The sequence below is a fragment of the Bacillus rossius genome, chromosome 1 (genome assembly GCF_032445375.1).
Source record: "Bacillus rossius redtenbacheri isolate Brsri chromosome 1, Brsri_v3, whole genome shotgun sequence".
NCBI lineage: Eukaryota > Metazoa > Arthropoda > Insecta > Phasmatodea > Bacillidae > Bacillus > Bacillus rossius.
In genome coordinates, this window is record NC_086330.1 from 94963128 (window position 1) to 95107306 (window position 144179).

At 39.6% G+C, this 144179-nt stretch overlaps 2 protein-coding genes and 1 long non-coding RNA gene across 3 annotated transcripts; all 3 read left to right on the forward strand.

The window, feature by feature from the left end:
* The first annotated feature begins 1358 nt into the window (after positions 1-1358).
* Positions 1359-95244, forward strand: LOC134540170 (reticulon-4-interacting protein 1 homolog, mitochondrial). The gene is made up of 6 exons (XM_063382724.1): positions 1359-1797; positions 4089-4315; positions 67449-67646; positions 75428-75540; positions 81390-81678; positions 90056-95244. The coding sequence occupies exons 1-6, from the start codon at positions 1557-1559 to the stop codon at positions 90206-90208; spliced, it is 1221 nt and encodes a 406-aa protein (XP_063238794.1). The 5' UTR covers positions 1359-1556; the 3' UTR covers positions 90209-95244.
* An 11246-nt stretch (positions 95245-106490) lies between these two features.
* LOC134529325 (uncharacterized) lies at positions 106491-109297 on the forward strand. The gene is made up of 2 exons (XR_010074533.1): positions 106491-108500; positions 108996-109297. It is a non-coding gene; the product is annotated as an uncharacterized LOC134529325 (long non-coding RNA).
* Positions 109298-140654: 31357 nt separating this feature from the next.
* LOC134540176 (heat shock 70 kDa protein 14-like) lies at positions 140655-142588 on the forward strand. The gene has a single exon (XM_063382739.1). The coding sequence runs from the start codon at positions 140946-140948 to the stop codon at positions 142467-142469; it is 1524 nt and encodes a 507-aa protein (XP_063238809.1). The 5' UTR covers positions 140655-140945; the 3' UTR covers positions 142470-142588.
* Positions 142589-144179: the final 1591 nt, after the last annotated feature.

A 144179-nucleotide genomic window follows, 5' to 3' on the forward strand; every position in this document is an offset into this window, starting at 1 on the left:
TAACCTACAAAAAAACCCAGACACATGGGTAAAAAACCCAGATGCGTCTAAAATGCTATCGTTGAAAATGTTTGCGTACTAATTCAAAAATATAAACATAACTGGTTTTAATATAAAACAATTAATTACCTTACAAGACTGAAAACGGTTAAATACAACCAATACAAGAAAATTACACTGCAGCAAAATGGCTGTATAAGTAATTCTTGGACCAGTACATATCATAAAAAAACCTACAAATATATACATGACAAAACAAACACCATCACTGCATCCTTTAAACCGGTAATTGTTTTTATAAAACTGCATCATGTACGTTAGTCTTTATTCACAGTCTGATTCTACAAGATTGGTTTGAAGGTTAATTGTTGCATTGGTTTTGTGTTCTGCAAGCCTCTTTGAAGAATGTGTCTAATTTAATATTCGACTTAGCTTCTTGAAAACTAGTTTTGTGTTTATATGTATTTTTGTGTGTGAAACACATAGACTTGTTTGCATTTATCAAACAGATATTGCAACAGATACAGTAGCTACTACCTTTATTATTGTTTTAGGTATAAAAATAATTGAAATTATAAAAAACCTAGAATTGTTGGAATTCATTATTTAAAAACCCAGAAACCCAAACACCATTGGAAAAACCCAGATCTGGGTGGAAAAACCCATGAGTGGCAGCCCTGCTTGTAACAATATCGCTTTGCGCCTCTCCTTCAAGGCTTCAACGCCTTCCCCTGCGCTTCCTCCCCTACATTCTTTCCCTTCTTTATCCCTTATTCGTCGTTCCTGCTCCCTCCCCTTTCACAAGCTCCGCCCAAGTGACCGTCATCTGCGATCGGGTACGGCGCTCATTGGCCGTGGTGTTGTTCCAGGTGAATTCTGAACTGATACTAAAGTCTCTGATACTTTTCAAGTGTACTCGTTTGTCGTTCCTGATACAGGCGCGTATCAGTGACAAAGTATCAGGTTGATACGTTTCGACCCACCTCTACACCAAAGGCCACTCAACCAAAAAAAAAAAAAAAAAAGTGTAACCAAGGTGTAACCGTACACTTTAGCGTTTGTAAACGTGTTTACTTAAACATGTTCACCTGAAGTAGTTCAGGGTTTCGTGTAACCGCGCCCTAATTCCCATTAAATATGCTCATCACGAAGTTGCCACATAGACTCATTGAATATAGGTAAATGACGCATCTGACTTGTGATGACATTGTCAACACTACATTGTCTGAAAAATTATTGCAGCGTCCTTTTCTGCGTAGATACCTCTGTATCACTTACAAGAATAAATCTTTGTTTCTTAATAATAAGGATTACAGAATATCAGATTTGCTTATGGCATCAATGACAACGTAGGCCTAAATTCGGAAACGACGTGAGGTATAAAAAATCGTATGAATCGAACCTTGAATCGAGTTTATTATATAAAGCGAATATTCGTTTTCGTTGAAATTTCCTTTACCTAATCAGCATAGAAAAGAGAGCCTAATCAGTAAGATCCGCAACTAACTAGTGCATTATTACTTGTTCAGATCTTACTTTTTTATATTTTTTTTATTATGTTGCCCTCAAGGAGTATCGTGTCCTACTTTATTAGTACACGTGCTTTTTATTCAGCAGTAAATGTAAACAAAAAATGTAAAGAATCACAAATGCAAGCATGGCAAATACATGCGTACGGTGGGGTAGAGGAATTACAGTTATCCAGGTCTGCCAGAGCCCCGCAGATTACCAAACCAGATGATGTTTTGGTGGAAGTCGCAGCATCATCTGTAAATCCCATTGATGTAGCCATGTTAGGTATGGAAATATTGGTATTTTGCCATTGGCTGTTAGCGGAAAGTAATGGCGTGTGCGAACTTGTATTTTGTATTTCACTTGCCTTTATAACTTAACAAATCAGTGAGTTTTTTTTTTTTTAAATTTTAAGACTTGCAATTGGGCTCAAGCCTGATGGCAATCATCTCCAAGTTGTCTACACTTGGAAAGTCAGGGGAAATACATGAAATCCTGGAAGTGTTATGGAAATGCCTATATTTTAATTACTGTCAATTCTCGTCCATTTTTCCTTCACCCACCTAGCTGCTCTCCACTCTAGTTCCTTCAAGCATTACTGTTTTGAGTCCCATACTGCCGCAGCATACTTTAGTGTGGGGTGTACCATGGTGCTAAAAGCCTTTTCATTTACAATGCTGCTTCCTCTAAGCACCAATCCCAGCATGCCCATTGCCTGTCTGCTCTTCTTAACTACCATTTACACTGGTTCCTCTTATGCTAGGTTCCTTGCAGTATGACCCCTATGTATTTATAGCTTTTGGACTCGCCTATTACTTATCCCCCATAGTAAATCTAACCACCTTTGTCTTGCCCACATATATTTTCGACCCACTCTTACAGTCTGTTCAAATTATCCTATAACCCTGCCTTCCTCTGCATCTCTGTGTACGACACAGTCATCCGCAAGGGGTATCTTTTTATGCCCTCTCCTGTATCATTCACCATGATGGTGAAGGACTGTGGGCTGAGCACACTGCCCTGCGGCACTCCTGACATGACACATCCCTCCTTGGACAACTCATCCTCTACATGTACCCTCTGTGCCAGTGCAATCCACCCTCCTATCCCATGAGACCCACTCCACCATCTAAATCAGTTTATCGTGAGGTACCTTGTCAAATGATTTTTCGATTAAACAGGCATCTATCTGCTGTCCTATATCAACCCCCTTCACTAAATCCTCCAGCAAGCCCGCCAGCTGCGTTTTGCATGAGAAGCTCCTTCCAAACACGCACTGCCACTCATCTATCCAGTGCCTGCTATTTTCCTACCACACACCTGTGCACTTCTCATTCCATTATCTTTTCTACTTCTTTTGTGAAACTAACTGGCCTATAGCTTGCTGGGTCCTCTTTATTCCCCCTTTCTTACATACTGGTACAACCGCCTCCTTCCATTCTTACTTGATTTTACTATCCTCCAACGAATTGCTGAATAACACTTACAGGGTTCAAGATTTTGCCTCTTCTAATGAAATAAGCCTGTTGAAATGTTTACATTAGGTATGTTTTTTTAACTAATAAATTTTATTGGAAAAACAAAGTTTAACATATATTAGTAATATTTTACACTTCATCAGTGTCTCACAAATGCACAGCAATTTACTTCGTGATTTTACTTTTGCATAGCTGTTGCAGTCAATATGTATGTGTTGAAACTTCCTTTTAAATACGTATGTTTAAATATGTTTAATATTTATTTGTATTATGCTATAGGCATATTAATACCAGTCATGTATAAAGTGAAAATGATTTTACAAAGTCTTTAAATTACTTAGGCCTAAATGTTACATCTGATAACACCTGCAAAACATTTTTTTTCTAAATTGTAACATTTCTTTAACTCAAAGTATGTGAGAAGCACACAAGAGACATTTACTTGCATTCTTGGATTCTTCTCTTTCAGTTCGGATAGCTCTTGTGAGGTCACTTTTGAGGACAAGTACATTTTAAGTATATATAATTAAGTTGTATTCAAAAGCGTCCGTTATTGATCCAATCTTAAATAAAGGATTCTTTAGATTACATTTGCTGCATTTAGTGAGAAACTAGTGAAAGTATTCCCCGAATTCTATTGGCACTACCTGGTACCTATGCCAAAAAGTAAATATATTTTTGGCGGACATTATTTTGTGTTTACAAATTCTTTGCAATCTTTTTCCAAGCAATAATAATTTATGCATGCAAAGATGATTAATTTATGATATTAAATGCACAGAAAAAATGTAGACAACAGTTGACCATTTTAACTACAGACTTTTGTCACAAACCCATGGAAGGTTACGGGGGTGCATGTAAGGAGACAAGCGACTCGTCCTTCCACGAAAAGCTGCATCACGATTCTGAAAGGTTTCTCGCAACTATTAGGAAGGTCAACAACAATTGCTGTCAACTTTTAAGATATGCTTCTCATGGATTAAGGCTAAAGGGTCCTTTAAGGAAGCATTCGGAAATAGCCATAGCATGCCCCGTCATATGAGGTCGTCTTGCATGACCGAGGTGACTTAACTCTACGTTAGTTCATGTTGTTGCCAGGAGGCTATGGTTCCGGGCTGCTGGGAGTGTTGCGCCAGGTGTCATCATGCAGCCTGCAGAGGACGCTGGAGTTCCCACTGACGCTAGGCCGTGACTTTGCGGGACGAGTGGTGGGGAAAGGCCACGGCGTCAACTCCGAACTGGAGCTGGGGGACGAGGTGTGGGGCGCTGCACCACCTCACAGCCAGGGCTCTCACGCCGAACGCGTCGTCGTCAGCAAGTCGCTTGTGAGTACATGTTCCTGCGCCCAGGGTTATTGTAAAGGGGTGGACTGAGTTACGGGAAGGTTGTCAGTCTATCTTAGCATATGAGTATGATGTTAAACAGTACTTTCAACTTTACTTAAGCCCACCGCACACGGTACAATATTTTCTACTAGTTTGATTACTAGAATGCTTACTGGTTTCTGTACTGTGTAGGCTACAAGCTGAAACACTAGGTGCACTACAAGTTTCTGCTGCACACGATTCTAGCTGCCATACTAGTTTTGTTAAGAGAATATTCTCCACAACAATGAGTGTCAAAGTGACGAAAAATTACCTCAGTGACACTTCTTATTGCTTTAGATGTAGAAAGGAATAAGGAGACAAAAAGACCCTTGTGGGCAAAGAAATGGTTGTTGCGACGCAATGAAAATCGAGGCACCCAAGCAGTGATGGATGAGCTTCTCACTCTTATCACACCCTTGATAGTGAAAAAGGATACAGTTATGAGAGAAGCTATTTCTCCACGATTTAGGTTTGCACCAACGCTTAGATTTCTTGCATCTGGTACCACATTACAGGATCTAACATACTCAACTCGCATTGCTCCAAATACACTGCATGCGATTGTGACAGTTTTAGAAGAAAAGAAAGTGATAGCCTGCCCAAGCACACCATTGGAATGGGATACAGTAGCATCAGAATTCCATGTACTGTGGCAGTTTCCTCACTGCATCGGTGCTTTAGATGGAAAGCACATAAACTTTAGGCCACCAAGATGTGAGGGATCAGTGTTTCGGAATTACAAAGGGCATGACAGCATAAATTTACTTGCCTTTGTAGATGCAAAATATCAATTTCTCTTCATTGATGTTTAAAAAATGGGCGCTTGCACGATGCTTCAGTGTTCCGGGAGAGTCTTCTGGCACAAAATTTGCTTTCTGGCAACTTGAATTTGCCAGAACCTCATCCTTTGCCTGGAGGAGATACCTCCTTGACTTATGTCCTCACAGCAGATGATGCATTTCCTTTAAAGGAGAATATAATGAAGCCCTACCCAGGACACGCACTGAAGACTGAACAGCAAGAAAATAATATTTAATTATAGAGCTCGAAGGGTGGTAGAAAATACATTCGGTATACTGGCCAACAGATTCAGGGTACTATTGCAAACTATTTCTTTGTCTGTTGAAAAGGTAGAACTAATTGTGTATGCATATTGTCTGCTTTACAACTACCCTATGAAACGGAAAACACCATGGTATGTGGAAAGAGACAACCATGCTCCAACATGTGAGTTAAACTTGCAATCTATTGCAACCTATAAATAAAATAGATGTTCAAATCGAGCATTAAATGTAAGAGATCAGTTTGCTGAATACTTCTCATCTATTGGTGCAGTTCCTTGGCAAAGTCGGTGTGTGGAACAAGGAGACTACTGAAAGATGTATTAAATCAGTCAACTATTTATGATTATATTAGGCAGGTGCACTACATTAGACATAACCTTTCAAGGAGTCTTTTTAGTTTTTGCACCCTACCATACGTATATATTTATTATACACTCAGTTTAAATTTTTTCATACCTGAATATTGGTCTAATTTTTCAAGGCAACAAGAATATCATGTTATTAAGTTTGTCCTTAGATAAAAAGTTATAAGGGGCATAGTTTTCTGAGACCAGAGTGAACTATAGGATTCTTGTATAAATGAGTATATGCGAATTCAAACTGTTATGTTGTGCGGATTAAGGGTAAAATCATCATTTCACTGCCTAAAACCTGCATAATCATGTTATTTTTATTGTGTCATTACTTGTTTTATGTACCTAAATGAGTCTTATAATTTGTTTCTTAATTTGTAAACAGGTATTGCTATTTTGTAAATCTTTTGTCAAATTATGTAACAAAAGTGTTAGTAACAAAACCAATAAATACAATATATACATATTATTTTAATGAATGCACCATGACTACATCAAATTATGTTTAATACAACAAATTGCACAAATGATTTAAAGCAGGCCCTAATCACTTAAGCAGATTTTTTTGCACTTGATTGCAAATTTTTTGTCTTAGCAGCTATTACTGTTTGTACAAGTGTGTTCATCACTTCCAATTTTAATTCTTCGCTTAAAAATTCTTTCAAAAGACCTCCAAGAAACATCATACATGAATCAATTGGGCAGGATGTTTTGCTCTCAACTTTAGGGGATTCTGGGGTAGAAAGAACCCTGGCTATTGATGCAACAGCCTCAATGTACTGTTCGTCACTCTCAGACTTTTTTCTTTTTATGTTCTCATTTGACCTACTTGATGGCCCTATGTCAGCAGACACACATGATCGTTTACCTAACAAAGGAGATGCGGCAAATGAAGTACTAGCACAAGGATTAGGGTCAACAATCACTTTTGGTAAGGGCATGGGAGATGATGCTTCTATCACCACTTCATGGTCAAAATCTGTTGAAAAGAACATATCCTCTGTACTTTCCATGGCGACACTTAACTGTTCTTCAGCGAATGTTTCTTGTGTTGTAGAAATATTTGAAACACTTGATGTGGCCAATTGTGTTGATTTACTTTTCCTGGGTAGTGCATGTGTAAATCAACTATGAGTAGTACCACAGACTTGGTGTATACACCTGCAAAAAATTAAAAAATTAGTAAATAACCAACACATTTCCTGCTTTTTTTAAAATATAAATATTCATGTTTACATGCCTTGTCTAAATAAAATTGTCCATATAGGTACTCACATTATCTGTTCCTGTGCCACTTTTCAGTGAAGCTCGTCTTTTGGCATTTTCGATATATTAAATTGTGTCCGCATGTTGTACCATTTCCCTAGGCACTCTTTGACGTTAGTACCTGGCTGAACTTTGTTAACAGCGTTGCATAAAGTTGTTAATTTATGAACATTCAAAATTTTTAAAATATAATCTGTTGTTTCATAAAAAAAATTATTATATAACAACTTGCTTGAATATTATAATATATACATGAAGTTCATTCCAAACACTTGGATAAAAATATAACATTTCGAACAGTTCTTTACAAATGTATCTCTCTTTACATTCCCTAAAAAATAATGTTTGCACTGTCACACAATCATAATAAAATAATTACTAAAATATTATGTAAAATTACTATAATAAAAAACATAATTTCAATATAATTTTCATAAACACTAACTAAAGAAAAAATTCAAAAATATGAACTATCCTGAAATAAATGACACAAATATATTTACATATATAGGAAAATTTACAACAGGAAGGTTTATGTAAAAGTCTGTTTCAGGCATAGTGTACCTTGGTATGAAATTCCTGGAAACATTTTGGTACACAGAGACCCACTCCACACTCTGCACCACCATCGACTCTCCCTCCGCACTCTTTTCCCACTGGTTTTTTAACCCCTATCTGAGCACACTTTACAATATTGTGTGGCATATTTGCAGTTGAAGGCACTTTCTCAGGAAAATGACGACACAAAAACCTTGCAACTGATGTGGATGGTGACGGATTATCAGCAGCTACAGAAGCACCAAACATAGCAAATCTGTATCCTAGACACCTGATAAAATTTGCTAGTGTGATGTTCTTGCCAGATTTTTCTTTGTAAAGAATAAAGGCATTTACAACAGACGTAAAAATGTGGAAGAATCATTTCTTCCACCATTTCATTGACTTATGCTGGAAGGGGTAATAGCTGTGCAGCTGGTCTGCATGATCAACTCCAGTCTTATACATGTTATCATGTTATAGTCAAGTATTATATCTGGCTTAGGTTTATCAACATTGCCACCCTTGGACCTTACAGTAACAGTGGAACTTGTAGCCTTGTGCTTAGTGGAGAGGCAATAAACATCTCTAGTGTCTCGCCATTTTACTGTGAGAAGTGGACCATTTCTGAAAAAAATAGCTTCATTCTTCTTGAGTTTACAAGTTTGCAATTCCTTAGGCAAGCCTTTGCGGTTTTTCATAACTGTTCCTACCCCTAATGTGTTATTGTCCCACAGCATTTTGAGAAGTGCCGGACTTGTGTAGTACCGATTCATATATATACAATGTCCCTTTCCAAAATACTGTGAGCAAAGCCTTTCAACTAAAGAAACAATGGAGTTATCAACATTTCCAGAAGACCCTGTGTATACTTCACAGTTCAACACGAAGCCAGTCGCTCAGTCACATAAAACTGTTGGTTTTCGCTCTTCTCTCAGTGAAATTAAACAAGGTTATATTTATTTCTGCCACTTTATTTGCCTCCTACACTTTTCATTGTTCACAACACACTCATGTCTACTTTGCTTGTTCCTTTCTGTTGTTATCCATCCCCCCTACCACCACAACATACCAAAACTTCCCATGGTGAAACAAAACAGATGTTAAATTTAACTATTTAACATTCTCCCCATAAATTTAACTTGCAAAAATGTAAGCAAAGATTAGACATCAAATTTAACCATGAATTTTTCTACCAGACTTCTATAACAACCTACTGTCACAGCTTTGGTAAATACATCGGCCAATTGACGTTCAGTAGGACAGTACACCAAGTTAATGCCCTCCTCAATTACACGTTCACAAATGAACTTAAATCTGACATCAATATGTTTAGATCTTTTGAAAACACTGTCATTCTTAATCATCCTTATTGTACTTTGATTATCAACATTCAAATTCACGGGTATTACCTCATCAATTAGCTCCTTATACAGAGACTTCACTTAACTTACTTCCTTAACACAGTCAATTGCTGCAATAAACTCACTCTCTGCGGTACTCAGTGATATAACAGGTTGGCGTTTTGTGGACCATGAAATTGGGCCTCCTGCATACGTGATGATGTGTCCTGACGTGCTTCTTCTGGATATATCACTGGCATAATCTGCGTCACTGTAAGCTTCCATACATGTGTTGTTGTCCCGCGAGGAATACTGCAGCCCTAGATTTTGAGTACCTTGTAAATATCTAAAAATTCTTTTGACACTTTGAACATCTTCCATTGTTGGGTTATTGCTTTTCCTTGAGGCCATATTTACAGCATAGGTTATGTCTGTCCTTGTTCTGTTAGACAAGTAGAGTAGACTTCCAACTGCTTCCCTATATGGGAACTTCACACTCCCATTTAGATTATCTTCGAGGAATTCACTCATTGGAACAGCAGGTGTTTTCATAGGTTTTGAGCTGTCCATATTAAATTTTTTCAGTACCTTGGCAATGTAAGATCTTTGATGAAGACTAATGGATTCACTTGTATTTACAATTTCTATGCCAATGAAGGTTTCAGGGCTGTCAGTTATTTTAACCTCAAATTCAGTCTGGAGCTTTGTTAGAATTTCATTTATTTGAGTTATATTTTTTGAGATCACTAGTCCATCATCAACCCAAATTGCTACAAACAAATTGGCTTCACTATTTTTAAAGACAGATTTGTCAGTAGTAAGTTGTTGCATTCCTTGTTCCTTAAGGAAATCAACAAACCTTTTGTTCCTGGCACGAGGTGCTTGTTTGAGTCCATATAGGGCTTTTTTTCAGTTTAACGACACTTCCAGTTTTACTTCCAAATCCTTCAGGCAATGACATGAATATTTCCTCTTCCAGGTCTCCATAAAGGAAAGCAGTTTTTATATCAAACTGTTTAAAGGACATTTCTTTACTTTTCCCATAAGCAATGAGTAGCCTTAATGTATTTACTGATACCACAGAGCTGAAAGTTTCATCTTAATCATATCCTGCCTTTTGTTCACATCCTCTTACAACAAGCCTGGCTTTGTATCTATTGTCATTCTTGACACAAAACACCCATCTACTAGAGAGCAAGTTTTGCAGTTTCCCAACACAGCCTTCTGCCACAAATTCAAATGCTTTGTTTTTCTCCAGTGAAGATTTTTCTTCCTGAATTGCAGCCATCCACTCTTCCTTATCCTCACCAGAAACCGCTTCTTGATAAGTGAGCATGACATATTCTTGCAAATATTGTGGCCTAGTCTTCTTCCACCTTCCAAGTCCATTTTCATCGTATCTGAGAGTTCCAGTAATTTCCTGACTGGGACCACAAGATGCCTTGTCAATTTGATTTGGGGAAAATCCATGAAAAGGTTCTTCGTTTTCTTCACAATTAGGACTCTGGGTATCCACCACACTCTCACCAAGGGTAAGGGTTTCAAGTTCTCCTTCATAATCCTCAGAAAAATTCTCATTCAATTTGATTTTGTCATAAGAATTTTCCACAACAGTTACTGTAGGGTATACATCAAAAACTACATCTCTCGAAATTTCAATTTGTCTCTTCCCCTCGTTCCACAGTCTATATCCAGTTGTTGAATATCCAATCATAACTAATTTGTTGCATCTCTCATCCAATTTATTTACCTGTTTCACCTTCTTTGCATAGGCCTGTGCACCAAACAATCTTAGATTTGAAAGGTCGGGTTTTTTTCCAAACCAAAATTCTGCAGGTGTTGACACAACTGTGACCGATGGGCTTCTGTTTAATACGTAGGTTGCGGTACGCAGAGCTTCTACCCATAATTCTATCTTCATCCCAGAGTCAAACAGAAAAGCTCTAGTGTTCTCCATTAGCGCTCTATTTAGTCTCTCAGCTTTTCCGTTAAGAGTGGTATATAGGGAAGCGGCTACTCAGAATCCGGCGCGAGCAGCACAAAATACCTCTAGCCTGGGCGGAGTTTAGCCTTGGAGGAGTGGCCTACTAGGAGCGCGTCCTGGCGAAATGATGTCGGTGGAGGGGATGGACTCGGTTTACCCTCCCTCACTCCATGGTCATTCCCTCCTCATGACGGCGCGGTACGGGTCGGGATGTCTCGACAGCATTGCTACCTGCCTGCCTGCCTTCCCCGTACGAGCGGAGCGCCGCGCGAGCTAGTGGCTACACACAACGTTTCATTCAACTCAAATGTCAAATAACGCGAAAAGTATGTTTATCGTAATGGTAGCATCTTTTTTACGCGTGTGTAGTAGTTCATAAGTAAAAAAAAAAGATAAAATGCATTACTATGTTTTTGCTAAAAACACAAACTTATACATTAAATGGGAAAAGTGACATTACATCGTAATTTTCGAAGTCATGTGGATATTAAACGTTACATTTCCTCCAAGGAACATGAAATTACCTTATTCTGAAAACAAATCTTGCCGTAGATAAATATATTTTCCGAATCGATGTTATGTATTTTATATAACTCGCATCTGTCAATGATAGTTGTAAAAGCGTTTCGAAATACATACATATCATGTATTATGTTTAAAAAAAAGTGTTCGTGTTTTTATAAGATGGAATAATTTCCTTTGTAATTGTTTCACTTGTGGCATGGCAATGAGTTATGCAAGTAGCATATATTTTATTTGGACGTGGTAGAAAAATGCACTGTACAAAAAATCGTTACGGTATATAATTCCACATTTAAAAACATGTATTTATTTCACATGTAATTCATACATTTTGTTTCACACCAATAGACAATGTTCATTATGTTATAAAAGACAAAGAAATTTAAAAAGAGCACTATAAATTAAACTAACGTGCGCACGAGTTACTTCCAAGAAAGACAAATTAAAAAAAAAAAAACTGTACGGTATAATAGACATTTCAAACACAAAAATTTTATATCAATAAAACCTTTTTCAAAACAGTATATAGATGGCCTTTAGAAAGGTATTTAAGAGAAACAAGTGCTTAAATAGAAATAATTTTACAAATCCGATACAGGAAAAGACAACAGATTATTTAAACAAGTTTAGTATAATTACACACAAATTGGTTTTACCTGTGACGCACAAAAAATGTACATAAGCTTAACATTTTTAACTAGACAGGCATTTATACTATTTGATTTAATGCACACACTTTTAAAACAACAAAACACTGAATTTAATTCAGCTTACCACTGAAGAAAAATATTTTTATGGTCGCTATTATACGTTATTTAACGAAATTTATTTCGTTCCTTTTTGTAGGGACTTACAAGACAAGAAGTTTATGCATAGCCTACCGAACACTCTTTTTAGGAAATTCTCTTGTTTCTCATTTACAAATTTTACAAAATTTCTCAATTGGCTGCCAAATGAATTAATTTCTTTCAAACTAAGTAACAGTTAAGACCACCTCAGTATTTATTCACCTAAACAAGCAATGTCTTATATAATTTTAAAGCACCATTGCTCACTTTTTAGCATTTAAGCATTCTGGAAAGCTTAACCCAGCTTTAAAATTTACATTATAGATAAGACATATTATTTTTTTTACATATCCAAAATAATTACGGTAATGATTCTCTAGGTAGGCAATGAACGTGACCACACGGGCTATACTTTCTTATGCACATGTAGGTGCTGGCATACTAAAAATGAAGGTTCATGAAAATTCTTGTCATGGTTAAACGTTCTGGAAACAATGAGCAAGAATAATTTCCAGTATGAAAGGTGATAGTCTATGAAGCTAAGTGGGCAGGCTACGTAGACTGATAAATCACAGGTCACTATAAAAATTATTTTGAATGATTATCCAAGACCAACATTTTCTTGAAAGTTCTGCAAAAGCTTGAAAAATGTTCACGTTTAATGTAATCAGATGTAATATTCGGTTTTGTTTTGGACGATCTTCGTTTTCCCATGCATTTTATCTTATGGCTTCTGATAGCCTCTGTTATGTGCGGTGGATCCCGAATTTCCATATTTCTTGTGTGTCTATGATCAACTAATTCCGGAAGAACGCATTGTGTGTAAAATAAAACGAGTTTTGGCTCCATTTTTTCTTTCCAGAATGTGTCGTCTCTGAAAATTTCCAATACTTTTACTTTCTTATGGCTCGAAGTCCAGATGCCAAACAAGCAAATATACCTTCTGGTTATGTGAAGCTGACCCTGGACTTGGTAGAAATATTCATGATCTTTTTTTAACGAAATGACAGTAGTACTTTCTTCAGAAAATTTCTTTATTTTGCCTTCTCGCATGACTTCATTTATGTCCATTCCATATGCCGAAGCAGGACACTTTATTTCTACGAAACAGTATTCGCCAACAAGGCCATCGGGTGTTGCGGCAAGAAATGGGTGTTCTTGGTCAATAAAAAGACCAGCTTTACTTATATTAATTTTTTCCTGGTCTTCTAGCCGTTTGATGGCTATTTCTTCGGACTGCCTGCCATGTTGTACTGCTGGAACATTAAGTATGCCATGAGAGTATATTATGGCTCTTACTAGGTTCTTGCAGCTTGTTGTTGGCTTCATACGTATCACCCTCCCGAATTTTAAATCTGTCAATAGTTTCCGTCTCATTTCCAGCCATTCTCCACTTCCTGCTTGTAGTATCGTTTCTCTTTCTATTTGACGGCGTTCTTCATCAGTTTTCTGAATGGACTGTAATAATCTGGTTTCTTCTTGTTGGTATACATCCACTGGCATGTCTGGTTGCTGGCACTGCGGCCCATAATCTTTGTCACTGATTGCTTGGGCTAGAGATTTCCTAAAATCAATTCTTCTGCACTTTTTATTATTTCGTATTTTTTTAATTCTAGCTTCGTGCTTAAGTTCCAATTTTTTTGCAACTTTTTTAGGGCTGATACCATCCTGCATTGTCTTGTGAAGAATGTAATGTGGCATTCTCGTATTGTGTGCTACCACAGCAGCAGCACATCTTCCCTGGTATGACCTTCTGGTGGTATAGTTTATACGCTTACCACAAGAAAACTTAGCAATGACATTCTGGTGATATAGTTTATACGCTTACCACCAGAAAACTTAGCAATGACCGAATTGAAGTGTTCTGCAGCATTATTATTAACATCAAATAATAGCTACGTGCCTGTGTAGACAAATAAACAGCAGCATTCCCGTCCATAGGCCGTATTATTTTCATAAATATCCGAAATTTTCGAAAGCAAATGATTGTAACTAGAGAAAAGTAGATAATAACCAACAGTACATACTATATTTCAACCGATTGTATTTATATTTTGTTAATTTCTGCATGTTATGTAGTAAAAAAATTAATTTCCCATTATGTTTGGGTGAGGAGCATGGGTGAAATGTGTACTATGTGATTCCCCGAATATCCATTAACATATTTGCAGTAACAAGAGGGCAGTTTAATTTCACAGGTGTTGCTGTTAGTGCGAATAAAATACAGCTACAGTGAACTTGGCACAAGTAGGTTCTTGCGAAAAGCCGATTTCCTGTACCAGTTCTGTAAGGAGAATATGCAATTAACACAAGTGATTCACGTCCTTGGCACTGGCTACAGCTTGAAGTATCTGCTGTATAAAATATCGACTTCTCTTGCAGCCGAGTACTGCAGGATAGCAGGTAAAGAAAGTGGGACTGGCAGTTGTTCAAATAGGTTCAAACGTTTTATTACAAAAATTCTAAATCAGCGATAAATGTTTGTTCTAAATACCTTTCTTTCCTGTTGAACACTGCTCATTTCATACGCCATTTTATTAGCTGATTCAGAGTTTTCAACGATGTTGATGTTTTCTATGATGATGGTGTCAGACACTTCCGTGGACCAATGAAAAACACCGGCTTCCGTTTCCAGCAGTTGGATTGGTAGGTGAAGTATGGCGTACGATTTGGTGACTGTCCTGCAAAGATTAAAACAAAATATATTTGTGACATGTCGAGTATCAAAATTCCAAAAGTAATGAAATTTCCTATTTTGGCTCTGATATTTGAGTACAATTTTATAGTTGTGTGTTCCGCTCAAAATGTTGATGAATTACTCTTTAAAGGTAGTGATATATTCAGTTAATTCTATAATCCTGCCTATGAACACTACCACTGTTCGCAAACTAATCAGTAAATGTGGGATATGATGTAAGAGAGTTTTATTGTACACTAATATGACAAGTCTAATTCCAGAATGTAGGCACAGCACGAGATACGGGCATACACATGCATGCACGTACAAACTTGCATACAAACAAGTAACATTCAAAAACAATAAATGCCTACGTGGAACAGTAATAATTTATGTCATAATATATTTACTGAATGTTTTGTTTGCAGGAGAGCCATATTGTATATCGTCCTTTACTATAAAGCCTACTAGGCGAAAATTTTTCGCACTCAATATTTTTTTAAAAGGAAACATGGACAGTCACCCAATGACGCACTTGAATATTACAACATAACAGCAGTAAGGATTCCTGGCGTTTTTCCAGCCATGCGGCTACCACAAGTAACACAATAATTTGTTGATAGTCGAACGCATTTGTAAACTGAGACACGCTCAAACAAGGGAAATGAGGTGGGGGATGAAGAAACTGTCTTTTGGAACCGAACACAGTGAGTCATCACTAGCTTGCCTTCCATTCTCGCAATTATTCCCCCACCCTCATAACTTCGCCCATACTGATTTATTTAATTATCTTTCGGCTTGTTTTATAATAGCACTAGTATTTTCCACATCACATGGACTCTTAAAGGACTAAATTAATGTCCTATTAGTTCACTTTCTAAAATTACTAATTGAAATTGATAATCGATGACGTATGTATGGTCTTCAAGCCATAATAACTTCCGATGACTTACATACAACAGTAATAACGAGTATCTAACTTTTTTTTAATCTGTCCATAACACTATATATGTTTTTCCAAGAACAAATCCATAGAAGTTCAATTACTGGACTGATAATTATTTATATGAAAAATTTAGGCCTTTCATTAGACTCCGAATGTAATAAAATGCTAATTCTAAATGTTATCGTTAGATACAGTTCGCAGTTTGTGTAATATAAAGCACTGGCTACCTACTCCTCATAAGGATTCAGAACCATATTTTCATTCCCTGCGTTGCTTGATCCTGGTAAAGAAAAATGAGCCGTCAATTTAGCTGTTTGGGGATCAGTTACTGTGTGCTGTTGACTTCCTCTTGAACTGCACCATATTCTTCAACTCTTCGGATTTTTCTAAAAAATTAAATGTATTGTGCAAACTAAGTTGTAAAATATGTTTCTTAAAATAGTTTTTAGCCGGGGTTGGAATTCTCCGGTGTTCTTTTACATTAATAAAAGAAAAATTAATATCAGTATCGCTATATCTTACCTTTGTTTCTGGTACTCAATCAGAGCCGTTGCAATTCTTTTCTTCCGTTTCGCACTTAAATAAAGTCGCCCTAACTTACCGATTTGCTGGTCTTGCTTTTTTTTCCATGCGTACCGACTGACAGAAAATTGCGTCTTTTTTATATTATGCGAAAGCTCACAAACAGCATTAACAAACCATTGAACGAATCAACAGACTTTAATATCTTGTACAATGTAGGTTGCTACCGAGTGAAGATTCTTTTCATAGTCCAGGAAAGATATGAAAAAAAACATGGGCAAATTGCAAGAAAAGGTTTTTTTACATCAAAATTTGCAGAAAAATTCGTACAATAACATATCCAAAATCCACCGAAATCCACTTTCTTTTGGTAACTTTTTTCCGGGTTTTGTCCCGAAAAAACGCGGGAAAAAAAAAAACAACTCAAAAACTGTGCATCTGACGACAAAACCTGTAGAGGCAAAAATTAAAGAACATTTACTTTTTCATTACATATTCAAAGTTCAAGAAAATCCGCTTATAACTTCTGCTTCGTTTTCTGGGATTAGTCCAGGAAAAATATTAAAAATGAAATAAATGGAAAATTGTGCACTTTACAGCATAATGGTTTAGGAAAAATATAAAGGAAACAATGTTTTTCATACTATATTAGAATTTCACACAGATCAACTTATAATTGTTTTATTTTGTTTTCCAGGAAATGTCCTGGAAAAAAGTTATAATAAAACGGAAACTGTGCACCGTACTTCAAAATAAATCGTAAATTAAATTAAGGGCAAAAAAATTGCATTATATAATTGACCTTTATCAAAATTTGCTTAAAATTTATGTACTATTGTCCTGGTATAGTTACTATTTATACGATTGAATTCCCATTCCCTTGTACTGAGTGATTTTATGTATCCATGTGTTATAACTCTGCAAGCTCGGTGATGAAATTTGTAGTAATATTCTTTTCTTCCATGCATTCATGGGATGTGACACAACATCACACATCTATGATATAGGAAAGGGGGAAATATTTGATCTGCTCCAGAATGACAGTGCCTTCAGGCAACTTGCGAAAGTACTTTCGATAGTATTCCCAGTGTGTCATTGAAGACATTGTAAAATCGGGAGAACAGCTGCTAGAACGCCTGTACAATGGGTCGAGAAGTGACACACTCGACACTTTGCGTTTTAAAGTGTTTAGTGAGAAAGCAGCTACTAAGTTTCAAATGTGTACAACCAGAACAGTTACCTCCAACTAGTGCTTCAGCTCGTTTCCATTTTCTATCAGATACAAGAATGGAAGGGAATAAAGATGAATCCAGAATGGTGATGGAGAAAATGTGGCCACCTTCTCTTGCCAATTTCGACAGTCAAGTCAACAGCTCCGGAATGCCTTTTGAAGGTAATCAGGTGCACTTGCAAGGAAGATGGTTGCGGTGCATCCAAATGCAGTTGTAGGAAACACGGCATCTCATGTTCTTCGGCTTGTGGAAACTGTCATGGATCAACCTGTAAAACCGGCGTGAATTACCTCCCGAGGACTGCAATTACTGTGATGGCTTTTAAGGCAGGGTGTTCCTACATATCCATGCATGTTTATTCAGTATTGTTTGTTGCAGAGTGCATCCCAATGTGTGTATATTTTTCTAATTCTTCTCGAAACAGGTCACTGGAAATCTTGTGTAAATTTAATTGTATGTATGGTATGTTTTGTGAGAATGGACGTGTCGAATATTTCTTTCAAACGATAAGCAGTTGAAATGAGTCTGATTTTTTTTTCTGGAAAATAATTTTGGTAGATTTCAAAAACGTTTTAACACATCACTAACTGAAAAAGGAATATAATTTAAGTGACTTTAAAATATATTATGGAAAATGAATATAGTTCGGATCTGACATAATTTGACATGGGATAAAATGCTTTCTGTTATTTAGCCTACATATTCAATACTTTTTCCGTGGCCGATCACAAAATAAAATCTATTTACCAGATTTCAGTGAATTTAGGATCTAGTATAATAAATCTTGTGTGCTTCTGTTTGTCCCACCGAAACTTTTTTAATACGATGTTCCGTTTTCGTTTTATTGAAATTTTAAAGATTTTCCAGGACGAGTCACAAAAAAACTATATACATATGACAATATACCTATATATTTATATATATATATATATATATATATATATATATGAGCATATTTTGGTGAATTGAAATTATATTTAATACAAAAAAAAAGTCTTTCATTTAAGTGACGACTTTCTTTGACGTATGTACAACGTTTTCGTTTTGTCTTTTTTTTTCCAGGAAATTTTCTGGAAAACCAAAAACCTATTTTGTGTTGATTTTTGTGAATTTTTAATATATTATAAAAATCGTTGTGTACTTTAACTTTGTCCTGAAACATTTTGCTGTAAAATGTGCCATTTTCAATTTATTTCAATATTTTAGGTTTTTCCGGGACGAATTCCAGAAAACAAAATAGTAGTTATCAGTGGATTTTTGTACATTTTTGATATGTTTTGGAAAATTTGGCTCTCTTTAATTTTAGTATTTATACCTTTCTTCGTAGAACACACCGTTTTTCAGTTATTAATTTATTCCGCATTTTTTCGGGACAAATCCTGTAAAAAACGTTACCAAAATTAAGTGGATTTCGGTGGATTTTGGATATGTTATTCTACGGATTATTCTGCAAATTTTGATATAATAAAACCTTTTCTTGCAATTTGTCCATAAATCGACCCCTTTTTCTTATAAAATGCCTGGACTATCAAGCTACTCGCCAAGGAAATCGTCTGTCCCACGAATCCTTCAGAGAAACGGTGTTGCTGTGTAGCAGGAGAAGGGAGGAGGGATGAGGGAGGTTTATCACCGTTACAGATCAGCACTTCCCCTACAGCGGGCGACGTTGAGGCGTGTCAGTGTCATCCCCACCCTGCTCGTCTTCCCGGAGCTTGGCGTCAACTTTCACGTCGAACAGCACAAGGCAGACACTAAAAATGCCAAATTAGCCAGTTTTCCTAACCAAATACACTGATATTTAATGCTGTGACCTTATACTTTTAATATACCATTTTGTTCAGAAAAATATAATCTTTTCCAATATAGATTCAAATTTTCATTTTTCTCATCGAATAACTAGAAATTCGTCAACGAATTCCTTGTTTTTACCATTTTTTAAAATATATTTTGCGTCACGATTTCCAAAATATAAAACTATATTGGAAAAACTGCATTACTTTTCTCGTCAGATTAATAATCTGGATGCTGTAGCTATCATAATTCTCGAGAAAATAGGCTAGCAGTGGACGCATGTATAACTGGTTTTAAAAAGGGGTATATACCACTCTTAAGCTGTGGAGTTGCCACAGGAGCATAGTCCATTATAATCCCCTTCTCCTGACACCAGTCGTTGAAATCTCCAGAATTATACTCACCAACCCTATCACATCTGATTTTGTGAACCTTGAGGTTCCATTTAGACTCAGCTTGGGCAACATAGGCACGGGTGGCTTCAAAAACATCAGATTTATTTTTTATCAAAGTCACCATAGCAAAATGTGTATAGTCATCCAAATAAGTAATAAAATATTTGAATCCATCCCATGTGGTGTCTAGAGGTCCACACACATCTGTATGTATTACCTTCAGTGGTCTTGTTGCCCGGTCTCTTTCTTTTCCAAAGGGTTTTCTTGTTTGTTTTGACCTCAAACATGTCACACACAGAGTTTTCCTCGCAGAAAAGTTCAGATGTTATAATCCAGTTGACATCTCAGTCAGTTTTTTCATGTTTTCAAAATTCAGGTGTCCAAGATTTTTATGCCATTCATTTATGTCTTCAGTTTGTTAACATTCTGATAAAAGAGTGTTTTCACAGCCAGTCATTTTTACACTTTACAGCCCAGCACTATCCTTATAACCTATAATCTTAGTTACACTCTTGGAAATTTCTACTCTATCCTCAGTAAACTTTACAACACCTCCATTTTCAGTAATTTTGTTCACTGACATCAAGTTCTTTGTCAACTCAGGCACATACAACACATCCTTCAACAGACACTCCTGATACTGTATGTCACCTTTAATCTCTGCATTTAGATTTTAATTTATTTTGGATGTCACAATTTCAGAGTTAATATCACTGGTATTAAACAACGAACAGCTGGTATTAATCATGTGTGAAGTACACCCCAAGTCCAATATCCATGCTCCCTCATGGTTTTTATTACTTACTTCAGTTAAGAATGCAACTTTGTATCCATCTTGTTTCACCGGTTTATTTCTGTTCTTAAAGTAACAGTTCTGTTCAGTGTGATTTTCTTTTCTATAAATTTTACACCCTTTTGGTTTTTGAACACAGTTCCTAGCAAAATGACCTCTATTATTACACCTATAACACACAATGTCCTTATTTACAGTCTTGAATGCAACATTGTCACATGCACTGGAGGGACACAGCTCATCTTCTGCTAACAACCTCGCAGTCAGATTTGTGAGAGTCTTAGCACTCTTTGGAGTAGATTCCCAAGCAGTTAAAAAGTAATTAAATCGACCAGGTAATGACGATAGAATTTTCCCTATCATTGTCTCGTCATCAACTGTATGTCCTACACTTTTCAGTTTAACTGTGACGTCGTCCGGGCCTGCGGCCCCTTTGAGCCCGATATGACACCGCCCAACCACCGTTTCAGTTCAAACCTCCCGCTCGTGCGTGCGTGTGTGCGTGTGTTTCCAGCCCGGCAAGAGGGCGCCTAGCTGCAGTGCGCCGCACCCCTAAGTATGCTAATTAATATTGTAAACCTTTTTCTTTTATTCTCTTGCCCCAGTGTCTTGTTGCAGTGTAATCATGTGTTTCTCCAGTTTAAATATTACAATTAATTATAAAACTATAGACGTTGCCCGGGCGGACCCGAATAGGCACGGACTTGGACGAGGGTAGAAATGTTTTAGAATAATTCTTAATAACTACGTAAACATTAATGTATTTTAAATTGCCAGTAATTTTTATATAATTATTAATGTAATCTATTATTTACTTAACTTTCGCTGGGGCACGGAATCGCAGAGTGTTGTAACGGTAATTGTGTTCGGCGCGAAGGGCGCCATGTTGCCACCTGCAAACCATGATCTCACCCCAGTCGTTCTCTCCCGCCAGCCGAGGGCGGTCGTGTCGCTGCCTTGCGGCGACCACGTGCGTGGTCAGCCTCCTCTAAGCCGATTCGTGCCTCGGGCGTTTTCTTAGTTGTATCAGTGAAGGAACGTGTACGGAAATAAATTGTGAGTACAATAAACCATTTAACTGTGTTACGTGTCTTTGTGTTCGGGGGACCACGTGGGACCCCAACCTGGTCGGCGGCGTGTGGGACGCCCTGAGAGCCCACTGCGTGGTAGAAGCGTGCCCGATGCTGAGAGCGGGCTTAGGTAGGGTCGAGAGCGGCGCATTTAATATCTAGAGGGCCAAATATCTCGCCGCACACGGGCCACGTAACGCCCTGAGTTAGAGTCTCTCGCCGGGTCCACGTGCCCACTCACGTGGTGGCGCCCACTATTTAGTACCGATAATTTCTCCATAACACCGTACGCCCTCAACTGATATATTTTGAAGTTCTGAGAGGCCTGCCGCAACATTTTCAATTTTGTAATTGAAAAAACTTTGAAGCAAAAACTTTTATTTTGGCTACTGTCTCTTTCATAGATCGAGCACAGTTTCTCAAAAATCTCTTTGGCGGTATCACAAGACATAATGAATTGGATATTCCCTTTGTCAACCATTGTGATAATATATTTTTGAGCCTTTGCATCCTTCTTAACCCACTCTTTATTTTTTTCATCTGCATCCTGACCGGTATTAGTTATCACTTCATACAATTCAGCCGCTTTAAGCAGCACACTTATTTGGAATTTCCACATACTAAAGTTTGAGAGACCTGTAAGCTTCTCTACATGGCCAAAATCATCAGATGCTGTAGCCATTTTCCTTCACGTGTTGCAGTTTCACACTTGACCTAAATCACTGAGAGCAACTTCCTGGGCCCATAACCTGTTGGTTTTCGCTCTTCTCTCAGTGAAATTAAACAAGGTTATATTTATTTCTGCCACTTTATTTGCCTCCTACACTTTTCATTGTTCACAACACACTCATGTCTACTTTGCTTGTTCCTTTCTGTTGTTATCCATCCCCCCTACCACCACAACATACCAAAACTTCCCATGGAGAAACAAAACAGATGTTAAATTTAACTATTTAACTATTTAACAAATACATACAGTTTCAAACCATACTTGTTTGGTTTGTTCTTGATGTAAACTCTAAAACTTACCTTGCCGTGAAATGGACACATCGCTTCGTCTATTGTTAGATTTGCATGGGGTGCCAAGAAAGTTTTGCATTTCTGAACAAAATTGTCAAAAAAGGGTCTTATTTTGTGTAGTGGATCATGGTTTGTTTGGCCTCTGGCTATGTAACTGGCATTTTCGTTCACATGCAACATGAATAGAATTGATGAAAATTTATCTGGACTCAACATTTTGCTAGAAAATGACGTCTGGAGGAATGGTTCGGTAGACCAATAATCACTAAGCTTAGGGAGTTTTACAATGCACATATGCAGGATGATAGAAAAAAAACTATCGAGTTCATGCAATTTTACAGTGCACCTTTTATGCCAGATCGAACTTTTTTTAGTTTGTTTTGTTGCTTCATTCTATTAATTGATGTGGCAGCATACCAATTTGTTTCTGTTTTTATTTTTTTTATGCTTTCATTATCCAAAAAAATACTGAAACATTCCCGCTCATCACACTCCTGACTGAGAGGAGCGGAGACACCGCACTGCTCTTCAAATACAGGCAGCTGAGGCTGATCATCATTTCTAGACCACTCAGAAGCACGCGTAACAACATTTCCAGCAGGAGCATTTCCTCCCACAGCTCGTAAATTACCGTCTGGTGTGGGACTTTCAGAACCTGTAATTCAAAAATAAATGTTCTGAAATTTCGTATGACAAAATTTCTCCAGCTAGCAACAAAATAAGCATAAACGTTCATCACGTAAGTTATTTGAATGTACATCTAAAATTTTCAAAATATATGATTTTTTGTTCTGTTTTTTCAGTCAAAAGCTTTATAATGTATCAGAGAACGCACCGATCGTGCACTTTCTCGTGCAGCTACAAAATTGCTGTCAGTTAGGCTTTTAGAAGCTGAAATATAAAAATTGTCTCATCTAGACTATCGCCGTATATTTTACAGTATATTTTTGCATAAACTATGCCCTCAGCAAACTTGTTTTGACTCTACTATAATTGCAAGGTAAAATATAGTATATTTGCACTATTATTTACGGTCTCTGAAAAGTACAGCAACATTTCATACCTGATTCAGCATCACTTGAATTTCTTTCAGGCACGAATGAAGGATCCAAGTCACTATCATCAACTTCAGAGCCAGAATCAGCACATAAAACATTCAAAACTTCATCAACGTTTTCTTTCTCAGACATTGTTACAGATGCCGCCAAACTAGTTTATAATACAAACCGCGCTGTGTAGTACTCAATGTAGTCTGATACACCATGAGACATCGCACGCTATGTACCATCTCTTCTCTGAACTAAGAGTCCGCTCCTGCGATCTGTGTATTTCAATGTGAACGAAAAGCTTCAGAGAACACTGCAGAATGAACGATGCACGTAAAACACATGGGCATATTTGTTTAAAACAAGGTTAAAGTAGCGCTCGTATGGCATGCGGGCATCGTTCAGAGCATTAAAAAATGTTGCTCGTAACATATACGGGCATCATGTTGAATGTGTTAAAAGTGTAAACAACCCCTCGTGCTGTTTTTGTGAGTTCTGATTGGCCACTCCTTAAATATTGGAACACACCAAGCAACGAAAATAGGACTCTGTCTATTACGCAAAACCAATAGCCCAGCTCGTACAGCTGCTTATATCCAGTTTGAATTAGAGTGAAGAAACTAGTAGTAGAGCCAGGACGACTCCTAGCTTACAATATTGTAAGGAATATTGTACGCGGCTCTATGTTCAAACATAGTAACGGCCTACAACCACTGCCATAAGGGCGATCAAGGAGCCGACGGGCATAGTAACGGTGTCAGAACGAGCTCGTAGTGCACATGTCGGTGGACAGCCTTGCTCAGAGGGAGCGAGGACTGCGAGGAATAGCCTCAGGCCAGGGGCTTAAATACCAGCAAAAACTAAGCCGATAGAGGCGCTAAAATCGCGGTACACAGGGGAAAGGAGGAGAAAAGAGGGGAAGGAGGGGCGGCATGGCTGGACTAGAGGTGGGGCGGACAAGTTTAAGAAGGGGAGGGCGGGGAAAGTATTGGCGGGCCGCCGGGGCTTGCAGAAATTGGCTACAACTCCCCCCTCCTTAAGCTCCTCAAGCCTGCGGGGAACGTCAGTGCAAACAGATTCGGCAAGGTCCAGTCTCTGTGCAATCATTAATCTTGAAGCGTGACTGGCAAGACTACGTCGAATTTTCTCACATCATCTAGGTTTGAAGTTGTATTGAGCTTGACCCATTTCAGCATGGATAAACGTTCACAGTAGCAGGGTCAGTCATAACACATATCAGGCACAGGTACCAAAATCATCTCATGGGGGCGCCAAGGAGCGGCTAACCATCCCACCGGTACCCCTCTTGAGGCCTGCAAGAAAAGCCACAGAAAACGATCGCTGACCCGAATCAAACGCCTCCAGACATCCACCAGACTCGGGAAGTCGGAGAAACGCAGAAAGCCAGAATCTAGTTAATCTTGCATCCACTCACGCCACCCATTCCGGGGTGGACCGATGTGTTGATCTCGACGAGAAGTCCATCCCGCAGGCGAGGTACACTCTAGCAGGAGGGAGAAGAACGGGATCAAGCAGACGCCTCTGTCACTGTCCCGACGAGGCGATCCCACGAAGATTAGCCCCGGCGTGACTGCGCCAGGAAAGGACGGAGAAGAAAACAAGGGCGGTCGCGACCAGGCTAAAACAGGTAACAGAGGTGGGGGGGAGCCGCACAGCACCGAACAACATGGAGAGAACACTCTTATACCTACATAAACAAAAAAAAAGGGGCTCCTAAACTGCTTTATTGCCATAGAAGGGCTTTATCTGCTCCACATGGGCCTTGCGAGATTTTCTAGGATTTTTACAATCATTGAGCAGAACAGTGTTCTTACCAAGAAAACGATCTATAACAAAAGGACCTGCATAAGGGGGCATAAGCTTAACATTGAGCTGCGAAGCTAAACTAGGCAGTTTGAAACTCCTAACTAAAACAAGATCACCTACTTGATAAGCATGGTCACTCCTATTCTTATTATAAGTCTGGGCAACATCTAGGCGTGCCTTGGTAAGGTTGCAAGAAACAGAATCTAAAATGTCTTCCAGCTCCCTGGCATCCAAGTTTGAATCTATGGGAGGAAGACCCCATTGGTTAAGGAGAGGGTGGGACACCTCCCTGCCCAGGAATGGAACGCAGGGAGGGAACCCAGTAGCAGAATGAGGAGTGGAATTGAGCCCTATATTAAGGAATGGGATGTCGGTGTCCCACAAGGTTTGATCATGTCGATAAAAAGAAATAAGAATACTTTTGATCACCTTGTTTACCCGTTCAACCATATTCCCTTGCGGGAAGTATGGAGAGCTATAAATAGGTTTAATGGCCCACTGGAAAACAAAGTCTTTATAAATAGCGGACTGAAAGTAAGGCGCGTTATCTGAAACTATCAAGTTTGGAGGTCCAAAAAATTTAAAAACGTAATCTGCTAAAGATCTTACTATGGTTTCAGCCTTCATGTTACGCATAGGTAGCAGGATAACAAATTTGGTAAAGATATCAATAACTACTAAAAGGCACACATTGCCCTTCTTTGACCGTGTCAGTGGCCCAAAGATATCGACATGAATGCAATGCCATGGAGCCTTAGGTGGGTCAGCCGCATACAAACCCTTCTTAGTATTGTGGGGGGGCTTAGAGAGTTGACAATCGATACAGGTTTTCACAAACTCTCGTGTATCCTGGCGCATCTCGGGCCAAAAAAAATGAGAAGAAATACGTTGAAGTGTTTTATCAATCCCTAGGTGACAACCTATAAGAGAAGTGTGAAAATACTGCAGGATCATAGGGCGCAGGACCTTAGGTACCACAGCCCTTCGTGCCCTACCATTTTTACCTGTATGATATATCAATCCATTTTCAACTATAAATTCATTAGTTTTCTTAGCCTTAATATCACGTATTAATTCCTTACAAAATAAGTCATCTTGTTGATACTGGCGGATATTTATATAGGATTCTGGAAAAAGTCTAAAAGCGTTAATGCTATTCACATTATCAGTTTCTGAGATTGTATTTATATTGAACTCGTCAGGGTTGAACATACGAGAAAGGGTGTCTGCAACAATATTCTGATTACCGGGCAGGTGATGTATTACAAACCTAAATCGTGATAACCTCAGAATCCATCTACCTAACTTGCCTAACTGCTGCGGATGGTTAAATAACCAGCTTAGGGCCTGATTATCCGTGAATAAATCGAACTCCCGGTTATCCAGGTATGACTCGAATTTTTCCAAGGCGAATAGGCACGCTAAGGCTTCTTTCTCATATACCCCTAAACGGCGCTCTGATTCTGATAGGGTCTTACTCGCATAGCAAATAGGTCGCATTTTATTCCCTTCCAAGTGTCCTAATACAGCGCCCATAGCTATACTTGAGGCATCCACATGTACGGCAAATCTCTTGTCAAAATCTGGAAGGATCAAGACTGGAGGAGAGCTGATGGCCTTTTTGTAGTTTATTAAAGGCTTCTTCTTGTGCCTGTTCCCACTTAAACGTTACCTTTTTCTTACGTAACTCGTTTAAGGGAGCGGAAATGGTGGCATAGTTAGGAATGAACCGAGCGAAATATCCTATCAAGCCTAGGAAGCGTTGAATCCCCTTAACATTTATAGGCCTATGAAATTGTGTTATTGGGGCAATCTTTTCTGGGTTCATAAGCAATTATCCTTGATGAATAACGTACCCTAAAAAGGTGACTGACGTCTTACCCCACTCCACCTTCTTGGGATTAATGGTCAACTTAGCTCTCCGCAAACGATCTAGGACCTCGGTCACGTGAGCAATGTGTTCCTGCATCGAATTGCTATATATTATTATATCATCAATGTAGTTAAACACAAATTTATACTTGATATCGGCTAATATATGATCTAAGACTCTACTCATGGCCTGAGACCCAAATGTTACCCCCATGGGTATCCTATTGAACTCATAATGTCCAAAGGGGGTCGAGAACGCTGTATACTTTCTACAAGCCGGGTCTAACAGAAGCTGATGAAAACTATTATTAAGGTCAATGATGGAAAATATTTTGGCTTTACCCAAATGTTGCAGAGCACATTCTACTGTCGGAAGGGGATATACGTCGTTATAAATAATTTTTTTATTTAATGGGATATAATTGTGAGCCAAACGCCAACTAATCCCGTCTTTTTTACGCACTAAAAATGTGGGCGAGCTGAAATCTGAATTTGATGCTGTAATTACTTTAGCCTTAAGGAGGTTTTCAATAATCTCACGCATAGCCTGGAGCTTTGGGGGTGAGGCCTGGTATGCCTTACTGCGCACCGGGACTTCATCCATAAGGTAGAATCGATACAGTAACACGTCACATTTGCCTATATTCTTAGTAATGACGTCAGGATAACGCGAAACCACTTCTTCGAGAGAACAAGCGGGTACAAGATTGTGTACCTCTGGGCAAACAAATATAGTTTCGCAATCCTGTTTAAATTGTAAGGGAATTTTACAAGTTTGAGCAAAATAAAAAAAAATTTCATGTTTGTTTATATCCAATACGGCTCTCGTATGACTTAAGAAATCCAAGCCTAAAATGAAGTCGGGATTTATTCCGGGGACCACAGCAAAACACCACGACCACGAAAAGTGTTTGATTTTAAAGTGCAAAATTACGGACTCTTCCGAGGATATACAATTACCATTAGCAACGCATATGGTTGTAGGTTGTCGCACAAATGACGTAGAGTTTATTAATTTTGGAAATAAAGCCTTTAGACTATTCAAAAAATTTAAACTTATGGCGGAGCACGTGGCACCAGTGTCAACCAGGGCCGGAAAATACTTATTCTGAATTTGGACTTGAAGGAAATGTAAATAGATTTTATTTTGAAAAGAGGCTTTGCGGAGAAAACGACGGCGGCGACCTCTTTTGCGCCCCGTCAAGGCCGGTTTTCCGGACACAAAGCCCTGTAGTGTCCTGGTTGTTTACATTTAAAACACGTACGGTTGTTTACTTCTACCCTGGGAGCCGAACAGTTAACAACTGCATGACCAAACTGCGTGCAGTTGGCACATCTACGGTGTACAAACTCTAGGTCGGGTTGCCCGTCCTGCCGCGCCACCCCAGCAGTAACGCAGCGCGCGCCGGAGTCAGCTTCGGGCGCCCTTACCCTAGCCGCGGCGCGCGGCTCGCGATGATCGCTCATGACACACCGCTCCGGGGTCGGAGTTACAGTATGCCGCAGGGTTTTATCGTGGTACATAGACGTAGCCGCAGCCTTGGCTTTACGGTCACTATTGATAAGCTGGGCGTTCCCGCCGATTGAGGCAGACTGGTAAAACCTTTGCCGAGCATTAATCCGTGTGTCCACGTCGTTTGCCCACTTACGTAAAGTTTCATACGTAATCGGCAGAGGTAACATACTTGCCAAGCTAATGGCTTCAGGCCACACATTCCCCAAGATAAGTTCGACGAGTTCTTTTTCGTCGTATCTTAAATCTAACACCTGTGCGTACGATAGTACACTGTCAACATATTGTGAAACTGTCTCGTTGGACAGTTGAAGGCGCAAGACATAATCTCGCTTACAATGTTCAACTACCAGGGGTGGACACACAAATTGAAGAACAGCGGCTTTAAAAGCTGCATACGATTCCTTCTTAACAATTGTATCTGTTAACGCACTGACGTAAACACCAGTGCATTTCGACAATAGGGCCTTAAGAAATGAGTCATGCGGAATAAGCTGTAACTTATGTAACCTATCCGCTTGTAAGAAAAAGTCTAAAACTTGTTTAGGGTCACTGGACTCTAATGTGGGCACATTCTTAAGAACGGACAGGAATAACTTGTGTGAAAAATGGTCTGAAGTGACACTTACTTCAATATCAGTAGGTCTGGGATTTCCGACTTGGATGCCAGGAGTATCCGCCAGGGAATCTCGGATATACGTAATCAAACGTGAACGTAAGTCGGCCACGGTTTCGGCGGGGTCTGTAGGCAGCCCATTTTCTTCTAGATACTGGATTAGGTCTGGTTTATGCAAACGATAGACCCATCCAGTACCCTCGCCACGCCCGGAAGTTGCCATGGAACAAAAAACAGAACACACACTGTAAGAGCTGCCCTAGCAGAGTAGCGCAGTAATTGTAACCGATCCGGACACACCAGGTCGGCTACAACCACTAAGCGGACATATCACCCTTATACACTTCACAAGTGAAACACTAGTTCGGCAAGCACTGTAAGTGTGAGTTAAAGACGTAATGGGGCTGACCCTAACGAACAGACTTAATACAAGAGGTACCAAAATATATATTTTATTTTATAACAATTCAGAACAATATCATCACAAATAACAAATGTATAAGATATTTATATAGTGGAAATAGATACATTCATATAAAACAAATTTATGTTAACGCCCATGTCTATATGAATTGCGCTACAATTACGGGCGCACAGTCACATACGAATTACAAATGCAACACACATATATGGCTGCAAAATCTGACTTACTTCCTCTAGACCGTAGCCTTAATAACTTTAGTAATACGATAAGTTAGAGCGCATATACAAATCAACGCACTTGTACAAACAGTACATGCCTTAAACGCATACTTATGTACGCCATTCAAGTGTTTGGTAGCTAAGTAAATTATCATGAACAAATATAAATATACCCGTATAAATATCTGTAATTAAGAACTCTTAATACACAACACAAATAAAACAGAATACATCTCCTACTAAAGTTAGATGAGCCTAACAGCCCCTAGCAAATTTAAGAACGTAAGGAGGTACTATACCCGAAATTACAATAGAAACACCGGACATGTGTAGCACAAGGACCGTCAAAGACAGACACCGAAAAACGGAAAGTCCAAGTACAACCTCACACTAAATAACACCTAATGAAAACGCACCCGAAGAAATCCGCAAATCCCGAAAACAGACCACTTGCTGTGTATACAAAAGGAAAAAGGCGCAGCTAATAAAGCGCAGCTAATAAAGACGCGGCTCTATGTTCAAACATAGTAACGGCCTACAACCACTGCCATAAGGGCGATCAAGGAGCCGACGGGCATAGTAACGGTGTCAGAACGAGCTCGTAGTGCACATGTCGGTGGACAGCCTTGCTCAGAGGGAGCGAGGACTGCGAGGAATAGCCTCAGGCCAGGGGCTTAAATACCAGCAAAAACTAAGCCGATAGAGGCGCTAAAATCGCGGTACACAGGGGAAAGGAGGAGAAAAGAGGGGAAGGAGGGGCGGCATGGCTGGACTAGAGGTGGGGCGGACAAGTTTAAGAAGGGGAGGGCGGGGAAAGTATTGGCGGGCCGCCGGGGCTTGCAGAAATTGGCTACAGTGTGCGGCGGGCTTTACTTGCATACATTTTCACACAACCTTATTCAATAGCATAGAATATTTTTCATGATTGCACCATAAAAATCCCTTTTGGCACAGCCTACAGGCGTAGGTAGATTTCGAAGTAAATATTTTATCTGGAAATAAGTTGGAATTTTTTATTAACAGTTCCTGGAACATTTTAAGAACTTAATGTAGCCTACATAACATCCTATATGTTCGCCAATGTTCAAAAAAAGAAATATTTAATATTTTTTTCATATTCCTTGCAGCAAAAATATTTATATTGTTTTTAACTTAATGCATCCCGCTTTGAATATCTTAACAAATTTCGTATTATGCCTACTAATGTATTTATGCAATTATTTTTGACCTCCAAACACTAATTTTCATCCAATGCACTAATATATGGTTGTATAAAAAAATTTTTTTGGCAAAGGTTTAAGGTAATATCAAGATGGTTACTAAAAGAGTTTTAATTTCCATATTTTCAACCCCTGTTTTTACAGTAATAGTTTGTTTATTCAAAAGTTGTTTTAGCCAAAGGTTTTAGATACAGTGTAGAAGTTTTAAAATATATTTACAATATAATGAATTAAATAGTATATCTATTTTTAAAAAAATTAATGATATTTTGTCTTTATACCTTTGTTATTTCCACCCCTTGCAGTAATTATTTGTGATATATAATTTACTTTGAATAAAAGTGTTTAACAATATTTAAAAAGTTAAACAAAAATAAAAATTAATTCAATAGAATACATGATATGGAAATTTTAGTTATTTTCTTATTTCAACCCCAGGTTTTTTCAGTTTGTATTATCAAAAATTGTTTCAGACAAAATTTTTAGGTAAAATTATAATATTTACAAACAATTTGAACGAATGTGATGGTGTGCCTATGAAGGAAGGTGTGAATTTTTTTGTCATTCAACCCCTGTTTATTTATTCTACTCTTTGCAGTAATGGTTGGCCGTATAAAAAATTACTTCAGACGAAAGTTCTAAATAATTTAAGGTTTTACAATAAAACAGAACATATTTAATAGTGTACATGGTATGGATATTGTTAAAGTTTTTTTTTTTTTTAAATTTCTGCCCCTTTATTTTTTCAACCCCTGCGACAATGGTTCGTCTTATAAAAAATTGTTTCCGACAGAAGTTTTAGATGAAAATTCTAAGATCAATACATAATTTGTATGAATTTGATGATGTGCCTACAAAGGAAGTTTTTTTTTTATTGGCCTCTAACCCTTGTTTTCTCAATCCCTGGCACTTATGGATGGTCGTATCAAAAACTTTTTCAAAGATTTTGGTATTACTCCTACGAGTTATAATACATTCAAACGGATGTGATATTTTTTAAATTATGTGAGTTACAGTTACAGCGATTTTTCTGTTTTTCAAAAAAACCTTCACCATTTCTACCCCCTTGGTTAGATAGTGCCTATTAATGAACTCGACCAAAATTTTCCACTGTTTGAAATTATGTATAAGTTTGGAAGTAATTGAAGTAATTTGTGAAAAATTGCGACAGTTATCGTGTCCAAAAAATTGTGATATGTATGTGTGTATGTGTGCACATGTGTAAACTTTTGAGTTGACAATAGTTTTGGGGTCTATGGACCATGAAAAAGAACTATTTAAAAATTTTTTGAATGTTGCACCATGGTAACTGCTAAAGACTGGATTTATAGCCTCAATCTGAGTAAAGAGAACAGGTGTGAGCAGGTAAGGGCAGTAACACTCAACATCACATGCCGGGGATATCAGTTATTGCTTGTTGCAGGGAACCATGCCTGCATTTGCCTGGAGTCTTGGCACTGCACATCTCTGTGTGGGCGACTCGGTTGGACAGTATGAACTCTAGGAAATCAACTTGAGCAGTTCTCTAACTCCGACTACCCGAGTACAGGTGTTAGTTTACGAGCCTTTTCCATTCATAGCGGGTGTTTTTCAATATTTATACCAACTAAACATTTTGCAAACAATTAATTCATTCTTCCCCTCAACCCTCATGATGCCTTTTCCCAAGCACATTCTTGATTTGCTTGTTTTTGCAGTTATTAATCGCATATGACCAACTCCTGATCAATGATGTGGAAAATAGGCGGTGGATGGACATGCACAAGGGGCGATGGGGGAGGGTGAGCTATTCCCTACCTTAACCCCCCCCCCCCCAATCATCATTCCTAATAAATCCTAAATAACATTTATCATTCAACCAACAAAAAAAAGGCAAAGAGGTTCTATTTTACCTCCTCACAAAATGATATTCTGTGTATGTTCCTGATAGTGGAATAGAGGTGATTGTGTATATAAGTGAACAACAGTGGGAACCATGACAAGTCATTGGAATGCTATGGTAGGTGGATTTAAACTTACTTTCAAAGCAAATGAGCTTCACATCAAACAACCAACACACAAATGAGTAGTAGGAGGAGCGAATGACTACTGTGACAATGTAAACATTGATTATGCAAAGATGGCGGCCCCAGAACTCGTCTGCTGTGTGCGATAGGAACAAGTGGTTGCTTGGGGGTGGGCGTGTCGCCACGTGGAGTTATCTTTGGAACTCGTCGTCTGCTCTGGCGATGACGTTAGCTGTGGTTCATTCTTTAGGAGCTCGGAGGCGTTGCTGTGTAGCGCTGAAGTTATTTTTACTAATAATGAAAACGAGGCAGCACCGGCTGGGGTTTGATCCGGGGGACGCAAGCGTGGTCGAGGTTGGAAGTCAGCAGTCTGAACCGCTAGACCATGAGGTCAGTTGAAGAGTAAAGAAATAAATAAGAATATAAGTTACAGTATTAGGTATGTCGGCATATATTCTAAGAGGGTTGGTGGGGTGGGGGGATGCCACCTCCGAGTACTAGCTATTATATAAGCTGCCATATTTAATACCAACTCTCGCCACCGGAGAGCGCCTGCCATCTTTAAGGGGCCTCCCTAGTAGCTTCAGAAGTTAGCGAAACACTATGTTTTTTAAATAATGATGGGACTTTATTGATCGACACTACGAATCTAAAAATTTTTCACCCACGAGAAGATACTACACGAATTGTCTGTATACGTTTACATTTTTTTTTTTCTATCAAAATATGAAATAAAAAATCACCAACTTGTCCAACTTTGGGGCCATTTTATACTGCTTAGGATAATGACAGAAAAAAAGTACAAGTCTAGAAAAAAAGATAATTTTTTTTTTGAAGAAATTCATGTATTTAAAACATATAGTCATCGCTTTAAATTCCGAGATTTCTTTTCCGCAATTTCTGCAAATTCTGAAAGTTTTCCACCGTCTCGTGCTGCCGCTCGGCGAAGCCAGCTCGCAGCCCACAGCTCAGGTAGCGTGGTGGGGGACCCGGCCCGGAGGGGAGGCAGGCTTCCTGTGTGTGCGTGCGTGAGAGGGAGACAACCCACAACCGCAACGGTAAGATAATTGCTTTTAGTGTGCCTCGCCACAGTACCATGTGCTCGACTTACTCTGTGTGTATATTCGTGTATCTCTAAAACATTTATTTTTTTTAAACTACTAATATCCTAAAGCTTACAATACTAGATCATGTATTACGAAATAAAGTATTGAAACTGATCAATCAACACATTGAAAGTTGTCGTACAAACTATTTATTGGTGACTTTACAGTCTCGCTAGCTAATTCGACAAAATTTATATTTAACTTTTAACATGAAAATACACTTCAGTGTTTTCCTTCTATTTTTAATAAATATTCAAAAAACAATTATTATACTACCCAATATTTTTTTAAATTATTTTAGTTTTCCAAAATGATTTTACACATCTTACAACGCTCAAGAAAAATTTATACTGGTATTAACCAAATGGTTAACTATTTACAAAAGTTTTCATACTTAAAAATGTAGGTTTATATAAAATGTATCTTAAACTAAAAGAAAAATAATATTTTGAAAACTAAATGTCATTTTTCTATGCTTTTTGGTTAGATAGATATCTGATGGTCTTCTCTGTTTTAAAAATGTTCATGGAATGATAAATAAAAAATAAAAACTAGGGAAGATCTATATTAAATAAGCTAGTCAGAAGTATATATATGTTCCTCCTGGCGCAGGAGTCATGAGGAGTATTGAAGATGAGGTCAGTGACCGATTGCTCACATATGTAATTATGGATGGTACGAAATTAATTACAAAATTCAAAAACCATTTTGAAGTTAAAAAGTATAAATAGTGGCAATGTTTAATGAAGATTTCGTAAATTTTCAGATAAACTTATTTCTACAGCTCGATTTATTAATAAGGGCAGGAAATAAATTTTTTACAGCAATTATACAAAATTATTAAAATTTTACTAACCAAAATTAATTTATCCAAAAACCAAAATTAAGTAAATATTGCCCATACATTACAACATCCACGAAAGAACCTTGCAAATTATTTTTGTTAGATGCATTATTTTGTATTCAAGTTCTTTTTGTTTAATACTTCACCTACTTATAATTGTTACATATTTGGCACATGGTCCGTCACGCCCAATTAAAGGGCCTGAATAAATAGAACGCGTTTCTGATCAAATTTCACGCCTGTTACTTTACCTGCAACCCGGAGCAGTGTGAAATAAATTATTGTACACTCGTGACGTTGGCAATCAACTTAAATATTTATGAGTTAAAACAAAACATAACTATAATGGATAATCAAAAAAATTGTAAAATTTTGAAAGCTTGTTATGTTTTTATATAGTACACAAAGCAGTTAAACCATAAATTATTTGTTGTTGAAAAAAAATAATCCGTAATCTTTCATGCTTTTTTCCTTGATTTTTATTTCCAGATATTTTCGTTGTAGTAATACTTATATATATATATATAACAATATAGCAATCTAGAAAAAAAATTAAGGTAGCCTTATTCCAAATTTGTTATGATAGACGTTAGTTAACTAAGAATATAAATTTGCTTTACAACCACAGCTTGTACACAAGTCGTAGAAAACATGCGTTCTACGTACAGGCCGTATTGAACTTATTAGGTTTATTACAAATACAACAGCAATAAACATATGGCTGAGTCTGCTTCCATGTACACTTTTATTTTAAGTTATCACTTTTAAAGCAGGTATAGTGTACCTATCAAGTAGCTAAGCATTACCCAAAGTGAATGTCGTGCTCCAGAAAATGTTCGAACTATGTAATATTTGTATCACTGTTGCGTTACAGACCTGCAACTTTTTTCAGTGCGCGATGTCACTCTTATGTAAAAATATGTCGTGTTTAGCGCAAACGTGTTCGAATGAATCCACATCGAGCTGCCAAAGAAAACCTATCGATGTCTGCAACATACATAAGTATACAAACCATCGTTTACAAGTGTATTCATACGTAAGTATATAACTGGCGGCGGGCCATGATGCAGTTGGTTCTTCGCGTACAGTCCACTGACGGGATAAGAAGCGTCAAAGATCTTATATGGCTATTCTGTAAACTTGTATGTCATTTCACTACCTGCTTTAGACAAACAAGATCCATTACTTTTAGCTTTGCCTTGAAAAGAATTACTCCGGCCGGCTTTCTTATAAGACTTATTTCAGCTCCTCGTGCGACCAGGGTGTATAATTTGTCCGCGGCCTTATCTTTGGGTGAAAGTTATTTGGAAGGGAAGTTGTGTTGGTAATGTTATTGTTCATCATGCATTACATAACAATTCGACTTAGATATGCACATGTGTTTTTAAAATATAGGCATGTTTAATAACTTGCAATACAAAGTACCTATGTGTTGAATTTCATGTATTGAATTTTTTTTTTTACATTATGTACGAACATAATAATCACAATATTTCATGAGAAATTTTTAACACTTTTTACAAAGCAATCTCTAATTTCTTCCACACCTCATGGTTAACCTTACTATTTTATTTCATGTTTCAGTTGATTTAAACTGTTTGGAATCATAATATGACGGACAATGAAGAATATTAGTTTCAGTAAATTTTATGAGAGGATTTACTTATTATATTAAATATACCTCAATTTTTACCTCAAAGGAAAAAGTTGCATATCATTAAATGATAAATATTTGTTTCCAATTAATATAGTTTATGAACATAACTTATTGTGATAATACCTATTAGTTAAATTGTGTTTTTTCAATGTTCTCGTATTGCCGTAAAATTCTTGGGCAAATTGAATAGCATATAGTCGATCTTTAACATAAGCTTTTAGAATACATAAACGTAATAAATTATGTTCTCGTGATTTTAACAATTAAATATTTCTTCGCATAAAAAAATTAATTAACTAAAAAAATATTTCAGTAAATTTATACTCAAGGACTAAAAATTTTTATTTTAGTTTTAAAAAATATGGTATGTATGTATACTTTTCTGAAAAAAGTAGATTCAAGAAAACAAATTTTCTTCTTTTTTATTTTGATCTTGAACTTACTTGACAAGCAATATTGAACTTCAACTTTATACTTTCGGTATAGCACTTTTCGATTTATTCTTCTTCAAACGGGAATTTAAAGTAATGAATAAATAGCATTTTCCTCTATAATTATTGCAGCCGTATACTGAAAAGTTTAACTTTCCTTTATTTGCATGACGCGGCACTCCTAACTAGACAAAACGTTTGTTATTTATTTTGAACGTTATATTTATGTTTCCTTTCGAACTTAAATGAAACTCTTAACATTTAATTTCATTAAAATTTATACAATATAAGTATCAAGTTAAAATATTTTTAAGTGAAGTTGTGGCTATTTTGTTGTTGAAAATGACACTCTGAAGTTTGAATGAAAGTGAGATATGATAAAATTATATTTGTAGTTAAAAACAGATAATTCATTTCAAATTCAATCTTTTGTACATGCATATTGCCAAATAAATTCGACAATATATTAAATTCTATGCATTTGAATATATTCGTATATTCTGCAGCATTAATTCTTATAAGCAAATACTTATTACGTACAATGTACTTTTAGTCCTGTCGTATAGTTATACAACATTTTTTATCAAAAGTATTGTTTCGTCTATGCGGTTATGGTTGAAAAAAAAGTAATTTATATTTTTTTTAAATTCGGTTGTCAGTAAGAACACGTATTTAGTGTAATATAACATACATTATTCTGTTTATTAAAACATTACTATCGAAAACTCTATTTTAGATTTATCTGTCTATGTTATAGGTATTTCAACTTGATTCTTTTTCTTCGGCTTATGGCAGCAGCAAATTTTGTTTTATCGCATATGTAATGTTTTTATGTTTTGCATATTATAATTAATGAGTTAGTATTTGTTAGCGGGTGAGGCTTTTTCACAAATGGACGTGTTCTTGGCGGCTAGCAGGTAGGACGCGTGTATTACGCAGGCTGGATAGGGAAGTACGACTGCGGGCGAGCTCCATGATAGAAGCAACGGGAGTAGTAGCACTCGGCTATTTGTATAGGTTGGGATAGCTGTGCGAATGGTAGAACAGACCACGGGTCTATGGTGAGGAAAAAGGTCCCAAGCTCGACATCCCGACGATGAGACCGTTTACGAACTGTCGATGGATCATCAGGAAAGTCAACAACTTGTTCAGAAACTTGAGTCCCTCGTTCAAAATTCAGTTTAATACCTGGAGATGACTATATTCGATGTTCTACCAAGCGAAGCAAACTCTTAATTCATTACTAGTTGATGTTTAATATTGTGACGCAAAATAAAATTGTGAATTAGCTTACTTTGCTCATGCCAGGTTTTACAAGTTTGGTCAAAGTTAATTAAATGAATAAAAATTGTGTCCCTTTGCTGCTGGCTACCCGCAAGAAATTATCATGGTGAATAATAGATAATAATTTTAGGTCGACATGGAATATTATATGACTTTTATGGGATTGTGTTTTGGTAATGGTGTGTGTATTTTTAAGAAACTGTCTTGTGTATTTTATTACATTCACTTCACGTAAGGAATTGTCTGAACGTAATGTTATTGTTTGTTTGTTTTAATATTTCGTTTTATTGAACAATAATACATAGTTTGCCGCTTCGAGCGACTACAGAAATGACAATACAATTAGTTTACAGTGTTCCAAACATTTTAGTTTCCTCTACTGTACATGGGGCGAATATGTTTTATGTTATGTTTACTGAAACCATCATTATACATGCTAAGTGAGATGTTGCGATTGAGTAGAAGCGAAAATATGTCTTAAAACCCTGGTAATGTTATGAATTCCATTCATTCGTTTACTCTGTGATCCGGAGGGTCTGTTGTTAATACTGAATACATGTGCACTTCCTCTATGTAGAGTGGCTTCATTAAGATGAAAGCATAGCTCACGTTGATGAAATACCTATTAATTAAAAAATAAAAATGTTATTTTATGCTTCAATTTCTGTTAGTGTCATACACAGATTTAAAATGTAATGCAGAGTTCCTTAGTTTTATGTATATTGAAATTTGCTCATGTGTAGAGTAGTTATTAAAAGCATAAAAAACATATATGACGAATTGTTGTGTATTATTTCCATTAGGCGTAACCATGAAAATAGATAAGATTTTATCATTATGTGAAACCTACATTTGAAATGTTGGCGTTTAAATATTTATAAAAGCGTGTGAACTCTTAAAGCGCTATTTATCTATTTAGGAAGTAGGTAGTTTCTTTGATTGTAGAAGGGTTTTTTTAACAAACAACTAAATTAATTCAAAAATTTGAACTACTGCAAGAAAAAAATACTTTATTCAATTTTTATTTTAAAATTAGCCTTATATTCTACCTTGCTTACACTTTATTATCGAAAAAGATTTTTTTGACAGAGATGAATACCGTAAATTAATACACAAAACATACATGTTTTCGTATAATACAGTAACAGCTAGTGACAGTGATGAAACCAAAATTATTTTGATAGTTTGTATAGAAAATCCTCAACAGTAATGGTGATATATTTAGGGATTTCGTTGTAGATGGGTACTATTTCACAATAAAAAGGAGTTATCGTCAATTATCAAAGCAGCCATATTTCGTATCTTCTTTGAGAGCCTAAATACAGCACCAGATGACGTACTTGGCTAAAAATTAATTCCAGCTGCATGTGTAGATTCCGGGAGGAGGGGAGAATCTCAGGGTGGCCCGAACCTCCCTGAAATAAAAAAGCCCATCGGAGGGGGCCCGCTTGCATTTGCAAAATCTTCACGTTATCGCGCGGGCCTAATGGGAATCCTACAGATTTTCGCCCGTGATTCCAGCTATACATTTCACTGACACCTTGAGCACAACAGTCAGTGCACACTGAGTTCTTACATACCACCCGCACTTGTCTTCGATAAAATCTGAACTCAGGTGGATTCAGCATGACTGACTAAGCCTGCAGTCTGAATCCACCTGTAGGCCGCTGTTGCAACAGCTAAGAAATTTACACTGCTCGTAAACAGTCTGTATGTAACTCGGAACGGGATTCCAGTTAATTCGTGTATATTTATTCATCATATTATGCAACGTTAAAGTCATTAAAAAATATTTAAAAAAATAAAATGCTAAACATGTAATAAGTGCCAGAAAATAATAATATGCTGTAATATTTAGTGTAACTTAATACTACGTGAACCCTAGAATACAAAGTTGACGATGTGTCGTTGGTGGGAACACTTGTTTGTTCCTGACATTTTTTTCTCTACAGAATTTTAAAGTGAGTTTGACATGCACTTTTTCTTCAGGAAGTAAGTTAAAAATTTTGTTTGTCGTTATTGCGATTTCAAAAGTTGATTTGTGTCTAAGAGTATAAATATTTAATATTATTTTCATCATTTTATTCCCAGTTTTATTACTCAATCTATTAGTAGGACGTGATTTCTCGTCGCGGTGCGGAAGACTTTTATGAATGAAAGCATAATGTTCGTGCAAAAACATTCATCACACAAATGTCAGTTCTAAAGTATAATGTTGGAAATTTTTTTAATTTTAATAATTTTTACAATTTTTTTTCTGAAAACACAAGCTAACGCATCAATTTTTGGTGACAGAATTTTTTGTAATGTATGTAAATCTCTTAATTATGTAGAACGTAATTAAAAAATAAAAATATATGTTTTAAACAGAATTGACGATTGTTTGCATTTCATGGATATGGACTGGATCGCAACACTAATTTAATGTTTCAAGTTAATAAACACTGTCAGGAAGCAAGCAAGGCAATGTGAGAACATTATCATTTTGGTTGAATGTAGCGAAAGGGAAAAACAGTCACCTTTCTTGCCACGATCTTGTTCGCAGATAACGCAGGTATAAGTAGCAAATGGACTCCACACCAAACCAATTTCGACAAATCTAAAATGGCCACACCTGTGTACAAAGGTTTATCAAAGGTTATCGAACCTTTCTGCAACTCTATGAGGACTAAACTTTCATAGATGATTTGCAGAGCCTTGAATGTCGGACTACCAATCAGTTCAGCTGCCCCATAAATACTATCATACAGTGAAGCGATGCGTATATCTTTATGTTTACGTGTTTTCTGCAAACTCTTTCCAAAAACACAGTTTGAAAGTAATTCAAAAAAACCATTTCTCGAAGGAGTTCGCAGCTTGGGCGCGACACGCAGCTTTAAAGGTTATATAATCTCTCATCCAGGCCGCCTGCTCAAACCGCAACACACAGTGAACATGACTGATGACCGCCCTATACTGAACGTAGTGCCGCAGTGTTTTAGCATGGACAACATATTTAGTACGTGGCGCGAGAGTTAACAGTAATTTACTCATACGCCCGTTTGGCGGTATGCCATTCACAGGGGTCAGAGGCAGATCTGATAGGCGATCGTGACAATCATCGGGAAAGATCAAATCTACTTCCAGGAAATATGATGTATCTCCATCTATGTCAATGGTGCTGAAATCCCAACTCGCATACTCATAACTGGGAACCCACTGGAAATTACCCACAGACAGCTTGTCCAACATTGTGTGAGCATACAAAGCGTTTACATCGAAATAGCAGATGTAAGAAGACGGAAGGCTTGGGTCGTGACTGGACATGTAAACATTATTGGCTTTCACGTGACGTCGACTTACGTTGGTAATACCTCCACGAAAGGCAGACTCTAGGAAGAGATATATGTCCGGGTCGGTTACAAGCTCAAGACATGCACCGGTTTTAATGAGAAGTGCATACCATGTGAGCGAGGGAGCGGTAATGTAATGAGCGGGATCTAGTGAATAATATTGTAAACAAACCAAACAAAACGACTCAAATATGTCAGCCAGCAAACAAGTATCCACCTTAAGATAACTAAGCGCATACTCTTTCAATGTGGCACAATGGAAGATGTCCCAAGCGTTTTGAGCGTAAGTATAGTCCAGATCACTCACGTCCATGCCACTCATTACGTTATAGAACGCTTCCTTAGGTGGTAGCGAGGCAGTCTGCAATTGTTCACTAGATTTAATAAAATCATAGGGAAACACACCTTTATGCGTAGCTAACTGAAACTGTGCGTCATCTGGAAACATTGAACGGGTGATTTTCAACTGATCTGGCATGAGATTGCCAGCGAGAGTTTCCAGAGATGAATTTAAAAAGTTAAGTGACTCTATGAACCCAATACGCACAGTGCGCATGCCTCCTTGCGCATTACGTGAGACAGGTATATATTAAGTAATACACTTGTAACTTTCTAGAGTTACGCCTAATACCGAGACCTCGCTGGGATTCTCCACAACAAAGGAGCTGTCCGGCTGTCCGTCACGAAACTAAGTGCTTCATTAGAAAGTGGGCATCATAATATTGCAAATTATGAAAAACCGCGACAAGTTGTTTCTTTTGCATCGTGAAAGCCAGGTTGCATTCCGAATGGGCATAATCACGTATTTCGCCAGTCAAATGACAGTGGTCGAGCACCGTCTGCCCAGCCAATACCTTCTGACAGATATGGCAATGTGTTTGACTCGCAAGCCTTGCAGAGACGGCCGGAGTCGGTGTCTTAACAGCGATGGTCTTTGAATAGATATCACAAACCCACTTTATCATTGAAACTAATTCTGCGACCATTTCAGCAATACAATTATCACCCTCGAATTGCACATACTAGGTCAAAGAGCTATCGTACCCACACACTAACAAAATGCTACATGCGTATGGTACATGTTCGTTTACCCGTGTGGTATTAGATTACTCATCACCGGGTAAACAGGTGGAGATAGGCTTAACATATGACTCGGTGTCGCAGTACGCAATAAAGCCGAGGCGTTCCTGCTTTGCAATGTTTGTAAACTGTAAATATTTGTTCTCCTCCGTAGGGAAACAGGAACGCACAGCTTGGTGCTGACTGCAGAGAACAGTGTATGAAGTTAACCTGTCTTCACTTGTAAAGTATTGATGACAGCACTCGCAAATCCATTTCTTCGCATGAGCTCGGAATAATTGTGAATGCAATAATCTGTACAGACTCTTAATTGTTACATAATGTAGGTACTCTGTCGCTTCACTCGAACAAATCGCTAAAACATTTACATGTCTCTCTCTTTGCTCAGAGGATACACGAAGAGGTTGGATAGAGGATTCAGATTTGCTACTAAAACACTCATCAACAATATTCCCCTTACTGTCTATGCATGCATAAGCGTTAAAGGAAATATTATTGTTCCCCTCAAATGTTTTTATCTGATGGAGAGTTGACAGGAAAGTCAAACCAGACGTATAAAAAACCACAAGTGAATCCGGATACGAACTGGCCCGCTTAATGCTACATTCCGCAGTCGTCACACCTGCAATGACGGCATACAGAAAGCATTGCTGCTCAGGACAATCAATATCGGCACAAGCTTTCCTACTGGACAAAAACGCCGGCAATTTCGTGTGCGGCACGCCAACCGTGAAAGCTCTATAGCTTGAGACATGTACATCCATGTTAATCAATCGTTGTAGAGCCCAGCCACTGCTACGAGCAGAGAAATTGCTAACGTTCCTGTTAAGTTCCGGAATGAATACTAAATCATAGATTTCCCCTACCTCATCAGAGAGCAGTACCGCGGCTGAGTGGGTTGTAAAATGCAATATTTCACTCTCGTCTCCCTCCGCAGTTTCTTTAACAAATGAAGCCGAGAGTGAAACTTAGACTTTAAAGGGATGGATCAAGTCGGAAATAAAGGCCAGAAAGGGAACCCTACATCTTTGTAGAAACCGGTCCAAATCAGGATGAACAGACGCAATATCATTACCGATCCGAAAGTCCACTAGCCTATTAGCAAATGCGCTGTCCAAGATAACACCCTGCAGGGGCGTCAAGTCGTCAGCCTCGTGAGCTTCCTCCACCCCTCCTCCTCGCCCGCCATCGCAAGGGGCAGGGATGGAGCCTGACATTCATCTAGACGGGTTCGCTTTGCCTCGGGGGGCGAAGAAGAGAGAGGGGAAGTACGTTCAGCAGTATAGAACCTGAAAAAAAAAATCAGGATAAAGTAGAAACTTTTTTTTTTATTATTGTGTTAACACAGCTCTAATTTGAGAAAAATTTTAATTATTATAATTTTAAATGTTTATTAAATATTATTTTTTGAATAAACCTGAAGCGGGGCTCGACCCTGGCTGCGCACCGTATGAAGCCGTGTGCATGCATCCTTAAACCCAGCTGTTCGGAAGTGTACCAAAAAAAATACACGATAACCATTTTTGAAATAAATAACAAAAGAGTGAAATGTTTTAACATTTTTAAAGAAACATATATTCCAGTTAAAACATTAAACGTAAACTAGGCAAAGTGATTTCAGTGAGGGGCGCCGTCTGCCTCTCTTCCTTTCATTCGCTACGGGGAGCACGGTTGTCTGTCCGTAGGAATGTCACCCGCAAAAAAATGAGACCCTTTTCTCCGTGACACGCAGTCAGGGTGACCAGCTTTGCTACTGGTCGTAGTCTACGAGTTAGAAAGCAATGCTAATTTTAAACTGTGTAGGCGTGAGATGTATTTACTGTAAATAAAAATTAATTTATGCAGACTGGAAAATCAAATTTTAGTATTAAAAAAATGTTAGCGCAAAATTGCAAGAATTTATGAAGTTACACAACTCTAAACAAAAAAATCCCTTATTTAGAATAATATTACTCCTTGGGAATAATATTATTTATCACATTGTGGAGGGACAGCTTACCTTTGAGAATAACACAAGGCAGGCACATACAGGCAGTGCAGGCAGTACAGGCAGTGCTGTCAGTCAGGCAGTAGCCGCGACTGTTCAGAGACTGTGTTGAATCCCACCACTACCACATGTATATATGAAAGTGTATTATTTTTTTGTTTTACACTGCAAGCGCTCTCGCCCCAGCACGGCGCGTCTGGTTATTTTTATCCCTACCACCCCTCCCTCCAGACTGATGTCTCCCGGAGCGTGTATCTGGCGTGGCAGCATCTCGGCGCTTTTCAGTTTTAACTCAAACACAATGATCAGGCTAGTATTCAAATAATAACAATATATATAAATTTGTTTATATACAGTTTTATTTGATAGCCACTCTTCAAACCACACTTCATACACACATATATAATGAATAGTTAAAAAAAAATTTCAAAACAAATTATCCTGCTAAGCATATAAGAATTACAACACTTATTATTGAAAGAATTCAAAGTACTGTTACTGCACACATAAAGTCATAACACGTAGTATTGTTACAACACATTTTTGAAAACAATATATATGTGTATATATATTTATATATGTATATGTATGTATGTATGTATGTGTATATATATATATATACACACACACACACACACACACATATATATATATATATATATATATATATATATATATATATAGATGTAACATCAAATTGAAAATCTACCTCACTACGTTAGCACTATTTACTCAGAGTTACAAGTCCACACACACGAGCGTGTAACATTAAGAGGCCACTCCAGTGTTTCAGGGGCACTACGCAACCCACGTTAACCTCATAAGATTCAATGCTATTTTCATTTTCCTTATAACTTATTAACTAATATAGATTTCGAAATGATGCTTGCTTGATATGTAAGACAACGATGCTCTTATCAAAGCCCCTTTTTTCAAAAACGTGCATAAATTATTGTTCAAACCTAGACAATACACTTATGCATATTAGTAAAGATTAGTATAAAACCATAATTTAAGCACGTTTTTGAAGAAAGGGGCTTTGATAAGAGCATCGTTGTCTTACATATCAAGCAAGCATCATTTCTAAATCTATATTAGTTAATTAGTTATAAGCAGAATGAAAATAGCATTGAATCTTATGAGGTTAACGCAGGTTGCGTAGTGCCCCTGAAACACTGGAGTGGCCTCTTAAATAGTAATAAAAATTACAACATGGGAATGTTTACACAAATAAGCAAAAATTACGTATAACGCTGAATTACAAGTCCACACACACAAGCATGTAACATTAAATAGAAATAAAAAATTACAATATGGGAATGTTTACACAAATAAGAATTAAAAAAATTACGTATAACGCTTAATTACAAGTCCACACACACGAGCGTGTAACATTAAGTAATAAAAAATTACAACATGGGAATGTTTACACAAATATTTTTGCACACTTTAATTTATGAGTTTGTTTAACATCAAAAGCAAAGTACTAAACGGGTTATCTCCGTCAAAACATTTATCGATTACTATAAAGTGATTTGACTTCAAATAACTCGAATATACTTAGACCCATTCTATTGAATTTATAAAATAAAAGCAAAAGAAAGAATCATTTAATGTTAATTTATGGGCGCCAACAACTTCTAAGAAGTTGTAATAAAATGCATATTTATATGAATTAGAAGTAAACAATAAAAGTGTGTGAATGAGTTGACTTAAATATGAATGCCACAATATTAGTATCGTGAACGGAAAACAAAAGTTATTACTTTTCAGTGTCATTCAATTAATACCACCTGATATACATGGTTTGCTTCATACCAGTAAAATATCATCAAACTCATTGAACCTATTTTATTGTATGTCTTCAATTATTGAATGTATTATATACAGAATGAAGTAATTTTCATTATCCTAACTATTCAGTAGGTAGAGCAGGGTATGTCGTGGTGATGTTCGCTAGATTTCTAGATTATATGAAATAAAATATTAAAATGGTAACTCAAGTTATGATAGACGTAAACATTCTGGTACTAGAAGAAAATGGTGTTTAAGCTGCTTTTAAGGATTTTAAATCTTCCGGAGTGTCTGTTCTGCAAAGTTAGTAAGTTTTACGAGATTCCTTAAGAAATATACGACCGACCTGTAGTAATAGTTCAGTGTAATAGAACTATGTAATACGGCTTCTGACTTCTTAATACTGGAACTCAGCATCGAATAATCCGCATCTTCATCCTTGAAACACCAACACAGCAGTTCTGCATCTACGTCCTGGGAACGCCTCTCCATAGTTCTACGACTTCGTCCTGGGAACGCCTTTTCACATTTCCACGACTTCGTCCTGGGAACGCCTCTCGGTGGTTCTGGATGGACTCAAACTGACGATTATTCAGTAGATTTCTATTTCTTCGTCCTGGGAACGCCTCAATATTTCTTATAATCTTCGTAGCAGTGGTTCGTTATCTTCATCCTGGGAACGCCTGAACACTTCTTGAAATTCTTCGTATAAGTTGTCATTTCTCTTCAAATCAATAAATATTTCCAAATTATCAGTAGTATAAATTTCTCCTATTATTTTATGCAATTCTTCTTAATAATTAAAATGCCATAATTTTCAATTTCTTCTGTAATGCAATTAAACGTCGTGCTTCTACGATGGTTCGAATATCAATTTTCGTTTTCTTTTTCTCAGTCAAAATTCCAAACAAAACTTTTATTTTTGAGCAATAGTTTTTGTTCTACCATCTTCGTCCAATACCAGAGTGTTTTATAAAATTTAGTTATATAATATTAAGCATGAAACTTGAAAATACAATTCTTATTGGCTTAACAAAATATCTAATTACTTGAGCAAAGAAGTTTAATACTAAAAGATATACCTGCAAAATTATTAACTTATGGTTCATAGAGAAAGAAAGACACGTACACTGAAGTGAAATTATAAATATAACACATTAATTTTGTTCCTCCATCTTGTTCTATAAAGTTTCCAAGTCCAACCTTTATAGTACGTAGGGCGATCTTGGCAAAATCACGGGTCCTCTTGTCCTGGTCCACAGGGAGCGTCACCACATCTTCACTGACGGGTCCCAGTGACTGAGGTCGTGAGTTCGAGTTTTGCACGGTGCATAAGTGGCAGCCATCGCTTCGGAAGACTGCTCACGTTTTTTGCGCTCCGCTCTCGCAGGTCCGGCAACTGATACGTTCAAAACTGGCGATTCAGGGCTCACTTGAACACATTCAGGTGAATGAAGTTCTGTCACTTTCGAGGCGTGATCGTAGACTTCTTCCACACTGCAGGGTATTGGAATGTCTTTTCGCATATAGTGAACTGCACCACTACCGTATGAAATGCACTGAATAACTTCCAGAGGTAGGTTGTTAGGTTACAGATTTATAATCTGAACAGTGTGAAAGAGACCGTCACAGCTCTCCACGTAGTTCTTCAAGATGCTTATTCCAGATTAAATACTCCACCATAGATAAACCACGACTCAGGTTTTGATACTGATTACCCGGATGAAACGACATGTTTACTCGACCGAGGCTTACTCCACACTGAGCTGAGACACTGACTGTCTTTTAGCAATTATATGTAAGAGTTCAAAGAAAAAACTTGCAATGTATTCACAGAGGTTGTTGCACGCAGGTGTGTTATAACACGTAGAAGTGTTACAACATTCACAGTCCATTGTTTATTATTAGAACAGTTTACGTTTAGTCTCTAGCTTGGGAGGAACACAGGCCTCAGGCGTCAGTAATTTACTCACTGAAAAGTTTGACTCAATTATCAGTTTTTCACGGTATACTGGACATAGGTGCCCCACACATGGCGTGTTTAACTCGTCATTGGTCGCGCTATGAGCATTTTGCTCACCCTCATAATTATTGTTTTACTGTTATTGTTTTTATTGCTTTGTGGAGGTGTCCTTTTTTCTAGCTGAGTTTTTTATCAAGTCACTAGGTGGCTGACAGGATGTAACTGATACTTGGCCTCGAGATAAGATATCGCTTACAGGCATGCACGCCGCATGAGCAGTTTGCTCGCAGTGCGACCAGTCGCGTTGCTACACTTGTGACGACTGTTTGGTTTGTAAAGTGCTGTGTTTAGTCGTGGAATATATTCTCATGAGACTTATTTTGTTTAATATAAATCTAATGATTTGTGGTATGACTTATTGAAATGAATTGGGGGAAGAAAATTGTGGCTTTGGCTCTTCAACAAATCGCTGAATGTTCCAGAACAGGTAAGTTATGTTATAATTATCAATATTTTGATTGAAAATACAAAAAAAAAAAAAAAAAAAAAAAAAAAAAAAAAAAAAAAAAACATATAGGTATCACATAAAACTTCAATTAACATCAATAATAGTAAACATTAACATTTTGTCACAAAATTGTTGATTTTCGTATCAAAATAAGAAATTACTTTTGAATACGGAAGCTGAAAAGCTGAATTTGGATAGAAGTGAGACAAGATTTTATAATTTTTGAAAAGCATTTAGGATTTCCAGAGGAAGATATGTAATTGTAGTCTTTCCATAGTTTTATGTTTCTATTTTATTTTTGAATAGAATTTTCAGTAATGTAATATATATTCTGTGCTTTGTATTTACAGAAGTTCCACCATGGTTGCCGGAGAGTTTACCACCTGAAAACCAAGCAGCCGCCAATGATCAAAATTTTGACCAAGATAATGTTGAAAAATCCTAATAAAGTTAGGTGTTATAAAATGTAAATTTCCATGAAAGCAGTTAATTTTGATGTAGAATTTATCTATTGCATAATGTGTGTTCTATTAGTCATAGTCTCAAACGTATTACATAAATTAGTGTGCCCTCAAAATACTCAGTAGATTTAATAATTTTTGTGCTAGAAAATGATGAAGTTGTGAATAATGTATGATTTTCTGTTGCTTCCAACACTACTGCATTTTTTGTTGATGTATTCGTAGCCCGGACAAAGGAAACTCATTATACATCCAAATAGTTTATTGTGGTGATGATTTATGTAAAAAAAAATTTAAAAATTATGTGATAGTAATATTAAATATTATTTAAACAAGCAGAGTTGTTTCATTTGCAATCAGTAAAAATATTTGGCCTTTAAAAGTGGTTAAGAACGACTCTAATCGTATAATAAGTCTGTGAGCAAAATGCTCATGCGCGACCACTGATGTAACATTTTGCAATGCGACCAGTGACGGGTTAAGTCATTGTCATCTTGCAAAAGAATGTCTTAAGCCTTTCTCCGCCAATGTTTGGTTCCACGACAGCTCTCTGTTAAAGTGTAATAGTTTTTTACTCTAGATGTCCTGAGTTCATCGACGGTACATGGCAGTTTTGCAAGTGGGTGACACAAGTGCACACAACAGTTTTTATCTTCACAGTGAAATGTAATTAACAATCTCATTGTAGTATATGGAAGTGAGCAGTCCCAGAACATGCGATAATAAATGTTTTCGCGACACGATTCAAAGTACACCGGTCGACGTTCACAGTCTCTGTCCAAGTCATAATATCTAACCCGATATTCTACACAGTGCAGGCTTGGGTGTACATGAACGTATCTACTCTCCTGACTATCGAACATTTGTTTAGGTAGAATGTCTGTATACCGGGGATCTGCAAGGCGTTTTTTCTTTGCCTTTTCTCGCCAATTGTAGTTTTTGTTTTATTTTTCAAAATAGAATGTTGCACAGACGAATCCAGTCACTTTCAAAATTTTTCTCACTCATTCAACTCGTACATCCGCCTGTCGAGAATTGCTCACAGCTCGGGCGATGAGAATTAACGAAAAATAACGTAGGTTAAGTTCTTCAGTAACATTTTACTGTAAGTACACGAAATCAGTGCGGCCTCAAACGTGGCCGCACCCAGCGAAAATGAATGGATTTTTGCCTGTTTTGGCCTACTTTTTCAGGTTTTTCTCAATAAGTTTAATTTTGTCAAGTAATTTGTATTATGATTGCTGTTACCTAATGTTCTAGAACAATGTACTTGGTGTGGGAGGTTTTAGAAAGAGGCAGGTATATGAGACCTATGAGTGCGAGTGAGAAACTGTGATTCCCCACCAAGAGAGATACAGAAACATTATCTTGTCGCTGCGTGGGAACTGGAGGAGAACTACTCTCCCACAGTGTTGGAGAGAGAAGGAGAAAGTGAATCCCCTGTTTCTATGGGTGGAAATGGTTTTCAGTGTATATGTTCTGTGTTCTGATTGGCTTGTAGTTACTGTGAATGAAGAGTGTATGTGATTGGTCGGTGAGGTCATGTGACTGCCCTTCCTGCGTGGAGGAACCAGTGCCATGATTTCACTAGTCGTCTGTCGATCGCTGCACCAGGAGGGCGCGTTCGGTGGCTTCTCACAAAATATGTAGAAATTGAGAAGGATAAATTTAACGTCGGTAGCTCGAGCCATACCGAAGATAGTAATTTAATCATTTGTTGTTTTTGGAACTTTTGGACATTTTTAATTAGAAATTGCGGCTACCGACGTCGGCATCTGGCTCATGGCGAAATTCGTTTTCGCTGGGTGCGGCCCCGTTTGAGGCCGCTTTGATTTCGTGTACTTACAGTTAAATGTTACTGAAGGACTTAACCTACGTTATTTTTCGTTAATTAACATCGCCCGAGTTACGAGCAATTCTCGACAGGCGGATGTACGAGTTGAATGAGTGAGAAAATTTTGAAAGTGATTGGATTTGTCAGTGCAGCATTCTACTTTGAAAAATAAAACAAAAACTACAATTGGCGCTTAACATCTTTTTTACATTTTTTTACATAACGAACCGTTATAACGTGAATCTTCCGATATAGACATACCAGGCTCGCCATAGTTACTAGCATTGTCTGAAATATTTTCGATAGTTAAATCTAGATCGCACACATCTTCGAAAAGCGGCATGGCAACATCCAGGTGCTCACCGGATGCCAGCCTTAAGCCTGGAAGATATGGTCTACATACTGAACGCGCTTTTTCCCGCGATATCTCGGCACTGTCTCTACCCCAGACGGGCGGAAACATGGTGACGGTGTCACTCACCGTAGCTGCTGATGTTTAGCCATGACGGCGGCACCACAGGTGTGCAACCTCGTCTGCGTCCTCGGGGTCCTCCTCGTCGGAGTCCGCATCAGCGACTTGCCCCACGGTGTACAGGTTGCATACGGTAGTGCTGCACAGCACACTCCACGAGTAGTTGCCCCCGTCGAGGAAGGTGAAATGTGTGACCAAATCACACGATTCACCCCAGGCAACCACGATGTTGTCGTGGCGATGCAGCTCGTACTCAACATAACCGTGCTCTTGACCGGGCCACACCTGGACGGTCTCTGTTGCGGCCTCGCTGATCAGCACCGCCAGGGAGCACGGGAGCTGCGTGTCCTGCCGTAGGAGGCTCACGCCGCAGTTCTGTTGAGTGCAGGGCAATTCCAAATGTTGTTGTTCACCGTCGTACACCATGTGCCCTGAACTGGTGCACACGTGCAACCACTGTCGACTATCAGCTGTCTCGAAACTTATTCTGCGAAACCCGAGCGACACATCTCGATACAAAGTATCCGGATTGAAGTTCATTGGTACGCAGGGGCTTGAAGAGTGACTATGCTCCCTAGGAGTGACGCACTCCATTTATAACACCGGAGGACCCACCAGGGAGTCTAACGGTTCTGGCGTCAGTTGGCAATGTGCCAAGCTCCAGGCCCTAAGCAGAGCTGCGTTATGCCTTGATGAAACGAGCCTTGTGCTGGTATTGTCTTGTGTATACATTTTATTCAATTCATTCAGTGACGGACACCCGAGCTCCGCCTGCGCGTCTTCTATTATAACATGTTTATTGCAAAATTTTGCAAGCCACCTTTTTCGTTCAATTCCTGCCACCATTACCGTGCCAGTAATATGTCCAGCCAAGATGACTGGCAAAAAAGAATACGGAAAAAGTCCGTTGTCCCAGTGCAGACCGTGAAAATTTCTAGCTAACCACGAATTAGTTTTCTGATGTTTTATTTTGAGATATTTCCACGGGAAAGGCGGTTGAAATGTTCTTGTAATTATTTGACCTTCGTCATTCGCCAAGCTTATCTCTTTAAGGATGAAACCTTGCTGGGAATAACTTCCTTGGAGATTAACATACAACATGACGTCTCAGCGAAGACTGAGTTAAAACATACATTACATTAGAATTTTAATTGATTTGTCTCTCTTATTATAAGACACCAATCAATCATGCAGAATTATTGCAACTGATCTTGACTGTCATGCCTGCCTCTTGCAATTTATGCAGTAATGAGGCAACATGCTGCAGGTGTTCCTCGAAACTTGATGATGTGATTAAAATGTCATCGACATATGCTCTTGCAAATCCCTGGCACTCTGGTCCTAAGGTTGCATCTAAACATCTTGTAAAGTCAGCCACTGCATTGCACAGTCCAAATGGCATGACTGTTCCCTAGCATCGAGACACAGTCTCACTGTACGGTCTCACTTGCTCACACATACTACTGGGTTAGCATAGGGGCTAGCTTCTCTCCTAATTACTTGCCAATCTATCATGAGTTGTAAGTAGGCGGTAGCTTCCTGTACATACTTCACTGGAATTGGATAACATTTCCGGTGATAAGGTGCCTCTTCATTAATTCTAATTTTAGCTTGATAGAATTTATTCCTGCCTGGCTTGTCTGAAAATACAGTCTGGAAATTTGCTAGTACACTGAACATTTCTTGTAGCTGGTTGGATGTTACACTATTCACATCTTGTAGCGACTGTCTAATGTCTTCAAGTGATGCCTGGAGTTGCTCACTGATCTGGTTGCTACATGTCTGCCTGTGCATAGGTTCATTGTATAAAATTCCAACGAAATTGTTCCTTATATGCCACTTGCCAGTGAGTGATACTGGAGTTTCACAGTCATTCGAGTGGATAGCACACAATTGGAAATCTATCACTACACCAAAATGAGATAGAAAATCAGTCCCAATTATTAATGGTTTCGCTAGGCCTTTCACTACCAGTGCAGTCATGTCCTTAGGTTTACCTAGGCCTTGTACTGTAATCAGCACCTGTCTATTGACGACAGGGCTGGCCCTTGATGTCACTCCCATTATCTTGAGTGCTGGCACTGGAATCTTACGTATCTTGATACCTTGCTGTTCGATGTAGTTCACTAACTCCTCGCTGATACATGTGACTTCAGGGCCACTGTCTATTAATGCATCTACATTACAATCACAAATCTTCAATGTCACATGGGGACAAACTGTGTATATCTGATGAACTGAGTTTTCATCATTCTCATTAAACAAAAAATCTCTCAGTAAGCATAACAGTGCATATAAATTATTATAACTTATGCAGCTGTATATTGGAGTTGTATCATACACCCCTGAGCCTGAATAGTGGGTTTCTGTTCGGGGCGATCGCACGGAAACCCATTCTAGTTTAACGTGCCTGGACTGGCACGTCCACCTGGAGCATGTTGTATCGCTCCGTCGTGGTGGTTCCACTGTCTTGGTCCTGCAGCATTGGAAACAGCAGCCTTGAATTCGGCTGCTACCGGATTCACTGTTTCTCTCTGGTAGTAGGCACCTTGCTGTGCTGTTGATGGCAACTTGAATGGTGGCGGAAACGTTGCATTCTGGTACTTTCTTGTATTCAAGAACTGGCTGTGATGGGCATTGCCGCCATGATTCTCTTGTGTCTGGGGGGCATAATGGTGTGGCATGCGGTTGTCCTCGTGTCTGCCGTTGTACCGGGGCTCATCAGTTCTCCTGTACTTCCTCGCATACTTCCTCTCATCGTCTGATGAGGATCTCTGCCGGCGATCACGTGACTCCCTGGGGGGCCGTATTTCAGGTGAATACGAATGGCGGCGTGTGTCCCTGCAGTCGTCCTGCCTCCTCCTGTTGTGGACCTCGTCGCTGTAATAGTTGCGGGCGTTGGACCACCATGTCCTCTTCTTGGTGTAGGGGCCCTTCCGCTGATTTGCAGTGTACCTGCCGTACGCACTCTGCTCTCTCCCTCGTGGCTGCCAGCTCATTGTATTTACAGCTGCCTGTCGGTTATCTCTTGGCTTGTTGTCCCTATTTGGCCAGTAGGCATTCATGCGTGCCTGACGATTATGTTGAGGCGCCTTCTCGCTGTCCTCCTTGGTAGTCAGTGCCCTGTCCAGCTTCTCCAGCTTGTCATAATTTAGTAGTCGTTCCCGGAACTCCGTCATGTCCCGGTATGGAAGGTCTGACAACTGTTTCTGGTACTTAAGTGGCAGCTGGGTAAGGATTGCTGCGATGAATTCCTCATCAGTCATGGGCAGGTCCAGGTATCTGGTCATGTCGAACATGGCCGAAAAATTTGCTTCCAAGGTCGTGCCTTTCCTTGGGTCGTACCTTTCAGTGTGGAGCTGGGCACGCAGGTTACTCTGTATCCGCAGGCTCCAGTACTGCTGACGGAATAGAACCTGAAAATGGGCGTAGCTCTGGGTGGTCGCACTAATAATCTCCCACCAGTAAAACGCTTGTCCCTTGAGTGCACTGTTCAAGCACTTCAGTACCTCGGTCTCACTGAGGTTAAACGTAGCTGCGTACTCCTCAAATCTCTTTAAGAATCGGATCGGATTCTCTGTTACATGTCCTGCAAATGTTGGCATTGCCTCCGCCCAATGCTTGGCAGGATGATGCATCAATGTGGCGGGGTCAAGGTTAGAAGTGTTAGTGCGCGTACGCACCACAGGCCTATCTGTGTTGGTGTACGTGTGTGTCTGAGGCTGATGTTCAGGGTACAATTCGGCGCCGCCAATGCAAACGAGATAAAACAATGGCATCACAGCATCTTATCTTCCACACACACACATTCCTTCCTTCCACATGGCCAATTAGGACATGCTGCTCAAGGTTGGACCAATGATAAGCGCCACACGCCACGTGAAAGCAGGCTGTTCCATTGTGTTTATGGCTGTTCCGATCGCGCCACACGCCACATGAAAGCAGGCTGTTCCATTGTGTTTACGGCTGTTCCATTCGCGCCTCGCGCCTCAGTCACCGTCAATAAATTAGGGTGCGACGATTATAAGGAGAATCTTAAATACCAAATTCATTACCTCAAACAATAGGTGCGACGATTAAGCGATGGCGATGATTATTCGAGTAAATACGGTATTTTGTTCTATTCGGGCAGTTAGATTAGCATTGTTTTGTTCTATTTGGACAGTTAGATTAACAATTATTTTGTTTCAGTTGGGTAGTCAAAGCAGCATTGTTTTGCAGTAATGTCTGCATAAGGGTCTCCAAGGTTACTGGTTTCGCAGTTGTGCTGTCTTGGTGTGACATGGTGTGGATAACAGTGACATTCATGTCCTCCCAGAGGCGTAGGAACCGGGGGGGACAGGGGGGATGTGTCCCCCTGAACTTTTTGGGTGGAGGAGACTGTCCCCCCCCCCCCCCCATAATTTCTAGACCGTGATATTTTTACTTTATAATATTATTCTGCCCAACTTTATTTGTAATTTCTTCACTCATCAAATTTTATCTTAAGGAAACAATAATAATTTTAACATCAATGTATCCAATGGTTAGATACAAAAACTGCTTAAAAAGTGCTATTTTGCACTTTTAAAATCAAAATTTTCCGGTGGAGGACCCCCGGACCCCCCGTCTTAGTAAGAGGGGAATGGGTTTACATGACATCAAAATCATTATTTGTTCCCCCCAACTTTACGAACACAGCTACGCCAATGTGTCCTCCTCTTCCATTGTCATGGGAGACAAAGGCCGCCCTAACCTCTCAATACTAGAAATTGCCCCTTCAACATTCCTCCCTACAGATGTTTTTCCAGGTGAATTACTTGTCGATGATTCTGCTAGAGCCTCACTGCCTGAGCTATGTGCAGTGGTATACTCATCACATACACTCTGAGTCCTACTCCTGAGCTAATATGTGTTCTGCTCGTTTGACATGTTTGCGGACTTAAATCTATTTGACACAAATTAATTATTATAAAAATAGTGCAAGTGCACACAATCCTGATACTTTAAAACTCTCAACACACAACTTAACTCTTAAGGTCTTAACACATAGTCTCACTCGGTACCTAACCTCAATCGGGCCCCACTGTTGGGCGCCAGATAAATATGTACGATGTAACGTACGTACAGCTAGCTTTTAAAGGCACCACTTTGGTGAAGTCAGTTTAATTATGTATGTTACCTCTATGTAAAGGGACTGTGCTTAGATAAAAATCAGGATATATAAGAGTTATTCCTACTAGGCCACAGTTCGGTAATTACTTGAAATACAGTTATGATGGGTAAATTATAATAACATATAAAACACTCTAGTGACTTCAATTATTTATTAATGAAAATATCTCGGGTTTATTTTAATAATAATAAAATTATTTACTACTTTCAGAAATTCCTAACCATTTGTTGGCACTGCAGAACACATATAAATATTAAATGACTGGAGTGACGATGCACACATTCTTTTACTAAGCAAATGTCTCTTTAGTTCGGGTTGGAAAATCTCTTTCACAGGTTCAGTTTATTCTTAGGGTTCATATAAGTTTTTACCTCTGCTAGATAAAATGACTTAGGTCGGTAGAGCTCTGATGCTCTCTCTTATCAGACCACTGGGTGATTACAGTTGTGTGTAAATGAAAGTATCAAATTATATTCTCGTAGTTAAAATTTACAATATTTCAGTTTATCAATGTTTATTCTGTAAATAGGCTGCAAAATAACGATGTGTAGATGAGATACGTGATTACGAGCGAAATGGAGTATCTGACTCTGACATTTCTTACTCATGTATATTTTTCACTCCTATTAACTTTATCTTTTTAGATAAAGCCCTATTAATACTTATTTATGTCCTAACAATACAATTCTATCATCCTTTTGTGTGGATGCCTATCTTTTGTCTAGCTATATTTCAGGAATATTATTCGTCGACGTCTTTTAGGAGTTCTTACATTAGCAGGCCATTTCATTCTCTCTAAACCTTCTTAAATTAAGTCCTCTTAACAATGTGTGACAGATTTCAAACTACGGCTTCTGATTGGCTGAGAACTGAAGACAGTTACATCATTTAAAGTCAAACACATTAAACCTGCGCGCAACAATAGCGCGGAACACAATATTTTTTTTTAAATTCAAATAAATAAATATTGGATTTACTTTTCTCATTAAATAACAACTGTGTCAAATTAACCGTTTACCGTTAAATGGTCAATAGCTCTTTAGAGGGGTCTTTGCAATTGATCATTTCAAATGTTCATTTCTGTCCATAGAGTATCAATCTCATAGATATACACATTAACATATAAATACTTTTCAAGTAATAAAATTATTTACATAGAGAAAATAAATATCAATTAAAATAAATAATTATGTAATCTGGGCGGGATACATATAATGTTACAGTACAATGTGTTTTAATATCATTACTGCATCATCCTAATGGAGTGCGATTCGAGAATATATATTTATGCCAAAGTATAAACGTTTGGCACACGTTTTGTCTAAGGTTAAAGGGCTTAAATTTTTTCTTTTTCGTGAAAATGAAAAGTTAGTGCCGCCAAGCAAAGTTCTTCCTAACTCTATAATAATTTTTGATGATATAGGGTGTGAGAAACAGAAAATTGTTCAACAATATTTTTCTATGGGACGTCATGTATCGTGCGAATGTTTTTATTTAATTCAAACGTATATCAAACTCTCAAACAATTGGTTCGTGATAATTGCAATCTCTTAATTTTATTGCAACGTACTGAGTAATCTGCCAGTACTCCACAGAAATGGATACAAAATCGAAAAATTCTCTCTCGAATACGTGAACTTATCTACACGTGTTTAGCGGGCGGAATACGCTGGGACTGGCCAATAACGAACACACAAAAGGTTAAATACGTCACAAAAATTACAATTAGCAAGGAAGATATATGAGTACAATAACTTATCTCTAGGGGTTATTAAGAAACAGTTATCTACAAGAATGCTCAATACAAATAAAATATTTATGTGCATGCCATGCCTTTCAATACTAGCATTAACACAAACTAGGCGTGATCTCTACCAAGCACCCCCTCGACAAAATGCTGAATTAACAAGCCCAGTTCTCTCGCAGTGAAGCGGGACAACAATTAGTAGCAGTGTGCGAATTTGCACACGCACGTTTCCTTAAGATCATGAGTGACCCAGGTGGACGAAACATGGCAACGTCATGGAGCTACGCTCCCAAAGGCGGATTCACCGCAGCGAGCTAACTGCACTAAAATAAAAAGTCAACCCAAAACTTAAATTTTCATAAGGTGGCAGCCAAAAGATGAATTTAGAAGTACTTTAGATTTATATTCTAACGCATGGTTACGCAGAGCCACCATCTGCCACGAACACCAGAATAATTAAATACTTTTCATGTTTGTTTCCTATCACGACGCTGCTCCTTGCCTACATCACGTGGATTCCTACATGCTAGTTACAGTTTTACTCAATCTGAAAGCTATTGAACCGCCGAAAAATTTACGACAAGTAAGGATGAGTCTGAGATCTCCTGGGCTTAAATAGTATAGCCTCAGACCTAGCGCACCTGCGCAGAGCTCAGCCGGGAGGGGAAGCGAGAAAGGAGAGAGAGACGACGAGGCCCTGAAAGAGAGAGAGAGTAGACGGAGGGATGGAAGCCAGTGGCCACGCCAAGACGTCATCAGCGATGTGGCTGAAGTACACTTCATTATTTAAAATGGATTTTCGGAACCTCCGACACATTTACCAAGAACACGTCACCTCGGACATGTCATACGATAAATTTAAAGATGTCTGTGCTCATTGTTGGAATAGCAATGAGGGTTACGGCTTCCTAGTCATAGCTAAGGATTTTCCTCTACAAAAAGGATGTTATCGCTGTGATCTGGACCACTTCATCGTGTTACGTTCGTGAAGAATGACTATGACCATCTCCAAATTTGGAATCGGAGGACATAAATGTGAGCACGAGTCATGCTTGACGTTTACCGAAGACGGACACTGTCAGGTTGGCGGGAAAGGTCTGCGCGGTGTAGGAGTGCCTCGGGATGGCACTGATGCAGCCACTAAGAATTATGTTGATGTTGTCTCTGGCGCTAGCACACACGCACTTAGTGAAATGGCGATTAGTTTGGAACAAGACATGAATGTACTGAAAAGTGGACTTGTATCCGCACGGGAGCTGCACACGACTGTTGTTACATACCTTCGTCCGGCGGATGGTATCAGATGCGAGTCTTTTGCTATGGGCATAGAAAAATTACCTCAGGGTAATGTGAAACTAGAATTAGTTGAAATTAAAAATTTATTATCTGCTAGACGCGATATGATTACTGATGAGTTAAATAAAAAATTTATAGACGTGAAGGATATCGTCATTGCATCACGCGACATGCAAAGGGGTTTGGGCAGTTACCTACGACAAGCTTATAGCGATACCCATAAATCTTTCACCAAGATTCTAGAGCTGTTGGCATCTCAGTCTACTGACGGAAGCACTCAGAACTTAATGAAACTAAAGGATATTTTTATGTCCATACTTAGTGATGCTTTGCACTCACAAAGGCGTGACTTTGATGCACTGAAAAATGCTTTGATCGCTGCGCGTGATGATAATGCTAAATTTATCAAGGAGTCTCTGACCAATATAGAAACTAAGGTGGATTCTCTCGTTAGTGTCTCTAATTCATATTCCCAGTTCCCGCATGCAATTAATCAAACCTTAAACGCAGTGCAGGCTCGTTTAGAACTACTGTAAAGTCTTGTGGGAATGAAACTGACAGCCATAGCTGTGGACCCGCTGGCGAACACAGTATCCGTATCACTTCCAGGTATAAGGAAATCTTCAGAGCCACTGCCCAGCATAAGGATGCTCGTACCACTCCCTACTATAACAGGATCGTCGGTGACTCTTTCTACTAAAACGAGTTTCACTCCAGTTAGTTCACGTTCCCGTAATGTATAAAAAGCATCTAATTACATATTGAGGATTCAGACATGTCCCTAGAAGCGAGTGAGCTTCATTGTGTTATAAATAATGTGCTTGAAAAGTATTTGCTGGCGAAATGCACGCGCCTAGCGCGGCATGCAGTTAATAAACATATTTTCAAACTTATTATTTCGCGTCTAGATTCTAGTGATCGTCATGTGGACCCATCCTCAACTGATGTGAAAAACGAACCCGGGATAACAACTTTCAAACGAAAAATTAAAGCAACATCGAGTGAAAGCAACGATGATGGATCTCTCCTACTAACACTCCGTTCTAGTAAACGAGTCGCTGCATCACGTGAGCCGTTGGGTGAAGAGGTGCAGTCCTACTTAGCCGGGTTTAACTCCAGGGTAAATGATACAATCTATGGAATTTACAAACACAATCATCAATGGTTTCTGGGAAATAAGGAGGTTTTTTTTCTATCTAATAATATTATTCGCATAGATGATGAAATAATCCAGCCTACTCCTGGCTTGTACGAACTTTTGTTTTTGAAAGAACCTAAGGTGTATTCAGAAGCTGCATTGCATCAATAAAAACGCTTGCTGGAGTCTACGAGTGCATGCTTTAAAAGGAACGACCCTGCCTCCAATCGTTATAAAACCATTGACCATGCAAAGTTTGGCATTATTAAAGATCTTTGTCCAGACATTGGTATACAGCGAGGCAGTGGCATGCTTCAAAAATTGGATTTAAATCGTTGAAGAGAATTAATTTTTTGGAATTCAGTTAATGAATTGACATCAAGCTTGAAATTATTGCTGGCGTCGCAACAAACCGGGAATACATCTCACACAAATGAAATATTGTCCATTATTGAAGAATTGACTGAATCGGGATATATAACAAAGGCGCACAAAGAGTATTTCCTCGCAGAAGGGTAATCACTCGTGGTCTTGGCGATGTTTTACAAATAGATCTAGTTGAAATGCAACCTTATTACTGCGTGAATAAAGATTTCAAATATATTTTGACTGCTATAGATGTATACTCAAAGCGTGCTTACGCTGTTCCAGTGAAGAAGAAGAGCGCAGAGCTCGTAACTCAAGCAATGAAACGTATTTTGAAGGCTTCAGGCGCGTTCAGACACGTACAGTCAGACAAAGGTAGTGAATTTTACAACAGACTGTTTCAGAGATTGATGAAAAAACAAGGAATAAATCATTTTTCGACCAACAGCCGAATTAAAGCATCGATTGTCGAACAATTTATAAGAAGTTTTAAGTCTCTCTTGTTTACCGAGATGTCGGCTCAGGGAAATTACAAGTGGCTGACACTTTGTCTAAAGTTATGAAAATATATAATGGTCGATTCCATAGAACCATTGGCATTAGCCCTTACCAGGTCAAGGACAATTCTCTTCTTACAACCGTTTACAATGATGTGTAAAAAATTGATCCCAGGCGGCTGAAAGCTTGGGTAGGCGATCATGTAAGGATCACAAGAAAAAAGAATTTATTTTCAAAAGGTTACTCAATAAATTGGTCCCACAATATTTTTAAAGTGATGAAAATACGCAACATTTACCCTATAACCTACTACTTGTCTGACCTGGATGGTAATGAAGTTAAGGGTGGTTTTTATTCTGAAGAAATTCAAGTGACGGAGTATCCAGATACTTTTTTAATTAATAAAATCCACAAGCGACTTCCTAAATGTCTTTTAGTCAGTTGGATCGGGTTCCCAGAAAAAATAAAAACATGTATATCCAGAACCGCTGTCAAAGACTAATAGAATGGTTTTGAAGTGAACTAGCCTTAGCTAACTCTAACCGCGGCTGTCTTGAGACCCTTGGAATGGGGTGTAACATGTGGTGGGTGGTAGACTCCTGCAGCGCAGATGTTCACATGTGGGGTGCGGCACGGGTCACGCAGCCACGCCCTAAGGGTTTTATGTTTTTTTGTTAGAGCGGGCTAGGGCGGGTTGGTGTTGACTGCCTCCCTTCTGTGATTGGGGCGACGTGTCTGGTTTAAAAGTTTTTAAAACTCTTTGACTGTTATAACACATAGGATGTTACTTTTGTCTGGAAGACACACGTAATATTTAAATGGGGGGAATAAATATTTTAGCTTGGGAGAAATTACATTTGTATACCAAATACAGTAGAACCCCGATTATCCGCGACTCGATCATCCGATTCGCGGATTAACCGTGATTTATGTCCATCAAGTCCAATTTTTTAGTTACATATAACCAATGATTCAAAATGTATGTAAATTTTAAAATACTTTGCAAAATGTATGTTGGTCAAAATACTTTGACTCAGTTATTTTTATATACACAGAAAGTTTAAAAAAAAAATGCTAGTACATACATACGTATGTACATAATATTTTTGTGTTCCATGTTACGTGAATAGATTGTACACTGGTGCGCGATTCCACGTCCGCATGACCGGACTGTACACTCCCGCGCGCAGCACGGCGCCGTGCCACAGAGATTACCCGGCGCATGGAGACAGTCCATTCCATTAGTGTACGTTGTTGAAGCGTGAAGGTGGTGGTAATTTTATGTATTGTAACAGTGATCTGCATTCCGACGGATTATACCGTTGTGTTGTGTGGAAGTGTTGAGCGCAACATTTTATCATGTCATCAAATGAACAGAAAAGAAAGCAAGTGGTACTGTCCATCGACAGCAAAACAAAAATTATAGAAAGATTTCAGAGTGGAGAAACGATTGCAAACTTGCGACTGAGTTTAATGTCGGTAACACAACAGTGGGTGACATCATAAAAAATCGCGAAAAAATCCTTCAGTTTGCTTCACAGGCTGACACTTCAAGTGGATTAAATAAACGCAAGATGATGAACGAATCCACATTTAGCAGCTTGGACGCTTGTTTGTTTGAATGGTTTCAACAGAAAAGGTCGGAGGGTGTAGCATTAAGTGGCGTAATTTTATCACAGCAGACGTAAATTTTTTAAAAAAATTAGGCTTGACAGAAGAACCATTTTCTTGTTATATTACTTATCCGTTATTTTATGAGCACCGACTGTACGGAAGTGTGTGTGTTGCAACTAGTGCTTGGCACGCAAGATAAATTCAGCATATCACTTGCTGACGCGGCGCAGTGATACGACGGTGTTTGTTTATTTCAAAACTCAGCTAAGAGTGAACAGAGAATAGATATAATGACCCCTCACGGTTCCCGAGATTAGGGTCGTTATAGAGAGGTGGTCGTTATAAGATTTCTGACCCATCTGCAACACTAAGTCATAATAGGCAGTTTTTGCACTAATTCCACATTCAGCAAGCTAAAAATAAAAAATCTAACATTTAAAATTCATATAAATAAAGGGGGATAAAAACACCGTGAATTATACGAGACAGAGACACCGTTTCAAAACCATCAAATCAAGTCTCAATGCACTGGTATGAAAATTCTTATCTCGAAAAGAATTTTGAAGGCAGTTGTTCTGTAAAACAATAACCAGCCCGATGGTGTTACTGACAACAGAGCAATGAGCTAAGTGTGGCAGCATCGCTTACGGGCGATGAAAAGAATGCGTGACCTTGGCAGCTATCACCTGTCTTGGGCCCTCGAACTGGCGGGCGGCTAGTCACACACCTCGGTGCAACAACGACTCGCGTGCCCATGTCTCCGCACACGAAAGACTTAAAAACCACTGCTGCCCAGCACTAAGCAGTCCGCTTCTATGTCAACAACGCACACGCACACAAAGCATGTGTATATATGTAATCTCCGAATGTCCACAGATGGCTGTCTGTGGGCTAATGACCTTTGAGGCAAGCATGACTCGGCTAACCGCGATTTTCGATTATCCGACTCACTCGTCCCCTTCATTAACACGGATAATCGGGGTTCTACTGTACTATATACAGACACACTTAATATTTAAATGGGGGGAATATATATTTTAACTTGAGATAAATGTTTACTTCTAAATAATATTAATTGAAAGACTATACAGCTCTCTGCTATCCGCGGCGCCGAGAGCTGGCTGACGGCACACCTACGTTTGAAGCTGTCTGGGTTATTATTAAAACAAAAGGGTTGGGAAACACGTCTCGACGCAGAGATAACTACGGAGAAATTCGACTAAAGAAATGCTAGTATTCTTGACACAATAATACCTTTTAAAAATACTTAGGGACTATATTAAAAAGCAAGCTATCACAATTTAAAAAATAACAGTAAACACATAATAAGAAATCAAGAACTTTGTTACTATAGGTAAAAATACATAAGTGGAATACTAAATACATATATATATACATATATACACACACACACACACACACACTTTACAGAAATATTACTAAGTATTAAAAAATATTTCTGTAAGCTAGCACTGTAAGTATACTTGTAATAAATATGCCTATAGCTTTGTTATAGTGGTAGACAATGAAAATCCAAGTCTTTATTATTTAAACTTTCTTTTTAAGTATCCCACCATCACCCAGTACTATAAAAAAAAGATGGCGATTTCTCTCTTTGACTCCTACATATGCTTTTTTAAATATATATAAAACATTTTTTTTATATATTTTTTTTTTAAATATCTTCCACTGGGGTTATTTTAAGTGACGTCATTAATATAAGTCTCTCTGAACTAAAATATATATATATAAAAAGTGGCGCAGAGGAATTATTATTATAATTATTGTTAAGCACTGTGCATGGAGTCCCAGCAGACCAAAACAAGATGGCGGTTGACTGGCGTGCTCTCTAAAGCGAGAGTTGGTATTAAAGATGGCAGGTGCTCTCTGGTGGCGAGAGTTGGTATTAAAGATGGCGGGCGCTCTCTGGTGGCGAGAGTTGGTATTAAAGATGGCGGGCGCTCTCTGGTGACGAGAGTTGGTATTAAAGATGGCAAGTGCTCTCTGGTGGCGAGAGTATGTATTAAAGATGGCGGACGCTCTCTGGTGGCGAGAGTTGGTATTAAAGATGGCAGGTGCTCTCTGGTGGCGAGAGTTGGTATTAAAGATGGCGGACGCTCTCTGATGGCGAGAGTTGGTATTAAAGATGTCAGGTGCTCTCTGGTGGCGAGAGTTGGTATTAAAGATGGCGGACGCTCTCTGGTGGCGAGAGTTGGTATTAAAGATGGCGTACGCTCTCTGGTGGCGAGAGTTGGTATTAAAGATGGCAGGTGCTCTCTGGTGGCGAGAGTTGGTATTAAAGATGGCGGGCGCTCTCTGGTGGCGAGAGTTGGTATTAAAGATGGCGGCTTATTTCATACCTAGTACTCCGAGGTAGCATCCCCCCACCCCACCAACCCTCTTAGAATATATGGCGACATACCTAATACTGTAACTTATATTCCTTATTTCTTTCTTTACTCTTTAACTGATTTTGTGGCAACGCCTCCTATCTCCTAAAGAATGAACCACAGATGACATCATCCCCCGAGCAGACGACAAGTTCCAAAGATAACTCCACGTTGCGACACACCCACCTGCCACGCCCACCCTCAAGCAACCACTTGTTCCTATGGCACACAGCAGACGAGTTCTGGGGCCGCCATCTTTGCATAGTCAATGTTTACATTGACACAGTAGTCCTTCGCTCCCCCTACTGATAACTAGTAGCTTAATTGTTTCATCCCTGAATTTTAATTTTAAGGGGTTTTTGAGACTTACCCCTACAACAGAGTTTGTCTTGGATCCAGAAATTGATACTAGGTGAATTTAAAATACACATAAAACAGTAGATACAATTCAGAACGTGTAAAGGAGGCAGAAAACAATTTAGTGAACATTTGCCCAGGAATACTTCTTTTTCAGAGTTATTGCTTTTACAGTGTACAATGATCTACATGGATCCCTGTTGTGTGGAGTTTCATATTGACTATTTTGTGCACCGTACACAACATACGATTACTATTGTTGGTGGTGTATCTTGCCGATATCCGATACGACATTCTACATAACAGGGATCCAGTGTAAGCAAAATACACTACCAACCATATGTACATATTGTGTGTCATGTACCGTGCAACCAATCATTAGCATGATATCCCACATAAGATGGTTTCAGTGTATCACTTTGTACATAGTTAAAATGTTAGAAGCATTTCTAGACAGTAGATCTTTGGTACTTTTACCTCTTTATGCTGTGCATATGTGCTTACATTTGTGATTTGTATTTTAATGTGTTTTTTTGAGGGGAGGGGGGATTAAGTAAAACATATAGACCGTTTCCACCCAATGTTTTGGAAAGTAATAATAAAAATTTAAGGGTCTGTTATGAGAGCATGGGAGTCTTCTTCTAAAATATGTGAGACTCAGTGTGATTCATGGCTAGCCTGTGATAAGAGCCCACCACGCATGGAGTTGTTGCTGAGAGGTGTGTGTGGCAGGTTTTCCGTAAACCCAGCAACCTGACCACGGCAGAGGCGAGTGCTGTGCCCTATGCTGGCATGACGGCGTGGTGCGCCCTGAAGGTGACCGGGGACCTGGGACTCCTGCCGGCCCGCGGCAAGAGGGTGCTGGTCCTGGGGGGTGTAGGAGGGGTCGGCTCCTTGGCGATACAGCTGCTGCGGGCCTGGGGCTGCACGGTATGCCGAGCTTACAGCACGCAAACACACAGCTCACGTTCATATTCAGTTACAGATTATTCACTTTTTGGGCTATTTGTGCATGGTTAGTTATAAATTCAAGTAAAGTCAGTCAAGCAAAGTTTTCACTTGAAAAATTCTGGAATGCCTGCTGAACAAGTGAATTAATGAACAACTCGACAACTGGGTCATTGGATGTGGTGAGAGATGAGCTTCTACAAAATAAATTGGTGGGAAAATGGGAGAATCTTAAGAAAATCCATTGAGCCATTAATTCATGGCAATATTCACCTTGTTTCCTAATGGTTGTAAATAATCCAGGCGCTATCCTGCCAGAAACACCCTGCCACATTGTGGTTTTTTAAAAAAATTATTTTCTGAAGTGTTTGGAATGTAGAGTGAATGTACTTCATATTCTTTGAACAAAGGTATTTATATATTTGAATAAAAGCAGTTAAACCTATGAAACAAGAGCATCTTCTGAATGATGTTTCTTGAGGGCTCTCCCACAAAGAAAGGATGCATTCAGGGATTAGCCTTGGAATATTTACCAATTTGTGTTCTCAAATACTGATTGTTCAATACTTTAGTACAAATTTTGTTAAAACAAAAGTTTAACACATTAATTTAAGTACTTTAGTAAACAGTAATATATATTAAAAAAATAAAAGAATAATGCAGATTGAGCTTGGGAGGTGTTACCCCCCCCCCCCCCCCCCCCCACCCTTCTTTCCCTCCTCTAGAGCTGCTTGCCATGAGATAAGTTGGACAGAGTTTTGTCTCACGTGCATGGTGTGACATATATTTTGACTGAAAGGTATTCATCTGTTATAGCATCCTACATAACCTCAATGTGTGGCATTGAAGGTTACCCAAAGACACTATAACATATGAAAGTTTCAGACATGTCGGAACGTTTACATTTACTGTACTATGTTATTATGTATTAACCAAAGAATTAGTATAAATTACTATAAAGAAATAAGAACATATTGCCATATATAACCAAACATAATATGTTAAAAAGAATTAAGACATATTGAAATAAACAACTGGGAAAGAAAATAACACGCAAATATCAGATTGGTGCTGGTTGTAATTATAGGCCTTTGTAAAAATAAATTGCAAAACAAACATCAACAAAACAATTAATATATTAACAAAACATTACTGAGTCTTATATATTGAGTAAAGAGCTCGTGGACAACTAAGTACGTACCAAGTATTTATATTAGATTTAAGTAAAAAAATACATGTTAATTTACTCAACAAATATTATTTAAAAAAAAATAATTCATCAAACAAATATTAAATTATTTAAGTCTTAGAATTCTTTCTTCAGAATGAAAATTAATTGTTGGAAATGTTTCAAAGTGTAGAAATCCATAATACTTCGTTGATTCAAGTTCAACAACAGAAACTTACATTATGTTCACAAGGAAGCTATGATCGCGCAGAAGTTGAAAACTGTTACATAACCTTAAAATAATAATAATAATGAAATATCTGGCCTTTGTTTTGAAGAGGTTGACGTCGACCCAAGTGTCTCCTCAGCTCCTTCAGGCCGTTATGCCTCGTCAACGTCCTCCCTTGTTTCCCCAGTGAACCCTCAGTGTTGTGCATCGGCCAGGGACGCACCCGCATGCGCCCTAGCATGCCAGTGAGCCAGTGCTAGTGTGTAAGTGTTTCTGTGTTGTACATATTCTTTCCAAATGACCGTGACTTTTTAAGTGTGTAAATAATGTACCGTAATGTATTTATTAGTGTGTAACTAGTCTTGTAATTCTCGTAAATGTGTCACAGTGTCTGTATGTAAGCGCGGCCTGGCGCTCATCCGCGTCGCGAGGGGTGGCGCTCTCCCACGCCGGCCGATTCCCCCTCCCCTCCCCCGCAGCCCGCGCGCGACGGCCCGCGGGCGGGCGGGGGAGAGCAGTTGAACTCAGGACTCGAGCAGCGGCGGACGTGCGCTCCGCTCCACGCTGATCGCGAGACGGGTCTGCCGAGCTCACGGTCCGGCGACATCGCCACAGTACGAGCATTCGCAGCAGCCGCGCTGCCTACGTAGTGCCGCCCACGCGATTGGGTGTCCGAGTTACGAGTTACGAGTTACGTCACGAGTCGGTCATTATAGGACGCGTAAGCATAGTTACGCATCGCTGAACTTTCGCCGACATTACGAGTCAGTACGTAAGAACCGCGCACGCATCACGTGTCTTTGTGAGGGACATAGTTACTCATTGCTGAACCATCGCCGACGTTACGAGTCAGTACGTAAGAGCCGCGCACGCGTCACGTGCCTTTGCGAAGCAGTTGATTATCAGGAACTTTGTTACGTGGGAGGACTGCTAGTTCGCGTCGGGACGAGTGGGCCGTACGAGACGGTCTTCGGGAGTCCGGGTCTTCGTGGGAAGGGCGCACACCCCGCGACGGATCCGCCAGGCCGCGGCAAGCTCTCTGAATGCAATAAAAGAGCTCGTGGAACGATTAACATCGAGTGGTCCTTTCGATCTACCTGTCATTCTACCTCACCATCCCTCCAGGTCCCGCATTTCCCGGTCCCGGCCACGTCGGCCTGGACCCACACCTCTCCGACGAGAGCAGTACGGGCATAACAGGAATTTCTAGTAAACAGGGAAATAGGGACCAGAAGCCGAGGGACGTCAAGGTCAATTCCCAAAAATTAATTTATATTCCTGGAACCCCAAAGCCAGGAAGAGGCCCATGACTCGAACCTCTATGGAATGAAACCACAAAAATATTAACCTCCATACATAAAAATAATTATCATGGGATACACTTTTCACACACACAAAACATTTACTCACACAAAACGGTGGTAAAAGATAGGTTGTTACATTTTATAATCAATTTTTACATCAGCACCAAAAAAATACAGGCCAAATGGCCGAAAAGAATTTGAAAAGGCGAGCTCAGTGTTGCCAGGTTGTAAATGTCAATGTCTCGTACCAAGGAGCGAATATTCTCATACGACACACAAAAAATCTCGTACACAATGTTATTGTAAAAGCAAAAGTTTAAATGTGTTTCTATAATATTTTTATATACTTGACATTTGAGTTACAAGCCTAACAAATCTAAACTAAACAATTTTCACAATCCTATGATTACATAAGTAAAACATTATTAACAACAATTTTCACAACAATACAATTATTCCTGCCATTCACTCTTTTTGTATTATTTTTTTCGTAAAAAAAATCCAGTTTTTTTTATTTTTGTTAATTTAATATACAAAAATACTCTAAATTGTGAGTTAAGGGTTGTGCATTTAACATTATTCTGACTCTGGGTCATCATTTCCTGTGCTAGACAAATAGAGTTTGGCACTGTTCATTTTGTTGAGCATACTTTTAGTGGGCTGGAATTTCACACAGTTCCCGCTTGTTTCATACATTCAGAAGAAAGCAGAGTCCCATTAACAGTGCTAGTGTGAAGCTTGTTTCTGTGCTTGGTTTTCATGCGGTTATCTTTGGAAAACACTCTTTCACAATCCGCATTAGAGTGGGGTAAAGTTAACACAGCTTATTCCTTGAATTTGGGCATATCTTTCAAAACCCTGCTCCAGAAAATATCTGGTTTCTCTTCGCCACAAACATCATCTGGCAACTGAGTCAAGGCTAGGGGTAGTCGTCTCCACTGGTCATTGATGCTCTGCGATATGCCTTCTGTAGAGACAGCTCGAGGCATGGCCATTACTAAGGGCATGAGAGATGGCATGCTATCTCTGAACTCTAGTTCATTTTGTGGTTTTAGCATATGAATTTGTGACAGCAGTGGATCAGCCATATTATACCTGGACCTGATCTGACTAGCTGCTACCTGAAAACGACACAACAGCACATAATTATATAAAACAATGCAAAAGTTAGATACTATTTAGTCTTAACTAAAATTATTGTCTCGTTACTAACCTTCAGAAACAGGCGGCATCTATTGATGAAATCCTTGCGCAAGTCTGGCCGGACCAAGACAAGAGGCGTATCAATGTTCTGCAATACAGCCACCCCAAGGTACATCTCCTGATCACTCAAGTAATAATTGTTCTGGTCTGGATCTACATTGCTTAAGTCTTGTTCAGCAACATATGTACGCTTCATGAAACAGAGAAGTTCTTTGTATAACGCACGAATACGTTCGTGAATTTCAGTTACCACTACCTGTGAACTTTGAAAGTATTTGTTGAACTGTGTGAACTTGGGAAGCACCCAAGCGAGAAACTGGTAATACAACTTCATGAAAGGGTCATGAAGGCTCTTAAATGTCTCTTCATCAGTGACGAGACTCTCCTCAAACCACTTGTCAATAAAAAACAATCGCAGAGCATCCCATTGTTCTAAGAGCCGCTCGACAACAGCAACAAGTGACAGCCAGCGAGTTTGTGAAGGATGTAATAGTTTATGTGGTTCCAAATTTAGATATTACTGGAAAAGAACAGTGATTGTTTGTTACTAGTTCACAGTTACATTACACATTATAACACACATTAAGGAGACTAACCAGTAACAATGAATGATTGTTAAATACAATTTAATTCACCAATATTATGAGTACTATTATTTGCACAAAACTTTGTTAATTCTACTTTACACCATCAAACTTTTCTTGATAGGTGTTTTTAAAATGGGTGAAATGGCTCCAACACAGTAAAAATGGCTTATACGAATGCAGCACACACCTGAAATTGTTCCAGCTGTGCTTGCTGCTTACTGGAGCACAGAAATGAATAAATATTCCTTGCTAGATCTTCGCAGCTTCGCGGCAATACTTTGCAAGCTTTGTTTGTACACAGATGAGCAGAATGGCATATGCACCGCATTATCACAATGCCTTGACAAGCTTCTTGAAAGTGGCTTGATACAGAATTGTGACATCCCATCATTACTGATGCACCGTCAGATGCAAAATCAACCACATTTTCTTTCCACTGAATTCCATAGTTGTCAAACGTCTTGTAGAGACCCTCAAATAAAGTTTTGCCAGTTGCACCTTCATCGGCCTTTGCGCTGTCGAAAATGTTATAGAGCTCCCAGAACTTTGTTTCTATTCTTTCTAAACACAAAAAAGCACCAATTTGGTTAATAATGGAATGCAATCACAAACAAGTAATTGTACTTCAAAACTCGTCTTTGCCTCTAATACAAAAATTAATCATTTTCATTTTTTTTAATTTTAATTTCAGACTAAATTTAAGGATGTTTTCCTATCAAAAGTTCATAATTTACAAGTGGATTAATATTTGTTTTTAATTTTAAATATTTGATACATGTTTGCCAGAAAAAAAGTAGATTTAATTACTGAACACATCGTGCGACTGCTGGTTCCAACTAAGTAATTGCTAAAACTATAATAATAATGTTATCATTAAGTCTGAAAATAAAATTGCTATGCGAAAACGAACAATTTTTCATTAGGGAAGAAACTGCAATCTTCTCTTTCTAGAGCATTTATGAAAATTAATACTTTAAAACCCTAGCGATAAAAATATCGTGCAAGTGTTTAAGCTATTTTGCTACAGTTTGTTTTAATTATTTAATCAGTTTATTTTTTAATAAAAAAAAACAATACGGTTGTTGAATTAAGACAATTCAATAGTTAGCTTAGTGTGCTGAAATCATCCAGATTTTTTTTGTGTTAACCAATTATCCAAAATAATTTCACGATGTCAGACTTGGCTTGAAAAATTAATTTTCACAAAAGCTTTATAAGTAAAAGATATTGCACTAAATGTTTGAAACCGTGGTACCTACTCACCTGACTCACCGTCAAAATATTGTACAGCCACACATGAAGTTTTCTTCTTCGCGATATCTGTTGTTTCGTCTGTAAGAACAATGAAAGGCACATTTTAATTATCTGTACTAGCTGTTCTTTATGAGACGCTCCAATGACATTGACAACAACAGAAGTCAGTTTTGTCCGCTTAAGAGACATTTGTTGGGCAATCTTCGAATCCGGGAAAATATCTTTAACTACTTCCACAAAATGTTCAGCCGCATTGAAAGCAATGTTGTGCTCTGAAAAATATCCTGCGATCTTTATTTCTGCCCTAGATACTTTTGAGGAAGGGCACGAAGGCTTGGAAACAAACTATGTGATGGACGACTGCGGAACTGTAGAACTTGAAGTTAGCGAAGTGTGTTTTTTTCCCTCTACCATGAAGCTTCATGTTTGTTAGTTCTGCAACAATACTTGCCCTGCAATATTTGCAGGTTTCCCTGTATTCATCGTTTGGATCTGGTAAGAGCCAGTCTCTGAACTCGGGCATAGTCCTCCATTCCTTGCGAAATTTCTGAGCCCAGTGAATCAATTTCTTCTTTTTTGGTATACTTGCTCCTTCGCCAGGATCATTGACACTTTCATTTTCGGAGGTCATACGAGCATATTTACAGCGATTTAAATTCTACAATGATGCACAAGCGCAACAATGACACCTCTACTGAACTCCGTAAACTGAGGAGACCTGCTAATAAAAAACAAACACTATCTTTTAGTCGGCGTCGCCTGTGTTGCCAGCCAAAAAAAAAAGTCAACGCTGTCGGGCAGGAACTTCACTTAATGGTATTAAGTTACCGGTACAAATGAAAAGTTATACACTTGTTTTGACAAAACGATACAATAAAACTAATATATCTTACTAGAACCCGGGTAAAAAAAAAAACCAACAGTGATAGTGATCTTCAAAATTCTCGTACAAAAGCGTACGAGATCCAACTTTACCTCGTACAACGAACACAGGTTCTAAATTCTCGTTCAAATACGAGAATTCTCGTACGTCTGGCAACACTGGGCAAGGTAAGTCTTTTTCGTATGGCACAACAGAAATCATAGAATTTTCAATAAGTAGAGGGTATACAAACAAAACAAAATATTCATAGAACCAGTATTGTAGTACTTAGTGTTTCCCTTACGCATTTGATTATAATAGAAACAAACACATTTAAGACATTATTAATTAAATAACTACACAAAACTTTAACATTAAGATAATGAAAATACATAAAGATAAATAAATATTAAATACAATCTTTGCATGAAATATTTTAAAATTTATTTAACATGAAAGATTAAAAAAAAATATGTGAATAAATTATTTGCTCATAAAATCACGAGTGTCATAACTATAAACGCCACAATGGCTCCAACATTAACTCACAATTTCCTGACCAAACTGTTAAAATCATGTAAGTAAATGAGAGTGGATAGTTTGTCTTTTTCAGGGCTAGCCTAATACCTACTTTTTCGATACCAATTCCCGATATCCCGATACCACTACGATACTTGATATTAAAATCAACATGTAAGATTTCTCGCCGTAATACATTAATAAATACTTTAAACATAATTTTTATAAACATAGGCCTATTTGAGAGTGTAATTTTTTTTTCTAAATATAAATATAAAATGAGTTTATTTTAAATTGTGAATTGTTTATATATTAGGTGAACATTTTTATTTCTATTTACTAGTAGCTAAACAGTGCCTAAGTTGATAATTTTTAAGATTTGCCTTTAAAACAGTAGTTATATAATAATTCATTAAACAAAAATATTTTATTACAACTATGACAAATCAACATACATTGATAGTTTTTAAAAATAAAATCAAAATATGTTGTGCACATTTTTTTTTGATACCTCCTATACCTGTGCTGATAACTTGGTATCTGTCCAAAAGTTGAATACCAGCATCAGGTCTCGGAACAGCCCTAATTCTGTGCGATAACTTTGTCATGAGCTAGTGCTGTGTGGTGCTGCTGTTAGGTGGTGGCCACATGCAGCACAGATGCAGTGCACTTGGTGGAGTCTCTGGGCGCACACTGCGTTGTCGACTACACCCACCCGGATGCCAGCAGAATCATCAGGGAGGAGGGCAAGTGAGTACCAACTCGAGCGGTAATAACTGTACTAGCATCAACACCTGCAAATAAAATGTGTGATTTGACGTTACTTTGTTTATTTCTGTTCACTGTTTTCATTTATGGTCATTTTATAATTTTCTGGGCAAATAAATATAATTTGAGTGTTTGTCTGTGATTTTAATAACCATGGTGTATTAAATATATTTTCTTTTAACAAATTTGATACCTTAACCAAATATAATATTAAAAAATTATTTGTCTGTCGAAAAATGTTTATGATGACATTAAACTCTCATAACTTTTAGAAAATAAATGATAATTATGTACCAAAAACTGATTTTTGTAAAGCATTAGTGCGGAATTATAACTAACTACTCATTTTGTGTTATTTAAAAATACTGTTGTACACATTTAAATTGTCATACAAACACACTGCAAATAAAAATATATTATAACTTTTGAGCAAAACAACAGCACAACTATTAGCATTACTTCTAATCCGGGAAAAACCCTTGAATTTTTGAAAGCCATCGGGAATCATCTTAATGTCTAGCAAGTTGAAAAACTGCATGTTGTGCATATAAATTGTGTTTTATTCCGTTTTGGAACTTTGTTTACAGCTTAGTTGAAAAAATACTCGCTGTGCCTACAGACTGCCTTACTTATACCATTTTTGAACGCTGTGTACTGGCGAACTTCGCAGCGGCAGCGGATGTGACACATTACACATTGGTTGCCATGGATTATCCGTGGGTGAGGGGGGAATGGAAGTCTGTGAAAGACTGATGGATTTCATTTGCAGAATAAAAAAAAACATTTGAACATATAAGAAACTAGACTAGTGGGTAGAGTTATAATTTTTTTTTTTTTTTTCCATTAATGCAGCATATAGCTGTTTCAGTACACACAGACAGTAAAGAACATATATATTTGTTTATAAATAGTTTTTCAGATATATTTGTTCTACAGAAAGTAAGTATTACAATGATTTATTGATGGGAAATAAAAAGAAAGGTTAAACAAGTAGTGAGGTTGTTTATCAACTCAGAATTCATAATGTGCAGATTATGTGATTTAAAACTCTCTATGAAGATTTTAAAGCTATAGCCATTTCTCAGCTAACAATATGAGGATTTAAATTTTTTATGATAATAATTATTATTGTCATCTATCGACTCTTTTTTATCCCAAGTAGTGTTAAGGTAATTTTAGTTGTACCCTTATACTTTCTATATTATTTAACCAGTTCAGTCTTTCTTAAAAATTTGCTGTTGTTTGCTACTCACATAGTTTATACAACATACAAGAACTACTAAATTATATTAAGGAAAATACTTTTATAACAGAAGTAATATGTGTTGTTTTACAGAAATAATTTTTAAAATAATGTTCCATTTTATTTTATATATTTAATGGTTTATGTTTAATAATAAATGATTGGTTTGGTTTTATTAGCTCTGATGTAACCAAAAAGGGTAGCTATGTATATTTTTATCAACATAGTAAAAATTAATGAAAATTCTTAGATAAACCTTATAAATCCTTAATTGAAAAAAAAAAATCTGGAATTTTGTTTTGCCTAAAGAGTGGTCACCCTAAACATTTTGACAGGCATTGTAGCCATTGAAACCCTAAGAAAACATGTCTCCTTCCATTTGAAAAGTATTGTGTGAGGAGTTGTTGCTGGTTCTATGTTGTCAGTTTGAAGTAAAAAAAAATAGTACTCAGAATTAAAAATCATAACTTAAATCGTTTAAATAAATAACCAAACAAGTCATATGTTTGTGTTAAAATTAATTTTCAATTTTTTTTTAGTTGTATTTTTCCCCTATAATAAATTGTACAGCAGAGGATGACTTATTATATTTGTGTGAAACATCTGTTGTTAAGTTTGAAATATTTGTAGTTGAAGGCACAGCATGTGATTGCTGTGAAATGATTGGACAACTATACGCTTATAACTTATTATCATCTATATTCTCTTTGTGCAACATTTAAAAACAATTTATTACGCTACGGTCAATAACAATTCTTTTTTAGTTTATTTTGTATATCTTCCATGGTGATAGTAAATTCCATCCAGGCAACCTATTATGTAGCGCAAGAAGGTGCAGCTATCTGGTGGCATTTTGCAGTATTGACTATTTAGTATAGTTTGAGTTAGCCTCTGCAGATGCCGATGCTGAGTGCACGCCAGGGCAGGGAAGTTTAATGGTCTTATTTTGGTTGCTGTGCTTTCGGAGTTAAGTTTTTATTTGTTTAAATGTATATATATATATATATATATATATATATATATATATATATATATATATATATTAGGGATGGGCCGGTCGAATCCTTGAATCCCACCGAATCTCTAGTATTCGAAAGATTCGAAATTCGAGGGAAAAGATTCGGGATTCGAGGAAAAATATTGATATAAATGTAGTACTTTAAAATTTTTATGCTTACAATTTACTTGGCCTGTTTACGTTTTCCTTGGATCACATCCTATTGAGGTACAGTAGAACCTCGTTAATACGTGATGGTTGGGACCGAGATAATCACGGATTACCGAATTTCACGGACTAGCGATTAAAAGCCCTGAAGGTCTTGTCAAGCTTCTCAGACACCGGCGTGCAGCTGGGTTAAGTCCAAGGTCATGTGACATAACATCTCCTGAGGCTTACTGCACTTTGGCAGCAGATGGATAAAAAATAGTAAACTCCCCATTATTCGTGTTAATTGGGACCCGCCGATGCCCGGATGATTGAAATTCTGTAAAAAAATTAATAAACCCGGATAATCCGTTCACGGTAAGGGCCAGCCGTCTTCAAATTAGTGTCTCCGCTTAAAAAAATACAGCACTGCCTAGCCATTAGTTCACGGTCATTTACAACAGCCGAAGAGAGAAAGATAAGATCGTGCTGATCTTGCACACATAAATTTTGGGTAGTCCCCCCCCCTCCCCCCCCCCCCACCCCCGCACCCTTTGTACAGCCGTATGCCAGCCAGACACGTCACTCGCCAGGCGCCTGCGGTGCGGCGGGTGGTAAGTAACACAGCAGCACGTGAAACGACATTCAAACAAAGGGAGACGGGAAGCAGAAGTCAGGACATCCCCCTCAAGTTTAAAGAGTGACAAATGTGACAACTGAAAGGAGGGCGACATAAAGGGTCAGTACTAACAGCATTGCAGAGTTTGGCGGCCCACGCGATGGCTTGCAGTGTTTGCCGGCCGCCAGCCTGCGTGACGTTAATTTTAAGCGCTGACAATTTTTACTTCTCTTTTTTTTCTGCTCTTTTAAATTGTCCCGGATTATCCGATTCCCGATTAGCGCATCACAGATTAACGAGGTTTTACTGTATTGTACTTTTAATTCGTTATTATATAAAAAAATTATGAAGCATGTACTGATTTGGAAAACTTACTTTATATTCATGAACATGGATGCATTGTCGCTACATTGGCATTAAATAAGGCATAAATCACATATGTATTCTCAGAATATGCTAAAAAATAAAATAAAGCACATTTAGGATCTAGACTAGTAATATGAATATTGTTTTTTTTTAAATAACTTTACCAAGAAATCTGTTACTTAGTAATACAACAATAATGCCAACTTTCATCACAAGTTACGGTCGCACATGTAGTAATAACAATGAAATAATGTATGACAAAAATTAATAAATTATACAATTAAAGCCAAGATGGCACCTTTCAGTTGCCATTAAATATTTCAGGAAAGCGTTTATCTTCATTTGGGACTTTTAACAAATGTCAAGTTGGTAACTACAAAATATTGTTCCGTCAGATGTTGAATTTCGTTTTCCAATTTCCGTGGATACATGAATCACTGTACTCACAGATAATGCCAGCCTGAAGGCCTTAAATCCACCAAGTCGGATTCTACAGCAATTGATGAAGTGACCAGATTCTTACGTGATCCTACAGTTAACCCAGAAATAAACATCCTCGAATACTGGAAAACTCAGTCTGCATGTTCACCCAGGCTACATAAACTGTCCAAAAAATATTTGTGTTCACCACCTGTGACAGTGTTCTCTGAACGTTTGTTCAGCACTGAAGGAAACATATGTGACCAAAACAGAATAGTCTTGATCCAGACCGTGTCAAAATTCTTTGTTTTTTTAAATAAAAATTTAAAGGGTTAAATAATTCTGCATAATGTTTAATTTTTTCTATTAACTTATAAATTATTTTATAGCTAACTCTTGAGATCTGGATTCGGATTCGAGGGGTGGATTCGAGGTACTGTTTGGGATTAGAATTCAAGATTCGGATTAGGGAAAAATGGGATTCGACCCATCACTAATATACAGACACACACGCGCACGCTCGCATGCACGCACTCACACACACAGACACACAGACACACACACCAAACAAGAACACGAACACGAACATGCCAAAACCATGCTGTCTGTTTTTGAACACTGATATGCACACATAGTGTGTGTATTGTTCAGTGAGATTGAATACAACTGCTGAGCTTTTTCTTTCCTACAGAACTGTCAACATGTAGTCAAGTTACGTAACACATTCTTATTCATACATACTAAATCTCTTTCTTCTGTATAAACAAAAATCAAGCAATTTTTGGCAGACACCAATTTCAAAAATATGACACGCATGGTTCCCGCACACAGGGAATGTCTGGAAATTAGGGAAAACCCAGGTGATTTTAAAGGTGCCTTCAAACCTGGAAAACATAGGGAAATCATCAAAGTGTTACCAAACTGGATTATTAATTTTTAACGGTAGTGTGATCCTTTAATGTCTTAAAACCAGTCTATATTTTAGTCACAAATTCAAGTGTAGTTGAAAACACATCTGTTTCGTAAGAGAACAGTCATTGAATCAACTGTGTATTAATTTAATGTTTTGAAGCACCATCAGTGTTGATCATTCACCTGGTCACAATCAGTAATGTGTTGTTTAAAAGATTGAAGATATATTGTGATTCTATATAACAGACAGGCAGCGTTGGTTGCACAGCATGAGTGGAAATGATGGCAGTGCATACTGTATGTATATTGTGCAGGAAAATATTCAGTTGCCAGTTTGACATATTAGGTTTGATTTGAATATGTTTCAGTAGGTAAGAATTTGTAGTTTGGTATAGGTGTGTATGTTATCTTGCAAGATAAATTGATGAGTAGGGACAAAATTTTGTGTTGAATTCTGATAAAACCAAAATAATCCCAAAAAGCAAGTCAATACAATACACAATTTAATACCCAAATTCAAATTAATACACTACAAAGCACCAAAATGCAATTAAAATCATGAAACTAATCAGCATTTTCAACCAAAGCTTAACTCTTAATAACAAATACCTATTATTTTAAATCAGTTGGGGGGAAAGGTAATTTATTTAGTGTTATGTTTGTATCAAAATTTAAAAAAAAAAGAAATTGGAAGAATGTTTTTTTTTATCTAATCTTGCACTGTTTTTATTAGTTGCTTATTTTTACAATATGACCGTAGAATATTTTTTCAAACACAATGAAATACTTAACATATTTATATTTTATTTGTTCCGAAAAGTTAGACATACTTATTACAAATCGTATTGAAAAGTGCATTATGAATTGGTTTTAAATGAAACTTGTATCATGGAACATTTTAACTATCAAATTTGTTCAGTAAAAGTCATCTTTTTAAATAAACGTATTTCATAAAAAAATTTAAAAAAATAACGCAGATCTTAGGTTTTTTAAAAAATTAATGGACCTGGAGATAAAAATGTAAAAACTTGTCTTGATTGATGAGACCAGTAAAAAATGTTTTGTCGGACAGAGAAAGGAGGTAGTCTACCGTGCAAGTGTATGATTGGTCGATGAACGCCGCGCAGGTACGACGTGATCCTGGACGCGGCGGGCCTGGGCGCGGGCGAGGCCCCGAGCTACGCGGGCTGCCTCCGGGACTGGAGCCTGTCCAAGTACGTGACGCTGCGCTCGCCGCTGCTGCGCCACGTGGACGCGCACGGCCTGGCGCCGGGCCTGGCGAGGAGCGCGGCGGAGCTGCTGCTGCGCAACGTGCAGCTGGCGACGACCAGCGCCGGCAGCACCGTGCGCTGGGGCTTCTTCATGCCAGTGCCCGCGGCGTTGCGCGAGCTCTCCCGGCTCGTGGAGGAGGGCAAGGTGCCGTAGTCTCCCGCGTGCACTTAGTTAGGCGTGTGCCAGTTTTTTTTTTTTTTTTGTTATCAAATTATTCTCGCATACAAATATTGAATTCGAATAGTAAGAATTAGTATCCCACCGAAAAATTTTTTTTCACATATTACGTACAAATATGTACATATTAAAAGAAAAATAAATGTCTAGTGTAGTGGTTCCTGGGAGATTAGATAAATAAAAACTAAAGTGAAAGGTTGGTTAGGTTAAAGTCAGCTACAAATACTATATTGGTAATATTTTGTTGAAACATTGAAATTTTCCAAGGAAAATATAAATAATTATTTTTAATGGTAATCAAAATAGAATCTGTAAAAAAAAAATTATAATAATAATAAACAGTGCAGATCGAATATGAAAGGCAATTTAAGTATGTGTAAAGAACTTCAAGAGGGTGGGTTTTAAAAGAATGTATGGTGAGCAGTTTTAATCTCTAGTTAGATATGATATAGGTCTTAAAAATATTTAAAACTTACTCATTTTTGTTTTTCACTATTTAAAAATAAATCATTATTTATATTAACATTTATGGATGACATTTTTTGGCTTGTTTAACTAAACTGTAGGAACACTGTAACTGCTTAGAATGTTCCTCCCTCTTTCTGTCCATTGTATGTATGGTTGGTAAAGAGTCAAAAGTTTTTCCCCAGTTGTTAGTGTGACTTTTTTTGGGCCATGCCTGACAAGATGATCCTGAGTTGTCACTATGCTAAGAGTGTGAGTGTGGGCCTGTATTCGGTCTACCGCTATACCTTACGCCTTAGGTTAGGTAAAACTTTGGTGCAAGTTGAGCAGAGGAAGCCCAAGGAACAAGGGCTCAACAATGTGTCATCCTGGAAGGAAAAATTTAAGCACAAAGGGGGCCGACTGAATGCTGCCTAAGAACAATAGGTGCTTGATAATGTATATATGTATTAATGATCAAACTAATTTTATACTGTAAAGAAATTCTAAGGGTTAGAAGGTATGAATAAATAAAAAAAATTAATGAGACATATTTCAGAGGGCAGCCATATTACACTTTACTTTCTTTCTTTCATAAATATGATAAATTACAAAACCAAATTACAATAATAAATATAAACTCTTAACACATGTGACTTGAGTATTAGTAAATAACGTAATTGATCATAAGTTTATCTCTGGGGCCCCAACTAGTTTAAATAAAGAAAATAATTAATTATAGAGTACAATGCATTTAAACATTTATGTTATATCCAAATTTTAATTTTGGCAGGTTAATGGATCAAAAGAGAAATTTAATTGTCCGATGAATGCATGCATGCTACATGCGGAGAACACAAGAGTAAATCTTATCTGGTGCACATCCTGAGGCCGTAGGAGAGAGGAGGGAAATCCACTCCTAGTAGATAATCAGGTATTCATTTCAGACACGGCTCGGTCACACCAGGACGCCCACCGCTAAACAACAGATGGCAAGTTCATAAATAATAAATGGATCATGAAAATAATACTTGTAACACGATTCTCAAAGGAATCGTGAAATAACTTACCCTTTCAGGTGGTTCGATGCACTTGAATTACTCCATAATTTTGCGATAGAGCAGAAGCTACAACTAGAAGATGTTTATTACGGCTCCTATATACCTATGGCATAATGCCTTACAAAGAAATACATTAAATAATTACCGTTTGTTATTTTGTTACAATATTGTAAGTTCAGAAATACATCACAAATTTCATATATGACAAAGCAAAAGATTACAAACAATCCACAATAACAGTTATATTATTTTGTCTACCGTAACAAATATATTAGTAAATCTAATTAATAAAAAAAAAATTTAACAGCTCGTCAGTTTGCCTTTAAAAACAAAAATACAATATGATATTGAGCATATACCCAGCAAATGCTGAATAGTGGCACATCGGTCATCGTTCACTGTGTATTTTCCACCAGAAAAATGTTGTCATAGGTTGTTAGGCTTTGAATCTTTGCTGTGAGTATGCGACCAGATGTTTTCCATGAGGTCTATACAAGTTTTTTTTCTTCGCTGCCCCTTTCTGCAACAAAACTAATCATGTGTTTCTACCCTCTGATCTAAAAACTGTCAACTTAAACACAGCACAGTGTTTTGATTTGTAAAGACCTGCCGGACTCTCTTCTCCGTAAAATACTTTAGCTGTTAACATGGGTGTTGGTAATGGTTCTGAAAAACTGTGTTAAATCCAGCTTTACTATAGTCTTCTCAAAATTTACGTGGCCATAACTAGAAAAAAAAATAAAGGACCCTAAAACATTACGAACATCCTGTGGAAATTTTGTCCCTGCCTGACAAGAAAATCTTTTGTAATCCCAAAATTTTTCCAGACTTTCGAGATTCTGCACAGCCTATTTGTAAACAACTAAATATTCGTTTTTTCGAAGTTTTAGTATCAAAAGCGAATCAAATACGAATAAAAAACTATTTATTTTGATATTCAAAAATTTTAACATTTGCACATTGTAATACTACGGTATTTACAGGTTCACTGCAACTGTTTTTGATGCTCATTTGTTTTGTTTTTTTTTCGTTTCCGGACTTTCGGCAGTGTTTTATTTGGCGTGGTTACGAGCGTCAGCGGCCTCGGACGTTGCCATGACGACGAATGAAATCAACAACACTCTGCCGTGGTTCGAAACAATGACATTATAATTGGTCGCTTGTAATAATGACGCCTAGCATCTACGTTTGGATTGGCCAGCTAATACCGACAATGTGAAATTTAAAATATTAAGAAAAAAAGTGCTTCTGATGCCGGGAATATGGCGTGATTTCGGCGATAATTCCCGTGAGGAATTTGGACGTTTGAAGCAGATCAGCATCGTGTATAACTACAAAATTGTAGTTAAACACGAGAACCAGTTACTCCGGACTCAGGTATGGCTACCTGCACCAACATTTAGAGACATTTGCGCCGTGAGTCAATAGCTCCGTCCTAGTGAACACTATTAATATCACGCACGTAATTAGTGATTGATGTGTTACCATTAATTTTATTAGATACAACGAACTATATCTACAAACTGTCGCACACAGGTCCAGTAGTCCTAGGAGTCAGTCTCTCATGTCTGACTAGCTGGATGCAAATAATAAATAGACTTAAAAAAATTAATACACATGTGCCCAACGTAAGTGAACATAGATTTGGACATAATTTATTTTCTTTTGGACATATTCGAGAAGTCTGTTTGAATTTCATGTATATTATTCTTGTTGAGTATTCTTTAAAAATAAATGTTTTTATATTATTGTGGTACTAATTTATCAGTAGATTATATTGATCATAACACAAGGCGCCCAATCCCATTATATATTTGTTATTATTGTATGCTCATGATTTACAGAATAATTTGGTTACCATAATTTGGGGCATGTTATAGTGTATTCTGTTAGTGTACAGAAATAATTAACGCAGTAACGTAAGGCGTATCCTTACAACATGTCTAGTCCTAGTACAACGTACCTCAAACAAACCCTCCCAATTTTGGCTCTTTTGCCTCTGTTTTATACACCGAATTGGTTATTTAATTTTATTGTCATGACTTTTTACTAATGGATTTTCCTGTTAAGAGTACACCCACCCCTCAAAGTAATGTTCTAATTCGTTCCAAGAAAACAGAGCACTAAACAAATATGTTTTTTCCATAAGATTGCATGCTAATCAAAATAATTTGTTTTTCAGTCAGGTAAGTGTGCTTGCTGACTACCATATTAATCAAGACTCTGATCTCGTTAACATTAATTGACTGTACAAATATACGTCAAAATTCATTTGAAGTACATTTAAATAAATGTTGAATAACATTTTGAAACTAAACAACCTAACATTTACTTTTAAAAATTCACATACCACATTGTTTACATAATAAGGCTTGAGCATGGCATTTCTAAGTAGGTGCTAACAAAATTTCTGAGTTATAAAATAATATTTTCATTAATATAGGAGATATATATTTCAGTTCTAAAGTTCTAATAAAAATTAAATAAGTTTAAATTTTACATTTTCTATAATTGGAAAGATTATTATATTGGTTAACGTAATTACAGACACTGTTGTTTACGAAATGTGTGTCTGCCATGATTTGCTAATAGCGCATTTGCCACTAGCACATACTAGTAGGCACGAGGTAAACTATCCCTGAAAGCATTGAGCTTTTCTCTCCAGAGCTACTGCTGACATGTGAGATGGTGTAAAAACGTTGGCTGAACACATGGGCAGCGTCGCAGATGAATAAATATGCAATGAAGGAAGCGAATAGCTTAAAAGTAAAGAGCGAAAAATTGTTTATTGATCTGTCACATTATTAATTCGTTGCATTGTATTTAATGCTACACAAGTGCCATTGCCATTGTGTGTGCTTGGAATTAAAAATTCACATAAAAGGGACAATGCTACTTTGAATCTATGATCACACTACTTCAAATCATGCCGTAATTTATTGGCGTCATTACTTCAGAACTGCATTAATACAAAAGCATCTACTTTGAGGGACGGGTTTATTCTGATAGCTCTCTTACGTTTGTTGTTGGGGTCACGAAATTTCTTACTACTTAATGTTATTTTCGAGTTATAATTATGAAAACTTGCATGACTCTTCACCATAATGATAACATTTTGTAAATGTCTGTTGAGGTAATTTGAGATGAAACTTAAAATGCAAGAGAGCTATTATGATGAATTTATGGGAGAAGCCCTCTAATTACAGTATTGACAAGAAAATGAAGTAACCAATTAGGTGTTTAAGACAGAGCCTTAATAATGAAGTAACTTTACACTGAACTGTTAATGAATGTGAAACATACTATAGCTATAGGGGTTTGTTGGCACTTTTTTCCTTCTGATCTACATATATCTTAGGTCATCATAGCACTTTCCAGGCCATTGTCTGTTAATGTTGGAAACCATTACTAATTTTTATTTAAAAAATTTTTGTGTCCTAGTTAACTTTAGCATTTAAGGTTTCCCAATATTAATGTTTGAAAGCATTATATTTTACACCATAGTGCATTTTTCTTAATACATGTGACTGCTGAATTTCCAGCAGACTAAAGTAATTTGCAAAAATTATTAAGATATCCATTTTGTATTAAAGTTATTTTCTCCATTTTAAAATACTCTTTTTTTAACCAGCATTACTGTGTGTTAATATGTTTTTACTAAAATTTTAAAACTTTATATCATAGACCAAAAAACAACACAAATTAATGTTCACAAAGACAAAAGTAAATTTTATAATATTAACTGTATAGCAGTATTTTTGACTGGATCAAGTCGCCAAATCATTGGCTGTAACTGCTTATAAGTGTATGGACCGTAGGCTTAAACGCAGTCCTTGTGTACTGATGCCATCATATAATTTAATTTTCGGGAGCTTTGATTAAGCTCTGCTTTCTGTATATAACGACTACATGTCTAAATAGTATTGTCATGAGTCGAGCAAGGCAAAACTGTTGTGTTGTTAAAATATAAATGTGTTACTATGATGTTTATCCTTATTTTAGATATAATGATGTACATGAATAAAAATAAACCAGTTTTAGCCACCACCAATTTCAAACAGATATGTATTTTATTTGAGACTTGAAGGCCAGGAACTACTCGGCTTGATAAGCTGCCACATTGAGTATGCGAGAACAAGTGTGAACATATTCTTTTATTCCTTGTGTAAGGGCAGTGTTTTTTTTTAATGCTTGATTTCAAAAGTGTTTAGATAAACCTGAGTTGCTTCTGTTCCTTGTGACGTGTGCTTCAGCGAACATTGTAAGCCTTTGACAACTGAGAATCGTGATCTTTTTTATTTACCCAAAAAAAAAAATGCAAAATGTTAGTAAACTGCTGAAACTAAAAGTTGGGATTGTATCATAATACCAAACAGGTTATCTTGAGATTGGAAGCATGAAAAAAACAGCGATGCGAACAGCATAGTTGAAAAACTACACACTCTACATTGTAACTGCATCACTTGTCACTTTAGATAGCTTGATACGGGGCCGTGGCCTCTGATCTTTAATAAAGCGGGGGTTTTCGGTGAATGCTCGGATTTTAAGGGCGCCACCGTGCAACGGACACGGACCTATGAGAGACTCTTTACCAGGGTCGTGACGTCACCCATGTGAGACGTGATTTTAATTTCCCCCTGAAGCCAACCTAGTACTAATACCTGCCCGCTCTCAGTGTCGGGCACGCTATTCCCTACGCCGTGGGTTCTTAGGCGTCCCACACGCCATCACATTCGAGATGGTCACACATATTTAAAAAAAAAGAATAGACATTTACATTTATATGCCCTTATTTATTTGGCCAACTTCGATTACACACACACACACAATTTAAACTGTAACAAACGCCCGCGGCACGAATCGGTTTAAGTGAAGTGACCACATGGTCACACATCGACTTACGTATAATGCTTAGGAAAAAAGACTGGTAATGGTCACAATGTAATTATTAAAACAGTCCCCCGACCGAGAGAAGCTCCGAGGACTAAACGAAAAAGATTTAAAGAGAATTAAAGACGAACAGAATTACTATGCAGAGATGAACAAGCGGTGAGGTCCCCGGAGTGCTGAAACGTCTGCTCTCAGTCGTTGATGGCGGAAGACTGGGGCGAGCTCATGGCTCTGCTAGCCTAACATGGCGTTCTCCCGCCGAAACAATTGCAGTTAATGGTATTTTCAATTCCGTGCCACGGGGAACTAAAGTAACATGAACAAGGTTCTTAAAAATTTACGTGACATTTACTGAATATTAAAAAAGTATAATAAAAATTACAAGTATTAAGGAATATATTTAAATAGTGTCTGGCTTTGGTTTCCGTCGGTGTACTTCGTGAATGTCCGGAAACGTCCTTATATTTAAATACATCAACTCTAAATAAAAGTACATAAAAACCCTCCCGGCCGATCTGCCGTCATGTCACACTCGGGAAACAATAAAAACAATTTACAATGATGCATTTAATTATATTTAGGGGTGCGGCGCACTGGCTCTACAGCGCCCTCTTGCAGGGCGACCAACACACACACACACACACACGCGTAAGCGGGAGGTTTGAATGGTGGGTGGTGGTGTTTGGGCGGTGGCATATCGGACTTAAAAGGGGCCGCAGGCCCGGACGATGAAAAACTGGTAATTACTTCCTCTTGAACCTCTGCATAATTGAAAAACTACATTCTTTGCCTTTAAACTTTCACTTATGCGCCACTTTAATCCGTGTTGTTTACAGCTTCCTTAACCTTGACGAGGGATAAAAAGGGGGAGGGGGGTGACAGATGAAACTGGATATCAATTTTGAATTAGGTGAAGAGAGTTAAATTTCCTTCCGTTTCCTTGTGCTTCTCATTACTGTGGCTGTTAAAGCTCCCACTCATGATCAGTCCAGCTCCCAGTTCAGACTGCTTAGTCCGTATTGACAGTTGGGATTGAATTGAGGCCCTCTGCAGACACATCAGTCCAAGTGCTCGGTTCGAACCAAACAGTCCAAACCAACAATTTGGACTGAACTGCAGCCTTCCGCACACACAATCAGTCCTGTGGTTGCTGTTGCTTTTGGATGTGTTTCATTGTAGAATATGGAATAAACTTTGGATAATGCATTTGCAGTTGCTTTTTAAGTTATAAAAAGTAAAAACATAGCAAAGCAACCAAAGAATATAACAAAGATTTCTGATACGACACTCAGTTGATGGACTGATTTTTTGAACTGGCGAGACGCTGTCCCACATGTGGAAGTTTTACTGAGGGTTCTTGAGCTCACAGTCAGATTTGATGGGAAGCCATCAGTTTGTCAGTCCATCCATTCCGACTGGTCAGTCGACCGTCCTTGCACACATGGCAGTTCCGACTGATCGTGCTTCGGGGCCTTTAGCCATGGCACACACACACTCTCCCTCCTCCCCAGGAAACTACCATACGTCAACGCGTTCTTTGCTTCTGACCAATGGCTTTTAAACTATAGCCATAAAACTCAATTATTTTTTTCTGATTGCAGCTTGCTGTTTCAAAAAATGCCATGTAAATCTTTCTACTGACTAAAGTGGCACCAGAAAAGTTCAATTTAATATTGTATGAATTTATTAAATATCATCAATTTTAATTTATTTTGTTTGAATTGTGATTTCTACTCTATAAAGTATTTTTATTAAACTAATAATCAAAAAGTTTGAGTGGGTTTGTATTCAGAGTTGAATTATTTTTGGTTAAATACCAGACTAGCTTGTAATGGATTAGTAATTACTGATTCAGCTGTGAAAGTTTGAATGTTTGCTGAAGTACCTGTCAGTAAAGTGACTGCTAGCTTGAACATAGTGTAGGTAGTGTATCTCGGTCATTGTGACAGGTGATGCCCCTTGTTGAGAAGGTGTTCAAGTTTGAAGATCTGCCGGCGGCATACGAGCGCGTGAAGCAGGGACACCTGCGCGGCAAGGTGGTGGTCGCAATGGGAGACACGGCGGAGCAGCAGGCTCAGGAGCGGGTGGAAGTCGTGCAGTGAGCCGGCGCTTGGCGCTTGCTGCAGTTCGTCCAAGTCACCAGAGCCCTGCTCTCTCGAGTCCACGCTCACAGTTACCCGGCCCCGTGGTGCGCTGATACATAGATTTGCTTTGTTGAACTTTATTTAGGTCTGTGTCCTGGTTTTCAGACTAGATCTTCGACTGCTGATGGAGTTTGCGAATATTGTCTGTCGCCTGTTCAGATTCGGTGTTGAACCACCCGCAGTTCTTCGCGACATCCAGCTTGTATAGCAACATGGTGTCTCACTTCAGTGTTCCAAGCTGACCATGTTGGCAGCTCCATATTCTCCTCCATGACTATCTGCAAAATTTCTGTTTTTTCATTAAATATTTCATAAGACAGTTGCTGATGGTAGATTTAACTGTATTAATATTTCATGGCTTATTCAAGAGAACTCACTATACAATTAAACTTTTATTGTTTATAATCATGAGCATCACCAGTCATTATCTAGCAGAATACTGACATGTTCTTTAAAGCCTAGTTTTATAGCTTGCATATAGCTTTTAATCCTAATTCATTGATTTCACTTTTATGACATTTGAGTTTTTTATAGTTCATGATGAGTATGATTAACTTGAGGCCTTTTTATTTATATTAATTGATATTAGATCATTGTTGATAAAAAAGCAAATATTTTCTTCCCCTCTCGTCTCTTTGTGAACCCCTGCTTCTCACAGTAATAAATATCTGATTGGGATTACCCGTGATTAGGGTTACTACATAATTAGGTAATTTAAATTGAAACGTGTGCAGGAGTGCAAGCATTGGCAGAAGAGAACTTTATATATTTATTCATACATAGGTAAGCTTGTCGCAGAGATGTGAGCTCTGTTATCAGCGTAGCTGCAGCAGTCTAGAGGAGTTAGCCATGTCTTTCACTCATAAGTGTGTGTCAGAGTGCTGTCGGCACCTCCAGATGTTTGTGGAAATATCAGTGCATGGTTAATGTAAACATAAAATTGCTAGCCACAGTTTTCTTAAGGCTGCATGAAAATTTAAAAAAAGGTACGGTAGTGTTTGCTAATATTTTTTTGTTGTTAAATTTTACATTAAACAGCCTGTGTGTGAGACATGTATTCTTGTTGTAGCAGTTGCCATTATTAAATACTTTTTAAGTTATTATGGCATCAGACATTAAATTTAAAAAGAAAATACGTGGAATAGGTACACTTAGTTTATTAGTTACACAGCAGTATTTCTGCAGGAAAATCACAAACTTCAAAATTTCTTGGATGAAAAAATTTAGCAGTGATATAAAAATATTTGTTTTACCACAAATGAACTATACTCACCTTACCCTCTGCAATCCAACAGCATTGGAAAAATAATGAATTGAATAGCGACTTCCTCCCCCCATTCCTCTTTGGCTAATCACAGGCAATTATCTTGACATGTCACATTCTTATTTGCTGGAGAGAGGTTCAGGTTTGCCAGTAAAACAGTACTTAAAAATGGCATAAGTTCATTAGCACGGAGAGCAGTTTTTTAACTAAGTTCGTTCCCAATGTCTTTCAAATATTCATGAGTTTCTCACACTTTTTAAATGAATGTGTGTATCATTACATCGCAGTGTATTGTTAACTGTGAGCTTATAAAGCTGATAAGGGGAAGCGTGTATAAATGCAAGGCAGGAAATTTTTCCAGCTTATCACACAGGCCCTGGACAAGTATTTTCTAACCAGTAGTATTTCTGTTGCTCTTTACACCCCTTTTCCACCTCTCCTTTGTAAAGATTAGATACTGGCATGTCTTTGGGCAGAATTAATAAAAAAAGGTGGGCGGGGGGTTATATCACTAGTGGCAAAATATGCTTGTTTGGGGGGGGGGGGGGGGAAGAAGGCTGAAAATGTTTAATTTTTGTGTGAAATGTGTAAAATGGTTCGGCTTATATAAATATGAACAGTTATTAGTATTAGTACTCCACATGCTGTACACAACTGGAAGAAGTCACTATTCACACGATTGTAGAATAACAGTGTGTGTGAAAGGTGGGCACGATTACACCACACGATACGCTGTAACGTACAGTAGATATTTTTTAATGTTTTCTACGGGAGAGATGGTAGCACAACATGTTCAAGGTGCGGCCACAGAGCAGAGGAGGGCGGCCGACTGTCCACGTGGCAGTGGGCTGGCGGGGAGGGTCAGCATGCGTTCCACGTACACACGCTGCGGCCGGAGGTTTTTTTTGTTGCATTAATAGTCTTTAATATTTATTTGTATTTTATTTATTAAGACCAAATATACACAAATAATACCAAATATATTTGGTTGAAAAAGTAACAAAAACAATTATTATTTTTCCTCGGGCCACCTCGATTTTATGAAGGAAACAGTTTTTACAAATGCAATCCGTGGAACCTTGAGCATACATAGAATCGGGGTTCTAGTGTATATTTGAAATTTCTATGTAAGCAAGTACTTGTATGAAATTGTGTTTTGTGACAAATTGTTTCATAAGATATTTATTGCATGCTGTGTGCTAACTTTAAAGTATGGTACACATAATTACTGTCTCTGTAGGTGGTCTTTAAGATAAAATGTACTTTGATCTTTAACAATGTTTTATTTTTATTTTGCTTAAAGTGTGCATAAACATTTCCTCTGCATTTCTTGTTTCTTGTTTAATTTTGCTATGCTAATAAGTAGTTAAATATTCTTTAATTTTATCTATAATTGTTTGACTTAATACCGAATTTATAGTCAATATAAGTTATTTTCAAATGTATTAGTTCCATAAATATTTGTGGTGGTTAGAATCAATGATAAATTACGACTTATGAAACAGAGCTTGACCCATCTATGTACGGCAAATTACTAACGTGTGTAAAATGTGTTAGCACATGATGTACTGCTGTGGGCAGCATTCAAAGGCCGGGTCCCAGCCGCCGGTAGCCCGGCACAGTTTGTGGTTAAACCCGCTGGGGACATGGCTACCATCTGGATCCGAGTTTCTGTTGAAAACTAACTGCTACGTAATTTACAAGGAGAGACTTGTGTGACAAATTTTTTTATTCAAGTACAAATTCTGTTGATGTCTCAGCTCGCCTCTGGATGAGGAGTGACAAACATGTGACATCAGTCTGAATTAGGTCATGGCCAGGGATGGATGTAGTCCCAGGGATGTCCATCGCATATTATTGCTGTAACTGATTTTTAAGTTCAATTGTCAGTTTATTTAAACCTTTTTGTTTTGGCCTCCACATATATATTACAGTGCAATTTGCCCTAAAAATGGGCAAACCCTTGTGCTGGGTGAATCTTTAAGGTTTCACAATGATGTTAGAAATGAACAGAAACAAGGTGTGGTTCCGTCTGAATATAATTACTCCATACTTAGGAATCTTATAACAGATATTAACACAAATATTAACATACAATATCAATTACGTACTTAAACAGATCTCAGGTATATTCAGAAAGAAAAAAAATATGGGCCGGCCCTAAATTAAATTATAAAAAGGTTTCATTAAAAAAAATACATAAACCAATAAAAAAATACAAATATGTTTAAACCATCCCAGTATATATTCTTAAAGTCCAGAAATGATGTTTATCTGATGAACTTTGTCTGACGGCGTAGTTTAAGAAAGTTCAGAAAAGGTTAAAACATACAGTAGCACTGGAGGTCGGGGCTTCGTTTCCCGGAGATCAATCGGGAACATGATGCCAGGGCACCTGTGTGTTGTTGAGGAAGGGTGGTGAAAATGCCAATTCGGTGTCCGGCTCTCGGACCCTGTCTGGAACAGTCCGAATCAAAACTGATCAGAACTTGTACACAGACAGTAAACTGGGCAGAAAATGCCCGCAAAAGTTAAGGGGAGGGTTGGGGATGCCGCGGATCGTAACTCACCAGACAGGGAAATTGGCTTCTATTTTCCGATGCGTCGCCAGTCCGGATCTGGAGCCCGCGAATACGCTGCTGGGCGTGGACGTTTCCACCATTTCAAAAAGAAATTATTTAAAGAAAATAACTACTATGTTTATTACTGTGCAGACGGACTAAACTACATAAAGAAGATTACAGGAATAGCATCCCTTATTTAATCGACTACATCGTCGGTTGCGGCCGATGGAAGTCTTGCAGTGCGTTGATCCGCCGATAATCACAAACGGTCCGTCTGCAGTCGCGATGCGAAGTGTCTCGCGAAGAACCGCGTCTCATAATTAAAAGTAAATGTTCAATCTAAAGTGGAGGGGGGAGACTGGGACGTCCGGACCGAAAGGTTCCCAAGTTCCCCGAGTGGGACTTATAAAAAACTCTGACTTTGATGTCTCGAAGTTGGTAGCACTGGCTGACTTAAGCGCTACCTGTTGAGGGGTGTCTGAAATAAAAAAGAATCGACTCGCCCAAGACGCCTGCTTTAACCTAGGGCTAATGGCGCAGTCTGGAGCTGCACTCTGGCATCCTACAGGGGAAGGTAGCTGGGAGGTTAGTAAGTTTGTCACCAGATGTCGTGGGGGTCAGCTCCACGGGCTCGTGACACGAGAAGAAGTTACTATGTCCGCCGCTAGATGTCGTGTGTGGTCCATCTTTGTACACACATTTTTTTATGCCAGTCGTCCTTGGAGTCGGTCAACTCTTGGCGAGGTTCATGACCGGTCAATGGTCTTGGGCTAAATTCTTATAACCGAGAGGGGAGGGGGTGGGCAAAAATGCAACGACGCTGGGAACGAGCGTCCATGACGTGACTATCAAGGAGAGAACCTAAGACGTATTCGTGATGGGAAAGGCTATGGTCAGCTCGTCTCTGAGAAATGGTAACAACTCATCCAGAGCTGTTGTATGCAGTTTTAGTCATGAAGTGAAGTAATGTTACAGGCCTGGGATGTGCCTGCAAGCGGGAGAAATGTCAAACGGGCTGCCAATGAAGTCTTAGATTTGCAAAAGATCCGATAGGTCTCTGAGAAAGGTGCTTCAATCTACTGGCACAAAGTTTAACTACGTAGAGTACACCAGCCTAACAAAGATTAAATCAACCAATTGTAACCAAATTATAAAGAAAAATAAAATTATAAAAATAATTTAAAATTATAATAAAATTTTTAAAAAAGTGTCGAAAAACCTAATTTCCGGCACACCCTAACATTAAAAGAAAAGTTTCCCTCCAACGCTTAACTGTTCTATCTACTCCCCGTAGTGTGTAATAAAAAGTTACACTAATTTGAGCATTGGGTTAGGGAGGGAGGGGTAGGAAGAGGGTGAAATGGTAGTTTTTTTGCAGTTTTTCGCAAATATCTCGAAAACTATGCAGGTTAGCGCAAACATTATTCCATACAAAAATAATCTACTTTAAATTACAAACAAAAATTATTCTGTACATAATCACGTTAAAGTAGACGGTTCTCGAGATATGAAGGGGGTAAAAGTGCCCATTTTTTAAAAATTTTCAGATTTGTTGGAAACACATGAAATTATCACTGTGTAAACTGAAGTAAATCAAAAGTGCCCATTGTAAGGATCGGTTCAATACACGCACGGTTACCGGTACAAGGACACTACACCGGTTGGAGGAGGGGGGAGGGCCAGCCAACCGCCTGGCGTCTCACTTATTGCCTTCCCACCCTCCCTTTCACTTCCCAAACTCACGAGTACAACTGGCGTCATTATGTCTCTTCCTCTCAGTCGCAGTGGAAGACCCGTTGAGTGCGAATGTGAATATGATTCTTCGTGAACGTCTACTGTTATTTTTTCATGGTTCGTGTTTAGATAACTGTATGAACTATTAAACTACTATATATTATATGTGATAGTCATTTGATAGTGTGTAAATTATGGCAGAGTGTGTGTAGAAACCTTGTAGGGACAAGGGTGGTGAACTCATTCCTCTGACCAGAAAGGCAGTGGACAAAATAATACAGTGCAGTAAAATTCGTAAGGATGGAGTGAAAGAAAAGTTTATACATGATTCCTCACTCCAAGTGCACGGTAAGTGTCGGCAAACTTATATATTACATCCAAACCCACCCAAACATGAAGCGGCTCCTCCAGCAAAAATACCCCGTCAGTCCTTTGATTTTAAAACCTTATGTTTTCTTTGTGGCCGAAAGTGTGTGGATGTATCTAAGTGTAGGAATCCAGCCCAGGAAAAGTGGAGTTTAGTACAGAAACTTGAAGTTATTGAAAGCATTCGAACTGAAGCAAATAACAGACACGACAAGTGGGGAGATGAAGTAAGTGTGAGGCTCTCTCAGGTCATAGACCTCGTCAGTTCTGATGGGAGATACCACTGGTACTGCTACCAGAGATTCCAGAAACCAGGATCATCACATCCCGAAAAAGGAGCAGCAAATACCAAAGGTGGGTCAAGCGCTGATGCCAACAGAGAGCATGCTTTCGACAAGTTGTGTAATTACTTGGAGGAAAATGATGAATGTCAGTATGCTTTTCAAGAATTACAAACTATGTTCCTTCAACTGAATCCAGTAACTGAGCCATACACTGACATTCATTTGAAAAGAAAACTGATCCAGCACAACGGTAACAGTTTGCATTTTGCAGTATTACCAGGAAAAAAAAGTGTTATTTGTTTTTCCGGATCAACTTCTAATATTTTATCAGACAACTGGTATAAAAATCGAAACTTGGAAAACGAAGCTCAAGAGGAACTAAGAGTAATCAAAACTGCGGCTGCTATTATTTGCCGTGAGATCAAGTCCATAAGTTACGATTGTTCGCAACAATGTCCAACAATTGGTGACATTGCTACTGGAGGAGCTGAATTGGTACCTGAAGTGCTTAAGGTCCTGATATCTGAAATAATCCAGCCTACTTCTAAAAGACAAACAACCGAGAAAATTAAAAGGATGAAGCAAATTATTGACAGGAAAACTACTACAATATGTCACAGTATAATAAGTGTTGTCCGTCCAAGATCATTTTTGTCCCCTGTCCAACTTGGGACGGGTGGGTTATTACACAGAAAGTTTGGTTCAAGGGTCTTAATTGATGTCCTGTGCAATGTTGGTGTTTGTGTACCTTACAAGGAAGTTTTGAAATATGAATAATCGGTCACTTCCCAAGAGAGCACAAGAATTGAGAAAGGATATGTGCAATTTGTTTTCGATAATGCAGACTACAATGTGTACACTCTGGATGGCCATAACACTTTTCATGTCATGGGTGGAATTGCTTGCGTGACACCTAAATCTGCTCTTCAGGTCGCAGAAAATGTTCCTCGAATTAATGTTACTGCTCATGCTGTTGAAAACCAAGGCTTCTTTGCCACGGTAACATACAGTGCCCCAAGTACATCTGGATATTCCAAAATAGTTGCTACAAACACGGCTTCCCTGCAAATAAAACAACTATCATCTGGAAATGACCGAACACCGAATTTGTGATGGTTGAGTGGTACCTGGTTGGAAGGCCCAGAAGAATGTAAACCTGGTTGGTGTGGTTGCATGGAAATACTGTATGCAACGAAAGAGTACCAAACATCCGCGGTGGTCCCTCTCCCATTCATCAATTTGGCTCCATCAAACCCATCAACAATATACACGGCTCTTCTTCAAGCTGCCGAAAAAGGTGCCAACAATGGGCAAAGCACTACGATAGTGACATTCGATCAGCCTTTGTATGCTAAAGCTCGTGAAATGGTAGCTGCAGCACCTGATGACAGCCCTTTAAAGTCACTCTTCATTCGACTTGGTGGTTTCCACCTTTTAATGTTGTTTTTGTCAGCGATTGGATTCATCATCATGGCAGGAAGTGGCTTGGAAGAGTTGTTCAGTACAGTCTATGGCAAAAACAGTGTTTAACAAATGATGAATGGAAAAGCTTACTCTAGGGTCGTTCGTACTCTCTTCCTAGTCGAAGAGGCACTCATTACTCTATTTTTGAAGACAAATGAAGCATTTATTAGTGTTGGTAAAGATGAGTTGAATATCATCTATTCATCTTTTAAGCATGGTAATGCAACTGCTGAAGATATTATGCAATCAGCTGCAGTGAAAAACTTTGTGGAAAGTTTGGAAAAGCATCGTCAACAATCGAAAGAATCAGGGCGAACACAAAAACTGTGGATTCAGTTCATAGAAATGTTTGAGCTAGTTTGAATGTTTATTAGAGCAGATAGGAGCGGGGACTTCCTCCTCCACCTTTACTGTGTCCACCAAATGCTCCCTATTTTCCATGCATCTGGTCACATCAACTATGCTAAATCTGCGCATGTTTACCTACAAAACTCACTGGAACTTCATACCTTAATGAACTCTGGAGAACACAATTTGTTCGTTAACCGTGGTTACATTCCAACGCACTGAGAAGTTTTGGTCTGGAGTGTGGAGTGACATGACCATTGAACAGGTTTTGATGCGATTGGTGGCCTGACCGGAGGCAGAGGAATCACAGCGACAACTATTGGAACTTGGATTAACTCCGTGCCAACCTGTTGTCGGATAGTCGAAGCAATGGAAGAATTTGCGGGAGTGCGCAGTCTCTCTTCAGAGCAGCACATAGAGCCAGGGCTGCCGAGAGGGGGGGGCAAAAGGGGCAAATGCCCAGGGGCCCGGTAGCCTTAGGGGCCCGGGCGCCCGGCTGGGAAGTGGAAAATAAATGGCTGGAAAAACATTTTCCCCCTGCTATTAAAACATTTTGTAATATATATATATAGTACAAAATGTTTTAATAGCAGGGGGAAAATGTTTTTCCAGCCATTTATTTTCCACTTCCCAGCCGGGCGCCCGGGCCCCTAAGGCTACCGGGCCCCTGGGCATTTGCCCCTTTTGCCCCCCCCTCTCGGCAGCCCTGGCTCTATGTGCTGCTCTGAAGAGAGACTGCGCACTCCCGCAAATTCTTCCATTGCTTCGACTATCCGACAACAGGTTGGCACGGAGTTAATCCAAGTTCCAATAGTTGTCGCTGTGATTCCTCTGCCTCCGGTATATATATATATATAAAATTGTTTTGTGTGTTCCTAAAACTACAGTGATTAACCAATAACCTAACCGAGCAGTAGGTACTTGTAACATTCAGTTCACACCAAAATACTTTAGTAGTAGCAGAAATGGGATCGTTACAGGTACGTCGGAACAGGGGGGGCAGCAGGGGCGAGGGGCAAGTCGCCCCCGTGCTGTTATGCATGGGGGGGGGGGCGAGAGTAGCATTTCGCCCCCCTCCTTTTCCCAGAATAAATGTTTGGTCGTAGTAGTATTTTTCTCAACCAGTAGTTACAAACGTTGCATTGGTGATCACATTGATTAGAAAATCAAATTTATGATTGTCAATATACTGTAAAATGATTGCAAATTCCTATATGGTATTTTATTTAAATTGTACTACATCTACTGTCAGAGTGGTATTTAATACATACTACGTCATCAAATTCTTGGAATGGTATATTTAATATTTTGGTTCGGAAACTCATTAAATAGCACAATTTTGCATCTAAAATTCCAAATTTTTCCGGGGGAGGGCCCCCCGACCACCCACTCTATGACTGAGGTAAGTGTGATACCTCTGTTCACCCCCCCCCCCCCCCAACTAATGAAAACGTCCCAACGTCCCTGGAACGTTATAAATAATTAATATGTATTACAAATTTTTCAATGTAATCAAGGTGATTCAGTGTGTTTGATGTTTTCGAAGTAATAAAATTGATTATTACTTTACATTAATTTTAATAATATTTACATTCAGAAAAATTTATTATACTTATGTATTTTAAACACTCATATAATAATGCAATTTCTGATTACCATTTAAGATTTTTTTTTTTTTTTTTTTTTTTTTTTTTTTTTTTTTTAGCAATATATACATCAAAATTAATTATTATTTGTATTTTGATGGGATTAACAATGTAAAAGTGCACTGAGATAATACATGCAAATGCTCTCTTTTTTTTTGCGTAACTAGGAAATCGTTATGTATGTTCAAATGAAGGATGCAATTTTACGATACCATATATATCTATGGTATAGGCCTACGTAGTAGTGGTATGAAAAAAAAAAAAAAAAAAAGGAAGGGGGCCTACTACCCCAGCTGCCCAGGGGCCCACAAATTCTCTCAGCGGCCCTGCATAGAGCTACGAGAGGCAAGGCAGAAAAGAAATACTAAAGACTTGCAAACTTTCATTTCTTGGCTTAAGGAACACAACCCATTTTCAAAAACCCCTGAACTATCTTCTTTATCAAAAGGGGTTGTAGCAAATCAAAATGTGAACTGTGATAAAGCATTTGAAATTGGAGTACTAGCCTTAAAGATATCGAGGGAAAAACATTCAGTGAAATACATTTGAATAGAAAGTTAGCTGTGAAGTCTCTAGCCTCTATCACTAATTCAGTAACAATTAACGACGACACTGTATGTGTGAACCCTAATACTCTTTTACATTGGATGGTGTGCACAGTAAGGAGTTATGAGAGCAGTAGCGAGGCGTGAGGTTTACATGAGGGGAAGCAACAACTCTGTTCACATCAAAACTAGATGGGGGGGGGGGGGGGGGGGGGTCCGGGGGCCCTCCCCCGGGAAAATATGGATTTCAAGGTACAACATGGTGCTATTTAAGAAGTTTTCTTAACTGAACATTGACTATTCCACAGGTAGAAAAATTAACCTTTTTTTTTTAAATAAATTATTTTTAAAAAATAATGTTTGACTTACATTATTCTGATAGTAAAATAGCTACTCTACATTACTTATATACTAAGTGGGAGTGTAGTATCATCAATATCTGGTACAAAATATATAAACAGACAACACATGGCAAAGTAAGTACTTAAAATAAAGAGAAGAACCTCATAAAAATGTACTAGAATAGTAAAAATTAAATATTGGTATTTTTCGTACCAACACAAAAGAAATTATCTTCATACGTGATCAGAAACTCTGTTAACTGGTACGTGTACCAAGAAACTGGCACGTCAATCATTACTTAAACGCCACAATTTTTTTTCCTAGCCTAAATTATTCTAAGTGTGTAAGGGGAGGGTCCAGGTTAAGGGGGAGACCTAAGTGTGTCTCAGGCCGAAGCCTATACACTCTACCATGCGGGTTTTTAATCATGTGGGACAAGGGTGCGTGCATTGTGTGCTATTGGGGTTTACTGGCCAGCCATGGCTGCGATTGGCGCCATGACTGACGCCCCATTGGTCACCTAGCTTAAAAGCTAGCTAATGTGACCCAGGTAAAACCTGCATAGACACAGGGAAAACCCTGGGCCGAGTCATGTGGGGATCAATTAACATGCATTAAGCAAGCAGGTAACTACTGGACAAGAGGGAAGAAGGGTCCAGGTAAGAAGAGTTGGAGGGGCTGAAAAATCAACCATGCTGGAGTTGGGTGATGGGCCTTGCGGCCCGCATTTAAATGTTGGGTACTCCTGGGTTATTATTAACCAGGCGCGCATGCGCCCCCAGGGGCGGGCGACATCACTCGTCAGCCCAGCCCAGCTGCCCAGGCAGCCACAGTTAAACCAGATGTGGGCAGACGAGCCAGTAAACCGGCTCGAACTGCGGGCGTACGGGGCGAAAGGCAGCCTGACATTGCGCCATCTTCATCTTCCTTCTTCCAGTTAACAGCCAACAACCTTTCAAGCCAGGGTGGGGGTAAGTCGTTCAGGCGAATTAAGTATCTTGCGAGTCGGACCTTCTTGTCCTCCCAAAATCCCGGGACGGTTGAAGGTCGCGCCGCCCAGGCTACCACTGGCTCCAACAGGGCCCCAACTTAAAGGCGCCGCCATCTCTTCCTTCAGAGTTACGATGCTGTTCAGTTCCGTTGCGCGCGCGGCAGTTCACAGCTCCGCAATTTCCAGCCTGCAGTTCGTCTACACTTCGCATCTAGGGCACATCGAGCACCCCTGCGGTGCCTTCGCCGACGGAACTGCTTTCTGCCACGCGCCGAGCTGCATTCAGGCTACCTTTCACCCCGATAGCCGTAATAACGACTACAGGCCGGCCATTGGTCCGCGGACTGCTATTGGTTATTCACAGTCACCCCAGCGAGATTGCAACTCTCGAGCTGGGATCCCGTATCCGCCAACCGCGGGACGCGTACGCCCACAAATTCCCCACGCACTGCCAGCCAACAGCCCATGGGAGAGATGCGCGCACCCCGAGAGACGACCGCCGACTGAAACGCGACCTCGCCACCTGCCCTGCCGAACTGTGGCGGACATAGCCGAAGCAGTCGGTGGTAGAATTCCACCGTCTGCTTCGGCCATGTTCGCTTCAGTTCGGCAAGAAAGCGCTACCTTCGTAGCTTCTACCACGTGTTTTTACAGCGAATCCCCTCCCTGAACCTTTTTACCATGCCACCCCCCCTTCCGAAAGGAAACTACTGCGGCAGCCTTCCTGCTGAAAGCGGTCCTACCAGCGCTTCTAAACCTAGCAACGCTTCTAAAACAGCATGTTTTGTGTGTCAACGAGTTTTTTTCTTATAGCGCACAGCGCACAGTACTGGGTCCCAAGTAGATAGTGTAAAAAATACATACACCTAACGGCACGAGCCAAAGTTAAATACTATTCTGAATAAAATATTTATTTAAAAAATGCAATGTCTGGAAACTGCCTGGGCAAGCACTGCTTGCCTTGCTTGCCCTGACGAGATGCCACTGTATGAGAGGCTAGCAGAAATATTCCAATTGGAATTAAGTGCTTATCTTCCATCCCTCGTCGACGAATCTGGTCTAATGAGGAAGGGAAGAAAATCTTCAATGGTGTCTGTTTTGGTGTCAGAAGAAAATGAATCTTCGATAACCTCAGATTCATTTGAAGTTCCCTACATCATTGATGGGGGCCACCTCTTTCATTGCGTTGTCTGGCGACGCCCAGCCACGTACAGGCAGATTTGTGAGCAATACACCAGTTATATTATTAATCATTATGGACAAGGTACTGTTGTTTTTGATGGATATGAGAAAGGAAACACAAAAGATGAAGAACACTTGCGCAGATCACGGACAAACACTCATGTTGAAGTGAAAGTAGAAAATTAAATTCATGTAAATCTCGGTCAAAGTGAATTTCTATCTAATGCTAAGAACAAAATGGGACTAATTTCTCTCCTCACAGTGCACTTGCAAAGAACTTGTTGCACAGTACATCAAGCACCGGGTGATGCTGACTTAATGATTATAGTTCTTACAGCGATTGATGAAGCAGAGAAAGGACTTGGAGCTTCCGTAGTTGGCGACGACACAGACTTGTTAGTCTTGTTGACTGTCCACGTGCCCCCCGATTTCAAATTGAAAATGGTGGTACTGTCGTACTAGGGACTTAAGGGAACGTAACGAATGGGATGTCGGAGTGGGCGCCACCACGTGATATGGGCACGTGGACCCGGCGGAGACTCCCTTCAGGGCGTGACGTGACCCGTGTAGGGCTAGGCCCGGTTCCCTTAGCAAACGATACTGCGCCAGTGGGTTCTTAAGGCATCCCACACACCTCGTGGTTCAGGAGCAGGAACACGTGGTCACTCGACTAAATACTCACAGGCTCGTCGCACTTCTTTTTTTGCGGTAACGTTACAAACAAGTCTCCAGTTGCGCTACGTCTACATTACCACATTAAAACTGTGAATAACGCCAACGGCGGGAAAGAATCGGTTTACAGGCTGACCAGGTCACATCGTGGCCTGGCCTCGTGAGTCTAAGACGCGGTTTCATGTTTAAACGTTCGAAATGAACTTAAATATTTATTGAAACAAGTCGGCCACCCGTATTAGGCCTCGCAGATACAAAAAGGTTTTAGAAACTATAAAATGTCCGGCGGATGCTAAGAGATCAGTTGAATGTAAAAAGCGAAGTTGCGAGGTGCTCACCAAGCGTCCTACCCCGGTTGACAAACGGAAGCGACTGAAGAGGCCAGGGCAGCATGGCGGCCGGAAAGCGCTGGATTTACAGTTAGTCTCTCCTGTTATTTATTACTACATATTTAACTAAAACAAACGCACTAAAATTTTTATAATAAAATTATACCAAGGCTTCCTTTAATTATGATGTTAAGTATTAATTATTTTAATTAGGATTATGGTTCAAACTGGGTTGCGGGTAGTTCCATTGCCTGCCGTGTGGGGCGCTGCGCCGTCCTTACCACCTAGCACTGCAAACATAATCCTTGGGGAATATTATTTAAAGAAAAGACATGTAGCAATTACGTAAACCTTAAGATTAAATAAGAAAACAAAAGGGGTCGTGGCACAGACTCTACTCTCGCCTCTTCTTGGCAGCCTCACGCACACACACACACACACACACACACGCACACACACACACACACACACACGCGCGCGCACACACACACACACACACACCTCTGCACACACACACACACACACACACACACACACACCTCTGCACACCTGCACACCTGCACACCTGCACACGGGATGGGAGGTTTGAAATAGTGGGTGGGGGTGGGAGGAGGGGGTTGGCAACGGCGTAAGGCAGGCACATCGGGCTTAGGGAGGGCGTAGCCCCGGTCGACATCAGTACCGAAGAAAGGCAATCAACAGGAAAAAGTGTACTCCATTTCTAACATACAGCGAGGCATTGGGGAGATGAAAGATGTTCTCTTCGCAGTATATACTTTCACAGGATGTGACACTGTCTCAGCTATCTACCAGAGGGGAAAATTGCAGCATTTAGGAAAGTTCAGGCTAGCACGAAGCTTCTTGTCTTCAGCGACCCCAAAGCTGAGCCAAGTGCAGTGGCTGATGCTGGGAAGCATTTCTTTCTTGCCATTTTTGGAGCAAAGAACACTGAAGATCTAGATTTTCTTCGCTACCAGTGTTACTTGCAGGCAATTACAAAACAGCCTGTACATTCGTTGTTCAAGTTGGCTGCACTTCCCTCACTTAAGCAGCTTCCAGGCAGCATTCATTCAGAGTTTACCACCAGGTGCAGCAGTGGCTCAATGAGAGGAAGAATCCACTTGAGTGGGGGTGGAAGAAGATCGGGGAACACCTGAGACCTCATGCAACAGCAAGTCCCACTGCTCCACAAGAACTACTTTCCCTCATCGTGTGCGCATGCAAAGACGAATGTGTACGTAACTGTGAGTGCAGGAAGAGTGGTTTGAATTGTTCGACCATGTGCGGCAACTGCTCAGGCCTGGGATGTGTTAACAGAGACACGCTCATCATTGACGAGGATGAAGAAGAGGAGGGTGAAGTGTTTGGAGAGGACTGAATCCTGATTCATGTTTTACATTAATTTAAGATTGCATTTAACATGACTACTTTATTTTTCAATATGATTTTTTTGTACATTTAGAGTTTTTTTTTTTGCTAAGTAGGTGTGTAATATACATCCACATTACTTGAAAACATATAATTATAATTAATTCTGATATTATTGATTTATTTCAGTTTACACAGTGATAATATCATGTTTTTCCAACAAATCTGAAAATTTAAAAAAAATTGGTTTTTTTACCCCCTCCATATCTCCAGAACCTTACACTTTAGCGTTTGTAATTTAAAGTAGATTATTTTTGTATGGAATAATGTTTGCGCTAAACTGCATAGTTTTCGATATATTTGCGAAAAACTGTGAAAAACTACCATTTCACCCTCTTCCCACCCTTTCCTCATAACCCAACGCTCAAATTAGTGTAACTTTTTATTACACACTACGGGGAGTGGATAAAACAGTTTAGCGTTGGAGGGAAACTTTTTTTTTTTGGATGTTAAGGTGTAGATTTAATTGCACGTACTAAAAGTCATCTGGCTCACTTAAAGATTTGCACCAACTGTTGACAGATTGATATTACCCAGCTTGTTAACATTAACGTTATTATTTTGTAAACTGTTGATAATTATTATAATTTTTAGTATATTTTAAATTTTACCAATTTTTATATTTTTTTTTAAGACCATAAAATAGTGCCTTTTGATAGTTATTGCAGTTGTAAAGGTACATTATGAAAGGGAAAAAAAATTTAAACACCTTTATTATTTTACATTAGATAGTATTTGTTGCAGTTGTTCACTATAAATAACAAGTCATTCTGATAATTCATTTATATCGTCTATCAGAGCACAAAGTTTTAATACTGAAAGATATTTTTAAAAAAAATTATTGACAAAAATGGTTGAAGCTAAGATGTTGTCTCTGATAAATTTTCTTAGAAGAGAGGATTGAATATTAACAGATGCTCTTGATTAAATACAACAAGAAATTGTATTCAAAAAAACTTATTTCAAATTTTAATCTTCAAAATATATATTTTTTTAATACATTCTAGAATTTTTTTTAAATTATAAAATTGTTTCTAAGACTTTTGTGCTTGTGCAACAGAGCACACTGAAATAAGGACAATGCTAATAGCAGATATTGTGCATTGGAAAGAGAAAATAGGTAAATGCCCATTAAAATGCATACTGCAATCCAAGGATGAGATGCACTATAGCAGGAGCTTAACTTGCCTTTATAATAAAGACTGCTTTACAACTGAATAGGAGTGAGTATCCTTCCACAGGAATAAATACTTTCCTGAGTGTGTTGTTGAACCATCAGTGTGCCGTCGGATAAGCAACAGTATGTGCACATGCGTCAGCACCTCGATTCACCACCAGGGCGTAGTGAGCGGCGCCCTCACCCCACTTGTGGGGGCTGCTCTCCTAGACCTGGTGCTGGGCAAACTTCTACAACACAACCCCGCCCCCTATCTGATGTGCTGTTAATTAGTAATTTCGACACGATATATTTTAAATTTTTATTATGATTTTAAATTTTTTTTGTGTGGAAATTTTATTTGCTCTACTATAGTGTGGTTTTACTTTGTTAGTCTGGTGTACTCCTCTGAGTTAAACTTTGTCTCAGTGCTCTGAAGCCCCTTTCCCATCGGCGTATCGGATATTTTGCTGGCCTAATCCCTGACTGGCAGACAGCTTACCATTTCCCCCGCCTTCAGTCACGCCTCAAGCCTGTAATATCATTTCTCTTCGTGACCCTAACTGCATAGACAAGCCTGTAGCTTGCAGGCGACCAGTTCTCAGAGACGAGCTGAGATTGGCCTTTTTCATCACGTGTTAGTGTTATGTTCGCTCCTCTGCAGCCACGACGGGACGTAGATTCCCAGCAGCTTTGCATTTTAACCTCACCCCCCCCCCCCCCCCCCCCTTCTCAGTTCCAAGTAAGACCAATGACCGGTCGTAACCCCCCTGGTCAACCGTGAGCGTCCTCAAGGTCTCCTCGCAAAAAACGAGTGCGCCAAAACTGATCGCAAGAGCTACCTAGCGACCAAGTCGCGAACTTCTCCGCTAGTCTACCCTCTAGGGCGCCAGAGAGCAGCACCTGCTTTCCCTTGAGTTATATGGACGCCGTGGGCGAGTCGATTGTTTTCAACTCAGACCCCTCCGACAGAGTTCTCTACTGTCGCCCAGTGATGCCAACTTCAAAACTCCTGCCAGAGTTTTTTTTTCCGCCCGCATTCGGGCAAGTTCGGAATCTTTCGGCGGCCCAGACCTCCCCTCCACCTGGGGCCTGTTTCATAAAATTACAAGTTTACAAGCTACAAGTTACAAGTTACAAGTCTATATTCTACAAGTCTAGTTGACAAGTGTTTCACGAACAAAATGTTTCGACTTGTGAATCCCAATTGGTGTATCGATAGTTTTACAAGTCGACACACAGTTGTAATATATTGCCAAAGCGAAAATGAGCGCCAGAAAGCAAACTGGAAACAAAATAATGATTCTGAACAAAATAAAATAACAAAAAAGTGTTTTCTTCGGGGCATTCTCAGATACACTGACGAAAGAGAACAAAATGATCACATGGAAGGAAATTCGGGACTTTGCAGCTTCGTTGGGAATTATCCCAGAAAGCAAAGACTGGGGTTATGTTCGGGATGTTGTTTGGCAAAATGTCAAGAAAAGTACCATGGTAAGAATATTCTATTATATTATTTTCTATATTTTACCTAACAGTTATAATAATGAAGTCATAACAAATTTGTGTATTTAATTTTAGTACAATTAGATTATTACTTGGCAGTTACCTAACCTAAATTAAACTTGTGTTATTCTCTTTTTCGGCAGAGTAAACTAGATAATACAAAGAAGACAGGTGCTACGGGGGGAAGCGGAGCGAAGCTGACAGACATCGACAATTTAGTTTTGGATATTGTTGGAAGAGACTCCCCTCTTGTCTGTAGCTTGGACGTTGCAGAAACTTGGGCAAGGGCCAGCACTGCCACTTCCCAGGTTTCTAAACCAAGCTCCAATAATGAAACAAGAATGTTAGAAGAAGCTGTTGATATGGACGAACATGAGATGGCTGCAGAGGTCGTAGTGGTTAAAACATCTGCTGATGTAGCAAACAAAGGTACACATTAAAAAAAAAATTCTCATTGGGTGCAATTGCAAGGTCAATTTAACAGGTGGTTAGGTTTGTTTATTCTAAAAGTCTGTTATGAGTTTGAGCATTCATTTTAATAATTGCTATAGTAGATATATACAGTAAGTATACCTACTTGTAAATAGAACAAAATCTTAGCAAATATTGGAGACAAAATGAATAGTAATTTTCAATAGTGTAATGCTTGTCAATATTTACTTTATGTTTCCCTGAAAGAGTGTGTGTGTAAGAGTATATATAAATTTCCTTTCTCTATAGTAATATTTCATTGAAGGGTTTTAATTAAATTACTTACAAGTCATGTATCGAGTAGAATTTACATGCCATTGGGACAAATAAGTAACTTGTGTGCTCTTTTGATAAAGTAGCAAATTTCAAGTGTTCAATAAGTAGGTACCTCTGAAAAATTCTTTGGAACTGTTTGTTTTTTGCAATAATTACTCAAATTTATTAATGTTTCAGCCTCCAAAATGAAACATTCATCTGTAAAAAGCACAGAGGAAGATGTATTTTTAAGAGCAAAGAGGAAGCTGCAGCTGGAGTACATGGAAGTCCAGATTTACAAAACAAAGTTGGACATTTTGTATAGGGAGCACCAACTTAGTTTACCAAGATCCAAATTCACAGACGATATTCAACCAGTTGAATCGTATACAGCTGATGAAAATACTATGGATGAATTGTTACTAGAATGAACTTTTAAATTAGGTACTACTGTATTTTTTTATTTTATTTCTTGCAATAAATAAATTGGAATTATAAAAGTTTGTTTTTTTTACTTTATTTACAAATATGACATGATTCAATATGGCTTTTTTTAAACATGTACAATTTCATGCAGTTAGGAGTATAAAAATCAATAGGAACTAAAACATTTACATTATTTGCTCTATAAACAATGCTTGAAGGAAAAGGTTTATTTTTTTCTGCTTTATGCAAAATGATTTATAATTTGCTGTTGTCGCCGATGTGCTGCTGCAACTGGGATTACGTCCTCTTCTTCTGGAATTGCTATGTCCTCTGCTACAAGTAAATGGTGAATCTCTTGGTCATAGTTTCTTGATATGTTGCAAAGTGTAACACAGCATTTAAAAATGTTTGCTGCATATGTAGGGTTCACTCTAAGGTAGTTCAAGCAAGGGAATTTCTCTTTCAATATACCTAAGGCATTTTCTACAATATGCCTAGTACTTTTATGAGCTCTATTATATCGAATGACTGCAGGATTTGCTAAGTCGTTCATTGCAGGAGGCATTAACCATTCCTTCAATGGATAGCCAGAGTCTCCAAGTAAAACAGAGTCGGGAAATGGCCTCCAACCACCGTCAAAGCGTTCACAAAGAGTACTGTTGCGTAGAACTCTAGCATCATGCACACTTCCAGGCCAATTTGCACTAGCATTAAAAAATTGGTAATCCGGTCCACACACCACCATACAATTTATGGAATGGTTACCATGTCGATCTACAAAATGTGCCTCGTGTGCCTGAGGGGAATCAATATTTATCAATGTCCCATCAATGCAACCACATACTTGTGGCATTCCAGCAAATGCATGAAAACGTTGAACTACAGAGGCCACATTATTAGGCCAATTTACAACTTCGGGAAATTTAACATTGTTTACAGCTATAACAACTCTCTTTACACATCTGCACACTGTTGCTTTTGAGACACCATGCATGTCGCCGACGGCATGGTACTGCCTACCGTTTCCCAACCAATGCAATCCAATACACAGTTGCTGTTTTGGAGAGAGGGCTTTGTTTCTGTTTGTTGCATGGGATAGAAAAGCTCCAATTTCTAGCAACAAATCTTCAAGTTTTTCAGAGCTTATGCGAAAACGTTCGTTGTATTCATAAAAAGTTTCAAAAAACACATTAATTCTTTCTCGGAACTTTCTTGGCCTTCTAACCTGCAAATTCAAGTTTTCATCTTCGTCAGAATAGGTAAACACAATATCCATCTTTTGCTTTTTGAAACTGCGCCAATACAAATACAACACGAACATATAAATCACATTACGGTACCTACTAAACTGTCTCACGAAATAAACTTGTAAACGGTTTCAACTAGGTTTGGTTACTTGTAACAAATATTACATATTTACAAGTCCATGAAAATATCAAGTTGCTTTGTGAAACAGAATTACAATTCGACTTGTAAAACGTACTTGTAACTTGTTAAGTTTTTACTTGTAACAGGGAATGTTGACTTGTAGTTTTATGAAACAGCAACTAATCGAATTTTAAAAGTTACAAGTGAATTCACTTGTAACTTGTAAACTTGTAGTTTTATGAAACAGGCCCCTGTAAGCGCCGGCGGCTACTTTTAATTACGAGACGCGGTTTGCCACGACACAGATCAACTCGCGTCGCGTCTGCAGACAGATCTCCATCGAGTATCGGCGAATCGGCAGACTCTGCAAGACTTCATCCGACCGCTAACGACTATGTAGTCACTTTGTATAAGGGATGCTATCCCTCAAGTCAATCCTAGTAGATTAGCCTGTCTGCATAGTTTAATTATTTGCCTTCGAAATTTTTTTTTTTAAATGTTATCATGAAGAAATCATCCGCGTCCTGCCGCGCAATTCGCGAGCTCCAGACCCTGGCTGACTCCACGACTGCAGCGTGCTGGGCAACTCCCCTGTTTTGGTGAGTGATAATTCGCGACCCCCCCCCTTTTTTTCCTTTAAAATTTTTTTTGGGCATTTTCTGCCCCATAGACTGCCTGTATACAAGTTCTAATCAGTTTTGATTTGGACTTTTGCAGACAGGGTCGATGACAGGGAGAGACTGATTGCTCCCCTCTCGTGGCCCCTCCCCTTCCTGTTCCGTGGGTCACATTAGAAGAAACGTTTCTACTACCCGACGTGATCGTTTGAAGACCCTGGGTGGTAATGTAAATTCAATATTTCCCCCTTACCTAGCTACGAACTATCTTAAGCGGATGACCAACCCACCAGCGACCAGTGTTTTCCTCAAGAACATGTAGAACGAATAGAACTAATTATCAATGTAATCATCGGATCCATCCAATTTTGGGTGTGAAACTCATAATGCAAATGTGTATATTTCAAACTAAGAATGTAAATTGTTTTAAATAATCGCGGGCCGGCCCCCTTTTCGTTGTTCTTTTTTTTAATCTTTGAAACTTGTTAAAACCTTTTGTATGTAAAATAATGGAAACAAAATAATTCATCAGGGCAAATAAAACAGGGAAACTATAGATCAAGTTAATCGTGTAGTTTTTATTTATTGATTTTAACGACCCACCAACTTCCTCCTTGCTTGTTACAGGAAGTTCCTAAATTTTGTTTGTTCCCCACCTCGTGTCGCCTCTGGTAAATCAATTTATTTAACTTATATTTTTTTTATCCCGCAAGTTTCCAAGGCACTTTTTTAATTAATTCAAAATAATTCAATTTTGAGACACGAGGGGTGTTACAACTTGGTAGCAGAGCATGGTTTCCTTGGTCTATAGGCATACCTGAATAATATAAGCATATCTAAAATTAAAATAAAAGTACAAAAAAGTTTTTTTTAAATTAATTTTTGATAATAGCAATTTTGGAATAATATTGTAAACTGATCGCTGGTACACCCGTAGTTATATTGAGTTAAAATTTTAAAATTTATCTTGAGTTAAATTCCCATGTGGACTTAGGCTAGCGCGTAGCGCGCGAGACGTCCTTCAGCCAGCCAGCTGTCCTCTCCCCACCGCGCGTCCCCGAACGTGCTGTTGACAAGGCCGTAGACATCCCCTCCTCCCCTGCGCCCCGGGCGACCGGCGGTGTTATCATATCTCGTTCGTGTCTGAGGCTCGCGCGGACACACACACACACTCACCCCTTGTTCCCGCAAGTCCCGGAGGTCGCTTACCTCTGAGAGAGACGCCAACAGACGTACCAACTCATTCGTCTGCCGGCAGCAATAGTTAACTTTTTGTATTCTGGGCACATACTTCCGACCCGTCGGAGCAACTACGATATTATTAAGCTAAGTTAAATTAAGAGTGTCTTGTGTAGAATTTAAGGTACTGTTTCAACCATAGTTTTAAGCCTTTGTTGGTTGACCAATCAACGTAAATTTTTGTATATGTTTTGCTGTCCTCGTAAGACTGGACCAAGCTCCACCTACGAAAGGGACACAATGCTCACGCCGGAGTATCTCCTCCGTGACGAGCTGGAGTACGAACTCCGATTTCGAGGTTTGTCAAGCCTCGGTAACATGGGCATGCTCCGGAGAAGATTCCGAGCTGCGTGTGCCGAAGAAATTCAACCACAAGTCACTAATCTCGCTGACTTGGACTCTTTGGAGGAATTTAACTGTGTTTGTAGTAAATTTCAGGAACTCCACAGTTACACTAATTCTGTACGAGACGAGACAAATAGAAACAACATCTTACGTGCGCTAACTCGCTTGAGTCATATTGGCACGAGATTTACCAACCTCACAATAGTAGCCACCAAAAAATTAAATGGGATCTACCAAAAGGAGATCGAGAAATGTAGGCAACAGATTCCTGGTCTAAATTTCCAATTGCGGAGCAAACTAGCCGCAATCGACCAAAGAATACTTGAACCCGTAGAGGCAGTGGCAGGAGGAGTAACTGACAGTGAAGTACAGGAACCCCCAAAACAAATGCACACTGGAGGCAGCCCAGTCCCTACCCCACCACCCTCACCCCCCGTGACATCACGTCGCCGGGCATTGACTTCGACATTCACACCATCTCATTTTCCATCTGCGACTGTCATGGCGACTGGTACTCACCCGAGCACCAATGTCACCTTCGCCTATCCTATGCATTCGCTCTCAGCTCATCCTGTTTACATGCCCCAACCCATATACCTACCCTCCACCTCACCCGCCATTTTCAACCCCTATCATGAATTCCGGTCAGCCTTCTCATCCCTCCATACCTCTCCGGAAGCCTTTCCCACCTCCTCGGCCAGTGGAAGGTCAGTTTCGCCACTGACAGCATTTCCTTCCACCCTGGCAGCTACGCTACCACACCCAGCCCCTGTGCACCCTGGTGGCAGGATAGAATCACAACTTCCTTACCCCAGCCCCGCCACCACATACCTGCCATTGGGCCCGCAGGTATACCAACTTCAAAACCAAACTCAACCTCCACCAGTCACACCTCACGCCTCTAATCTAGCACCGAACCCAGTACCCGTGGTTCCTACCTTCAATCAGACAACTGGAGGTAGTTTTTATGCTAAGATACCAAATCCCGTTGAAAGACTGCTGGCTAATTTTAAGGAAACCACAGGGTTGGAGCCCAGGAGCCTAATCGACTTCCTAAAGAACTTGTTCAAAATCAAACAAAAGGCAAACCTTCCAGACAGGGAACTCCTAGAAGTTATTTTCCCCTTTACACAACCACCCTTGAGCGAGCGAGTGACGCTCGCCATTGAGCAAAATTATTCTTTTGATCAATTTCACGAAGATATACTAAATTATTTTATTCCAGCCCGTTTGATGACCAACATCAGGTTGGAATGGTACAACAGGCTACAACAAAGAAATGAAGCCTTGCCTAATTACATAGCAGACATCAAACTAGCCGCTCAAATTCTTCGGTTGCGAGTGTCTGAGAGTGAGATAGTCTCTAACATACTTGATGGAATTAACCCTCAAGAAAGATCGCGGGCAGTTTTTCAGGCCCGACCACAAAATTTTGCCGAGCTTGATCGCTTGTGCATCTCCAACACAAATGTAGAATACGCAGACCACCAGCGAAATCGAGAAGCTAATGTCTACGCCCACAACAATACCAGAATAACAGAAAATAAACAGCAGTATTATAACAAAAATTCGCAACACAAAAACAGCAATGAACTAGTCGCTAAGCCTCAAAATAAAGATGAACGGATACCTGTCTGCAGGTACTGCAAAAAACCCGGGCACTACATTGAACAGTGTCGCGCAAAAAACTATCGCCCAAACTATCAAAATTCGCGTGACTCAAAAAAAGTGTAAATCGCTGGCCAGAAAAAATTCTTTCTGAGCCAGCCGCCCAAACAACAGTTAGAAATTTTTCCCTTCACACCGACCCTAATGCCAAATTCGACCAAAAACTTCAACAAAACACAGCTTCCCCACACAGAAAAAATAAACTAAGAAAACAAAAACAAAGGCGAGCTAAGAAAGACAAAGCTCGTCAAGACAAGCAAACGGAAAACTGTAACACGTCTAGGCCTATGTGCAGACAATGTAATTGTCCGCGAACCACGGACAAAAGAACATGTCATAATATTCTAGCTAATATACCCACAGTTTTGCCCTACGCCAACACAATAATTGGAAAACAAGAAGTTCCAGGCCTAATAGATACTGGATCCGTGCGATCATTCGTGTCAGGCCAGCTATTCAGGAAATTACAACAAGACCGTTTGACTCAAAAGGTAGAGCCAATAAAAATAAAGTGTTTTACAGCTGCTGAACAGCCTTTGAAGGTAAATCGTATTGTTTTTGTTAAAGTAAAAATCGATTTGTTTTCTTGGTCTTTCCCATTCTTAGTAGCAGATGATTTGGCCACAGATTTAATTTTTGGTTCCGATTTTATTGCAAAAACAGGCATGATAATCGATTTGAAAGCACGAAGAGTTCACTTTAAATTTAACAACCAAGTTTTTGTTTCTTTTGTGTCACCTGACGCAAAATGTCAGAGCAAAGTAAATGCCATTCACACAGAGGCTAAAGGTGATAATAACATTTCACTAACCCATCTTAACTTTGAACAGAAACAAGAAATAGAGAAGTTATGCCGTAACTTTCCCGACGTTTTGAGTAAAAAATTAGGGCGCACCCATCTCACCCAATATGAAATTAAGCTTTTGGACAAAACTCCAGTTAGGTGTCACCCTTACCAATTAGGACCTAAAATGCAGATAATGCGGAATCACATACAAAATTTATTGGACAAAGATGTTATCGAACCTTCCACTTCCAGTTTCACCTCCCCGGCATTTTTAGTACCCAAGGACCAAGGCCAAGGTCACCGCATGGTGGTCGATTTCCGCAGCGTAAATCGGCAAATTGAAGTAGAGATGACGCCATTACCAGACCTAAATTCGGCATGTCACTGGTTTAGTAAAGCCAAATTTTTCAGTGTGTTTGACCTAAATTCGGCCTATCATCAAATACCACTAACACCAGAGTCTAAACACGTCACAAGTTTCTGCGTTCCGTGGAATCTGTATCAATACAAGGTAGTACCCTTTGGCCTAGCCGCAGGCGCCCAAGTGTTAACACGCCTTCTAGACCAAATTTTCGGCGACATAAAATTCAAATTTGTGTTTAATTATCTTGATGATGTCGTTGTTTACTCAGAATCTTTTGAAGAGCATATGGCTCATTTGCAAGAAGTCCTTAAGCGACTACGTAAATCCGGCCTCACTGTTAATACAAAGAAGGTGAAATTTGCAGTGCAGGAAATTTCTTTCCTCGGACACCTGATTTCAAGTCGAGGAGTAACCATTGACCCTAATCGCACACAAGTGATAAAGGATTTCCAACCCCCTAAAGATGCTAAGGGCATTTCCAGGTTTATTGGCATGGCAAATTTTTACGCCAAATTCATACCTAACTTTGCTGAGCATGCAGCACCACTGAATGCTCTACGTAAAAAAAATTCCGTTTTCAATTGGGGTCCAGAATAGGACAAAGCTTTTGATTTTCTAAAACATGCAATAGCTAGCCCTCCAGTACTTAGAATGGCTGATTTCAGTAAACCTTTCATTTTGCAAACCGATGCATCCAGTGTGGCCATTGGGGCCGTGTTGTCACAAGAATTCGATGGCTGCAGGCAACCTATAGCTTTCGCCTCCCGCACCCTAACACACCAGGAGAGGAAAGCCTCCTCGGTATACGAACTTGAGTGCCTTGCCGTAGTTTTCGGCATAGATAAGTTCCGGCCCTATTTGGAACACAAAGAATTCCTACTAGAAACCGACAACCAGGCCCTTGCTTGGCTTCTAGCCCATCCAAAGCAACTAGGTAAATTAGGTCGGTGGATTGTAAAAATTGCTTCTCTCAAATTCAACATCCAACATATTCGTGGTTCACAGAACATCGTGGCAGATACTCTTTCTCGAATGTTCGAGAATCCTTCCAACTCCGAGATTCAGGAAAACAATCCTGTGGCCTGCCACGCATTGCTCACAGATTTTCCGCTAGCTTTTTCGGATTTACGATCCCACCAAAATTCGGACCCGCAACTGTCTGACATAATTGCGCAAATAAACTCAGGTTCACCCCCAAAATACCACAAACTATCTAAGGGAATTCTTTATCGAAGAACTCAGCAATGTAAGAATTTTAAAATAGCCTTACCTCAAAATCTCAGGGACATGGTTTTTCAATATTACCACTCGTCACCTTTGGGCGCACATTTAGGAATTTTTTAAACAATTGAAAACATTCGCAGGAATTTTATCTGGGACGGAATGCATAAAGACATAACCCAGAGGGTCAAATTATGCAAGTTGTGCAATTTGAGCAAACCTGCCCAGAAAACACAATTCGGATTTTTGAGTTCCGATGTGGCCGAAAGGCCCATGCAAAAACTTTTCATTGATTTTGTGGGACCCTTCCCATGGTCAAAAGACGGAAATTCGATGCTTCTAGTATGCGTAGATGCATTCTCAAAATTTGTGTGGCTAATCCCTGTTAGAAGAGCCACGGCCGAAATCACCATTCGAGCCCTCCAAAATTATATTTTCAAAATATCCGGGGTACCTTCCATTATTGTTTCCGATAATGCCACAAACTTTAAATCAACTCAGTTCAAAAACATGTGTTTTTCACACGGGATTCAGCATGTGACCACGACTCCCTACTACCCCCAGCCTTCGCATGCGGAGTGTTTCAACCGAAACCTCCGGTCTGCCTTAATAGCATTCCATGCGAACTCGCAGGATAGGTGGGATTCCAATCTCGTGTGGTTACAAATGGCTTTCAATTCCGCCAGACATGAAAGTCACAAAACAACACCGTTTGAACTCATGTTTACATACCAGCCCAACACCCCACTCTCTAATCAATGGACGTTAAAAGAGTTACTGCCAGACGACCCCAGGAACATTAAGGAAGTCTGGAGTAGAGCTCGTAAAAACCTGAACTTGGCCCACGAGGCAAGCAGGCAAAAATATAACAAAAAACGCTATCCCAATCCCTACAGAGTAGGAGATTTAGTGTTGTGCAGAGCACACACACTCAGCAAGGCGATCGACAAGAGGTCAGCCAAGCTTTCAATTCGTTGGAATGGCCCCTGGCAGATCCAGCGATACCTCACGCCAGTCACGGTCGCGTTAGCCGACCCCAGCTCCGGCGAATATCGCGCGCGCGCACACATTTCTCAGTTGAAGAAAGTACACCCCAACCTAAAATGAGGGCACTCTTCACTGTGTTTCTTTATACAAGGAACAGCGTTCCTACTACGGCATGCCATACTCAACCAACGTGTTGATATAACAAAAAAACCTAGGTCATAATCATAAGTAAAATAAAAAATCCATGGTACTAGTTTATAAGAAATTTAGGTTAAGCAGTGTTACACTAAGTTGTCTAGTTTAAAGGGGCGCCCCTAATTCAATAAGTTATCTGTAAGTTTTAGCCTTTATTTAGACACGTAAGAATTGTTAGCCATTGTAAGTAGTTTACTACAGTAGATCCTGGTACAGGGTAAGTTTCTGGAACCCAGGTTTTTGGTGGCTCAAGTGGGCCACCCTGACTCCGTCTTTCAGGGGGGAAGTATGTGCCGTTAATTAGTAATTTCGACACGATATATTTTAAATTTTTATTATGATTTTAAATTTTTTTTGTGTGGAAATTTTATTTGCTCTACTATAGTGTAGTTTTACTTTGTTAGTCTGGTGTACTCCTCTGAGTTAAACTTTGTCTCAGTGCTCTGAAGCCCCTTTCCCATCGGCGTATCGGATATTTTGCTGGCCTAATCCCTGACTGGCAGACAGCTTACCATTTCCCCCGCCTTCAGTCACGCCTCAAGCCTGTAATATCATTTCTCTTCGTGACCCTAACTGCATAGACAAGCCTGTAGCTTGCAGGCGACCAGTTCTCAGAGACGAGCTGAGATTGGCCTTTTTCATCACGTGTTAGTGTTATGTTCGCTCCTCTGCAGCCACGACGGGACGTAGATTCCCAGCAGCATTGCATTTTAACCTCACCGCCCCCCCTTCTCAGTTCCAAGTAAGACCAATGACCGGTCGTAACCCCCTGGTCAACCGTGAGCGTCCTCAAGGTCTCCTCGCAAAAAACGAGTGCGCCAAAACTGATCGCAAGAGCTACCTAGCGACCAAGTCGCGAACTTCTCCGCTAGTCTACCCTCTAGGGCGCCAGAGAGCAGCACCTGCTTTCCCTTGAGTTATATGGACGCCGTGGGCGAGTCGATTGTTTTCAACTCAGACCCCAACGACAGAGTTCTCTACTGTCGCCCAGTGATGCCAACTTCAAAACTCCTGCCAGAGTTTTTTTTTCCGCCCGCATTCGGGCAAGTTCGGAATCTTTCGGCGGCCCAGACCTCCCCTCCACCTGTAAGCGCCGGCGGCTATATTATAGAAGTTGATTTTAATTACGAGACGCGGTTTGCCGCGACACAGATCAACTCGCGTCGCGTCTGCAGACAGATCTGCATCGAGTATCGGCGAATCGGCAGACTCTGCAAGACTTCATCCGACCGCTAACGACTATGTAGTCGCTTTGTATAGGGGATGCTATCCCTCAAGTCAATCCTAGTAGATTAGTCTGTCTGCATAGTTTAATTATTTGCCTTCGAAATTTTTTTTTTTAAATGTTATCATGAAGAAATCATCCGCGTCCTGCCGCGCAATTCGTGAGCTCCAGACCCTGGCTGACTCCACGACTGCAGCGTGCTGGGCAACTCCCCTGTTTTGGTGAGTGATAATTCGCGACGCCCCCCCCCCCCCCTTTTTTTCCTTTAAAATTTTTTTTGGGCATTTTCTGCCCCATAGACTGCCTGTATACAAGTTCTAATCAGTTTTGATTTGGACTTTTGCAGACAGGGTCGATGACAGGGAGAGACTGATTGCTCCCCTCTCGTGGCCCCTCCCCTTCCTGTTCCGTGGGTCACATTAGAAGAAACGTTTCTACTACCCGACGTGATCGTTTGAAGACCCTGGGTGGTAATGTAAATTCAATATTTCCCCCTTACCTAGCTACGAACTATCTTAAGCGGATGACCAACCCACCAGCGACCAGTGTTTTCCTCAAGAACATGTAGAACGAATAGAACTAATTATCAATGTAATCATCGGATCCATCCAATTTTGGGTGTGAAACTCATAATGCAAATGTGTATATTTCAAACTAAGAATGTAAATTGTTTTAAATAATCGCGGGCCGGCCCCCTTTTCGTTGTTCTTTTTTTTAATCTTTGAAACTTGTTAAAACCTTTTGTATGTAAAATAATGGAAACAAAATAATTCATCAGGGCAAATAAAACAGGGAAACTATAGATCAAGTTAATCGTGTAGTTTTTATTTATTGATTTTAACGACCCACCAACTTCCTCCTTGCTTGTTACAGGAAGTTCCTAAATTTTGTTTGTTCCCCACCTCGTGTCGCCTCTGGTAAATCAATTTATATAACTTATATTTTTTTTATCCCGCAAGTTTCCAAGGCACTTTTTTAATTAATTCAAAATAATTCAATTTTGAGACACGAGGGGTGTTACACTGAGACGTCTGCCATGTTTCACCACTGCGTGAAGGCATGGCGGCAACACATTGTATCTTGAGTGCTTGGTATCATAAAACATTGATTTTTACAAAGCAATTAATGAAAAACTCTGTGAAAAAAAGGTTACTATTTACTGAATCAGACTCTGAAATTTTAATCCATGACAAGCGCAGAAGAAATGAAAATCAACACTGAAATAAATGAGTGGCATTAAAGTTTTATTTAAATGACAGTACAGTTTCTGAATATCTCCTTGCAGGACCCTTCAACCTTGACATGGCCGCGACCTAACTGTCCTTATGCTAAGCGGGAGTTCGCGTCGATACATGTACCGAGATTAATTTGTGGGCACCACCGTGCAAGGGGCACGGAACCAGGAGAGAGACTTTTTCAGGGCCGTGATGTTGCCCATGTGAGGCGTGATTTTAACCCTTATGCTAAGCGGGAGTTCGCGTCGATACATGTACCGAGATTAATTTGTGGGCACCACCGTGCAAGGGGCACGGAACTAGGAGAGAGACCTTTTCAGGGCCGTGATGTTGCCCATGTGAGGCGTGATTTTAACCCTTATGCTAAGCGGGAGTTCGCGTCGATACATGTACCGAGATTAATTTGTGGGCACCACCGTGCAAGGGGCACGGAACCAGGAGAGAGACTTTTTCAGGGCCGTGATGTTGCCCATGTGAGGCGTGATTTTAACCCGCTTAAAGCCATTCCTAGTACTCGCCACTGGTCCGCTCTCAGTGTCGGGTACGCTCTTCACCTATGCAGTGGGCTCTTACGGCGTCCCACATGCCGTCACACACAGGATGTTGAATTAAACAAATACAAATAAAATCGTATGCCCTGGTTTATTGCTACTTCGCCTACACCTTTGATTATATCACACAACGCCTGCGGCACGAATCGGTTCATGTGGTGCGACCTGACCACGTGGTCACACTACAATTCAGTAATTAGCATAAAAAGGACCATAGTGGTCACTCATACAATTATTTAAACAGTCCCCCCGACCGAGAGAAGCCCCGAGGAATTATGATCGAAAGATTTAAGATAATTAAGATTTAACAGAACTACTTAGCAGTGCAGGCAAGCTGTGAGGTCCCCGGGGTGCTGATGTGTCTGCTCTCGGTTGGTGCTGGCGAAGGACTGGGGTGAGCTCAGGGCTCTGTTCCCCTAACATGGCGTCTTCGCGCAGAACCAATTAAGGTTATACCTATTTACGATTATGTGCCACAGGAAGCTACAGGTAAAACATGAAACACTCTTAATAAATATATTACACCTAATGCATGATAAAAATTATTAACTAAAATTACAACAATTTATTATTAATGATAATCAGTCCAGCTTCGGCAGACTTCGGTTCGATTCGTGCATGTTCGGTACCTATGTATTTTCGTTGTTTATGCCTTAACTAAATATTAATTACTTAAAGTACATAAAACACTCCCGGCCGATCTGCCGTCACACACCACTTGGGGAAAAATAAGCAAAAAAGAGTTACAATATTTATCTCTAGTTAAAGGGGTGTGGTGCACTGCTGCTACAGCGCCCTTTTGACGTCCATGGTGCGCTATTCAAACACAACCACCCGACTGCATACTCAAGACGGAGCGGCTGCCAGTACGGGAAGTGGAACGGAGGGTGAGGGGAGAGGTGGCGGACTCTATCTTTGCTCATCAAGAGAAGTTTACAAGCCAGAATTTTAAGTATTTTTTGTAATTATTTTATTTAAAATTTTTAAAATTCTTTTTATATTTATGTTATCAAAGAAAATATGTGGTGGTTTTCTCAGTGTGCTCCCGATTATCCATGTCAATATTATGATGGTTTTCTCTGTGTACTCCTGATTAAACTGATCAATATTTTGATGGTTTTTTTTCCGTGTGCTTGCGATCATTCCTGTGGTTTCGGTCAAAGGTCAAGGTCACACCCATCCAAGATGGCCGCCATGATATCACAATTCAAGATGGCGGACCGTGAGAAATCTGAGAAGCACTATCAGGAAGGACGAACTTCCTTCTCCTTGGAGTCTAGCGAAGCCATCCTTTTGCGATCGATAGTGAGCATCCAGCATCCCGCATAAAATAAATAAATATTAGGGAAACCTGGCCTATAATGACATACTAGGATAAAATGACACAGTGGCTGTTTCATGAAAACAAAATGGCTGACAGTTTTTCTAAGGGCGTGTAATTTCTACAAAGTTGGTATCAGTTGTGCTACAAAAATGGTGGTTAGCTGTGCTGCATAGTTTTTCAGTGAGATGCGAATCTTTTAAAAGTAAGTCCAGAAATATTTTTGTGTCCTTTTTTTCATTCCAAATTAATGTTAAATAATATTTAGTCATAAGAAATAATAATGTTCCATGATGCTGTGTGAAATGTGCACTTTCTTTGTGTGGTTTCAAACTTTGGTTAAAATGGCTGCTTTGTTCTCAAAAAATTAACTTTGTGGCAGTGTAGCAATGTGGGTAAAATGACATATCGGCATGCAGGGCAAAATGACACAGTATGTCATTTTACACACTGTATGTCATTTTATGCTAGGTTAAACTTTTAAAAATAATTCACTCGCTTAAAAAAACATTTACATTAATGGCATAATTAATTTTTACCAATTAATTATTTAGCCTCTAAAACAAGAAACAAATTTTATTTGTTTATGTCACAGCACAAAAAAAAATATTATTACAGAAATACATGCCAAAGCACACTGACAAGAACATTTCTAACTCCAAGCATAATTATAGCAACTAGATACACTAGTTTTTGAACGTAGGGCAGTCCAACTTGTGCGCCATTATTTTAAATGCTAGCGATGCTGCCACACCTGCTTGCCTGATAAAGTAATTTTTAGTGAGGGTGTCCATATATATATATATATATATATATATATATAAAAGCTTTTTCTACTTTGACCTTATGTTTCAGGGCAGTATAGTTGGTAAATACACACGCAAAACAGATCGACAGTCATGGTATGAAATTCAAATGCAGCATGCCATTGATGCTGTCAACAAAAATGAAATGGGATGGCTTAAAGCAGCCAAAAACTTCGGTGTTCCACAAGCTACCCTGCGACGAAGAACAGCAGACAAGAATAAACAAGTTTCGGGTACTCAGAAGGGATTGGGCCATTACAAGTCAACATTTACATTTGAAATGGAACGAGAACTTTGAGGCGTATTAAGTTGCTAGAGACCAGACTTTTTTGGGTTAACCTGCAATGAAGTGAGAAATTGGCCTTCCAACTAGCAGAGAGAAATGGCATCGCACATAGGTTGAGTTCAAAGGATGAAATGGCCGGATGGGACTGGCTTAGAGGCTTCAGGAAGAGGCATCCAGACATAGCATTAAGATGTTCTGAAGCTACGTCAGCAGCTCGTGCTCAGGTATTCAATAAACCACAGATTGCCAATTTCTTCAAAACTTTTGATCATGTCATTACTGAACACAACATTCATCCTACCAGAATATGGAATTTTGATGAGTCTGGACTGTCAACAGTGCAGAAACCTCAAAAAGACTTTGCTACTAAAGGAAGAAAACAAGTTGGAGCTGTCAGAAGTGCTGAACGAGGACAGCATGTAACATGTGTAGTTTGTATGTGTTCCACTGGCAATTACATTCCTCCAGCTTTGATATTTGCTCGGAAGAATTAGAAAGAATAACTGCTTGATGGTGCACCCACTGGCACTCTGGGAATAGCTCAGGAATCAGGTTGGATGACTGGTGAAGTATTTCTTAAGTGTATGCAACACTTTAAAGCTTTTACAAATCCCAGCCTTCAAAACAAAGTTCTACTTTTGGTAGACGGACATTCAAGCCATAAGAACATTGAAGTTTTACAATTTGCAAAGGATCATGGAATAGTTATGCTTTGCTTTCCTCCTCATTGCACCCACCATCTTCAACCTCTAGATGTTTCTTTCTATGGTCCTCTGAAAACATACTATGATCAAGCAGTTGCAAAGTAGTTGAAGTGCCATCCAGGAAGGGTGGTTTCCCAATATCAGGTAGCTCGTTTGTTTGCTGAAGCTTATGGAAAAGCTGCAACGAACCACAATGCGCTCTAAGGATTTGCAAACACAGGAATCTGGCCAATTGATCCTGATATATTTCCAGATTTTCTTTTTGGCCCTGCTGCAACTACAGATGAGCCAGAAAGAATAAATGAAACAAATGTTGTCAGTGAAAAGTCTTTTAAAAATTTACTTGATCCTTCTTCACAAAGGCCTATAGAAGAACCAGCAATGGACAATGCTTCAAAAACTCACAGAGAAGAACCCTTGGCTATTCCATCTAATTCGTTCGAATCATGCCAACGAAAACTGCAGACAGGCCTATCTATAACGCCAAGTGATATTTCCCCAGTGCCCTCTGGACCACGATCCAAGTCGAAGAGAAGACACCATGAAGGGACTCAAGTGTTAACAAGCACCCCTAACATTGACGAAATGAAGAATAAATTGGCAGAAAAGAAAGCAGTTGAAATACGATGCTCTGCAATACGTGCCAAGAAGAATATTTCTTTTCAAGTCACTCAAGAAGATTCTGACATTGAAATAGATAACGACGATGAAGATACTCCATGCTTATATTGTAACGATTTGTATAGCCGCTCGAAGCCAGGAGAAACATGGTTAAAGCGTTCAACGTGTAATATGTGGGCTCATAACGAATGTGCTGGTCTTTCCAAAACTGCAAAGCAATTCATTTGTGATGTGTGTAAGCCTTAAACTAGTGTGTCATTTTAGCCACACATACTAGGGTAAAATGACATATGGTACTTTTCCTTCATGTGACTTTAATTTTATGATGCGAGTTAAATTAAAATAGTTTAATGAGTACAAGTGATGTGTAATATGTTTGTCTGTCATAGAACACAGCCCGCATTCATCTAAGAAATATATATTTTTAATTATTGGGCATTTAAAAAGTAGTATGTCATTTTAGGCCAGGTTCCCCTATTTACCTGCAAGCAACACGTGGTGTCATCTGTTGATGAAAAGCGGAACTACTTGCAACAAGTACCTTTGCATGAGATAAATTAACTCTCACCACTGAATGGTGCAATTGTAGTCAGTTAGAGTCATGAAGTTTCGTAGCCACACGGCCAATTAGTCATGCAGTCTCGTAACCATGCGTTCTGGAAGCTTCGTAGTCCTATAGCCTCGTGATCACGTAACCTTGAAGACTCGCAATCGCATAGTCTCGTAACCTCATGGCTCGTAGTCTCGTAGTCATGATGCATTGGAGCCTCGTAGACTTGAAGCTACGTAAGCAAGTAGCCTTGTAATCTTATAACATAATGCTGATGGTGCAGTTGGAGCAAAAAAGAAAATTCCGTCGAAGACAGATGTGGCAATTGGAGCCTTGTAGACGAGTAGCTTCGTAGTCAAGTACTCATGCAGACTTTTAGTCCTGTATCCTCGCAGTCACGTAAACTTGTGATCTAGAAGCTTCGTAGCTCTGTAGCCTCGCAGTCTTGTAAACTTGAAGATTCGTTGGTCACGTAGTCTCGTAACCTCATGGCTCGTAGTCGCGTAGTCAAGATATCTTGGGACCTCGTAGACAGGCGCGTAGGAACCGGGAGGGGGGGGGGGGGCGACCCAGGCGACTGCCCGGCCATAATATTTCATGGCCGGGCAAAGTGATGGTTTTGTTCGGCCATTGAATCAGATGAACAAGAGGCATTGTCTTCATTGCAATGCTAATTGGTTTTGTAGGATTTTCTTGTCTGTGCTTTACTTTATTCTTTGTCGAAGATTTCAATTTAGACAGTCTCCTTACACAGTTGCAGCTATTGAAGAATCTTCGTGGAAATGTTGGGTAAAGAGATTGATACGACCCGTGCTTTGCTCGATCAAGTAACTCGACTCATGATACTCATCATGACTGTGCCTGCTTCAGCCGCATCTGCAGAGCGTTCATTTAGTGCACTTCGTCGTTTGAAGACATAATGTCCCAAAGACGTCTCACTCATTTGACTTTGCTTCATATCCATAGTGATAAAACTGCATCAATAGACATCAAGTCGGTTATGAAAGAATTTGTCTGCCGCAAGGACGAGAGAAAGAGCGTTTTTGGTAAAGTTTAATTTTTCTGTTGCTACTCATCAAAACATGAAGTCTGGGTGCTGTAATAATTTTTTCCTTTACATAATAACTTGTGATGCCATTTCTAGTAGCTGTGTAGTTGTCAATGAAAAAATACGGATTGTTCGTACAAATAATTCTGAGAATTTTGAGAATGTTTTTATGTATTGTAAATTAAATTATGAGGAACATAAAAATGATATGATAGTAATATGTCTAACGGCTCACTATTCCGAGTTTTGTTATATTGTGATTTGACTTTATCAATTTGAATGTGTTATTTGTCATATAACTTATCATAAGATATTTAGATTTTCAGATTTATTAATGGTAAAGCAGTTTTTCTGTCACGTTTTAAATTAATATTCAGTGGACACTAGGTACACCATATGCTTGTGTCAACACATTATGAATATTGGCATAATCTAAGAATATTTAATTAAAGGTGTGTAACATTAAGAATTAATTTACTTAAGAGTGGGCAATGAGTGGGATAATGACGTCTTTGTTAAATTGTTTACTGAAGGCTCAGCCTCGCTTAAATATTTGATTATAGCTTGTTTTGATTATTGCAGTTGTTTGTTAGCACATATTAAGAAAATGTAACTATAGCTATAGATAGTTGGCAAAATATATTATCTCACACTACATTATTAATCTTCAACCACCGTCATGTAATTATGATGCAATTAGTCAAACATATTTTCAATTATAAATACATATTTGCCTTTTCTACAGCTCTAGATAACTTGCTGATATCTGGGGACTAAATTTGAAGGTGCTTGTGATTTATGTACTCTGTGCAGTGGGATAATTCAACAAATTGCCTTTAAAATGAATTCTATGAAGCGAAAACTGAAAAGTGAACACTTTTTTGTGATGCAGAGCCTTAAGTAAATTTGTTATAATAATAGTTAAAATTTCTTCTAGTAGTACTACATTCTATTTTTATGTACGAAAGATGCTTAAATAGCACCATTTTGCTCCTTAGAATACAATTTTTTTTTCTACCAGGGGAGAGCCCCCGGACACCCCCTTTGTTAAATCCACCACTTATAATGATACTCTCCTTTGCCCCCCCATTAAATATTTGCTTCCTACGCGCCTGCTCGTAGAATTGTAGCTACATAGCCAAGTAGCCTCATAGACTTGTAGCTACGTAAACAAGTAGTCATGTAATCTTATAACATAAAGCTGCTGGAGTAGTTGGAGCTTTATACACTCGAAGGTAGTTGGTGGAGTCTTCTAGACACGTAGAATTGAAGCTTTGTAACCAAGTGGTATTGTAGCCATGTCGCCGTGCAGACATTTGGAGACGAGTAGACTTGTATCCTTGTAGCTTCAAAGACATATAGTTTCGTAGCCATGCGGTCTTTTAGCCATGCAGTCTCGTAGCCATGTATAACTCGTAACCAGCTAGATCCTTTTAGACTCGTAGCCTTGTGGCCTCATAGTCTCTTAGACTCGTAGAATTCTAGCCAAATATATTTGGAGCTGATAAGACAAAAGGCAGTTGGAGCCAATGTCTGTAGGAGCCAATGACTGATTGAGTCACTAAACTGATGGAATCAATACACTGATGGAGCCAATGACTATTGGAGCCAATGAATATTGGAGCCAATGAATATTGGAGCCAATGAATATTTGAACCAATGAATATTGGTGCCAATGAATATTGGAGCCAATGAATATTGGAGCCAATGACTATTGGAGTCAATAAATATTGGAGCCAAAAGACTGATGGAGTCAAAAGACTGTTGGAGCCAAAAGACTGTTGGAGCCTGATGGAGCATTTTGAGCATTTGGATCATTGGAATATTTTGGAGCATTTGGAGCAATTGGAGCCTTTTGTAGCTGTTGGAGCATTTTGAGCATTTAGAGCCAATGAATATTGGAGCATTTGGAGCCATTTGGAGCATTTTGGAGCTGTTGGTGAAATTGGAGCCTTTTGGAGCATTTGGAGCAATTGGAGCCAATGAATTGACGTCGACCCAAGTGTCTCCTCGGCTCCTTCAGGCCGTTATGCCTCGTCAACGTCCTCCCTTGTTTTCCCAGTGAAGTGCGACGGCCAGGGACGCACCCGCGTGCGCCCTAGCATGCCAGTGAAGTTTTCTCTGTGTAATTGTAATTCTGTGTGTATATATTTTCAAACGATCACAGGTCTTAAAAGTATGTAAATAACTTAATTTATTCATTAATTCTTGTGTAAATTCGCTGTTTGATTAATGTCTCGTTTAAGTTTTATAAATAATTTTGTAACTTTTCTGAAGGGTTTCGCCGTGTTAATATTGTTACGATTTACCGCGGGTTCGTATAGGATAGCCCAATTAATAGATTTTATTTCACACACACAGTTTTATTATTACCACTACTTGTCACTTACAAATAATCTTCTAAATTAGCAAATAATTAATTACACTTAAAGAAATGTCAATTCCCCAGTCACTCGTTCCGCACACTTCGCTGGGCCGCACCTCTGGCGCAACTCTCGCCGCAGAACCCCTCGTGGGTCTCCGCCGCGGGACTCCGCCGCCACACTCCGCCGCCGCCGCCAACGACACTTGCCTTCGCCGAGGATCCGCTCGACGCCTCACTCGGAACTTCACTCGGGACTCCGTCGCGCCTGCGACTCTATCACCCGGAAACTCCGCCGCGGGAAAGCTCCCGACTCCACTGAACTTACTCCCTGCCCTGGAACCTTCGTCCAAGGACTTCGCCACTCTGCCACACCCGCGGCACTATCGCCCAGAAACTCCGCCGTGGAAGAACTCCCCACTCAGACTCTCTGCCCTGGAACCTTCGTCCAAGGACTTCGCCACTCTGCCGCACCCGCGGCACTATCGCCCGGAAACTCCGCCGCGGGAGAACTCCCCACTGAACTCCCCCCGAAGGTCGGCCCAACCTCCTTATATAGCCCTTGGGTTCCCGTCCAGAACAATCGGGCATGTCTCCGAGATATCGCGTGACCTTCGCCGTCGAAATGCCCAGAAACGCGTCGTGAGACCTCGAAGGACGCGGCGGCTGCTCAAAGAACGCCGATAAACGCAACAAGCATCGGGTTCCCACAAAACGCGCCGATATACATGTCTGAATCCTTTTATTCCGCAGTGCGGCCTCTTTTAAGTAACTCGATCTGAGGCAGGTGCGCGCTGCGACGGTCAGGATGTTGCGAGACAGTATGACACGAGATACCAGGGAGAGGAGGCAGGTAAAAGGGGGCGCATACAGGCCGAACGAGTGCGGCGATGCCAAGCACTGCAGCCAAGCGTGATCGTAACAATATGTAACCACAGCCTGGCGCGCCGCGGGACGGGACCTCTCCCACACCGGCCGATTTCCCTTCCCCTCCCCGCGGCCCGCGGGCGCCGGCCCGCGGGCGGGCGGGGAGAGTCGGTCGTGTCCTGGTCTCGAGCGGAGACAGACGTGTACGCCGCTCCGCGAGGCGCGTACCTTGCGCTCGTGGCTAGTCGTTCGTTCAGTTCTCAGATTGCCGCGGCAGCTGAGCTGCCTCCGCGAACCATCAACGTGCTTGATTTACGAGTTTTTCGGGAGACGTGTCCAGCTGAGAGTTTCTGGAGCGCAAACATGTTATTACAGGTTTCTGAACCTTCGCCGCCTTAAGGGACATTACGTAGCGGACCGCGTACGTACAGCGCTTCGTCACCGTGTCATCTCTAACGGGGTCAGTTTTGCATTGAGAACTTTTCGATTCGTGTGAAAACGTATTCGCGAACAGTACGGTCTTCAGGGAGTCCGGGTCGTCATGGGTAGGGCGCTTGTTCCGCGACAGTTCCGCCAGGCTGCGGCAGGCTTTAAGACGTTAATAAAAATAGGCTCGTGAAATCGTCAATGCCGTGTTCTCCTTGCGACAGCCTACCAACATTCCTCTCCACCTCACTCTCCCTCCAGGTCCCGCATTTCCCGGTCCCGGCCACGTCGGCCTGGACCCACACCTCTCCGACGAGAGCAGTACGGGCATAACAGGACAATTACATGAACGGGAAATCAGGGGCCTAAAGCCGAGGGACGTCAGAATATTGGAGCCAATGACAATTGTGCTGCCTTTTCGTTGACGGTGCTTCCAAATGTGGTGCCTTTTCGTTGGCGGTGCTTCCAAATGTGCTGCCTTTCCGTTGACGGTGCTTCCAAAATGTTCTTCCAAAATGTGCTTCCTTATGTTGACGGTGCTTCCAAAATGTGCTTCCTTTTTGTTGACGGTGTTTCCTTTTTGTTGATTACGCGTAGTACAAAATGAAGTGACTGATTATTTACTAGTTCAAAACCTCTTGGTGTTACTAAAATATTTTTCAAGGTCACTTGGTCCTTTAGTAGGTATGTATAAAAATGTCACGATGGGTAATTGAATATAATTAGCTAACGACGAAGAAGGTCACGCGGTCCTGAAATGACCAGCCTATACGACTGATATTGTCATGACTCGGTCTCATGGTCTGAAGACAGTTATTGGTCTGTATGTGTAACGTTGTTCATGAACGGCTTATAGGTTATTCAGATTATCGAAAAATTAGACTTTCATGTTAGGCTAATCGGCACTGTATTTAATTTGTTGGTCAGGTATATTGTCTTGAGTTGATTTTCGTAGAGTGAATGATTAATAAACTCCGCGAAAGGTAATGGAAAACGGAAACTAAAATTTATTTAATATTTAGTTACAACTGTCACTGGTCAAGACTCTAACCATGGACAGGAATCCATCGATTCAATTTGTATATTAATAATTGATTTTTTCGGAGACTTTTGGAATTGTTCCCGCATTTCTAGCTAAATAATTACATGATTTAAAGATGGCGCCCAAATTTCTAAATGGCGGAAACTCAGTAATAATAAATGATTACTGCACTGCATTAGGCTAGAATAAAACTAGCCTGATGTTAAGACGAGTACACACAAGATGGTGTCCTCCAGCAGATGAAAACAAGATGGTGGCAATGACCACTAGCAGGCTCCTGGTAGCATGTACTGAACATAAAATGTCGGATCCACGATGGTATTCAAGATCAAAGCCAAAGTTCAAGATCAAGGTCAACGTACAATGTCAACAGTCGAGGTTACAGGTATGGTGAACAGAAAATTATACTAACATGTCACCAGCACAATCTAGCAGGCGAAAACAAGATGGTGACCTCCAGTGGACGAAGACAAGATGGCGGACATGACGTCATACCAGTGGATGTTATGTATACCTTGGTATTGGTATGTTATATATACCTTGGTATTGGTGGTAGGTCAGGCTGTAGGTGGCTTCTGTGGAGGAAGGATCTGTTGGTTTTTTTTTTTTTGCTCTTAGCGGATTCAAACCAAGAACGGAAATAGATCTAATCAAACAGAATTCTAATAAGTTAAGATGAATTTTGGAATTTTTTTCATTAAAATCGGATAATAAATAAAGATTTTCAAGATGGTGTCCAAATTTCAAGATGGCGCACATGACGTCATACTAACTGATGATATATGCATGGTAAAAAGTGGTGGGAGTCAGTCTGCCTGCAGCCACAGTGAGGGAAGGATTGGTCGCCATTTTTTTTGCCCTCGCCGGGTTCGAACCGAGGACTCCGAGCTCCATGCTGTAAATTAATGTTTTTTTAAATTTTTTTATTAAAATTTTATTAATTGATTTTTTATCAATTTTAAAAATTTTTCATTAAAATCGGATAGTAAAAAAGTTAAAGATGGCGGGCGTAACAGAAATTGCAACGATGACGTCATCATCCAATATGGCGGAAAACACAATTCTGGAATGTTCGAGAAAACAAAATGATGTCATCCAAAATGGCGGATCCGAAATGGCCTCCGAGGTCAAAGGTCAAGGTCACAGTACTATTTGTCCTGTTACGCTCGTCCTGTTACGCTGTGTCCCGTTACGCTCATTGTACGCTTACGCCGCCGTGACGTCACAATCAGAGATGTGGCTCGGTTCCCGGCTCCACATCCTGCATCCTGTGCTAGGAGGAACATTTGCATACTACTATTATTGTTATTTAAAATAATGTAAACATTGAGACATGTGTACATGTTCATAATTATTTTTGTCTCATAGTTATATGTTTACTTTGTAATTTAAATAAGAATAATTGTATTTTTCTTTTATGTATTTAAGTATGAGTTGTGCATAGTGCGACGACCCAAAACGTATTCTAAAGAATATCAGTTGATATTCATGTTTGGGATTTATTTTATTCTTCTTTGCTGAATATCTACTTATTTGAGATATTATTCTGTTTCTTACTGATTTCGCTTTGCTGCACTAATTATAGCTATGGTCTACGAGTATTGACCCTCTCGCCAAGTAGAAAGCGATGTTGCTTAGTCTTTCTACCATAGCTTAGATGTTCGCTGGGCAGCAATTTTGAAAGAACAATTACTTAGCATTGAGCTTCGGATAGAGATGTTCTCTGTGCGTGGGGCGATCCCACGTCTAGGGATCCCAGGAGGGAAAAATAAGATAAGCGACTGCTGCGAATTTATGTAGATTTACCAGTAACAATTTAAGGAAGTCCGGTTTTTCACTATACGGACTATAGGGAGTCGTGGTTCGTAGCTATTCCCGGTACCACGACGGGCGAATATCCGCCATTGTGTTGTAAGACTTCCAGGCATATTTACAACTGTCATTCTTATCTAGATTGGTGAGACACACCCATTTAAAGGAATTTTCAGCCCATCCTGTGAGGAGCCAACCTGAGTCGCCGTCATCAATAGTCTGCTGGGTCGTAGTTCTAGACTTTCTTCCACAGCATTTCCTGAACTGGCTGGTGACAAGATCAGTAGTCCAAGAAGAGCGGAATCTTCAATTGTACTCCCTGAACTCAGTCGAGTATGTTTTGTTTAATTATCATGTGTAGAATCATGAGGCTGATTAGTATTCTTTAAACTGAACATACTAGTATCGTCGAACAATTTTAATGGATCGTCGTGCACTATAAAGATAGTTGCAAATATTTTGTTTAATGAGCTATTTCAAAATATAGAACAATAGTTGAAAGAATAACTACTTGATTTTTTAAAATTATTATTTTGACGCCACTCCCGCTGCCTGTCTAAGTTTTTAAATTGATTATTAAGGTTGAAATGATCTCAGGGGTTTTAACGGGGGTTCGGCCTCGTGGCTGCAGGCAGGAGCGCGTCTCTGTTCTAAACCTACCCGGGCTGTTCAGGCCACCCAGGACGCCTTATAAATAATTGGTAAACGATTTGACACGACACAGCATTGATTCAGAACCGATACACTTGTTGGTCCAGATACTGGCCGCTTCTGTTGTCTGACCGCTGCGACACGCGTCTTTCTCTACGTAAACGGTGCGCACGACCAGGATAGGTTGCCAAGTAGTGTACACGGACTTCTACATTGGTCGATTATACATGTGAATGGCGTGGCGGATAGTCACAGATCTCCTGTGCGGCAAGAACTTCTACAGGCAGTTACGTTAACATGGAAAATAGCACATACAAACGGACGTTCCAAAGTTATTTGCAATCTAAAATGTGGCGACATATTAACGTCCCGAAAAGTACGTAACCCGGTACACTGGAGTCATACACGTTACAGTCACTTATTAATCATAAATTACTCAGTTAGATTGCACGTTACAAGTTACACATTTACAGACGATGAAAGTTAAGATACGTAAATTAACGAGTAAGAACTCGACACACGTTGCTAAGAGTCTTCGACGATAACAATTAATTGGCTTTGAAGCCGAAAGGCTGCGTACCTCAATTACGCTGTCCTTAAACTGGACATGGAATTACGTAAAATATATAAAATTCCATGTTGGGATAAAATTAATTAGTTACGAGTCGCACGAAATATCGTGCGACTGGGTGGGGTCGGCGCCGAGCTAGAAGAAGGATTTTAAAACTTACACTATTGCTGATATGTGGATGTAGCGCGAAAGTTGTTGGCTCGACGTTCGCGGAGCGTCCGACCCCTGCGAGCTCCCGACGGTAACTGAGATCGAGACCGCCCTGCGGCCTCGCGCTAAACGCGTGGAGCGCGGGAAAACAGATCCGGCCAGTTTTGGGCTTATAAGACATGTTACACAATAACCTATATGATTATAAAACTATTAGATATGATTTCCCTTGAATTAATTATGTTTTAAATTGTTATTAAATTGGTTGTTTTTGATTTGAACAGAATAATTACGTATTTAATTCGGCGCATTGCCACACCCGGCCGGGCGCTGTCGTCGCTTTGGTGTTCGTCGCGGCGCACTTTAATACACTTGGCGGACATCACGCTCGGGCGTGTTTGATGCACTTAAGAGTAAGTGTTGTTGTGACATAACGGCCTGTGCGAACCAGAGGGAGCAGCGGCGGTCGGCGTCAATTTCAATAATTCTTTGTATGTGTTTCGACACTCACATTTATAACAAGAATATTAATAAGTGTTTATTACATAATACATTTGCAAATAGACTCAAACTACAGTAAACTGATTCCTAAGCATGTTAGTGTGATAAATGGCGCCCAACATATCGGTAAAACACATCTGTTTGTTTCAAGTCAAGTTAGAGATTAACACACATATATACATTTACACACACACAAAAATAATTCTAACATAATAACCATTATAATTACTCTAATTATAAACTAGAATATCAATAGTATGTTAAAAAAATTTAACATTCACTAATAAATTTTTATTTTATTTTAATTTGTTTCAGTTGTTGTTTTACCGTAAATATTATTACATTATCCTGGACAAACTAATTCCGGGGCTAATACTTTGACGCCAGCCGCCGGTGCTCCCTCTGGGTCGCACAGACCGTTACATCCCAACAACACCTACTCGTAATTGCAACGAACATGCCCGTGCGTGATGTCCGTCATGTGGGTTGAAGTGCGCTGCAACGAACAGCAAGTCGACCAAAGGGCCAAGCCGGGTGTGGCAAAGTGCTAGTGTGTAATTAAATAAGTAATTCCTCTTTTTAGATACCAAAATAATGACAATTAAAATATACTGAAGTAATATAAGAATTATGTGCAATTGTAAAATAATAATGTAATAACACAAAATTTAACAATGCCGTCACCCGACCTCTGTGAAAGGCCCGGGGGGTACCTGACGGGCGCTACGGGCGTCGCGATGCTCTTGTTGTCCGGAGGGGCGCCAGGCTAGTGGGCTGCTAGGCCGTTGGTGTGGGGTCGTGGGTACTCTGCCCCCGCGTGCCCCGCCAGGTACACGGCTTGAATGTAACCTGAATGGTTCTACCTTGACTGTGAAGGCCGCTCGGCCGTGTGGAGGACGGGGAATTACGGAAAACGATATACGAGTTGGCGAGAATACATTTAATTTGGGAGTTTCACCAGGGGTCCATGTGGGTACACGGTACACTCTACAAGTCCGAGCTACAAAAATTCTCACCAACACTAAACACAACACTACGTGACAATGGTTACCGCGGCAGTCTCGCGGGACGTGGGTCGATGCTCGCTGGAGACGGCCAGCGCCGAAAGTTAACGGGTGCAGGGGGGGCTCTATGAGCGGGCTCCTAAATTCGGCGAAACACTTACGTGTGTGCAGCCGGCAGGCAAATACACGGCTTCCTTAAGTATAAACACTTTCGCTGGAGTCGGCCAGTACCGTACGTTCTGTGATACGATACGTCGCGGTATCACGATGAAGACGGTCGGGATAGGCCCGGTTCCTTAAAATATGCGCCGAGTCGACGTGGGCAGCGATGAATTAATAAGAAGTTTTAAATGTAAAGATTTAGTATAGAATAAAATAATCAAAGAAAGAAAACTTGGATGCTGCCCACGTTTCCGGTGCGGAGTGGTTGTAGACTGCCGAACATGGCCGCCTCGCAAGGAAGAGAAACTTTCTCTTCTTTGTGAGTCGGCGTCAAAAAACTTATATTAATTGAATTTACTCTATTACCAGTTAAAACATATTCCAGGTGCCCAATTAAAATGTAGCACCTGGTAATTGGGTGCTTAAAGCTTAACAATGGTTTTAATGTATTTAATTATTTAAATTGTGACATCAAGTTGGCGACTGTATATTTACTAACATGTTGTCCCACTGCGAATTGTTTAAAGGGATTTCTCCTATTCTGACTTGATCATAGTCACGGGCATTTTAATTAAGGCCAGTGGCCGCAGTGACTGTTAATGAGGTTAGTTTTCTGCTCCGTGTGTGGTGTACTCGCCCGGAGTGTCTACGACGCACTTATTACATGTCGGCTAATTAGTAATTTCGTACTAATTGATTTTCTTTTAATTGAATTATGGGTTCGAGTCTCCGGGGTTCCGTACCTTTAACTTTCATCATGTCTATTGGGGTCACGCCCGAGGCGCTCGCCTGACTCAATCCGGCTGGGCAAGGGGCGCGCTCCGAAAACGGGATATGGTACTGGCGGTGCGGAGCACGGGCTTAAAGGCCATGGTCGGTACGACGTCAACAATTAAGTCCAGAACTGGTTGTGGATGTTTTCCCGCGCTACACGCGTCTTGGCATGAGGTCGCGCGGTGCTTTAGCGGCAGTTGCCACCAGGAGATCACAGGGGTCGGTTGCTCTGCGAACGCAGAGCCTACAGTTTTCGCGCCACATTTTCAGTTCATCACCATAGTCGTAAGTTTACCTAATCTTTTTCAATTAGCTCTGCATCCAGCCCCACTTAACCGTACATTCTTACGTGCGGCTTTTCGCTTAATCATTTAAATCCCAACAGGGATATTTCGGCATATTACGTAAATTTAATGTTCAAAGTACTCGGGCAGCGGACTTGATTCTTACTCATTTCTCCAGGCTGAGACACCAGTTCATCGTCGTTTGATTAGGGCTTCTGGCAAGCCTTTAGTGTCATGGTGTACTAACACTTTAATAAACGTGTTTTCGATTTAGTTAACTTTGACTGTGTAATATGTGTATTTGCAATCTACCGTCGTAATAAGAACTTTATCAACCTTTAAGGAGCTACTGTGACTCTAGTATAATTTTCATCTAGCCGCACTTATGCAAAAGCTGAAACATTCATATTGGAGTAGGTTAGATTGCGCTCATGTTAAAGAACTTTTGATCGTATACTTTTGCCATTTTCTGTTTAACTTCCTTTACAATATGACGTCGTATCGACCATGGCCTTTAAGCCCGTGCTCTGCACTGCCAGTACCGTATCCCGTTTTCGGAGCGCGCCCCTTGCCCAGCCGGATTGAGTCAGGCGAGCGCCCCGGGTGTGACCCCAATAGACAACAAACCTCATTAACAGTCACCGCGGCCACTTGCCTTAATTAAAATGCCCGTGACTATGATCGTATCAGATTAGAAGAAATCATACTAAAACAGCTCACAGTGAGACAATATGTTGATAAATTTACAGTCGCCAATATGATGCCACAATTCAAATAATTAAATACTACTATAAAACAGTTGTTAAGCCTTAAGCACACAATTACCAGGTGCTACCTTTTAATTGAGCACCTGGAACGTGTTTTTAGCTTATAATAGAGCAAATTAAGTTAATATAAGTTTTTTGACGCTGACTCACAAAGAAGAGAAAGTTTGATTTCCTTGCGAGGCGGCCATGTCCGGCAGTCTCGAACCACTCCGCTCCGGAAACAGACGCGTGTCCGTGGGCAGCATCCAAGTTTTCTTTCTTTGATTATTTTATTCTGTACTAAATCTTTAAATTTAAACCTCTTATTAATTCATAGCTGCCCACGTCGACTCGGCGCGTATTTTATGGAACCGGGCCTATCCCGACCGTCTTCATCGTGATACCCCGCTGCAGATCGTATCACTCACGTAAGTGTTTCGCCGAATTTAGGAGCCCGCTCATAGAGCCCTTTTGCACCCGTTAATGTTCGGCGCTGGCCGTCTCCAGCGAGCGTCGACCCGCGTCCCGCGAGACTGCCGCGGTAACCATTGTCACGTAGTGTTGTGTTTAGTGTTGGTGAGAATTTTTGTAGCTCGGACTTGTAGAGTGTACCGTGTACCCACATGAACTCCCGGTGAAACTCACAAATTAAATGTATTCTCGCCAACTCGTATATCATTTTCCGTAATTTTCCGTCCTCCACACGGCCGAGCGGCCTTCACAGTCAAGGTAGAACCATTCAGGTTACATTCAAGCCGTGTACCTGGCGGGGCAAGCGGGGGCAAGTACCCACGACCTTACACCAACGGCCTAGCAGCCCGCTAGCCTTGCGCCCCTCCGGACAACAAGAGCATCGCGACGCCCGTAGCGCCCGTCAGGTACCCCCCGGGCCTTTCACAGAGGTCGGGTGACGGCAAACATAAATATAGTTGCAACCTATCAGTCCTGCAGTAATTCGCCACAGCCTTAGTTTTGTCAATGCCGGCCTCAGGATAGAACTTTATACACATGTTTGCAGCCTAACCAGTTCGCGCGCAACGTCAATGTGTCAAACCGATCGTGAAGCGAAGGTCTGTCGACAGACTCGGCCAGGCGTTGGACAAGCAAGTGTATCAAGTAGTAATATAGTACAGTGTTTTCTCAGCCATTTTCCTTTTATTTTAAGGCGTTCCGGGTGGCTTGAACAGCCCAGGTAGTTTAAACTAACGACACACTCCTGCCTGCAGCCACGAGGTCGAACCTCTCCCTTGAGATCATTTTCTATTCAATATTTATTCTAAGCGGAAGTGGTGTCAACTTAAACAGCAATTCAAATTGCGCGCCCTGTTTTCGCTACACACAAGGCTGTTTACAATTAAAAATAAATCTGATTTAAATCCACTGCAGAAAATGATCAAAAGATTTCAATAATGCTAATCAATTATGATTAATACACCCAAGGAACTTGTATTTTATAAACTACTGAATATGTGCTAATATAGAGTTGTCGTCCCTCTGAAGGCCATAAAGCCTGGCCTCCACCCGCCAGTATTAAACCCCGCTAACGGAACACACCCCTAGCCTATGTCACGTGAGTCAAGCGATCAGTCTACGCCGGTGAGTGCCTTCACAGATTACGTCCATATGCCAACACCACCAAACAGTTCTTATGCATCATTAATTGCTGTGAGTAATTAATCGATTTTTAATGAACAGAACAACCCTTAATAGTGAAAGTACATCGTAAGGGTGCAGCGGTTTTGCCCGTGGGAAACCGCAATTAATAAAACGTCCAGAACGTCCCTTTTGGCCTTCCGCCAATAATTAACCACAGTGTTTATCAAAATAATTCACCTCCCTATTTTTACTTGCAAATAGCCACTGGAGTAGTCAACAAGTGACAGACAGTCTCAAGCTTGACTTTCTATTTTCAATGATTATTAATCTCAATTTTTGTTATGTATTATTATTATAGGCCTTCTGCCAACTAATTCAGACAGATGTCTTTAAGTTACGAGGATTCTAGAAATAATAATGACTAATTATAATTATAAAATTGGATAAACAGCACATTAGAAAGTTCAGCGCGGCATGACGCTTCCTCCCCTCCCAAGCCGGCAAAAAGCGGCAGTAGAGTTTTACTAACGGGCCGGGGTGGACGTGTGATCCCGCGGGGAGACTTACATGTTTGTACTCCTGATTCTTCATACTGGTAAATATAATAATTCACTAAAACCTCTTTTTCCTCTCCCCGCGTGCCCCCGTGCCCTTTTCCGGTGCAGGGCTTAACCCGGCCACTTTAATTTTTGCTCGTCGCAGAACAACGGTTCGCGATGCAGTCACTTTATTATCTTCGTAGGCCCGCGACTCACACAGGTGAGCCTGGGCACGAAGCTATCTCCAGTTCATCACGGGAGTGGCAGTTAATCCACCCAAACTCTTCGGCGACCCACAAACCAATGTAGGGATCTTGTTTGCAAGTGCCGCAACGTAACAAGTAATTAATTATCAGTGCGAGTGTGTGTAGTGCCAATGTATTTTTGTCAAGTGTAATTGTGTAACTTGTGCCCATCCACACTATGTGAGATGCGGAATTAAAAAACCAGCACCTAAATACCGTTTTCTTTATTTCGTAAACGCCTCCTGAACAATTAGGAAACAGTCCTTTAAACTGTATAAGGCCAGTACGTATTAGAAGCAGGGATTCCCTCCCACCATCAACAGCCGTCGATCCAAGTGGAACACGCAGGGGCAAAAACCCACGACCACCTCGGTTAATCGTCGAATTAACCTGGCGCCCGCTGGAGATTTCCTTTAGAGCCACTGAAAACCACTAGGACCGCCCCGGGTCTCGATAACGAGACCGCGGGTGACGGCAGAGTCTACCTATAAACAGCATAGAACATCCATTTCGTAATTAAATACCAAGTTAATTTTGTACGTATCATCATTTATGTATTGTATGTACGGTTACGTAAGATTAATTTATTAATCTTAGTCTTTTTAAACCCTAATCTAACTATATGAAAGGAAAAAAAAAGTATGGATACAGTTTTAAATGATCACAATTTTAAAAACGCTCTATGTTTTTATTGTGAAAATGTTCGTGTTTTTTTTTCTCTATAGTTGGTTGTCCAACCTTGATGGTTATCTACGGAAATGCAGGTTATGTGATCAGGGTTTGGTTATGTTTGCTGTTAATTATAGATATCTCTTATTTTTTCGTTAACTAGTGCTCCTGGCCGGCTGCAGCATGTCAAGTGTATTTGGCATACACGTTGGCAACACGTCAGCGTGCCTGGCACTAGCGAAAGACGGGAAAATAGAAGTAATTGCCAACGATTCCGGCGACAGGGTGACGCCGGCCGTTGTGACGTTCAGCGATAGCGAGACTGTGGTCGGCTCGGCGGCCAAGTCGGCCCTCGCGCGGAACCTGACGAGCTCCGTGGTGCACAACAAGCAGCTGCTGGACGCCTCGCTGTCGGACGAACAGTTGGAGGAGATCGCGGCAAGGCACGCGTGTGCCATGGTCAAGGTCGAGGAGTCGTGCGTCAAGTACGAGATCAAGAAGGCAGACGGCAAGTTGTGCGTGTACTCGCCGGAGGACGTGGCCACGCACATCTTCAGGAAGCTGTTCGCGATAGCGAGCAGCACGGCGCGGCCGGAGGCGGACCTGCGCGCGGTGTTGTGCGTGCCGCTGCAGTTCCCGCAGGCGAGCCGGCAGGCTGTGATGCGCGCGGCCGAAGAGGCGGGCTTCGACGTGCTGCAGGTGGTGAGCGAGCCGTCCGCCGCGGCGCTGGCGTACGGCGTGGGGCTGCAGGACGCCGAGGAGGAGAGCCACTGCCTGGTGTACCGCGCGGGCGGTACCTCGCTGGACGCCACGCTGCTGCAGGTCAACTCGGGCATGTATACGGTGCTGGCAACCGTGCGTGAGCCACACCTGGGAGGGGATCGCTTCACCAAGGTGTTGGTGAACTTCCTGGCTGCCGAGTTCGCGCACCGTTGGAAGCTAGACCCACAAGACAGCCGCCGCTCCATGACCAAGCTGACGGCCGCCGCAGAGACGTGCAAACATGTGCTGTCCACCGTGAGCACGGCGCACTGCTTCGTCGAGTCACTGTGCGAGGGTGTCGACTTCAGCCACAACATCACGCGAGCACGCTTCGAGAACCTCATCGCTGCCGCCCTACCAGAGTACGTGGAGCCAGTGCGACGCGTACTGGTCACGGCGGGCGTAGACGCCTCATCCGTGGGCAAGCTAGTGCTGTGCGGGGGCTCTGTTAAGATTCCCAAGCTGCAGCAGGTGTTGGGTGATCTGTTCCCGGGAGCCACCAAACTGTGCGGTCTGCCACCGGACGAGGTAGTGGCCACGGGAGCGGCTAAGCACGGCTCGTACATGTCGTGCTCCTTCGATCCAGACTGCGAGCACCTCTCCATGGAGATACCGGCCGTGTCGCGGCCGCTGTACGCGAGGGTGGCCGGCCAGGAGGAGCTTAGGTGCGTGATCCCAGCACTGACCCCGGTGCCCGTCAGGAGGATCCACACCCACGAGGTGCAGCCAGCAGGGTCCGAGATAACCGTGGAGCTGCACGAGAAGGAGTCCAAGGAATCAGAGGCCAGTCGTTTCCTCACGAAGGCGACACTGGCCAGCGTAAAAGATGCGACCCAAGTCGTTGTGGAAGTGAGCATCAACAGCATGGGTGGACTGCACTTGGTGCTGACAGAGCCCAAGTCTCAGGTGAAGGCTAGTGTGAAACTAGAAGCTCCAGGGGCATAGCAAGACATCCATGCTGTTAGAATCATTAATTATATTCATTTGTTTGGATGATTTTAAAGAGTTTGTGTACTGATTGACTAATTTGTTCTCGACAAGCTACAATAAATATTTTTAAACTATTTGTTATGATTTTTCAATTTCTCACAATTTTGGTATATTTATAGATTTGGTGCCTATCTGCAAAATTTAAAATTCCTGTAACTGTATTTTGGAATACTACTTGACCTGGATAACACTGCTAACCTAACCAACTGTTTTAAACCTTAAACTACTTAATTTATCACAATAAAATTTTACAGAATGAGCAATGTGTGAAAGAGAGCACGAAACAGTGTCTTGTAATAATTTCCCTGAAGTATCTACTTGTTCTTGGAACTGACATCACTCCGGCTGTCGGAATTGAAAGTGAAGTATGCAGGTACAGGAGGAATCCTGGAGGGGCAAAGGGGTAGCTGCTCTCCTTTCTGAAATGGACAAAAAAAGTAATAGGAATAAGGTGCTGTAGGTAGAGAAAATTTGTAACTAGTCCTAATGAAATAGGTTGAATTACTAAAAATGCTCTTCCTGTTCATTACAATAAATTCCTTCTGTTTTGAGCTGGTATGCTTGAATTTTAGACAAATTTGTGTGCTTTTCATGTCTTCGCCAATAGATTTTGCAGTTTAAAAGAGTGACTTGCAGGTTAGCCTATTTTTTGCAACAGAATACTTAAGTCACAAGGTAAAATCACCACTTTCATTTTGATAAATTTCAGGTACCTAATAAATATAAGTGAACAGTAAAAAAATAACTGGTAAGGGTTCCAATAATTTGGAGGTTTTAGTTTCATGTAGATGCTTGCAATTGTGGCCCTAGACTTTGCGGGTCCTGATATTCTGGAAAAAAAAAATTACTAGGGTGTCAGGTGTATAGAATCTCTCTCAGATAAAAAAAAAAAAAATCTTAAAAAGATATTTCTTAAGCCAAGCTGGAACTTAAATTTTGACTATTGTATTGTTAATATTATTAAGAAATATTAATATTCTTATTCAAATTTGAATATTTATGTTTATGTTATTTAATGAATTAATTCATATACCTATCCTCACTTCACTATGGATGTCTTTCACAGTGCTCACTATACAGACTGATTTTATATTAATTAAACATTGCAAAGAAAATATTAAAATGTGAATGAATTTATTCTTAACTAATTTGAAACTGAAATTTTAACTGCCTCACACTACATTAAAAGAATAGATAAGACACAGACTTGTATTAGCTGCAAATAAAATTTCACAATTGTAACAAATATGGGGACAAAAATTTGTGCTATGCAATCCTAAATAACTCTACTGCAGATAACAATTTAAAATGAAATGAAGCATGTTATACTTTTGGAGGAAAAATTTCTTTATACAATTTATGTAGCAACAATTTATAATCAGGTAACGTTTACTATTTACACTAAAAAAAATTACTTTGGTAACTTAGTAAATCATTTTCTTTAATTCGACAAATTTTCAAATTACTTGCTAAGTTAGAAAAGTAATTTTTGTACAGTATGACTGGTAAAATTTACCTGATAAAAAGTTTTGTGCTTTGACTTAGGTACATATTATATCAGTGACTGTGGTGTGAGTATATAAGCGTTGCCTAAGTAGCATGCCTCTCAGTTGGTTATTGATTATGACGGTTTGAGGATAGTCTAGTTTGGGTCGTCTAACATTT

Bases quoted from the DNA above. Each gene is read 5' to 3' on its own strand.
- LOC134540170 (XM_063382724.1), top strand. From the start codon at position 1,557: ATGTTGCCCTCAAGGAGTATCGTGTCCTACTTTATTAGTACACGTGCT. The intron at 1,798-4,088 runs GTATGGAAATAT...TGTTGTTGCCAG, and splicing joins CATTGATGTAGCCATGTTAG to GAGGCTATGGTTCCGGGCTG. The intron at 4,316-67,448 runs GTGAGTACATGT...TGTGTGTGGCAG, and splicing joins TCGTCGTCAGCAAGTCGCTT to GTTTTCCGTAAACCCAGCAA.
- LOC134540176 (XM_063382739.1), top strand. From the start codon at position 140,946: ATGTCAAGTGTATTTGGCATACACGTTGGCAACACGTCAGCGTGCCTG.